This window comes from Melitaea cinxia, chromosome 8 (assembly GCF_905220565.1).
Source record: "Melitaea cinxia chromosome 8, ilMelCinx1.1, whole genome shotgun sequence".
NCBI lineage: Eukaryota > Metazoa > Arthropoda > Insecta > Lepidoptera > Nymphalidae > Melitaea > Melitaea cinxia.
Window position 1 is genome coordinate 800,218 of NC_059401.1, and position 119,075 is coordinate 919,292.

A 119,075-nucleotide genomic window follows, 5' to 3' on the forward strand; every position below is an offset into this window, starting at 1 on the left:
AGGCATTTTTTTCCTCAAATTGACGCCTGAGAAACCACAGGGCAGTGGCGTAGCGAGAGGGGGGCAAGGGGGGGGGGCATCATGCCCCGTCTGCTACTCACAAAGGGGCTCCAAATGGTTCACAAAACTAAAAATTGCTGTACACATTATATGGTTTTCGAATTTCGAAAAGTTAAGCTCGCTACGCCACTGCCGTCGAGCTCAGTTTGTTATTGTATACAGAAGTTCGCCGGGTCATCTAGCTTGTAATAAAATTTTATCTTATCGGACGAGAGACTTGTACTCAAAAAGTTATTATCGATTTATTTACATTATTTGAATATAATTAGGGAATTCCTTCTGAATCATCCACGTATAGTCTTATTACAATATTATTTTACCATTGAATCTCTATGGCTATTGTTTTCTCGTTTTGTATATTAATGGGATACATGTGCGAAGTTTATATTGTATCAAAGTATGCTTAAAGAATAATGTTTGGTTCTGATTAACCGCCTTTTTAAAAGGAGGAGTCTCTTCGACTGATGTTTTATGTTACCTCGAAGCTTTGTACTGGGTGTACCGATTTCGATGGTTCTTATTTATCGAAAGCCGGTGCCTATCATATGGTCCCAATTACAATTTGATCGTGATCTGACAAGTACTTTTTGAGATATCTCTAATAATGCGTGTTTACTTAACAATTTTTCTTTTCCCCTACCTACGTTGTATCTGGTCGATGTAATTGAAGTCGGTTTTTTTTGTTTGCACACCAACAATTATTTAATAAATGTTCTTGGTCGTAATTTTTTTTCAATATGGCAGTAGAACCTTCCTTTGGTCAGAGATATCACTGAAAGACAGATTTTCAGAGAGCCAGATGATCTGAACGAATGACTACAAATTCCATAACAAGGCAATGGATTCGATCAATTTCCCTTCCTTAACTTTTTTATATAGGATTTTTGGCAAATCCTAAAATCGATTTCTATCTCTAGCTATTAAACTTTTCGTATCTTATTTTCAGTTAACAGAGTGATGTATTATTGTCTTTCAACTTTTGCCATTCCAATTCACCCCCAATGAATTAATTTTCAAGAAATCACTCAAAGTTAAGACTTGACATCTTCAAACTATCCAACTTTGTTTTCTAATGCTTACGTGATTTTCACTCATTACAATAAAACAACTTTTTGGGATTTTATCGCGATTTATTAAGTTTTTTAGATGCCCGACGTTTCGAATACTTTACAGCAACATGACCACGAGAGTCCTCCCGTCCGAAAAAGTTGTTCCATTATAATTTCCAACTTTGATTTTTCCACTAATTTTGTTACTCTACTCTAATAAATGAAACGCTTGAGACACAGATAACAAGTGACCGTTTATTTTAACTTTTAATTCTTAAATATGCATTCTTACACTATGGTAGGTGGTGTTACTACATTAAAATATTGTCGATACAAAATAGACACAGATAACACCCCCACTTATCGCAATATTCATTAAACAACTTTATAAAAATTTATTTTAAACAAACTATACCAAGGATCAACATAAATTTATAATGTTTTGCTGAACATAAACTTTTAGTTAAAATGTCAGCTGGCATATCAGCTGTTGGCAAATACAATACTTTAACAATTTTATCTTTTACTAGATCACGACAAAAATGATATTTAACATCAATGTGCTTTGTACGTTTGTGAAAAACTGGGTTTGCACACAGCTTCTGTGCACCCTGGTTATCATTGAATAAGCTGATTGTATACATTTCATTAGTTATTTCATATTGTAATTCTTTTAGATATAATGCTTCTCTACATGCCTCAGTTAGACCAATATACTCTGATTCTGTGCTAGAGAGGGCTACACATTTCTGTTTTCTACACTCCCATGATATTACACCATCAGACAACAAAAAACACATTCCAGTATATGATCTTCTATCTACCGAGTTAGAACCCCAATCAGCATCTACATAGCCTGTTATTTTTGAATTACCTCCTTTACAATATTTTATTCCATAATATTTAGTTCGTTTTAGATATTTTAATACTCTCTTTGCATATTCCCAATGTTCCTTTGTGTAACAATTATTAAATTGACTTAAAAAACTTATAGAGTAACTAATATCTGGCCTAGTTAAGACTGACAGGTACATCAAACTACCAATTAGTTGTTGATAGGGCACATGATTATTTACACCTACTTGACCTTTATTTATATTTAGTTTGACCTCCATCGGAGTATCAACAGTCTTACAATCACTTAAATGAAATTTACTTAACAGTTGATCTATATAGGTTTCCTGACTCAAAAATACATATCCTTTATCTTTATTGAAGGTTATATTCATTCCAAGACACTGCTTAACTTCACCTAAGTCCTTAATACTAAACTTATTAGATAACATCTGTTTTAAGTTCTTAGTTTCAATTTTATCATTGGAAAATATAAAAAAAATCATCGACATAGACTGTTACAATAATTTTACATTTGTTAATATCCTTTATATACATACATGGTTCTATTTTTGACCTTTTGTAACCATTACTGATCAAACAATTATCAACCTTTTTATTCCAAGCTCTAGAGGCTTGCTTAAGTCCATAAATGGCCTTTTTAAGTTTTAATACCTTACAAACTGAACTACTACTATTATAACAATCAGGCAAATTCATATAAATAGTTTCCTCTAAATCACCATTCAAGAACGCAGTCTTTACATCTAAATGGTTAACATCTAAATCTAACTTTATAGACAATGCAAACAATAGTCTCAGAGTTGTATGTCTCACTACAGGCGAAAATGTTTCTGTATAGTCTACACCATGCTTTTGAGTAAAGCCCTTTGCGACAAGACGAGCACGGTAACGCATATTGTTTTCACTATCGTACTTTTTCCGCAGAACCCACTTGCACTGCACTATAGTAGCATCTATTGGTACATCTACGAGTTCCCACGCACTATTTTTCTCAAACGACTGCAACTCATCCTGCACTGCCGCTAACCACTGTGCTTTCTCAGGACCTTCTAAGGCTTCTTGCAATGATATCTCACCCGTGAACATCGTGTCATCTTCTATACAAGTACTTGCAAAACCGTATCTGTCTGGCTGCTGCCTACGCCGAGGACCAGTTGTTGTTAACATTGTTGGGTATAATGGAGTCTTCTCTGTCTGTTGTATCGGACTCAGAGCTATCTAATGTATCACTTTCACTAGGAACATACAGTTCACCGCTATCATCTGTGTTCAGGCTCTCTGATTGTTCAGGTGAATCTTCCTGAAGTGTCACACCTTCTTCCCCCACTGGAACCATATTCACCTCATCTGAACAATCCTTCTGTACCTTCAGAACATTCTCTGTCTCTATCTTCTCTAATACTATAACATCTCGACTGGTGGTGATAACATTAGATTTCGGATTGTAAATCCTGTACCCTTTGACATCATTGGAATAACCGACAAGGATACATTCTTCCGACTTTCTGTCCCACTTTAATCTCTTTTGTTTCGGCACATGTACCATGATTGTACTACCGAAAACACGTAAATGACTTACATCAGGCTTTCTGCCTGTCCATATCTCAAAAGGAGTTTTATAGTTTAAAGATGCGGTCACAGTTCTATTTTGTAAATACACTGCAGTGTGTGCCGCCTCTGCCCAAAACTTTTTCTCAAGACCTGCATCAAATAACAGACATTTGGCTTTTTCGACAACAGTCCGGTTATAACGTTCCGACAGACCATTCTGCTCAGGTGTGTACGGGTTCGTTCTGTGATGTATTATTCCATTCGACATCAAAAAACTGTCAAAGTTGCTGTTGCAAAATTCTCTACCATTGTCACTTCTTAAAATCTTAATAGTGCGATTAAGTTGATTTTCAACTTGGGTTTTATACTGTTGAAAGCATTTCAATGCCTCATCTTTTGTTTTTAAGAAATAAATATATGTCATACGACTATAATCGTCTATAAACAGCATAAAGTATCTAGACCCGCCTATAGATTGGTTTTCCATCGGTCCACAGATATCAGTATGCACAATTTGCAGCAACTCAGTACTTCTGTTACCTTCTTTAGGAAAAGGTAAGCGACTCTGCTTGCCCTCACAGCACGCGACACATGATGACTTCGATATATTTGTCTTATTATTAATTCTCAATCCCTGTACAGCATCTTGCATTTTGTTCAAATATTGGCTGTTTATATGACCGAGACGTCGATGCCAAACTTCACTGGATACCATCACTGCAGCCGATGAACAATATTCAGGCATGTTTAGTTTATACACCCCATTCAACAGACTCGCTGTAGCTACCAATACTCCTGCTTGATTGAAAATATGACAGCCATCATTGTTAAATGAAACTTTGTTTCCTTTTGATATAAGTTGACTAACAGATAACAGGTTTGTAGTCAACTTCGGCACACATAATACACCTTCTACTTTAATATCGTATTCACAGGCGCGTGTCTTTGTCGTAATCTGCACGTCTCCAGTACACAATACAGGTACTTTATCTTTGTTTGCCACGACAATTTCCTTGATCATAGGATCCCGCGACACATTTGACAACCATTCTTCATTCGCGGTAAGATGAACACTCGCACCGGAGTCAATATACCAATCACTTTTACAAAATTCACCATTCAGGAACACGGCGCTAAACACATTACTGCTTTTATGTTCATTTTTATTTGTATTCGACGAATTTTTGTTCGAAAAAGTACACTGATTGCGGTAATGCCCTGCTTGTTTACATTTGTAGCATGTTATAACTTTTGGTTTCGATTTTGACATTTGGGCGTTGCCTTTGTTCGCAGTGCTACCAACATTCCGGTTCTTCTTGTAACTCGCAAACGCGCCACTGCAATTGAAAGCGCTGTTGTCGCCGCCGTTTCCGCTTTCTTCCATGTCTAACAATTTAGTTTTAATGGCGTCTGCTGTCAATGGTATGCCGCAATGCTCGATCGCCATTATCATAGGGGAATATTTTTCTGTTAATCCCGCTAATAAAAGCGATGCGACCCACTCATCATTAATATTAAAGCCCGTACCGCTTAATTTTTGACTCGTTTCGATGATTTGTGTCACGTACGAAGTCATCGAGACGCCATTTTCGAGTCGTATGGAAATCAGACTCCTCAGTAAATTGATTCTCCTTGTAAATCCTGAGTCATCAAATAGCTTCTTCAATTTCTTCCACAGCTCATGGGTCGTTTGTACATTTTTAATGTGCACGTACAGCGACGAATCTATTGTAAGAATCAGCTTAGCTCGAGTTTTCGCGTCACCTGCTGCTCCTATTTCTGCTGATATAGTCTCCGACTTGATGCAATCAGACATTCCCTCCAGAATTAGAAAATTCTTAGCCGCGAAAGCCCACTCACTGTAATTCTCACGCCCTTTCAATTTAGGTACACTGACAAGGTAGTTCGTCGTCATTTTCCCTAATTTTCACACTCACAGCGTTCAATACTGTTTGATTAAATCTGCAAAGTCTATTTCCACTATGGATGTCCAAAAAAAATTGCGAAAAATCTAGAAACTGGAAACTCTGGACCCATAACCTCTAATAAATGAAACGCTTGAGACACAGATAACAAGTGACCGTTTATTTTAACTTTTAATTCTTAAATATGCATTCTTACACTATGGTAGGTGGTGTTACTACATTAAAATATTGTCGATACAAAATAGACACAGATAACATCTACAAATTTGTCATTAGCGAAATCACACTGTACTCTTGTCTCTGTATCTTTGCATTAAATCAAATTAATGAACTGACGTTCTAGTACTTTTTTTGTTACGTCTCTGTATGGTGTACGATCGATTCAGCCTGTAACATCCCATTGTTGGGCATACGCCTCTTTATCCATGTAGAAGGATTGGAGCGTAATCCACCACGCTGCTACACTGCGTGGCGGATGGTGTAAAATAAAGAGTGTTTATTATTATTATTACTTTAAAATTTCGAAGCAATAAACTATTTTTTCTCTCATTCCTAAATTAATATTAATGTGTCGCTTAAACACGCTGCGTGACAAATCTAACACCGACCAATTAAAATTTACTAACACCATTTAACTACGTATCATTACTCAATTAAAACGGCGGGAATAAGTATGAGACATACTTTAAATCTCCAAATGCCACCATATATCACTCTATATAATTACCTAATATTACCAATCAACATTAAATGGAGCTCTTCAAAATGTTCATCATGAAAATTAATAGACACATTCTGTGGGTAGACGTAAAAAAACGTCAACAGTTCTATTAAAACGTATATAATCTTCACTGGCACGAATGAAAGTCATTAAATCTATAAATCAATTAACATATGCACAGAAAGAACGAACAATAAAACACAGGTTTATATAGATCCATCTCATTTTTCTGAAGATATTTTTCAATGATACTATTGTATCATTATATCACACATCTTAACTTGAGGAAAAAAGCCTATACTTGCCTCGGTAAGTGGGCTAAACAACACAAAGCGAATCTTTAAATTCGAGTTCGTTTAAACAAATAAACAAACTTTTTAGCTTTACGATATTATAATTATGTACATTTTTATTCGTTATTCAAAACATAGAAACTTAGTTAATATGATATTATGTTACCTAAAGACTCAGCCTGTAACATCCCATCGCCGTGCGTAGGCATTTTTCTCATGTAGGAGAAGGATCGAAGTAAGCTTCCTTAATCCACCACGATGCTCCACGTGTTGGTGGATTTATTACCTATTCAAGATAAAACTGTAATATCGTGAAATGAAACTATAATTGTGTTTGCAGGCAAACGAAAAAAAAACCGACTTCAATTATATCGACAAGTAATACAACGTAGGTAGACGAAAAAATAGTCAAGTAAATACGCATTATCAAAGATTACTCATAAAGTTGTATTTAGATCTCGATGAAATTTAAATGTGACCACATGATAAACATCGGCTTTCGATTAAATTAAAAATCATCAAAATCGGTACACCCAGTAAAAAGTTATGGGGATTTTAGAGAGTTTCACTCGATTTTCCTGAGATCCCATCATCAGATCCTGGTTTCCTTATCATGGTACCAAACCAGGGTATCTCCTTTCCAGCAAAAAAAAAAGAATTATCTAAATCGGTTCATAAACGACGGAGTTATCCCCGAACATATATATATATATATATATATATATATATATATATATATACATATACACGGGAACTTAAGAAGCCGACCGATGGCGGGATAACCATCCAACTGCTGGCTTTGAAATACACAGGCCGAAGACGGGCAGCAGCGTCTTCGGTGCGACAAAGCCAGTACTGCGGTCACCAACCCGCCTGCCCAGCGTGGTGACTATGGGCAAAACACATGAGTTCACGTTATTTTTGGCGTAAACTTGTGGAGGCCTATGTCCAGCAGTGGACTGTATAGGCTGTAATAATGAATATATACGGTTGAATTGGGTAACCTCCTCCTTTTTTTGAAGTCGGTTAAAAATAAAAACAAGGAAAATTGACTGAAAAATATTTTCAAAACGGTAATTAAAAAAATGTTTATATATTTGGCCAATTTTTTTGTTTGTTTAACCTCGAGCGCGTTGTCTCGTTAACGTAAATGAAAAATAATGATAAACGACTGTGCAATGAGTTAAGGATACCTTACTTGAAATTATACGTTGTTTGTGTTGCAGTTAATGATATAATTATAACAATGCTTTATAAAATATTCTTTTTGTTAGTCTTTTGTTGCTATTATTGTGTTATACACAGGGACATGTTATGTATGTTAAAAAATGTAGTTTGTAAAAGTAAGGGTCATTCGGTTATTACGTAAGTGTCGAAATGGAGGGGGGGGGGGGGGGGTCTTTGTTTTGCTTATTTTTGATGACTTGGGAGCCGGGTGCTCTAGATAGTGTTTACGTCGGTGTTTAGCAAAAATTAGAACGTTTTAATTCAAGCAAATATGCGCCCTATCTTAATATATATAAATCTCGTGTCACAATGTTTGTCCGCGATGAACTCTTAAACTACTTAACCGATTTTAATCAAATTTGCACACCGTGTGCAGTTTGATGCAACTTGAAAGATAGGGTATATTTTGTTTTGATATATGTAATTATTATATTTAAGAAAAAAAAATAAGGCGATACGAAGTTTGCCAGGTCTGCTAGTTTTTCTATAAATATTGGAATATTATTTGTGCAATAAATTCACGTGAATAACAATAAAGAAACCTGAATAGATTTAAAATTTATATACGAATGTTTACATAAGCAGGGAGGGGTGAGGGTTTGGCTGACTTTCACTTACAAGGGGGTTTATATTAGAAATATATATCTAAATAGAAGAGATATCACGTTACAAAACCGCGTTAGTATTACATCGAATGCTTATAATTTATCCAAGGAACTTGATGATAGCGTACACTTGAGATAGCTGTCAAAATTTCGTCTCGGAGGCGACGTTTCGGAATGTAGACATTATTTTTAACTTCACGGCCAGTACTGAGACTAAGTTTTTTCTGTATTAATTTATATATTTATAAGTGTCCGAATTACGGCTGCAGATGCAGTTTATTTAGGAGTTTCTTGCCGATACCACAGATTATTCGGCGTAGATATTCGGTGGTAGCTATATAAACAATAATTAAATTAAAACAATAAAAAATAAAATAACAATATTGATTGAAAACAATACATTTACCATTATTGCAATAACCGGCGGCCCCGGCTGTGTGAACTTGGCACCCGACTTTGGAAAAAATGTTTTTTTTTGGATTCATTTAATAGATATTGGTTAGTAGTTGATAGTAGTGACAACAACTTTTTTTGTAGTTGTACAAAAAAAAATTTTTTGGCACCAAAAAATATTGCATCCCCCCACATTTAAAATAATTTTTTTTTTCCTTCGATTCTTATAGAGGAACGTTAGTAGATGATTGTAGTGCATTTTGTTTTGTTTTTAGTAAGCTAGAAAAAAAAAAATTAAAAATATAAAAAATAATAAATTGCGAATAATTATCGTCATGAATTTTACCTCAATAAAATCAATTAGATAGCTTAAATAATTACAATTACAGGTTAATTGAACGATAATTTCCGTAGCGATATATAGTCACTTTTTTTTTAGTTTGTGATAGAATTAATATGACATACTCGTAATATATAACAGTATCAGATGCAGTGAAAGTAAGAAAAACAGTGATTCAGTGCGAGCCAGTAACCGATGGATGGTCTTCACAATTACTAAAAACGTCTTAAATTATTGAGGAACTTCCAAAGGGGTTTGTAGTGAAGAAATTTTCGTTTGCAGTAGAATAAAAGTTTAAGGAAATTGAAGTGAGAGCCGCGGAAGTACGAAAATTTCATCTTCAACGATTCGGTGCGAGCCAGTCACCGATGGATGATCTTCACAATTACTACAAACGTGATAAATGATTTAGGGGCCCTCCAAAGAGGTTTGTAGTGAAAAGACTTTCGTTTGTAGTTGAATAAAACTTAGAGAAAATTGAAGTTAAAGTCGCGGTAGTACGAAAATTTCAACTTCGACTGATTCAGTGCGAGCTATTAACTATTCGTGGTCTTCACGATAACTACAAACATCTAAAATGATTGAGGGACCTCCAAACAGGTTTGTAGTGAAAAGACTTTCGTTTGTAGTTGAATAAAACTTAGAGAAAATTGAAGTTAAAGTCGCGGTAGTACGAAAATTTCAACTTCAACTGATTCAGTGCGAGCCATTAACTATTCGTGGTCTTCACGATAACTACAAACGTTTAAAATGATTGAGGGATTTCTATGGAGGTTTGTAGTGAAAAGACTTTCGTTTGTAGTTGAATAAAACTTACAGAAAATTTAAGTGAGACCCGCGGGAGTACGAAAATTTCGACTTCGACTGATTCGGTGCGAGCCATTAACTATTCGTGGTCTTCACGATAACTAAAAACGTCTAAAATGATTGAGGGACCTCCAAAGAGGTTTTTAGTGAAAAGACTTTCGTTTGTAGTTGAATAAAACTTACAGAAAATTTAAGTTAAAGCCGCGGAAGTACGAAAATTTCGACTTCGACTGATTCAGTGCGAGCCATTAACTATTCGTGGTCTTCACGATAACTACAAACGTCTAAAATGATTGAGGGACCTCCAAAGAGGTTTGTAGTGAAAAGACTTTCGTTTGTAGTTGAATAAAACTTACAGAAAATTTAAGTGAGACCCGCGGGAGTACGAAAATTTCGACTTCGACTGATTCGGTGCGAGCCATTAACTATTCGTGGTCTTCACGATAACTACAAACGTCTAAAACTATTGAGGGACCTCCAAAGAGGTTTGTAGTGAAAAGACTTTCGTTTGTAGTTGAATAAAACTTAGAGAAAATTGAAGTTAAAGCCGCGGTAGTACGAAAATTTCAACTTCGACTGATTCAGTGCGAGCCATTAACTATTCGTGGTCTTCACGATAACTACAAACGTCTAAAATGATTGAGGGATCTCTATGGAGGTTTGTAATGAAAAGACTTTCGTTTGTAGTTGAATAAAACTTACAGAAAATTTAAGTGAGACCCGCGGGAGTACGAAAATTTCGACTTCGACTGATTCGGTGCGAGCCATTAACTATTCGTGGTCTTCACGATAACTACAAACGTCTAAAATGATTGAGGGACCTCCAAAGAGGTTTGTAGTGACAAGACTTTCGTTTGTAGTTGAATAAAACTTACAGAAAATTTAAGTTAAAGCCGCGGAAGTACGAAAATTTCGACTTCGACTGATTCAGTGCGAGCCATTAACTATTCGTGGTCTTCACGATAATTACAAACGTCTAAAATGATTGAGGGACCTCCAAAGAGGTTTGTAGTGAAAAGACTTTCGTTTGTAGTTGAATAAAACTTACAGAAAATTGAAGTTAAAGCCGCGTAAGTACGAAAATTTCGACTTCGACTGATTCAGTGCGAGCCATTAACTATTCGTGGTCTTCACGATAACTACAAACGTCTAAAATGATTGAGGGACCTCCAAAGAGGTTTGTAGTGAAAAGACTTTCGTTTGTAGTTAATTAAAACTTAGAGAAAATTGAAGTTAAAGCCGCGGTAGTACGAAAATTTCAACTTCGACTGATTCAGTGCGAGCCATTAACTATTCGTGGTCTTCACGATAACTACAAACGTCAAAAATGATTGAGGGACCTCCAAAGAGGTTTTTAGTGAAAAGACTTTCGTTTGTAGTTGAATAAAACTTAGAGAAAATTGAAGTTAAAGTCGCGGTAGTACGAAAATTTCAACTTCGACTGATTCAGTGCGAGCCATTAACTATTCGTGGTCTTCACGATAACTACAAACGTCTAAAACGATTGAGGGACCTCCAAAGAGGTTTGTAGTGAAAAGACTTTCGTTTGTAGTTGAATAAAACTTAGAGAAAATTGAAGTTAAAGTCGCGGTAGTACGAAAATTTCGACTTCGACTGATTCAGTGCGAGCTATTAACTATTCGTGGTCTTCACGATAACTACAAACGTCTAAAATGATTGAGGGATCTCTATGGAGGTTTGTAGTGAAAAGACTTTCGTTTGTAGTTGAATAAAACTTACAGAAAATTTAAGTGAGACCCGCGGGAGTACGAAAATTTCGATTTCGACTGATTCGGTTCGAGCCATTAACTATTCGTGGTCTTCACGATAACTACAAACGTCTAAAATGATTGAGGGACCTCCAAAGAGGTTTGTAGTGAAAAGACTTTCGTTTGTAGTTGAATAAAACTTACAGAAAATTTAAGTTAAAGCCGCGGGAGTACGAAAATTTCGACTTTGACTGATTCGGTGCGAGCCATTAACTATTCGTGGTCTTCACGATAACTACAAACGTCTAAAATGATTGAGGGACCTCCAAAGAGGTTTGTAGTGAAAAGACTTTCGTTTGTAGTTAATTAAAACTTAGAGAAAATTGAAGTTAAAGCCGCGGTAGTACGAAAATTTCAACTTCGACTGATTCAGTGCGAGCCATTAACTATTCGTGGTCTTCACGATAACTACAAACGTCAAAAATGATTGAGGGACCTCCAAAGAGGTTTTTAGTGAAAAGACTTTCGTTTGTAGTTGAATAAAACTTAGAGAAAATTGAAGTTAAAGTCGCGGTAGTACGAAAATTTCAACTTCGACTGATTCAGTGCGAGCCATTAACTATTCGTGGTCTTCACGATAACTACAAACGTCTAAAACGATTGAGGGACCTCCAAAGAGGTTTGTAGTGAAAAGACTTTCGTTTGTAGTTGAATAAAACTTAGAGAAAATTAAAGTTAAAGTCGCGGTAGTACGAAAATTTCGACTTCGACTGATTCAGTGCGAGCTATTAACTATTCGTGGTCTTCACGATAACTACAAACGTCTAAAATGATTGAGGGATCTCTATGGAGGTTTGTAGTGAAAAGACTTTCGTTTGTAGTTGAATAAAACTTACAGAAAATTTAAGTGAGACCCGCGGGAGTACGAAAATTTCGATTTCGACTGATTCGGTTCGAGCCATTAACTATTCGTGGTCTTCACGATAACTACAAACGTCTAAAATGATTGAGGGACCTCCAAAGAGGTTTGTAGTGAAAAGACTTTCGTTTGTAGTTGAATAAAACTTACAGAAAATTTAAGTTAAAGCCGCGGGAGTACGAAAATTTCGACTTTGACTGATTCGGTGCGAGCCATTAACTATTCGTGGTCTTCACGATAACTACAAACGTCTAAAATGATTGAGGGACCTCCAAAGAGGTTTGTAGTGACAAGACTTTCGTTTGTAGTTGAATAAAACTTACAGAAAATTTAAGTTAAAGCCGCGGAAGTACGAAAATTTCGACTTCGACTGATTCAGTGGGAGCCATTAACTATTCGTGGTCTTCACGATAACTACAAACGTCTAAAATGATTGAGGGACCTCCAAAGAGGTTTGTAGTGAAAAGACTTTCGTTTGTAGTTGAATAAAACTTACAGAAAATTTAAGTGAGACCCGCGGGAGTACGAAAATTTCGACTTCGACTGATTCGGTGCGAGCCATTAACTATTCGTGGTCTTCACGATAACTACAAACGTCTAAAATGATTGAGGAACCTCCAAAGAGGTTTGTAGTGAAAAGACTTTCGTTTGTAGTTGAATAAAACTTACAGAAAATTGAAGTTAAAGCCGCGGAAGTACGAAAATTTCGACTTCGACTGATTCAGTGCGAGCCATTAACTATTCGTGGTCTTCACGATAACTACAAACGTCTAAAATGATTGAGGGATCTCTATGGAGGTTTGTAGTGAAAAGACTTTCGTTTGTAGTTGAATAAAACTTAGAGAAAATTGAAGTTAAAGCCGCGGTAGTACGAAAATTTCAACTTCGACTGATTCGGTGCGAGCCATTAACTATTCGTGGTCTTCACGATAACTACAAACGTCAAAAATGATTGAGGGACCTCCAAACAGGTTTTTAGTGAAAAGACTTTCGTTTGTAGTTGAATAAAACTTAGAGAAAATTGAAGTTAAAGTCGCGGTAGTACGAAAATTTCAACTTCGACTGATTCAGTGCGAGCCATTAACTATTCGTGGTCTTCACGATAACTACAAACGTCTAAAATGATTGAGGGATCTCTATGGAGGTTTATAGTGAAAAGACTTTCGTTTATAGTTGAATAAAACTTACAGAAAACTTAAGTGACACCCGCGGGAGTACGAAAATTTCGACTTCGACTGATTCGGTGCGAGCCATTAACTATTCGTGGTCTTCACGATAACTACAAACGTCTAAAATGATTAAGGGACCTCCAAAGAGGTTTGTAGTGAAAAGACTTTCGTTTGTAGTTGAATAAAACTTACAGAAAATTTAAGTGAGACCCGCGGGAGTACGAAAATTTCGACTTCGACTGATTCGGTGCGAGCCATTAACTATTCGTGGTCTTCACGATAACTACAAACGTCTAAAATGATTGAGGGATCTCTATGGAGGTTTGTAGTGAAAAGACTTTCGTTTGTAGTTGAATAAAACTTACAGAAAATTGAAGTTAAAGCCGCGGAAGTACGAAAATATCGATTTCTGCATATTCCGTGTGAGCCACTACATATGGATGGTCTTTACGGTTACTACGAACGTCTTATATGATTAAAGAACCTCCAAAGAGGTATCTAGTGAAAAGACTTTCGTTTGTAGTTGAATAAAACTTACAGAAAATTGAAGTTAAAGCCGCGAAAGTACGTCAATCTCGTCTTCGACTGATTCGGTGCGAGCCAATTACCGATGGATGTTATTTACAATTACTAAAAACGTCTAAAATGATTTAGGCACCTCTATTGAGGTTTGTAGTGAAAAAATGTTTATTTGTAGTTGATTAAAACTTACAGAAAATTGAAGTTAAAGCCGCAAAAGTACGAAAATTTTGACTTCGACTGATTCGATGCGAGCCACTTACCGCTGGATGTTGTTAACGATTACTACAAACGTCTAAAATGATTCATGGACATCTGTGGAGGTTTTTGTTAGAAAATTTTCGTTTTTAGCTGAATAAAACTTAAAGAAAATAGAACCAGAAGCCGCGGAAGTACGAAAGTAACCACACAGCATATAATATAAACTGGTCATCAAAAAAATCGGCCCACCTGCGTTTTTACCGATAATCACGTTTTTTTTAAACAAATCACAACAAAACTTTTTAGTACTGAATAATGTTTTATTGAACTTGTTTATTTACAACAATTTAATCACAATTAAAACATCAAAATGTTTTTTTTTTAAGATTTTGATTTAAAAATCAGAATCTTTAATTTTACACGATTTTTTGATTAATTTTTAATACGCTCTAGTTTTTTAGTCTTAAATGGTATGCATACAATTGTTGCAATTTAATATTGCGTATTCCCTCCTCTTGCTCGAATGACGGCCTGCATCCGCCGTTTTAATGACCTTATCAAGATTTTAATGGTCTCTTGAGGGATTCGGTTCCATTCTTCCCTAATGGCGGTTTCTAGGTCTCCTAATGTTGTAGGGACTGGATTACGGGCTCTAACCTTTTGTTTTAGGATGTCCCACATATGCTCTATAGGATTGAGATCGGGGCTTCTTGCTGGCCAGGACATTACCCGAATGCCAACCTCTTGAAGGTAATCGGTGGTGATGCGCGCTACGTGTGGTCGTGCATTATCATGCATTAATTCAAAGTTTTCTCCAATATAGCCGGCATAAGGCATCACATGGTCTTCTAAGATCTCTGTGATATAGCGTGCAGCAGTTAAAGCACCTCTTCGTATGAAAACCAGCTCCGTCCGTCCAGTCAAAGATATTCCACCCCAAAACATTACAGAGCCCCCACCATAACTGACAGTTTCCCTTATGCAACACTGGGTATAACGTTCACCTGGCCGTCGCATGACATTACGGCGTCCATTAGAACCGTGTAAAGTCATTCGACTCTCATCACTAAAAAGAACTGACTCCCATTGGCCTATGGTCCAGTTGATATGATTACGTGCGAATTGAAGTCTGGCTTGTCGATGAGCTGTGGTCAATTGTGGTCCTGTTGCTGGCTTATGTGGTCTTAAATTCTGCTCACGAAGTCTCCTTCTTACAGTACTGTCACTTATAGCCACCCCCTGAACTGATTGCTGCACGGCGTGGCTTTGGTAACTGCAGAAAACAATTTACGCTTTCAGAAATTCCGGAGAACTTGAATTACTGCGGTCATCAATACAGGATTATTTCCGTAATCGTCTTCGACTCTGGTCATTATTATGCTTGCGTAAAACGACTATCAGGGAAGTGGAAAGAACATAACGACCTTTCTTCAACGCGCAAAATAAGAATAATTTCCAATCGAGAAGTATTGAAACAACGACGGACCCCGTTACTTTTCTACGTCCAAGTATAAGTTAAGGTTTCATGTAAATTGCTTTTATAAAAAAATAATAAAGATTGATGCAAAAAATTGGAAATTTCGTTAAACTTTACGAAATTATGCAATCACACAATCTGTCAATAGAGGTCCCTCGATCATTTACGACATTTGTAGTAATCGTGAAGACCACCCATAGTTAATGGCTCGCACGAAATATGAAGAAAAACTTCCGCGGCTTTCTCTTCAATTTTCTGCAAGTTTTATTCAACTACAAACGAAAGTCTTGTCACTACAAACCTCTTTGGAGGTCCCTCAATCATTTAAGACGTTCGTAGTAACCGTAAAGACCATCCATATGTAGTGGCTCACACGGAATATGCAGAAATCGATATTTTCGTACTTCCGCGGCTTTAACTTCAATTTTCTGTAAGTTTTATTCAACTACAAACGAAAGTCTTTTCACTAGATACCTCTTTGGAGGTTCTTTAATCATATAAGACGTTCGTAGTAACCGTAAAGACCATCCATATGTAGTGGCTCACACGGAATATGCAGAAATCGATATTTTCGTACTTCCGCGGCTTTAACTTCAATTTTCTGTAAGTTTTATTCAACTACAAACGAAAGTCTTTTCACTACAAACCTCCATAGAGATCCCTCAATCATTTTAGACGTTTGTAGTTATCGTGAAGACCACGAATAGTTAATGGCTCGCACCGAATCAGTCGAAGTCGAAATTTTCGTACTCCCGCGGGTCTCACTTAAATTTTCTGTAAGTTTTATTCAACTACAAACGAAAGTCTTTTCACTACAAACCTCCATAGAGATCCCTCAATCATTTTAGACGTTTATAGTTATCGTGAAGACCACGAATAGTTAATGGCTCGCACTGAATCAGTCGAAGTTGAAATTTTCGTACTACCGCGGCTTTAACTTCAATTTTCTCTAAGTTTTATTCAACTACAAACGAAAGTCTTTTCACTACAAACCTCTTTGGAGGTTCCTCAATCGTTTTAGACGTTTGTAGTTATCGTGAAGACCACGAATAGTTAATGGCTCGCACTGAATCAGTCGAAGTTGAAATTTTCGTACTACCGCGACTTTAACTTCAATTTTCTCTAAGTTTTATTCAACTACAAACGAAAGTCTTTTCACTAAAAACCTCTTTGGAGGTCCTTCAATCATTTTTGACGTTTGTAATTATCGTGAAGACCACGAATAGTTAATGGCTCGCACTGAATCAGTCGAAGTTGAAATTTTCGTACTACCGCGGGTTTAACTTCAATTTTCTCTAAGTTTTATTCAACTACAAACGAAAGTCTTTTCACTACAAACCTCTTTGGAGGTCCCTCAATCATTTTAGACGTTTGTAGTTATCGTGAAGAACACGAATAGTTAATGGCTCGCACTGAATCAGTCGAAGTCGAAATTTTCGTACTTACGCGGCTTTAACTTCAATTTTCTGTAAGTTTTATTCAACTACAAACGAAAGTCTTTTCACTACAAACCTCTTTGGAGGTCCCTCAATCATTTTAGACGTTTGTAGTTATCGTGAAGACCACGAATAGTTAATGGCTCGCACTGAATCAGTCGAAGTCGAAATTTTCGTACTTCCGCGGCTTTAACTTAAATTTTCTGTAAGTTTTATTCAAGTACAAACGAAAGTCTTGTCACTACAAACCTCTTTGGAGGTCCCTCAATCATTTTAGACGTTTGTAGTTATCGTGAAGACCACGAATAGTTAATGGCTCGCACCGAATCAGTCGAAGTCGAAATTTTCGTACTCCCGCGGGTCTCACTTAAATTTTCTGTTAGTTTTATTCAACTACAAACGAAAGTCTTTTCACTACAAACCTCCATAGAGATCCCTCAATCATTTTAGACGTTTGTAGTTATCGTGAAGACCACGAATAGTTAATGGCTCGCACTGAATCAGTCGAAGTTGAAATTTTCGTACTACCGCGGCTTTAACTTCAATTTTCTCTAAGTTTTATTCAACTACAAACGAAAGTCTTTTCACTACAAACCTGTTTGGAGGTCCCTCAATCATTTTAGACGTTTGTAGTTATCGTGAAGACCACGAATAGTTAATAGCTCGCACTGAATCAGTCGAAGTCGAAATTTTCGTACTACCGCGACTTTAACTTCAATTTTCTCTAAGTTTTATTCAACTACAAACGAAAGTCTTTTCACTACAAACCTCTTTGGAGGGCCCCTAAATCATTTATCACGTTTGTAGTAATTGTGAAGATCATCCATCGGTGACTGGCTCGCACCGAATCGTTGAAAATGAAATTTTCGTACTTCCGCGGCTCTCACTTCAATTTCCTTAAACTTTTATTCTACTGCAAACGAAAATTTCTTCACTACAAACCCCTTTGGAAGTTCCTCAATAATTTAAGACGTTTTTAGTAATTGTGAAGACCATTCATCGGTTACTGGCTCGCACTGAATCACTGTTTTTCTTACTTTCACTGCATCTGATACTGTTATATATTACGAGTATGTCATATTAATTCTATCACAAACTAAAAAAATGATGACTATATATCGCTACGGAAATTATCGTTCAATTAACCTGTAATTGTAATTATTTAAGCTATCTAATTGATTTTATTGAGGTAAAATTCATGACGATAATTATTCGCAATTATTATTTTTTATATTTTTAATTTTTTTTTTTCTAGCTTACTAAAAACAAAACAAAATGCACTACAATCATCTACTAACGTTCCTCTATAAGAATCGAAGGAAAAAAAAAATTATTTTAAATGTGGGGGGATGCAATAATTTTTGGTGCCAAAAAATTTTTTTTTGTACAACTACAAAAAAAGTTGTTGTCACTACTATCAACTACTAACCAATATCTATTAAATGAATCCAAAAAAAAACATTTTTTCCAAAGTCGGGTGCCAAGTTCACACAGCCGGCGGCCCCCCACACCAGGTAAGCCTGTTCTGTGGGTACCAGATACAATTAAAAATCACTATTATAAGCTAACATCAATTATTAACATTTATTATTATTATCTAAATAATCAAATTGTATAACACACATGATTAATAAGGATCAATGAATATTTTAATTAATTTATCGAAGTCTAATCTATTCATAACTTGTGTAATGTGATTTGATAGTGTTATTTGAATACGGTCAAATTCGAAATCGGCAAGAAACTCCGAAATAAACTGCATCTGTATCCGTAATATGGACACGTATAACTATATCGTTATTGTCAGAATGGACAATTTTACATGGAAAATATTTATATATTTTTAAAGCTGTCTGTCTTTCATCGTGAGTTTGGGCTTGAGGTGTGTTATCTATTCGTAATCTATAATATATCCATCATAATATCAATAGTAAAGGAAGAAGTCAACATCATATCTCAAACACTTCAAAAAAACTGATGTTTCCTTGATCATTATCTATATAAATAAAAATAAGCCGCCGAAATGTATGTACGAGCATAAGTCCGAACGACTGTAACATATTGGGTAAATCATTTTCGAAGTAAAACTTCTTTACGCTCGCTTGACTTGAGGAGTGAGCTGGTGAATGCGTGACGAGAGCTTTACGAAAAGTGTGATCGGGTGAGGCGAACGGAAATTGAGAGGAAGATATAAGTTAGTGAAGATAGAAAGTTTTACTTCAGTCGTGTGGTCTAAAACATGTCGTTTTATTTTGTATTTGTTATTGTTCAGACAGAAGAAGAAGAGAAGGAAGAAATAAAGGAAATAACACGATATATAATGCGAAGTTCTCAGGGTTGTTTTTAGACTAAAAATCTATTAAACTATAAAATTATTATTTCGATAAAATCGCAAAAGAACTCTTATTAACAAGTTGGTGACTGCGGGATACATTCCTTCACATTTTCCTTGTTTACATTTTAACGTAAATCAACTGATTTATTTTGTTCTTATCAATTGATGAGATATTTAAAATAAACCTAACCTTACGACCCTTTAAGTTTCATATCTTAAGAGCAACTGATAATTATTTAAATTCATTTTTTATAAAATATTATTCATAAAATTTTTAACAATAAAATTTATATTTTACATAGTTTTGCTATACGATATTTATAAAAAAAACTTTATTTGAGTAAGCTTTACTTAAAAGCACTTATCAAACGTCATTTTATTATCTATACTAATAAAATGCTAAAAATTCTCGGCAACTAGATACTGGTTCGAATTGAAAAATTCTGTGGAAGGCAATAGGCTATATTTTCTCAAATTGACGCGTGTGAAACCGCAGGCCACAGCTAGTTATAGAAATCGTTAAAAAAATATGTTTGATAAAAGCTACCACAGACTTTCATTTACTTGGTATATAGTCCTTGAAAGACAGGTTAGTATTAACTAAACGAACACTATATACTTAAGTTCAATAACCCTCATCTACTTGCCTATCATTAAATAACCAGTTGCACATAAGCACAGCGGATTGACCCACGTATGTAACATATACATAGTCAATTATGTAAATTATGTAATCGCACATAACACGGGAAATACGTAAACTTTGAAATCAATCTGTGCGTATATTCATCCATTGATAATACAGTTAAAACAAGTTTTACCTTGTTCGGGTATTACCTACAACATTCCTAATTCAATATTACGTATACAGGATAATTACTATTGTATAATAAATAAATGGATTCGATGTAAAAAATATGATAATTGAAAGTATAAAATGTTAATGTCTATAATCTTATTAAAAACCAAGATTCTTATTTCCTATTCTTAAAATATTTAGTACTTTTTTTTAAAATGGTGTAACCGTATCTGCTTATCCACAGTAGTGTGGTAGATTAAAATAACTTCATCATTACACCCTATACAGTCCACTGCTGGACATAGGCCTCCACAAGTTTACGCCAAAAATAGCGTGAACTCATGTATTTTGCCCATAGTTACCACGCTGGGCAGGCGGGTTGGTGACCGCAGTACTGGCTTTGTCGCACCGAAGACGCTGCTGTCTTAGAAAATAAATAAAATAACTTAATTTTCTGTTACTGGGAGCCTTCGTCTAAAATTAGATATTTGGAATTATTTGTACCCAAATAAGTACCTCAAAATATAGTAGAGACGCCTATAATATATATAAGCACACTATATAAGCACTGTTTTTAATAACACACACATGTTAATAGTGTTTTTTCCAAATTATATAGTAAGCACGACTGTAGTTTACTCCTTTAGATCAGTTCTGGTTTAAAAAAAAGATGAATACTCTATCAAATAGTAAATAAACGAATCAAATGCCATCAGATGGCGCACAAAAACGTAACGAGGTCATTCGTCCAGTAGAATTCACTTCTCATATTTTTTTCATACCGAAGACCTTATATGAAAATCTAATCTTAAGGAGAAAGCTTCAAAAATGTTTAACTAATAAACGTGTATTATATCTGTATTTCTTTAATTAGACTATGGCTACCACCTTTTTTTATAAATGCCTCTAATTACAGTGAACGATATATGAGATATATTTATCACTCGCTACTAAACGAATACTAAAGTTTATTTTTAGTATTCCGTAGATCCGTTCGTGATATAACCAACATGTCCCAATATAACAGTTAACAAATTATCACGTTACGATAGAGCTACTTTCACTGAATGTCGGTTTTCCCGCCGATCTTGGTGCCAGCATCGAACCGAGATACGCGAATACGTATCCTGTTTTGGTTGTATCAGGATCTATATGTTGTAACCAGCTGTGCCCGTTACTTTATTTCATAATATATAATAATGAATGTTTGTCTGTATGTGTATGTCCTTTATAGAATCGTAAACTATGCATTTGATCATCATAATCTTCAGCAAAGTTTAGTGCATGAGTTCACAAAGATTTTCTGAGTTGGTACGACCAAACAAATAAAAAGCGTAGAAACTCGCGCAGGGTAGAATAATGTATGTGAGTCAATTTAAGATGAGGTCTATGTTCAATCACTTTAGTTCAAATAAGGTGCCTATCCGTACGTTATTAAACGTGAAAGCATTTGAAAACGCATGCGTCGTTTAGCTTATTTTCTCGTTATATTAATATTTATATCGCTGTATGAACATTTCTAACATGAAGTAAATTAATATTTTGCACTTACAGTTTAAGGTGTCTGACTGGTGTATTTGTAAACTATATTATGTAACAGGTTGTGATGCTTAAAATAACTTCTAGGGTTATCGACATCTTACTATTAAACGCCTTCAAGTCTTCACTATATCATGATTTTTTAATAATTAAATTCTTGGGAAGTTGTTACTGAAAAAATATTGCATAATTATGGTAAACTTTTTTTTTATCTGCAACTGTGGTAAATAATTGTACGGTGTGCCTGATGGAAAAGGGATTTTTTTTTATACAACTAGATCGGCAAATAAGCGTTCGGTTTACCTGAAGGTAAGAGATTACCGTAGCTTATAGACGTCTGCAACACCAGAATTTGCACGCATTGCAAGCGCGATGCCGACGATGTCCCCGATTCCCCCCAAGCGCTCTGGTCACCGCTTGAGAGCAGTATTATTTAGCCGTAGGTAGGGTGCTATTTGAGTCATTTAATGTTTTTATCATTAAATTAATGTACAGACAGCGATCCGTTATATTTTTACTATCATCATTACAGCCTATACAGTCCACTGCTGGACATATGCCTCCACAAGTTTACGCCAAAAATAACGTGAACTCATGTGTTTTGCCCATAGTCACCACGCTGGGCAGGCGGGTTGGTGACCGCAGTACTGGCTTTGTCGCACACGAAGACGCTGCTGCCCATCTTCGGCCTGTGTATTTAAAAGCCAGTAGTTGGATGGTTATCGCGCCACCGGTCGGCTTTTTAAGTTCCAAGGTGTTAGTGGAACTGTGTTATCCCTTAGTCGCCTTTTACGACACCCACGGGAAGAGGGGGGGGGATATTTTTACTATATGTATCGATAATATATATTTTACGTAATGGTTGTAATATTTTGTGCAGTCGACGCGATATCGAGGGCGGACCCGTTTTTCGGCGCGGGCGTAGAGATGCCGCAGCCGCCGGCGCCCCGGACGGGCAACCCCTACGTGCGCATCGTGGAGCAGCCGGCCAGCAAGGCTCTGAGGTACGCACACGTTCATTCTACTTTTTTAACCGACTTCAGAAAAGGAGGAGGCTACTTAATTCGACTGTATATATATATATATATATATATATATATATATATATATATATATATATATATATTTTATGTATGTTCGGGAATAGCTTCATCGTTTATGAACTGATTTTGATAATTCTTTTTTTTTTCTTCGAAAAGGGATATCCCAAGTGTGGTACCATGATAAGGAAACTAGGATCTGATGATGGAATCCCAGAGAAATCGAGGGAAACCCTCGAAAATCGTAGTGATGACTATAGTGCGTTTGTAATTTTTTTTCGTCTACTTACGTTATAACTTGTCGATGTAATTGAAGTTGGTTTTTATCGTTTGCGAGCAAACACAATTACATTATAATGATTCAGTCTGTAACATACACTGCTAGGCATAGGCTTCTTTCTCCATGTATGATAAACGTAATTAGCACTTACATTTATTTATTTTATTTATTTATTCTGTAAATTTATATTGCATTTATGAACTGCTTAAGTTAAAAAAGCGATAAAGTACAAAGTTATTTACTTGCCTCTTTGTTTATACTTTTCACCTTAAGGTTTCCTAAAGCTTTTCTTCTTAAAGGTTATTTCAAAAACTCTAAAATGTTTGTTCATTTGTTTTGAAGTTAAATATTTGTCTTAAAAGTAGTAACTTCTTAAAATCTCTGATCACGATGATTCGAATAAAATCGCTCCTGATCAGTAGTACCTATACGCCATACGAATTAGATGATAATAGTGTTAATTTAATTCATGTTTATTTTTACAAAGTTTTAGCTGTTTTTGTATATATATCACATGAAAATTTTTTATTATGAAAATAATTTCGTAACATTGCGTAATGTTTCATATTATTTGATATTAATCTCACAGCGGCAACAGACGTGAATACAATGAGAGCATCTTGATCTAAAAACTATTTGAGCTGACAACTATTGACATTAACTGACATAGACCACAAGATGGTAGTTGTGTGCCAAAAGAAATATTAAAATATACCAGTGGTCGCCCAGTGGTCCAAATTCGACCATAATTGAAATTATAAGTTTGATCATTATTAAGGTTCTGTTGTCAAAGACAATAAATAAAAGAGTATATATGCGTGTGTGTGTCAAATACATGCTAGTGTGTGTAATGTTTTTTTTTTATTGGTTTAATATTTTTTTTTATACATAATTTAAAAATATATATTAGCATTCTGCCCTCCTTCCCTATATAAACCATAAGTGTGCGAAATTTCATACACCTCCGTCCCGTCCGGGCGTAAAAAGGGGTACAAGCATTTTGCTTCACGTATTAATATGTAGATATCAACATTATATTTTATTTGTACATGCACGAACTCGTACGCACATATCTATATTCAAGCTGACGAAACTCGAATAAAAATGTAATCGTTATTCTACGTAAATATAAATATAATTATAGAAAATAATTCGTACACTGGTTATTTAAAAGCGCCCCTCTTACTAATTTTTCATCGTGTTCAGTATTTCTAGTAAATTATACCAAAAACCAAAGAACCTTACTTTAACTGAGGTAGGGCACAGCAGGAATTTCCTGCTCAAAATATGGAGCAGCCCGACTGGGGACCTTGATCTTACAGAAGATCACAGCTAAATAATACTGTTATCAAGCAGTATTGTGTTCCTGTTGGTGAGTAAGGTGACCAGAGCTCCTGGGGGGATTGGGGATTGGGTCGGCAACGCGCTTGCGATGCTTCTGGTGTTGTAGGCGTCCATAAGCTACGGTAACCTTTTACCATCAGGTGAGCCGTACGTTTGTTTTCCGACCTAGTGATATAAAAAAAAGAACCAAAAACAAACATGTGACAGAGGAAGAATCAGTCAAAACTAGATTGGTGTGATGCTAAAATAAGAATCAAGTTACTTCAGGATTAAAGTCAGCCATCGGAATTATGCAAGACATTTAGAATACGAGTATGCATTCGAGATTGATAAAAAATAAGATAAATATGAGACTATGGCTAAAGATTTCTCGATTTTTATACCTACTCTAATGGATATGTTACCATTTTCCAAGGGCCTGTTTCACCATTTGTAGGTAACGCTAATCGACAGATGACACAACTATTTGTGTCATCTGTCGATCGACTTTGACAGCGGGAGTTAGAGTTGGCCAGTAGGACTTGTTTCTCCTCAATTATTAAAGGTTTAACTATAATACATGCGAATAGAAATGTCTCATAAATAATTAGAATTCGATAGTAAAAAATAATAATGAATCAAAAACTTTTTACTATCGTATACTGTCATCCGTCAAATAGCGTTATTCAAAACTGGTGATACAGACCCTAAGTGATTTTATGTTAAGAAGCTGATACTCTCCTTCGCTTAGCCATACATTTACACCTGGTTCCACAACCATCGATGCAAAGAGATCATAGCACCAGTTCCAACTCCTTTTCTTATGTATAAAAGATTCATACCAAGTTAAGACCAATTCTTGAAACTGAACGAAATTTATCGGAAAGGTAAAATTGATCAAAGAAATAAGATCGTGTAACGATATCGCTGACAGTTTTATCAGAATATTTTCGTTCAGACATCGCGGAGTAGTCGCCGTGACGCACTGCTCAGACAGATTTAGACTCGCGTCAGACGCTACCGTCAGACTGTTCATTCACTTCGCGCGTGAACTGTACAGATTACTCTTTTTGCATTAGATTAGGATTAAATTTTCGTACTTTTTACTCCTTGGAAATATCGTACCTAGAACTTCTAATGTTCTTGTACATCGTACTTATCGATCGTAAGTAACTTCGACGTCATGAATGAAATTAGAAGCATTGCAGTACATTGTACTAATAACGTTTCCTACTAAACTAATTATTATTAATTAAATTAACCTTTAATTTTATGCAATTACAAGGAAAACTAGAATAAACTTTTAAAAAAAAGTACCTAGTAGTATCCTGCGTTGTAAGTGTAAAGTAAAATTGTGCCGAGATTAATTTAAGTAAAAGTAGTTTCGGCGTTATCCAGGTCCAAGATAGAGACAGACAAAATATACAGTTAATGCTTAAGGACACTATAGAAATGTTCTAAATATCCTCAATATTCAGAATTGGTCTTGTTACATTTATCATAAGTATTAGTACAGATTTTTTTATATTAATTCTGTATTATAATACACTCAAAGGAGTAACAAATTTCGGATTTAAATTCTATGCAGTTTCTACTAGCTTACCTTAGTTACCTTTTCAATTTGATTAAAATTTTGTAAGATTTTGAGTCCATGTTACGAGCTAAGACGTATATTATCACACACTTATTATATACAACACACTTATTATATATATTTTTAAGGAGCTAATGTAGTAAATCAACCTAAACCTAAAGTTTGTATGTATTAACTAATGTCATTCAAATATGAATCTATCTATATTTATATAAATACCAGCTGAGCCCGTAAACGTTGTTTTGCCATATATGTTATTAACCCCCTTAATCCCCCCTCTTTATAATTTTGGGGTATAAAAAATAGATGGCCGATTCTCAGATCTACCCGATATACACACAAAATTAAATAAAAATCGGTCCAGCCGTTTCAAAAGAGCATTGTAACTAACATCACAATGTCACAACACGAGAATTTTATATATAAGATAAATAAATCGTCTAATCTGTTAGTAAGCGCAAAACTTGAAAACGCCTAGACTAATTTTGCTTTTTTTTGTTTTTTAATTCCTTGCTTTGTAAAAGCTTCTTATAAAATAATAATTGTGCTACTTACGGTGTTCTTATCACATCTTTCGAATAAAAAAAAATGATCCAAATTGGCCGACCCGGTCAATGGTTCTGAGGTAACATACATAAAAAAATACAATCGAATTGAGAACCCCCTACTTTTTTGGGAGTCGCTTAAAAATTAAGAAAATTGAACAGAAAAACATAATCACTATTTCAACTTAATGCATTTGATAATTCATAAAACAGAAGAGCCCTGCGGTCACCAACCCGCCTGCCCAGCGTAGTGACTATGGGCAAAACACATGAGTTCACGTTATTTTTGGCGTAATCTTGTGGAGGCCTATATCCAGCAGTGGACTGTATAGGCTGTAATGATGATGAAAATGATGAAGACAGAAGAACGTCAGTCGTGTTACCTGGTGTCTGTATATTTCGTACAGTATGGTACAAATCGCAACGCATTCAGCCTGTAACATCCCACTGCTGGGCATAGGCCTCTTTCTCCATGAAGGGGCTTAATCTACCACCCTGCTCCAATGCTGGTTGGAGGATATGTAGGGAACTATGTACTAGTAGTATATAGTAACGATCGCTATCAGGTATTTATCATAACAACCGGGACCGACGGCTTAACGGCGGAGGACAGACATTGAAACCGAAAAGAAATTCATCACGAGCGGGAATCGAACCCGCGAAACGTCGGTGTTTTAGGCGACTATTCGCACCACTTAACTAGAGCGATTGTTATGTATAATACAAATAGAGGAAGTAAATAAAAATAAAATAACTCAGCATGTACTTAGAGCAACACTCGAGTTATTGACATTGTTTTCCTGTTATAACATACAATAATTATCACTACATGAGGCGTGTTTACATGTTATTATAATTATCATTTATTGCTATAAACATTAAGGGTAATGTTATGGGGTTTAAAAGTATTTTTTTTCCTAAAAGTGACCTTTTATTACAGCGGTAGATAATAAACTAAGTCTAAAAGATTATTTTTCTAAAAGCGACCTTTTATTACAGCGATAGATAATAAACTAAGTTTTTAGTTTGTAGCATATATTTTTATTAGCACGTAGTTTTGTTCCTGCTGATGTATAATAGCACAGTTGTGCACTGGCGTTGCTATTTACTTTTTCTAGGCGACTGATTTAATTTTTTGGAATACCCTCGTATCGTATTACGTTGCGGTGCACCTTAGGGGGTAGTTGTGTCGCGACACACTGGGTTTGCTGTATATAAGGCTCAGGACGTGTGTTGCGGGCCTTTTTGCCTCTTTGCTCTTTTCTTTTTTTGGGTTGGATTTCTCTCGCCGTCTTGGGATCTGGGTGCGATTTGTTGTGGGTGAGTCATTGTAGTTTCTTATGGTATAAGCTTTGCTTTAGTGCAGTTGTTTTAGTGAGTTTTGAAAAAAAAAAAATAAATTAAGTTTCTGTAGGATTTTTTTTTACTCTCTCTCTTGTGTCTCGTGTTAGGAGTTGTGGGTGACTCTCTAACCCAACGAACAATTTTTTAACACGTAGCACTGGCGCCCAACGTGGGGCCCGAATCCACGACCCTGAGATTAAGAGTCTCATGCTCTACCGACTGAGCTAGCCGGGCATTAATTCCATCGGTGATCGCGCGTCGAATCGTACTGTTTATTGTCAACGTTGTAAATCGTTTTCTCACTCTTATGCCGATTGTTTTAAGGATCGGAATGTTGTGTTTTGTTTTGGTTGCGGTGAGCCTAATGTTAAGCGTCCCGATTGTGTTAAATGTAAATCGAAATATAATAATGGGGTTAAAGATTTAAAAAAACGAGTAAGTTGGAACCGAGTTAAAACTAGTAATAATATTAATTTTTCTAAATCTGATTGGAATTCTTGGCTTAAAACAATTTCAATTTATTTTTTATCGTATAAATTAAACTCGGTTCTGTGTAATGATAAATGTATTGAAAATAGGCCTTATGCTGTTATACATATAGATGACATTAAGTTGTCGGGTCTCTTAGACACTGGTGCGTCTATATCAATTTTGGGGGGTAATTTTTATAAGGATTTCTTACAACGAGGTTATACTCTTTTTAAAGATAACATTATTTCTGCGGTTGTGGCTAACGGGAACAAGTTGTTTTCTCTTGGTTACTTGTGTTTACCGGTTGCGTTCGAAGATCAACTTCATTTTATAAAATTTTTTGTTTTTCCGGAAATTAATTCAGATATCATTTTAGGCATTGACTTTTGGAAAATATTCAAAATTTGTCCGAAATATATTAATTCAGTTAGTTTTAAACAAGAATCTATTTTGTATAATAATTCGGATGACGTCATTACGGGTTATGAACATTTAAATAGCGATCAGCGTTCAATTGTTGATAGCATTATTAATCAGTTTCGTTCTGTTTCTTTTGAGCGGAAAGGTTTAGGGTTGACTACCGTGGTTACGCATAGAATTGATACGGGGGATGCTATTCCCATTAAGCAACGATATTATCGGATGTCTCCTGAGAAACAACGAATTCTTTCGGAGGAGGTTGATAAGATGCTTGAGTTGGATGTCATCGAACCCTGTCAGAGTGAGTGGAGTTCTCCAGTACTTTTGGTTCCTAAGGGAAAGGATACGGGTAGCTATCGGTTATGTTTGGATAGTCGGAAACTGAATGCGGTAACCAAAAAGGATGCATATAGTTTGCCTTATATATCAGAAATTTTAGATAATCTTAGGGATGCTCATTATTTGTCAACAATCGATTTTTGTAGTGCCTTTTTTCAAACTCAGATTCAGGAATCGGATAGGGATAAAACGGCTTTTTATATTCCGTCACGTGGTACATTCAGGTTTAAACGTATGGCGTTTGGTTTAACTAACGCACCTGCCACTCAACAGAGATTAGTAGATAAGTTGTTTGGAAACCGTTTCGGGGTTAAAGTTTGTTGTTATGTTGATGATTTAATAATTGCAACCGCGGATTTCAATGAACATGTTTCTATTTTATTACAAATATTGGAAATTTTAAAAGAATGTAATCTTACTATTAATTTTGATAAATGTCGTTTTTTTAGGAGTCAGTTGAAATATTTGGGGTATGTAATCGATAAACACGGGTTGCGTACGGACCCGGATAAGGTTTCTGCAATAGTTAATTTTCCCACTCCAACCAATGTTAAGGGTTTAAAACGTTTTTTAGGGACAGCGTCGTGGTATCGTCGTTTTATTAAGGATTTCAGTTCTTTGGCGGCACCGTTAAATAAATTAACTTCTACTCGTAAGGGTGCACCTCCATTTAAATGGACGGAGGAGGCGGATTGTTCTTTTAGAAAGCTTAAGGAGTGTTTGGTCTCTGCTCCTGTTCTCAGGTGTCCTAATTATAACGAACCTTTTGAAGTTCACACGGATGCGAGTAGTTATGGGATTGGTGCGATGCTCTCTCAGACCTTTGAAGGGAAAGAACATCCTGTTGCATATATGAGTAGGTCACTTACCAAGCCGGAACAAAATTATGGTATTACGGAACGAGAAACATTGGCGGTTTTGGCAGCGGTCGAACATTGGCGTTGTTATCTCGATAATGGTAAAAAATTTACAGTTTACACGGATCATAGTGCCCTTAAGTGGTTTTTATCATTGTCAAACCCGTCGGGTCGTTTGGCTCGGTGGAGTACTAGGTTATCAGAGTTTAACTTTGAGATTAAACATCGTAAAGGTTGTGATAATGTTATTCCTGACGCGTTGAGTCGTTCGGTTCCCGTGAGTAGTATATTTTCAATTTCAAATTATAAAGGTAATGATAAATGGTTTCTTAATATTTTTAATGGCTGCGCTAATAAGCCAGCATCGTTTCAAAATTATTGTATTAAAAATGATAAATTATTTAGATTGTCTAAAAATAAAAATTATTTAACATCGGAGTTTGATTGGAAGGAGGTGATTCCTATGGAACATCGTTCGGAAATAATATCAATTAATCATGATGTACCCACTGCAGGTCATTTGGGTATGTTTAAAACTCTTAAAAGATTAAATTTAAAGTACTTTTGGCCGAAAATGTATAAAGATGTTTTAAATTATGTCAATAATTGTTCTAAGTGTCTAGAATATAAAGCTCAAAATCATTTGACATTAGGTGTCATGGGTCGTCCTAAGAATTGTGTCCGTCCTTGGCAGGTTATTTCAATTGACATTATGGGTCCATTGCCTATTAGTAGAAAACAAAATAATTATATATTGGTTGTAACTTGTTGTTTTTCAAAATTTTGTTTAATTTTCCCTATGAAGCGCGCAACTTCCAAAGTAATAATTAAGTTAATTGAAGATAATGTTTTCTTAGTTCATGGTATTCCTCAGTCGGTAATATTGGATAATGGTACGCAATTCATTAGTAATGAGTGTATCAAATTTTTTAAAAGTTATAATGTTCCTAATGTTCATTTTACTCCACGTTATACTCCACAGGTTAATCCGGTTGAGAGATATAATCGTACTATTTTAACTTGTATTGCATCCTTTGTCGATGAGGATCATAGATCGTGGGATAGGTACTTACCTCAAATTCAATTTGCAATTAACAGCGCGGTAAATGAAACTACGGGTTTCACTCCGTCCTTTTTAGTTTTCGGTAGGGAGTTAGTGTCGTGTGGTTCGCATTATTTGGACTCTGATAGTATAGAAAATATGATTTTTGCTCCTCGTGACTGTTATGCGGAGAACTTAGGTCAGTTGGCGAGTATTTTCGATAAAGTTCAATTTCGGTTGTATGCCGCTCATTTAAAAAATACTTCAAGTTATAATTTGCGTCGTAGGACTGCGGAATTTAATGTTGGTGATCTTGTTTATAAGAAAACTTACTTCTTGAGTGATAAAGATAAATACTTTTCTAAGAAATTAGCGCCTAAATTTATCAAATGTCGAATTGTTGGTAAAAGATCTCCTCTTGTATACGTATTACAGGATATGAATGGTAAAGATCTTGGGGTTTGGCATATTAAAGATTTGAAGTTAACAGGAAGTTCTGGTAGTAAGGGTAATTGATATTGTGTTTTCTTTTTGTTTTAAATCTATATTACGTATTCCATTTTTGAGACGGGTGATGATCTCATTTTTTTTATTTTGTGCTTATACAAGTACATGACTTATGATAGTTGTGTGTTGGGTACATCTCTAATGTACTTTTGGTGTTTATTTTTGTTGAGTTATTCCACTGAGCAATAACTTAATTTGTGTGTGTTGGGTGCATCTCTAACGTATCTACCCACTCATATTATATTGTTTAAAGCCTACGCCATAAGTTGTTGTTGTTGTGTTACAACTTAATTCTGGAACGGGTGGCGATTCCACATATTATTTTATTCTATGGAATATATATTCGATTCTAATTGTGTTATGCACATTCTAAAGCCTACATCGGGAATACGGTATTAAATATGGATTAAAAAAAAAAAAAAATTGTTAAATTAAAAATTTTAAGTAGCTGCTGAGTGGTGCTCATTTATAGACCGTCACTCTGAGTGTCAGGGCGTTAATTGTCTAGGTCGGTTAACGCACATTGATAGTTGAATTTCAGGATGTTGTATGTTAGTGACGTATGATTGGGTCGTAAGACAGTGTTGCAGTGAATTCAGAATTATATGTGGTGTTTTTGTAATTCGATTATCTCTCATGATTAATCTATCAAAAAATTTTTTTTTCTCTTAGTATGGAGTTAAATTTTATAATCCCTTCCTGAGCTTACCAGATTCTCTCCTTACATTAGTTTTTTTTTGGAATTTTGCCAGAGATGCAAAATTCTTCTCTGTCGGGGGGGGTATTGTAGCATATATTTTTATTAGCACGTAGTTTTGTTCCTGCTGATGTATAATAGCACAGTTGTGCACTGGCGTTGCTATTTACTTTTTCTAGGCGACTGATTTAATTTTTTGGAATACCCTCGTATCGTATTACGTTGCGGTGCACCTTAGGGGGTAGTTGTGTCGCGACACACTGGGTTTGCTGTATATAAGGCTCAGGACGTGTGTTGCGGGCCTTTTTGCCTCTTTGCTCTTTTCTTTTTTTGGGTTGGATTTCTCTCGCCGTCTTGGGATCTGGGTGCGATTTGTTGTGGGTGAGTCATTGTAGTTTCTTATGGTATAAGCTTTGCTTTAGTGCAGTTGTTTTAGTGAGTTTTGAAAAAAAAAAAATAAATTAAGTTTCTGTAGGATTTTTTTTTACTCTCTCTCTTGTGTCTCGTGTTAGGAGTTGTGGGTGACTCTCTAACCCAACGAACAATTTTTTAACACGTAGCAAGTTGCTATGTTAACATTATATTTATACAACAAGGTACTTTATATTATTACCGTAGCAATTTGCAATTGCAATTGCATTGCAAAACTACCTTTTGAATTTGAATACAACTTAGTAAGATTTGAGTCCATGCTACGAGCTAGGAGGCTTGTATACACTTGTTGCCGTCTTCCAAACTAAATGAATATTTTTTAAGTTTTCTGAAACTCACCAATTTTATGAGTATTTCACTTATTTATTAATTTCGTATTTTCTTACTTTTTGAAGTGAAATTCTTTATTCTTTTTTTGATGATATATATATATCATCATTCCAGCCTATTGCAGTCCACTGCTGGACATAGGCCTCCACAAGTTCGCGCCAAAAATGCGCGAACTCATGTGTTTTGCCCATAGTCACCACGCTGGGCAGGTGGGTTGGTGACCGCAGGGCTGGCTTTCTCGCACCGAAGACACTGCTGCCCGTCTTCGAAGACGGGCACAATATAGAAAGAAACAAATGTATAGGTTTTTTCGTTAATAATTGTGTTTGCTCGCAAACGAAAAAAAAAACCGACTTCAATTACATCGACGAGTAATACAACGTGGATCGACGAAAAAATAGTCAAGTAACTACGCGTTATCAAAGATTACTCAAAAAGTAGTTATCAGATCTCAATAAAATTTATATGTCACCACATGACAAACACCAGCTTTCGATTAAATTTAAAAATTATAAAAATCGGTAAACCTAGTAAAAAGTTATTGCGGATTTTCAAGAGTTTCCCTCGATTTCTCTGGGATCTCATCATCAGATCCTGGTTTCCTTATCATGGTACTAAACTAGGGATATCTTCTTTCCAACAAAAAAATAATTATCAAAATCGGTACATCCAGTAGAAAGTTATGCGGTATAATACAACGTAGGTCGACAAAAAAAGCGTCAAGTAAAAACGCTTTATTAGATATAACTCGAAAAGTAGTTGTTAAATCTCAAATAAATTTAAATGGGACCAATTGGCACACACCACCTTTCGATTAAAACAAAATTTGTCGAAATCGGTCTACCCGGTCAAAAGTTCTGATGTAACATACATAAAAATAATTGTGTTTGCTCGCAAACGAAAAAAAACCGACTTCAATTACATCGACGAGTAATACAACGTAGATCGACGAATAAATACTCAAGTAACTGCGCGTTATCAAAGATTACTCAAAAAGTATTTATCAGATCTCAATAAAATTTATATGTAACCACATGAGAAACATCAGCTTTCGATTAAATTAAAAATTATTAAAATCGGTACACCCAGTAAAAAGTTATTGCGGATTTTCAAGAAGTTCCCTCGATTTCTCCGGGAGCCCATTATCAGATCCTGGTTTCCTTATCATGGTACTAAACTAAGGATATCTTCTTTCCAACAAAAAAAGAATTATCAAAATCGGTATACCCAGTAAAAAGTTATTGCGGATTTTCAAGAATTTCCATCAATTTCTCTGGGATCCCATCATCAGATCCTGGTTTCCTTATTATGATACCAAACTAGGGATATCTCCTTTCGAACAAAAAAAGAATTATCAAAATCGGTACATCCAGTAGAAAGTTATGCGGTATAATACAACGTAGGTCGACGAAAAAAGCGTCAAGTAAAAACGCATTATTAGATATAGCTCGAAAAGTAGTTGTTAGATCTCAAATAAATTTAAATGGGACCAATCGGCACACACCATCTTTCGATTAAAAGAAAATTTGTCGAAATCGCTCCATCCTGTCAAAAGTTCTGATGTAACATACATAAAAAAAAAAATACAGTCGAATTGAGAACCTCCTCCTTTTTTGGAAGTCGGTTAAAAAATTATCTACGTGTGAATTAAATATTTTACAGAGTTATACAAGTGTAGCATATATTAAATTTTTTCCCAGGTTCCGATATGAATGCGAAGGCCGGTCCGCGGGTTCGATTCCCGGCGTCAACAGCGTACCAGAAAGGAAGACCTACCCCACGATAGAGATATGCGGACACAGGGGACCTGCTATTGTGGTCGTGTCCTGTGTCACGAGAGAAGAGCCCTATAAGTAAGTTTGTTTTTTGTATTTTATTTATGTTTGATTGCGTGCGCGTGCGTTTGTGCATGTTTGTGTGTGTGTGTGTGTGAGAGAGATAGGGATGAATAGGGAATGTTATGTAAAAGAAGTATAATTGTTTTTCTTTTTTTACATTTACAGCTAGATTTTTTTTTCTATTCGCATGTTTGTGTGAATACAAACATAAGATGGTTTACAAGTGAACTTATAGTACTGTTTCTATTTGACTGACCTTTTGGATGTAGTTTAGAAAGAGATCATAAGTATATTGTGTGGATAATAAATACACCATACAAATGCTGGATGGATATAAATAAGCAAAACGTATTAAAAACGCGCCTTAAGTTGTCTGACTTAGGAACATGACCGCGTGTATGTGTTAAACATAGAAAGAAGGAATAAATTCTATTTTAACCTTCCTACTCAAAGTATGGAGCAGCCTGACTGGGGAAGTACCTCGAACTTACAGAGGATCACAGCTAAATAATACTGTTTTCAAACAGTGTTGTGTTCCTGTGGTAAGGTGAGCCTCCTGGGGGGGATTGGGGGTAAGGCTTCTAGTGCAAGCGTCTATATATATAAAAAAATACTATATTAATTAAGCAGTTGTACTGATTTGTACGATTTTATTTTTGTGTTACCCACACATTAGGAAATTCTAAACATTTTTCACCGACATTTCATTTTTACCGACACGGTCAGTCGGAGATGCAGGTTCGATCCCCGCTGGAACGGGCGATTTTTGATATGATATTAAAAAATGTTTAGATATACTGATCTTTAAAATAGACTTTCCTACATCAAAAATCGGAGATTCATATTTTAAGTGTACATTTAATGTATACAAATAAAGTATATTTTATTTATTATATTTATATGAATGTGTATATATAAAGTTTGAGCATATATATGTAATATGTATGTGCTGTGTGGCTACGGCACTAAAGAATTTAGCCACCCCCTCTCTTCCCGTGGGTGTCGTAAGAGGCGACTAAGGGATAACAAGGTTCCACAACCACCTTGGAACTTAAGAAGCCGACCGATGGCGGGATAACCATCCAACTGCTGACTTTGAAATACACAGGCCGAAGACGGACAGCAGCGTCTTTGGTGCGACAAAGCCAGTACTGCGGTCACCAACCCGCCTGCCCAGCGTGGTGACTATGGGCAAAACACATGAGTTCACGCTATTTTTGGCGTAAACTTGTGGAGGCCTATGTCGAGCAGTGGACTGTATAGGCTGTAATGATATTTATATGTATATACCGCACTCTAATTATTTGTCATGTCCTTATCATACTTGAGGTTGTTTGGAAGAGTTCGCTCTCTTAACGATAAAACCGCCTTTTGTACATGTCTATGTTTCTCCTTTCGAATATTTGTATTGTATTGTACACTATATTGAACGTAAATATACATCCCTCATTACACGCAACTGTGAGTCACCCTTCGTACATTTAACGTAACGCCCACCTTAATATACATCTCGACGCGGCTGACTCATTCATCCCCTAACATTGGGGAGACTTGTGGAATTTTTTATGAACCTTGTTATTTTATACATTGATAGATTGGCTCATTTTAGGCTAATATTAGGTTTTTTTAATCTTTGTACAAAAGCTTATAAATATAATAGATATCCGTCCCTCCTATCACAAGTTAGTTTAAACGTGTCCAGGCTGTCAGCGCGAGTTTTTAATTTTAAGCCCTTTAATTTTGATTCTAATAATTGTGGTTGCTCGTAAATAGACTTCAATTACATCGACAAGTAATACAACGTAAATAGACGAAAAAATATTCAAATAAATACGCGTTATCAAAGACTACTCAAAAAGTAGTCATCACATCTATATAAAATTTAAATGGCCACAAAAAATCATCAGCTTTCGATTAAAACAAGAATCATCAAAATCGGTACACTCAGTGAAAAGTTATGCGGTAGAATACAAGTAGGTCGACGAAAAAATAGTCAAGTAAATACGCATTATTAGATATAACTATTATTATCGATAAAATAGCAAAAAAGAAAGTTTTTAGTAACAAGCTGGCGACTGCGGGATACATGCCTTCAATATTATAGGATTTTTTTTTTTGAATTGAAAAGTTGTCGTTCAAATATCATAATTGATGGGAGTTCGATATTGTCTATCTGTGTCTGCTACTCGACTTTTACTTCTGATTCCAATCAACCGATTTGGAGATTGATACCCAGTTTTTAAGATATGTTTTATTTTTTGTGCAAATTCTAGTCAATAGGACGAAGTAAATACTAAAGACGACTCTATAGAGGTACGGGGTCGTCCATGAATATACTTTGGTGAGGTCTTAAACTAACTCCCCTCCTTCGTACGGTTTATTTTTGTGTTACCCACACATTAGGAAATTCTAAACAATTTTATTTTTTAAATATCATATCAAAAATAGACCGTTCCAGCGGGATCGAACCTGCATCTCCGACTTACCGTGTCGGTGTTTTAGCCAATTAAGCTATGGAACGGTGTAGTCGCTAGATCGAAATTTTGATATGATGATTTTATATTCGGTCTAAACGACTCCCCTGTCCAGGTCCCTGTAAGGTCTCCCCTCCCCTGTCCAGGAATCACATGCATTTTGTTCTGCACAGTATATTGTAATTCTTAGAATATTGTTTTGTCTTTAAATACATGAATAATCTGATTAAATTTTGAAAAATTTAGTCATTGTGATACAAATTTTTAGACAGTCATCAAGGTTGTTGGTTGTTTTTTTTTTCGCGCTTAACCAAAAATAAATATGTACACGTGATAGCTCAATGTAATTCCCCTTCCTTATTCTGTTATTCCGTAATGTTTTCAACCCCCCCCCCCCCCCAAAGTTTACGTATTATAATAATAAGTATCTACACAATACACACATGTTCGTCTGTTCCTAAAGTAAGCAACTTAATGCTTGTGTTATAGGTTACAGCCGACTGGTATATAGCTACATTTTTTTTTCGATAAACATACTTATAAATAATACATATATAAATATATAAATAAATATTTATATTTGGACTCGGGGTGGGAATCGAACCCACAACCCTCAGAGCAGAAAGCAAACTGCGCCAACGGGTTAGTCGTATATTTATTTATGTTAGAAATATTTGTCTGCAGACCGCACCCCCACAATCTGGTAGGCCGTGAGAGGTGCGACAATGGAGTGTGCACGGTCAAGACTAACGTCACGGACGAGAACCCTCAGGTTTCCTTCAGCAACCTGGGCATACAGTGCGTCAAGAGGAAAGACATAGCCGAGGCTCTCAAGACCAGGGAAAGGCTTCGAGTGGACCCCTTTAGGAGTAAGTCTTGTATATATATATATTGATATATACTGGAGCATATTATTCAATTTAAGATTTTTTTTTATGTCACTAGGTTGGCAAACAAGCGTACGGCTCAGCTGATGGTAAGCGATTACCGTAGCCTATAGACGCCTGCAACACCAGAAGCATCGCAAGCGCGTTGCCGACCCTATCCCCAATCCCCCCAGGAGCTCTAGTTACCTTACTCACCAACAGGAACACAATACTGCTTGAAAACAGTATTATTTAGCTGTAATCTTCTGTAAGGTCGAGGTACTACCCCAGTCGGGCTGCTCCATATTTTGAGCAGGAAATTCCTGCTATGCCCTACCTCAGTTAAAAGATTATTTTTATTTATTTTATTTTATTTATTTTATTTTGGAAACAAACAGTACAATAATACAAAGAAAAAAAATCTTATAAAACTAATACATAAACCAATAAAGTTTCCAATAGTAAACAATTCATTAATAAGCTAAAAAGCACACAATAAGAAATAATCGATTATTGATTATATGATATTACCAATTTTATATTAAAACACAGTTTATTTTAAAAGAATATCTACGGAGCTTCTTGTCGATTCTTTGCACAATTACATTCCGAATCCGTGATAGCTTCACTTTTAACGATTATTAAAAAAAAGGTTTTTTTATATTTATAATTAGGGCTTAGTGGGCCTATATTTGATGCAAGACATGGCTATGATTGGTAGGAGAGCAATATATTTGAGAGATTCACACAGAACCGCAACGGTAAAGAAGCAACCACTTGAAGGTCTAAAGATAAACATATAAATAAATATAAACAATTCATACACGGCTTAGAAGTGGCAATCATAGCACTGCGCTGCCGTCTTTCGTATGATGAGTTACTATTTGACGGTTGTATGTATATTGCATCTATTGCAATGGAGCAACTATCTTTATAAAGAATAATTGACGAGTTATTTTGTCTTAAAAATATTTAAAAAAAAAATTGTTTGTGTTAGAAATTATAATGTTTTAATGTACCATAAACTCCATTCTAAGCTACTATCAAGGTAGGAAGTCCATCTTATTAAATATAACACAGTGTTGTTTCATAAGTAATCTAAAATATTTTGATGAATGTATTTAAATATTTTTGCCAATTGTCTGAAGAAAGAATATGGAATGAAGGAATTTTATATGAATTTTAATCACAAACATGACATTTATGTAGTTGACTGATTTACTAGGATTTAATGTATAACAAATTCATGTGTTACGTGTTCACAATAAACGTCTTCGATAATAAAAAAAATCTAGTAAAGCAGTTTAAGGGCACATTACTTATTCTTCTTCATAGGCTTTTAAACATACACACACACATATATATATATATATATATATATATATGTATATATATATATATATATATATATATATATATATATATATATATATATATATATATACATACATATATATAGGTGTATACACCTATATATATATATATATATATATATATATATATGTGTGTTTAGTGTTTGAACTTTTTCGGATTTTATCGCGGTTAGGTTTAGGTTTTCCGATACTTTACAGCAACCATGGTCACGGAAGGACCTCCCCTGTACCAATTCTGATAAAGCCGTTAATTATAATGAGTGAAATTTGCGTAAATATTATATATATATATATATATATATATATATATATATATATATAATAACAAATCTCATGTCATCAACTTCTCATGCTTGTACTAGTATTCAAAATAATTTATATTCATTAATAATTGTCTCGACCTCTAAACCTAAACATCGATAGTTTTGAACTTATGATAATGTTTGGTTGAGGGTCAAAAGTTGAGGAAATCTTTACAATTGAAATATGTTATTGCAGATGTTTTGATATTTATTGACGTTCGGGAATTCCTTAAAACAGTGCTATCATCAAATAACTATAATAGGTAGTTGTAATAACTTTATATTTCAAAAAAAAAATACTAAACCGTTGTTGATAATCCTAGTCATTTTTATACTTGAACGATGTTATAGTAATGTTTCAATTACATAAATTACATTTTAGTAATTCGAATACATAAATATAAATATAAAAATAATAGTGATTAATTAAGCTTTAAATTAATTATAAATATATATTTCTTGTTAATAAATTCAAATAAATGTTACTTAAGTATCAAACTACATCGAGTACTCTAACCTGATCTCTTACAATATGTCCGCGTTAAAACATAAACAGTGACTTCACGCTGTCACTTAACCTTCGACCAATTAAGTCATATTAAATTAGAACGACGTGTTTAAATTGACCAGTTATGTAAGCTATTTAAGGGCTATAAACAGCCGTTCAAATTTATTATGATTTGTTAGGTCAAGGGGCTAGCTAATCATTACATAGTATAAAACAAAGTCCCTTCCCGCTGTCTGTATGCTCAGTTCTTTAAAACTACGCAACGGATATAATACGGTTTTCTTTTGTAAATAAAGTGATTCCAGGGGAAGGTTTCTATGTATAAATACATGCATAATATAATAGAGGAACACTGATAGTTTTTGCATCCATGCGAAACCGGGGCGGGTCGCTAGTTAATTTATAATTGACAGTAATATCATTATGTTTTTGACGCGAATAGTCTATAGTTCTCTTACTTAGAAGCTTACAAAGCAAAAAAAGAAGTGTTTTAATTTTTTTTAATTTGTACCCGAATATATTATTAACAATGTATAACGTTCTGCTACATAAACTAACGTTTAATACTATTGTTTGAACTCACTTCTATTTTCGACAAGGACGTCCACGTGGCAACAATGTTCCGTTTTTACTGTTAGTCACAGAATAGAATATATATGTATGTCATGTGTGTATATATATATATTTTATGTATGTTCGGGGATAACTTCGTCGTTTATGAACCGATTTTGATAATTCTTTTTTTTGTTGGAAAGGAGATATCTCTAGTTTGGTACCTTGATAAGGAAACTAGGATCTAATGATGGGGTCCCAGAGAAATCGAGGGAAACTCGAAAATCCGTATAGCTTTTTGCTGGGTGTACCGATTTTGATGACTTTTAATTTAATCGAAACCGATGTTTGTCATCTGTTCACATTTGAATATCATCGAGATCTGATTACAACTTTTGGTGTAATTCTTTCAACTTTTCGTCTACCTACGTTGTATTACTTGTCGATATAATTGGAGTCGGTTTTTCTTTGTTTGCCTGCAAACACAATTATTTTATTATTTTATTGATTAAATATACTATTTTTTTAATGGTTCATTTAAAATATCTATAGATAATGCATACAGATTACAGAAGCAAAAAAGAAAAGCAGAAATAACGTTAGAAATTTATAAAACCTAATTGTTTTAGAAAGTACCTTTTTTTAAATTGGCGCTAAAATTATTAAAATCAGAAATTTAATGAGTAATTCTTGACAATACGGATTAATTTATAATCAATCGATCAAATAATCACTAGTGAAGTAGTGAATAGGGTAATATTCATTAAAAGTCATTAATAAAAATAAGAAGAAAATGTATTAGTGTAAGCTTGTTTGACAAAAACGTTTTGGGTAAACTTTGGGTTTTGAAATATTGAATAGTAAATGCATTCTTGCATTTTTTAGGAAAGTCTGTAGTCTCTTGCATATTAAGATAAGCTTGAGATTATCACTTTTCTGTCTCGAGTAGATTGTGTAACAGAAAATTTCTCGCGACTTAGAAAAAACCAAGTAAAATGGTGAAACTGATAAGCAAAAATAAGTATCTGACAAAAATATTACAATTGAGGTAAAAATAAAGTGTGTATATTGGGTGATGAATGTATGTCATTATCAAATACAATATTGAAATCCTTTTTTAGTACTATCTCTTGTAAAGACAAAATCTATATATTAAAAGGAACCTTTTATGTATTCTTTAAAAACTTAAAACTTCTTGACCAATTAAATTTCGTATTTGGACATTTTAGGTTAATCGTTAAATCTAGTTTTTGGGTTACTAACTTTTGGCCATACGCTGCATAAGAAAAATTATGAATACGTACATCTAATTATCGTAATAAATAAACTTATAAAATTTTGCCATTACGCACGAGTCTGTAGAGAGTATGGAAACCCAGTTAAATATTACGGAGCGAACGGCGCTTTGCTACAGGCGCGAAAATAACTCGCTCGAAATACACCAGCAGTAACACGGTCATCTGCGGCCTCATCTATTTGTATAGGTAACGATTTTGACTGTACGCCGAATATTATAGAGATCTGGAAAACTGCCCGTTGTAGGGTTTATGATTTTTTATTGGTTTCGTAATAAAGTCCTAACGGCCCCAACCGTTGAGTGTGAGACGTTTATATAAAAAAACAAATAAAAGATGTTTCTGTAGCTGATTTTCATGCTGAGTTTGAGAGTATATTATGAAGGATTATTATGTCTAAAAAGAACAAATAGACTTTTGAATAATAATTTATAGAGTTATTTATAAGTTATTAATGGTTTTTTTTTTGTAGATGTTGGTCCAAAATGGTTTATGTATTATATCGTTATAAAATACGTTTAACACACTTGTCGTCACGAGTGTCACAGAGGCATAGGCCTCTTTCCCCATGTAGGAGAAGGATCAGAGCTTAATCCACCACGCTGCTCCAGTGCGGGTTGGCGGATATATTCACTACTTTGAGTAACGATCGCTATCAGGTGTACAGAGCTTAATACCGTTCAATTTAATTATAGGTGACGGAAATTTCAATTATCACAAATTTGTTATCTTTCACTTACTGAAGATTGGCCAAAAGACAATTCCATAATAAATTTTTGCATTTGATAATTATTAAAGGCAATACATTTCACGCGATTTTATCAGCGATTATGTTTACGTTTGCTCGACATACCAATCATTCTTGACTAAATGTTTTAGGATCATATCGTCATCGTCTCAGATAAAAAGGGTTTTAACAAAACGAATTTTAAAATTGTGAAATTTGGTCATTCAAACAAACAAATTTTCCGCTAAATTGTTTGTTGATGTTTCATTCTGACGTAAAGCCTCATTAAGAATCTTTTAACAGATAGCTATTAATAGCTCCTAAGGGGATGAATGATTGATGAATCTACACGTTAACCAAATTAAGAAAACGAAAACATATCTTACAATAATATTATTATACACACATAGAAATCCATGAAATAAACATAGATAACACGATTTTATTTTATGCATTTGCTCCAAATCGATAACCAAAACCAAATTTAATCAAAAATAATAACTGGATTTAATTTTTTAAAACTATTTGAGAAAGTGAATATAAAATGGTTTTAAATTGTCATTGCACAATAATGTCTCATGTTGCTGTGAAGCTGTTATCTGAAAATACAAATAAAAGTAGAAAATAAGTAAATTGAATGGAAACTGGTAAGGAAAATCGGCGAGCATCTCAGCAGATACTCTCATGAAAAAATTGTCAGTAAACATTCGAAGAGATTGATCTGCTAGGTTATCTTGTTTATAATTAAAGTTCGTGTGTTTTCTAACAGCGGGTTACAACCACCGGAACCAGCCTCAAAGCATCGACCTGAACGCAGTCAGACTGTGTTTCCAAGTTTTCATCCACGATGAGCGTACGGGCAAGATTCGTCTCTCCCTCCCTCCAGTGGTTTCTGACGTGATATACGACAAGAAGGCCATGAGCGACCTGGTCATCATGCGCCTGAGTCAGTGTTCCGACTACCATAGGGGTGGGACCGAACTCATTCTTCTGTGTGAAAAGGTTCGTTATAGACATTTGTTGATTATAAGTTTAGTTAAATGGGGTTTGTTCTAAAATATTAGCTCCGAATTTTCATCGCTAATTCTGAGAAGTTTGCATACTTACATTATGATTATTTCTAAAATAATGATTATAGATTGAATTACGCTAAAATTAGAACCCATTAGGTAAAACTTATTCTACAGTTGACCAAACTTTGTCAGTGGATAATCCGACGTTTTACGATATCAGTTTTTATGCAAAATTGTAATCAGCGTATTATTTCATAGACATTTTCATCACAAATTTTCCACGTCGTCCCACAATATAATCTCGTGGGCCACAGCTGATTTAATATGTATCATTTTTATTTTTATATAATTTTTTTTATACAACTAGGTCGGCAAACAAGCATACGGCTCAACTGATGGTAAACGATTACCGTAGCTTAGACACCTGCAACACTACAAGCATCGCAACGTGCTGCCGACCCTACCCCCAATCCCCCCAGGAGATCTGGTCACCTTACTCACCAACAGGAATACAACAGTGCTTGGAAGCGGTATTATTTAGCTGTGATCTTCTGTTAGGTCGAGGAATGAAACAGTAACGGGTTGTCTGTGCCAGGTGACGCGGGAGGACATCGCGGTGGTGTTCTTCGAGAAGGAGGGCGAGCAGGTGGTGTGGGAGGAGAGCGCGAACATCGTGCTGGTGCACCGGCAGGTCGCCATCGCCTTCCAGACGCCGCCCTACCGCGACCCGCGCGGCCGGGACCACGTCCAGGTGGGCAACATACGAGACAAACATACGAGACAAACGTATGAGATAAACATACGAGACAAACATACGAGACAAACGTACGAGACAAACATACGAGACCAACATACGAGATAAACATACAAGACAAACATACGAGACAAACATACGAGACAAACATACGGGACAAACATACGAGACAACCATACGAGACAAACATACGGGACAAACATACGAGACAACCATACGAGACAAACATACGAGACCAACATACGAGACAAACATACGAGACAAACATACGAAACACACATAAAGGCAAACATACGAGACAAACATACGAGACAAACATACGAGACAAACATACGAGACAAACATACGAGACCAACATACGAGACCAACATACGAGATAAACACACAAATACACAAACAGACACATACTATTCAAACTCGTGAGTAATAAGCTTGAGCGCGTTCAGAATTTATATTTGAATCATATTTCCCTATTTCACAAAAAAAAAAAAAATCAAGTGGCTCCCAATTCACCTTCGTAGGAATACTCATATCCTTAACCTACTTTATTTTATTTTATTCTGTTATCCCGTTGTATCTGAAGGGACGATTAAAATTATTTGCTGATTCCCATGAACACTGTCTTCGCTCGGACAATAATTTAGTTCTTGAAATTCCTTCTCTCTTCTTTATGTGATAAATCTTTTACACTTTAAGCCTGTTGCCAGTGTAAGTTGGATAATTTGGCACAAGTGTGTATTGGGCGAAATTTTGTCTTTTGTTCCGAGTAATCATATTATTAAGATTTTCATATCTTCCAAAATAATGAAGCAACAAATTGTTACGGTATTGTTTATATTACGTTTTATTTCGTAGCACTTATTGCTCGGAGTGCAGTATCAAGTTCACGTGTACCGTGTGATTAGCATGATAAGAAGTTAATGTTTGATATATTGTGATTCATAACTTATGAGTAATTCTCAATATACAAGTAATTTAATGGGATAGCGTAAAATCATGAGTATCCTATACGCTTCAGCCTGTAATATCCCACTATTGGGCATAGGCCTCTTTCCCCATGTAGGAGAAGGATCAGAGCTTATTCCACCACGCTACTCCAATGCGGGTTGGCGGATATATGTCCTACTATGAGTAACGATCGCTATCAGGTGTACATGATAACAACCGGGACCGACGGCTTAACGTGCTCTCCGAGGCACGGTGGGGATACCCACAAAAACTGCACAAACACCCAGACCACGGCAAACACCTGTATGGCCAATACAAATGTTTGTCATGTGCGGGGATCGAACCCGCAACCGCCAGCGCAACAGGTACAATCCATGGCTGTAACCGCTGCGCCAACGCGGCAATCCAATACACATTGCCAATCCCTTAACACATCGTAACTATCCCCAACCTGCAATGATATTAACAAAGTAGATAAGTCCAATATATAGGAAGAAGCCAAGATACGTTCATCCGCAAATTCCCTAGCTGAGATAAAATATTGTTACCTCTGTATAAAATTTATTGCCAAATCTATCTGAACTCTGTAAAAAGTCCACGATTCCTCCGTTAACGATATTCTGTAGACATTAATTACAGTAAGGATCTGGTGTTCACTGGCGGTTCGCCAGCCGACGTTCGCGTTCATCAAGCGTCCGTATTATTCCGTACACGATGATCGCATCTTTCATTGAGCGACTATTTATATATTATCAGATGTTAATTCCATTATGCGCTTCCTTTTACATCATATTACATGGCATAGAGCGTGATTAGTGTGGAGATTATGATATCTTCCGTTTGCGAATATTAAATACTAATCTTAATAATTGTGTTTGCTCGCAAACGAAAAAAACTGACTTCAATTACATCTATAGTAATACAAAGTAGACGAAAAAAATTAACAAACGCACTAGTCGTCACTATGATTTTCGAGGGTTTCCCTCGATTTCTGTGGCATTTAATCATCAGATCTTGTGTTTCTTATCATGGTACCACACATGGGACATCACCTTTCCGACAAAAAAAGAGTTATCAGAATCTGTTCATAAACGACGAAATTATGCCCGAACATAATTGTATATACGGTCGGATTGAGTAACCTCCACTTTTTTTGAAGTCGGTTAAAAATTTAATCTAAACTGCCGTTTATGGATTAAACAAAGATCTAATTTTTTTCCAGGTATATCTCCAACTGAAGAGGACGTCAGACAACGCGCGAAGCAACGCCGTGCCCTTCGAATACATCCCCGAATATCAAGGTACCGCAAGGAAACCCTTGCCTGACCTCAGCGTTTTTTCCCTCCTCCTATCCGACCCCACCTCACGCCCCGACGGCAACAACAACGACCCCCCCGAAAAAGACCCCGTGTCATCGACAAGCGACTCCCCCGACCCCCCCACAGTTGAAGTCACTGACGCCGATGTCATCGAGACCAATAATTCCGTAGACATGGTCACCGACCCCCATGAGAAGAGCCTAGACGATCTCCTAGACCAGGTCGCTGAACTAGATGAGATATACTCCGAGAACCGGACGCGCTTAGAAAATGTGACCGTTCTAGATGACAACAACGACCCTGAAGACTTCGACGACGCCGGCACCTATACCAGCCTCCAACTGGCCTTCAAGAACCCCGTACCCATCGCGGAACCGGAGCCCTACGAAGACGTACAAGTACACTCGTTCCGTGGCCCTATAATAGAATACACCCCGCTCAAACGTGATCCAGAAGACGAACGCGCTCCACCGCTACCACCCAAGCGTGTTCGTAAAACCACCGACAGTTTTAAAACCAGCCAGACTTCTGTCGACAGTATCCTCAAACCGGGCCGCCAGTTACCCGTAACCCGTAACCCAGATACCCTCGCCCTTAAAACTGAGCTAGGTGAAGCCCGTTCAGAGCCAGCGTTGCCACCACCCTCCAAAAAGCGTTCATTTTTCTCGAGGCTATTCCGACGCCGTGATAAGTCTCCGGCCCCCAGTGTGCGTTCCGAAGGCGTCAAGGAGTCACGTAAGCCAGTAGGACGCTCCGTCAGTAGTGTGTCAGGGCTTCGTCCCTCTAAATTCAAGTCGGCTGTATCACACGCCTCGCTCAAGGATAACGGCTCGGGGATTAGTTACGCGGATAGTATTACCCACATATCATTACACGGGGATGGGGACGAGCGTTCTGCCTCACAACCATCCCTGAGGCGGACTGGCCCCGGGGGCCCCGGAAGCCCCGGAAGCCCAGGAAGACCAGGAAGACCAGGAAGCCTGGGGGTATTAACTGATGAACCTCTACCAGATGGTACAATTCTAGTGGCTGAGAGCGTATTAGCGCTGGATGCGGACTCCTTCCGGAAACTTCGAGATGACCTAGAACTGACAGAGGCGGAGCACTACGCACTGTATATGGCTGTAGCTCCAAAGGCCACTGCTTCCGAATTTGATGAGACGTCGTGTTACTACTCGCCTGTCGATGGCAGCAAGTTCCACAATTGACCATTTAGTGCTACCAACACGGGAACCACCCTGACTCAATACTGTAACATCACTATCCAGTTCCCAGGATTGGGAACTTAGAAGATAGCCCCTGAACACTGCCTGACTTGTGAACGAATTCAATTGATTTCTCCAAGGCAACAAGATTTGGCTATCGCATTTAACACTATATGCACTATTTTCCAGTCAAAGTAAAACTTCCGAAAAACATGTTACCGATAATAGGGAATACAAAGAACCGCCTATTTTGTTAAAAAAATTTGCTATCTATTCCAAAGAAACGGTTCTGTGAAAGACGCATAGCAGTACGCGTACCGTAAGTAGGTCCCATAGCAACGCTATGGATATGGTACCCTAAAAACTGAGTGAGATATTTAGAAGAATATCAATAACTTTCGGGTATCAAGTCACAGGAAGGTCACTTCGCTCTTTTGTAATTACTCCGCCCATTTTGCCAAGTTTTCTAAAAAAATGCTCACAAACACTAAAAAAAAATTCAATTTTTTTTAATCTGTAGGTGTATTAAAATAGTAAAGATAATTGTCGTAAATGGCAATTGCACTTCCTTATAAAGAGTCAGTACTATATGTCTATAAAATGTACATCTAGTACCCAAGAACTCAGCTCAGTACCATTAAATTTTGAGTGAGACATCGTCGAAATTGGATGGTTTGTGGTCAAAATTAATCGTTTTTTGAATATAGGAAGGCAATTGTCTGAAAATAGAAGAATTTGGTACAAGTTTAAACTATACCTAGATCATATGGCCTTAAATTACGTCTCGAAATTTTTATGAGAGTTTGTGTAGTTTAAAGAGTTACCGGAACAAAAATGACAAGTGAGACTTGGATATTTGAAACGGCATTAAATGTTGTATTATAAGATTTTAATTAAGATACAATAGTTTTATTCTCAATTCACTTTCTTTATAAGTATTATTTTTTTCAGGTTCTATAAGGATTTTGTTTTTTATTTTTTTATTTTATTTGATTTTTTTTATAAATGTTTTCAATTAAAATTAATAATAAATTAACCCTCTTTAATACACTCAAATTTTATAACATAATGATTGACTTAATTTTTCATATAAATACCTAAGTCGATTAATCTTGAGACATGTTAAAATAGAAATTTATTTAAATAATTCTAACATAACTTGCAATATTTTCTAGATCCGAGTTATCTAAAACATAAGCGGACGAAAACGCTCTCGCCGACTATCGCGTCTTACGATGACAGTAAGTTGACATATTTATGTATATAATCATGTATACAGGTGATTATTACTTATTTATCACTTTACTGCACATTATGAATTACATAAGGAAAATTATAATAACTTAATAAACAATTATTAACTGATCTAATAAACTTCGTACTTATTATTCATTTTGTATTTATCAAGTTTTAAAGAAACAATCATTGGTGCAGTCGTTATACGCGTATATACATTTAGGAGATTAATTTTTGTATATAAAATTGTCTACCACCACAAATGTATATAAACGAGACTTAAATATTTAACGTAGGTAGGGCACAGAAGGGAATATCCTGCTCAAAATCGCCGAACTAGTTATATAAAAAAACTAACTTCTGCCAGCGATTTCATCCGCGTGGAACAGTTACTTGGGCTAACTGTGGAAGCTCTTAAAAGAGAGAAAAAAAAACGATTTTGCAACATTCTTCATTGGTGCTCCGCTCCTAATGGTTTTAGCGTGATGATATATAGCCTATAGCCTTCCTCGATAAATGGGCTGGATAGCCCATTATCTGTTTTATATATTACTGAAAGAATTTTTCAAATTGGACCAGTAGTTCCTGAGATTAGCTCGTTCAAACACAAACAAACAAACAAGCTCTTTAGCTTTATAATATTAGTATAGTTGCTGATTGTGTAACACAATGTGCAGACTTACGGCCCATACAGCCATTTCTATTAGACAACCTAATTATATAGCTTTTTTTATTGTTTTTTTTTTAGTAATAATCCCTGTATATATGATAATCTATAATGGTGGGGGTTAATTTTTTTTTTGGTTTATTTTTTTCGGTTCGTATGCACAAAGTTCGGCGTCGTTTTAGGGTGGCGGTTTAATGGTGTCATGGTGATGGTTTAATTGGTTTCTAACATCTAGTTTATAATATAACAGTCTAGTTTCAATTATTTTGGTATGAAATGTAAACGAAAAATGAATACAGAAGTAAAACAATTTCTAATCTTTTAAAAAAAAAATTATAAATATTTTTTTAAAGTTCTATTTAGTAATTTTTAATTCCGATTTGTGATATCGGAGATAATATTTCGGGGTCGTAACCTCTGCTTCACTCATTTATTACGTTTTGTACAAATATAATTGAATTGGACTGTAGGCTATGTAACATTATACTAAATATACTATTTAGGCTAGTTATTAGTTACGCAAAAAATATTTTTCATTTAGTTTTCCTTATAACATGTAACACTATTGTTTTTAGATAGATAATTACTTACAATATGGCTATTACTTAGCTATAAAATTTAGATAAATTGTTGATTTATGAAATAAATATTTATTTTATTTTTATTTATTGTTAAATTTCGAATATTTACGCGAGTTTTTGATTATTTTTTTCATAATTTTCTTGTTTTATATATCGTTATAAATGTAATTAATTTGGTGCTTATGATTGAATTGTAAAAAGTAAAAATAGTCACATTAAATGTTTGCCAATACCAATTATATTAGCATGCCATAATTTAACTAAGGTCTTTTGGATTGGCAGAAAATGAAAAACCAACGCCATAACTTAGCATAAGCAACTGGCATATTTTTGTCTAGAAGTTATACTTTTGATAAAGTATTTTTTCGGGATATATGGAAAAATTTAATTGTGCTATTCAAACCTATGATAGCTATGTATAGCATAGCCTCTATAAGGTTGTCTTAATATTTTTTTTATGTATATAAATACATAAAATGTATACAAGAAAAATATGCTAATGTGAATATGTGTGTTTAATATTACCGTCAAGTAATTTATTTTTAACCGATTTCCAAAAAAGTTCCCAATTCGACTGTAATTATGTTATATATATATAAATTATATAATTATGTTACATCAGTTTTGATTGGGTGGACCGATTTCGATAATTCTTTTTTTAATCGATAGTGCTTGTCGCATAGTCTCATTCAAATTTTATCGAGATCTGATTTGTACTTTTTGAGTAATCTTCGATAACGCGTATTTACTTGACTATTTTTCCGTGTACTTACACTGTATTACTTGTCGATGTGATTAAAGTCGATTTTTTATAGTTAGCGAGCAAACACAATTATTCTTCATAAAGTTTATGTTGTATGTTGATATTTTCTAGTTCATTTTTCTTTTTCTTGTGTAATTTCCACTACGACTTGGAGTATTTTGTGTGCATTTTATATATGAAATAATGTAATTTTTATTTATTTGTAAGGGATGATCGACGCAGTAAATGTTAGGGAGGTTTTTGAGTAGTATTTTTTTTAGTCAAATGTGTTACAACGAACATAATAACAGTCAGAGGATTCAATTACATACAAAGATAATTATTTCTATTTTTCTGTTGTTTTTTTTTCCCTCTTGAAGTTTTGTTTTCATTGATCGGCCTATAAATCTGAAAAATTATACCAAACTGCATTTACGTACTATACAATTGGAATATTCAATAAAATAACAGTACATACTTTATACATTTGGTTAAGACAATGTACAATATCTAAAGCTAAAACTTTGTTCGATTGAATAAGGAAAAATGGTGTACGATCTCAAACTTTGTTTTGTTTTACAGTTCATTTTCTTTTGATTATTCTTGGATTATTGTGGATTGTTACATTATGCGTTCAAATGTAGTTGTAGTTAAACTTCTTACTTAACCTTTATATTCTTGATATTTAATAGTTTTGTTTGGATGTAAGAAATGTAAGTTTATCCTCCTTGCTGTGTTTAATTATTTTGTGAAAAACCAATATTATAATCAAAGTATGTATTATATACAATAATTATTAAAGAGTGCTCTCGTCAAAATTAGGAGAATTGTATGTATTTATAAGTTAAAATATTTTTTTTATTTTGCTGTTATATAAAATTAATAAATTATTCGATGTTGAATTTTACAAGTTATAAAATTTGTATAATATCTTTAAATATTATCCAAACTTTATAATTTGTAATTATAGTCTGTATAATAGTACTCACACGACTTATATAAAAATATAATAATCTTTATGACTCTAATAATTAATAGTTTATGAATTTTGCGATAATGTAGTCCTTGGACAATATAAGAAGTGTCGAAGCACAAATGATGTGAAAATTTAGTTCATATGGCAGTGCATAGGCGAGCGAAAAATGTCGTGTGTCTTTTGTTCTACTGAGGCATACAATGCCCCAAACCGTTATGTACACAAGTAAGTCAACGGATCCCAAGAACAAAATCTTTATATTGTATACTTTTATATACCTATATATATATAAGAAATAAATTATGACAATTTTATTACCTTTTCACAGTACTTTTCATTACTTGACAGTTTTTTACTTTTTATGCAATTTATAGATTTTGTTCTTGGGTCCCATAAAAATATTGTTTATAAATTTAAAGAACAAAAAAGTATTTATCTTATAAGAATCTATTACAAGTATAACTAAACATTTTTTATAAGCAAAAATATCATCTTAAATTTTGATTAATTTACAAATTTACTGAATTGTATCCGCTATTAGGGCAGCTCTTATTATGACATACGATTTATAATAATTTGATCAAATGTAAAGTTTTTTTTATTGTTTTTAATTAGTAAAACCGAAATACATATCGCATGAGATGTAAGAAATAATATTATAACGCTTTAGATGAATTTACAAAATGTAAAATGGAAATTTGATATAAAAATATATTATGTGAAAATATTTCAATCACAAAAAATATGATTACGATTACAAATTAATGAAATTTTTGCGATTGAAATATTAAGATTTTTGTACACGTTTATAAAGAGAAAAAAGATATAATGAAGCATAGCTTTTGATGCGTGGATTTTATATTATATTAATGCTAATAAATATAAGAACGTGAAAATGTTATTTCTTTATGCATTACCTACGAAACAGACAAACAGAGTTAAAAGGTACAGTCGTAATTTTAAGCATGGCCGTGTGTATAGATGTTTTATTTTATAATAAAATCGCAAATTCTAAACGAACTAAATTTGTCTCTTATTAATATTTTAATAAATTTAATTTTATTTATTCTTTGTATGTCACATGTTTGTGTTATACTAAAAATATCTAATTTTTTTCTTTTCTTATATTTGACAGTAATTATACAAGTTAGTATTGGTACCAGTTTGTCATTTGAAATTAATTCTTAAAAAAAAAAGAAAAAAAAACATATTCCGGAATAAATTGAATTGTGTGTAAATTTTTTAGGATTTGCGATTTTAATTGTTGTTATGATTTTAATTTTACGTTTTTAGGCTTTTTGTTAAGTTTTATTTAACACACATATGCATTAGCGTATTTTTGTTTTCTGCATGAATTTACAAAATAATATTTAAAGTTAAGTCTACAACAGGAATCAGTTGTTTTACGTATTAAAAAAAAAAAAAAAAACAATATAGTAAAAAAGCTGGTTTTGTTAGTTGTTTACTATATATTTTTTTTTAAATGTAACATGGCATGTATTTTTTATAGGTGCTACTTCGGCAAATTATTTTTTAGGCGTAATATTTTTTTATTTTGAGTTTTTCGTATTCACGTTGTGCGCAATCTAATGCTTCGTGTGCTTAGTCTGGTTTTATTGGAGTTTGTTTTTTTCTTTCTCGTTTTGTTCGTAAAGATATAGTTATGTTTGCGTAGAATCTTAAAATTGATATTTGACAAGAATTTTAGTTACATTTTTTTTTATTCGGAAACTGTGGTATTTGTGTGATTATATCTTTACGACGCAGTCTATTAATATATGTATATTGTTTTTTGTAAATATAGATGAAGTAAAATACAAAAATTTTCAGGATACGGAGCCGACCAGCAGATCAAGACGGAGCCAAGAGGTAAGTTTTCTATTTTTCTGTACAAACATTTAGTACTAACAGAAACAAAACGACGTATTTATACATGCCCATGTACTGTTGGGTAAAATAATATATTTCTTATGTTGTGTATTGTGCTATATTACAGGCTTACTTCAATTTGTGTTTTATACTGTCCTTCATTTCTGGATAGTGCAGTAGTGAACGATTTATTTAAATTAGTTCAGTTATTTTTGTAAAATGTATACAGGTGTATGTACATATCCATACATTGGAAAATATGAACAGTTTTTTAACCGTTAAGTATTTATATTCTTATACTACGAATGAAACGTAGTTCACAATATAGGGTTATTTATATTTTGGCTTCAAACAACATGACTATATAACTTGTGTAATGTCAACAGATAAAACACCAACGCATCAGATGAACAGTCCTCTCGCCGCGTTCTCACCGTCCTACGAACACGAACAAGTTCCGGAAAATATCTATGTATGTATTTTGAACTAAAACTTGTTTACGGTCGCTTGACTTGGGGAGTAAGCTGGTGAATGCGTGACGAGAGTGTTACGAAAAGTGTGATTGGACGCGGCGAACGGAGCAAGAGAGAGGTGCGAGCACACATTTTCTTTCTCTCTTTCTCTCAACCATTTTGTATATCCAAGACACAGTGCAAGCTAAAGAAATTTTACTTCAGTCGTGTGGCCTAAAGCACGCTCTATTTTTTTTTTAATTTATATTGTCATTATTTTATTACTTGCTGTGCCTTGTGGTTTCACCCGGTTTAACTGGAATTTCCAATTGAAAAATAATTTTTCAATTCGAACCATGTGATCAACGCGTTAGAACTCATCGGCTTTAACTGAGTATGTATGTATGTATAGTGTATAATATCATCGGTGTTATCATGATAAATATATGGTTAGTAATTTTATAATAAACGTAGAGGGATAAATGAATTAATATGATATATAATGATTTAGCGTGTAACGAATAACTGTTAATTATTCAGTGATATCTGTCAACGTTTTGTTTATTATTATTATTCTATAAATTTTGTGAAGTATTATTGATTAATAAAAATATTTTAATTAAATAAATATGAATATTGATTTTAAATGTTTATTTACAGTGGGGTATGCCAGGCTTGTCTGCCGCCGGGCCTAGCCATGTAAACTACGGACAAGAAATGCAAATATGTCAGAATCAAAATTACGTGGCGTTATCACCCGGCATGCAATCCTCAAACATGTCGCCCAATTTACAAATGACCAACCTCCAAAACATCCAGCCAAACTTACAAACCCTCTCCCCAAGCATGCACACCATGTCTCCTATGTCCCCGAGCATGCAAACCATGTCTCCTATGTCTCCAAACATGCAAACCATATCTCCAGTGTCCCCAAACATGCAAATGTCTCAAATGGGGCAAGTGATGACCTCGATGGGCAGAATGTCCCCGATGAATCGTGGTATGTCACCGAACATGGGGCAAATGTCGCCGAACATGGGGCACGTCTCTCCTGCTATGGGTCACGTCTCCCCTGCCATGGGGCAGGTCTCTCCCGCCATGGGGCACATTTCCCCGAACTTGGCACAGCAACAGGTAATGGTTTTGATTGAAGTAATAAAAATATAATATTTAAAAGTTTAATCAAATATTTTAAACTGCACAAAGATAAAGAAATGACTATTTTTTTTCATAAATAATTGTTATTTTATGTTTTTTTTTTTATTACAGCACCAAATGCAACAACAGCAAGATCTGATGGACACTGTGAGCGCTAGCGACACTCCATCCATCACAGGCTTGTTGATGGACCGCGGGGACATGCCCCAACTAAACTCTGGGGAACTCTCCGGTCTCTCAGCCTTACTGGAGAACAGAGGGCAGGACCTTAGCGATAGTCTCAACCGACTATCGACCAGCGACTTACTACAATATAAGTGAAGTGTGAAAGTGTAGACAAGTGTACTCTGTTCAATAACTGTGCAAAACTGTGGAACCAATGAAGTTGCAGTGAATGTTCTCTTCAATTCTCTCTCGACTCTGTTCCTAGCGCAGTCTGAAACTTATAGAAACTTATAGTTTCTATTGTGTTTGATTAAAATTATTTTTAAGTTTACCTTTAAATTAGGTTCTTGTTGTGATCTTAAATGAAATTATGAGAATTTATTATACTAATGACAAAAATCTTTATGAAAGATAGTAATGCTTACCGTGTTGTTTTACTTTGATTATTTTTCTTTAGATATCACAAACCAATTGTCATGTGCTATGCATTTGTAGATATGTAAATTTTGAAAGAAAGAAAATATTTACATTGAAATTTAGAATGAGTTAAAATATATTTTTTTAATATTTTTAAATTTAACATCACATTATTTTATACATAGTATCTAAATTATGATTGTACTGCATTATCAATGGAGATGAGAATAAAGCAGTAATTCCAATACCATATCTACTAGCTTAGATAAGACTATTAGGAATTTTGTAGATAAAATATTATTAGAGATTCCCCATAAAAGTACACCACTAAATCTCATAAGATTACTTAATAATTATTATAATAACATCACAGAATAGGAAATTTCTAAAATTGAGTAATATTTTTTAATTATTTTAACCAAAGCACATTTGATGACTACCCGCTGTTACATGTGTATTTGTTGATCGCATCAATTAAACTATCTCTTTTTCTTTCTAATTAAAACACTATTTTTATCTGTGCTTATCCAATATATTTTTTCTTAAACAAAATAAAAAATATTACAAAAAAAAAGTTGTAAACAGTCTTCCATTACCTGTGCTTTATTTTTCTTTTATAAATAAAATATTTTCTGAAAAAAAAAGTACCTTTGAGATCAAACTTAAAAACAAATCCAATCCACCTATAACGCGGTACTCTTATAACGCATTTTCATATTCTGCGATTTCAATCCCTCGTATAACACGTACATTTCCCCATGTAAGGCGGGATTTCCCACGTTTAGAACGAATCTACCGTGTTATAGGGGTATATATTTTTTGTATCTTATTTATGTCATATTATTAAAAAGGTTTAATTATATTACTGGCTAGAAACACCAACAAATTGTATAATAAAAAAGTATACCGGCAAAAAGGTTTTAGTGAAGTTATTGCAATGTTGTGAATTTTTGAGATAATTTTTTTACTCTTTATATTTTGTGATTACGTTATTGTTTATAGTTTTATTAGTCTAAGTTTAGAATATAACAATTTTAATTAAGAAATTGTGAATTGTTACCAAATATAACTGTTTATATAACGAAAAATACATGAATTAAAAATAATAATAATTTTAACAACATTTTTGTATCATATACCATTTACCAATTTTGTGTTTGAAATAGAAAAAAAAAAAAACTTATGAATACTGTAAAACGAAATTATTTCTGATCTCTTCTGGCCTATTTGAGGTGATCTTTTTGCGCCTGTGTATTTAGGAAGGTTTTAGGCTATAAAACTAAGCAACCCTCATGAAGGGAACAGTTACAGTTGTAAACGTCTGGTCATATAATTATAAAACTGAATTTCTTTTTATTGCAATGATATAGTATTTTTTTCTCCCGATCATCACAATTAAAATGTTTTACTGTGCAATAATATGAATTCGCATTTAACGTGTTAAGAAATAATTGTTGTCACTTTTTGAAAGCTTAAAAAATAAATAATTGACAATGAATATTATCTTTTATTTCACACTGGCTGACCGCTATTTTTTGCCTATAATATCGCTGTCCCCGGGCAATAAAGCGGTAATATCAAAAATCAAATTTTACAGGAGAAATAAAAGAAGCTAATTTGTTTATAGTGCAGTGTACAGTGATCCAAAACAGACGTTCAATATGTCAAATGAAAGCTATTTTTTTTACCAATTTAAGCTTTTAGAAATAATTTTTTAAAAACAAATCGTATAATTTTTTAATGAAATAATTAAAAAAATGTATAATACAATTCATAGATGATACTATTTTAATTGCAAGATCATTAACAATTAGTGTAAAGATGTTCACCGGTTTTTTGTGTTATGTTTCTTAGAGTAATGCAATAATACATAGCTTAGTCGTAAGAGAATTATCCATGCAATAAAACGGTTATTGTCATTTATTCTAACGAAATATTAATAAAAAAAACTGAAAAAAATAAGAGTGATAGATTGATACTCAGAGAAGCCAAAAATTAAATAACATTAAAAAGGGTGTAACCGGCGTATACCGCTTTATTGCCCGGGGCCAGCGATATATTAATTTTTTCTTATTTTCTTTTAATATACAAAGACATAAAATACAAATATTGAGCGGCGACAGAATGGAGATCTCGTTGCGTATCGTACAAAGGTTGCAAACAGGAAATAGTTTTGTAGCGTTGGTAGCGCACCCTCCCCAATCGGTCGTTAGCCGTGAGGGGCAGAATATAATAATCGATCACTGAAAGAAGTTTTGAAATCCATCAATAAATGACTTTTATTTAGAAATAGATGATTGCAGTTTACGTATCTTATACGGAATGTCTATTGTTTCTGACCTAACCTCATTTGACTTATTCAATGTCACCGCACCACGAATTATTGAAGTATAATTTTCAGAGTCGCACTAGAGCTCTTGTCTTGACGCCGGGTTGGCGTAACGGTTACAGCCATGGATTGTACCTGTTGCGCTGGCGCATATGACAAACATTTGTATTGGCCATACAGGTGTTTGCCGTGGTCTGGGTGTTTGTGCAGTTCTTGTGGGTCTCCCCACCGTGCCTCGGAGAGCACGTTAAGCCGTCGGTCCCGTTTGTCATCATGTACACCTGATAGCGATCGTTACTCATAGTAGGGAATATATCCGCCAACCCGCATTGGAGCAGCGTGGTGGATTAAGCTCTGATCCGTCTCCTACATGGGGAAAGAGGCCTATGCCCAGTAGTGGGATATTACAGGCTGAAGCGACTAGGGCTCTTGCTTCGTGCATGTTTATTTACGCACAGTCGTTTGTTTCTTTCTTATTTACGAGTCTGTAGTTTATATTTCACTATAATGGAAGACGGCTTCGTCAAAGGACAAAGTGATAATCTGCCTAATATTGATATATACACAGTGATGGACTTTTTTTCTTCAAATACGTCTTGTTTGTGCTGAAATTAAAGGTTCTAAATTTTTAGCTATAGGTAGGAGTAGGAGATCTGCTTAGAGAAGATATCGATATTCTTGATGGCGAGTGCTGAGCAGTTCACAAATCAGTTCTCGTTTCCTGTATCTTTCGCACTGTTCCTTCTTATGATTGTTTGCACTGCTTGATTGTTCTTTAAAGTTTTGATATTTACTTGAACTCCTTTGTTTCTCTTTTTATTTGGAGGACTTTCTGATTCTGTAAAAGTAATGTTCTGTGGTAGCGGATCCTCTGTTTCATCACACCCAATCATTTCAAAAATTTGAAACGAAGGTGATTGACTTGAAGCCGACGGTACTTCTTTTGTTAATAGATTTTTATAAAATTCAATTCGATGTCTTTTTCCATAATATGCTCCTTGGTCTTTTTGAGACTTCACCGCGTTTTGGCAGTCAAATTTATGTGGGCATATGTTGCATTTTAACTTTAATCTTACACCAACCAGTCGATGTTTGACTAAATTTTCTGTGTCATTTTCAATCTGTAAATAAATTCGATTGTTACAGTACATATAACTCACTCACTTCAGCCTATTGCAGTCCACTGTTGGACATAGGCCTCCGGCCAAAATGGCGTGAACTCATGTGTTGCCCATAGTCACCACGCTGGGCAGGCGGGTTGGTGACCGCCGCCTGGCTTTGTCGCACCGAAGACGCTGCTGCCCGTCTTTGGCCTGTGTATTTCAAAATCAGCAGTTGGATGGTTATCCCGTCATCGGTCGGCTTTATAAGTTCCAAGGTGAGAGTGGAACTGTGTTATGCCTTAGTCGCCTCATATGCCCATATCGCCCACGGGAAGAGAGGGGGGTGGTTATATTCTTTATTGCCGCAGCTTACAGTACATATAAAGTTAATAAGAAATACGTTTACATAAAATATATAATGATTTTTACTAAATAAGTTATTCCGAGCCTATTCACGACTCAATATATATCGATCAGAAATAGGCAGCTATTTTCTTAATCTTCAAGCGGGCACGCGGTCCGTTGTAACAGAAGCGGTCGCGCGTAACCTAAAAGACCTATGGGCTATATTATACAAACAAAAGACTCCTTATTTATTAATCATTTATTTTTTTGTCACTAGGATTATCTTTGTACTAAGACATGTATTTGACGAAAAGAAGAAAAAGAAATCAAATTTTGACATAAAAAAAAACTTAAATTTTCTTTAGGATAAAAACCAATTTAGGAACACAAAACCTTCTTATATGCCTCTAGCTTACTATTTAGGTATACCTTATAATAAATAATAAAGATAAAATTTGAAAATTAGTAAACTGATTAGGAAATGAGATCAAACAATTACTGTAACAGCCATCAAGGCTTTTTTTTCTTCTTCAGAATACTGATTCTTCGTCAAAATAACACTCATTGCAAATGAATGTAGTGTGATCTCTACAAATATTTCTGTGACATGATTTACACTGAGTCTTCGAATGCCTTTTTTTTTTACTAAGCATATATTGCAGCTTCCTCTGCATGTTGTGCCCGAACTAGTGCGTGCTTCATCACTAGAAGTTTCGACATCCATATTCAAATCTTCTCTTATATTTCTTTTCAGTTTTTTCAGAAGATTTACTAACGTAGATGTTCTTTGTAATTCACGTCCACGACTACATCTACTTAGAACGTAGATCTTCGTTGTAAACGTAGTCGTGGAAGAGACCTGGACTACAATAAAAAAAATCTTGTTGATATTGGTAAAAAAATCCTCCAACCATTAAAATATGATAGAAAAGAATGCTGTATCACGCAGGAGATTTTAGATCTAATGGAGAAGCGCAGAACATACAAAGGAGTTGACGATCATCAGTACAAAACAAGACACAAGATAATACAAATGAGAGTGGTTGAAGCGGAAGAAAAATAAATAGTTGACCAATGTGTTGCGATGGAAGAGTTCGAGGCTAGACACGATTATTTTAATGTGCATAAAAAACTCAAAGAAATAACGGGTAATTTTAAAACACGATTCGTGAATTATAACACATTACTAGATAACCAGGGAAATCTTGCCAAAACAATTGAATAGAAACTTAATATTTGGCAAAAATACATAACAATATTATTCCGTGACGTTAGACCGGCTCTGGAATCAAGTTTAAGTGAAGGAGAACTAACTGGACCACCAATCAATAAAAGTGAAGTTGCTTATGCCGTTAAAACGTCCAAATCAGGAAAATCTGAAGGTGGAGATGCATTACCCGTGGAACTGTTCAAAGTGCTCGAAAATGCGAAGATCGAAATACGAATACGAATTTCGAATACTCAGTTTGGGTTTATTAAAGATCTGGGAACTAAGGATGCACTTTTCGGGTATCAAGTCTTAATACAGAGATGCTGGGACATGAATCAAGATGTGTTTGTATGCTTTATCGATTATGAAAAATCATTTGATAGTGTGCATCATCCAAGAATTATCGATATACTACAATCCGTCGGACTAGACTCTAAAGATGTAAGGTTTATTAAACCAGGTGTTTATTGGAACCACACAGCGAATGTACGTATCGACGGAAGACTGACGGATAAATCGGAAATCTTGCGAGGAGTACGGCAGGGATGCATTCTCTCTCCAATCCTTTTCAACAAATACTCGGAGATGATTTTTGGAGAAGCATTGGATCAAGTGGATGTGGGTATCACGGTGAATGGTCAGATTATTAACAATATCCGTTATGCCGATGACACCGTGTTACTTGCATCTACAATGGAAGAACTTCAGGCCCTTGTAGACAGTTTTGAATCTGTCAGTTCAGCTTACGGCCTCAGTATCAACGTGAAGAAGACCAAGTATATGACAGTTTGTAAAATACTACCTGCTAACCCCACTCTATTTTGTAATGGAGATCCACTAGAAAGAGTTAGCAAATACAAATATTTAGGGTGCTGGGTCGACGATACGGGGGGCCACAGTCTGGAAATAAGGTGCCGCATAAAACAAGTCCATAATGCTTTCTTTCAACTTAAACCACTTCTGTGCAATAAGAAGCTGAAAATCGAGCTACGCGTACGATTAGCACGCTGTTACGTTTTCTCCATTCGCTTGTATGGTGTTGAAGCATGGACCTTCACCGAATCGACCTGTAAGAAGGTTGAAGCTTTTGAAATGTGGGTATACAGGAGAATGTTAAGGATATCCTGGAGAGATAAAATAAAGAACTTAAATGTGCTAAGTCGTGTGAATAAGAAAGTGGAAGTTACGTATGTACGCGGTTAAGAAAAGAAAGCTTGAATACTTCAGCCACATCATGAAAAGCTCAAAATACCAGCTGCGTCGACTTATTATCCAGGGCATGATCCAAGGCAAGAGCAGTGTGGGTCGTAGAAAAACATCTTGGCTAAAATATCTTCGCCAATGGTTTGGGAAAAGCTCCCGTTCGTTATTCAGGGCTGTGGTATCAAGGGTACAAGTTGCCAAAATGATCGCTGAACTTTGTGAGAAGATGGCACTTCAAAAAGAAGAAGATAATCTTTGGAGTCCTCGTTTGTCAGTCTCATGCCTAAGTCACGTAAATATTTTCGCCTTTTCTTTACAACAATTTTATTTTCCCTCAGTATTACAATGGAATTTTTTCCAGCGATATAAAATACGAATTTATTTCTGAAAGAGGTAAATTGTCCTCATCGGAATCCGATTTCCCTAATTCTTCATTAGATTGAGGTCCATCTAAAACTTTGTGGTCGGAAGTTTCTGACCCTTGGTCACTGAGCTCTAATTCACTTTCTTCGTCTTTTTGTAGTATTTCCGCAATTATAGCAGTCTCGATTAATGGTCGACGAGACATTTTGTATTAATAAACGCTACGACAAGCTTATTTCAACAATAATTCGTGATAACCTAAAAATTATTCTATCGCATAGAACGTCGCGCATAACCTTTTCAACGTCTGGCGCGTTGCGTAGTTTCGACTACTGAGCCGCGAATAAAATAATTGCAGTCTGTCCGATAGCGAGAGTGCGGGGAGGGGTGGTAAATTATTTATTTAGTACACAATCTAATGAGAAGCTACAAAAACACAAAATGTTTGCAACGCGAAATATTAATATTATAAACGAAAATGTATTGAAGGCGGTCGATTCGACGTCACGCGACCTTGAAGGTTAATAGGTTACTTACATCAAAATGGTCTTCACACACATATTTAGTGCTTTTAGGGCCAATTAAATCACGCTTCATTAATTTGCACCACTTTTCCCTTCTTGTTATATTACTTGGTATACGAAAAAATTTTTTATTGGGATTTCTAACAGTTGTACTTTGACACATAGGAACAATACAGTATTTGTAGGCAATTTTTTTAACTTCTGCCATCGGGTAACAAACAAAATTAATACGAATCGAACGGCGCAAGCAACTACACAACAATACATTCGTACGTATTCGGCGAATATAATATGCCGTGTCGTCTAGGTCAAATGACGTCACTCGCTGGAGCGCTGCGTGAAAAAAATTAATCTTGCAAATGCAACTTTAAAGTCCCATATTTTTTTTATTTCATGAGATATTTTATCGATTCTAATTATAAAAAAATGGATACTTCTTTATTGAAGTCATAATAAATATTACGAAGAAAGAGAAATATTTTCTTTTCTATATTTTTATAATTAATATTCATCATTACAGCCTATACAGTCCACTGCTGGACATAGGCCTCCACAAGTTTACGCCAAAAACAACGTGAACTCATGTGTGTTGTGTGTGAGTGTTACAATTAATATTGCAACACTCGTTGTCAATAGTAACCAATTTGACGTATTTTGGCAAACTATAAGTGTTTGTGAAAATAAAACAATTTCTTATAAAAATAATAATTTATAAAAAAAAAATGAATGACCCATTTAATACAAATGCGCCGGAACCTAGAAAAATTGGTGTTTGGACTGAAGGAGCTCCATCCATAGAACCACGGTGCGAGAAAAATATAAAATAACAAAACTAGATATAATTACATGGGTTCTAAAGTGAATTTGTTTTTCAGAGATTATGTTCTACCTAAAAAATCTGCTGAATCAATCGATGACATTCCGACTATTCCAGATTTGGACGACTTGCAAGATATTCTAGAAAAAGAAATATCTAGACCACCTGTGTAAGTAAAATAAGTAGATTGTAAATTTATAATATATCGAATTACGATTAATTGAAATAAAAGTTAATTATGTAATAACACACTTAACGAATGTCAAAGAAATCTACGTGTTTAAATAGCTAACAATATCTCAGGGTATCAAGAGCTGATATCATACAGAATAAAGAATAGAAGAGAGACTTTTGACTTCATATTTATTATTATTATTATTATGTAATTTAATCGTTTATTAATTCTAATCTCCTTAAAATTACCAGACCAGATCTCCAAGACACAGAAACAGTCAACACTCTAGCTGAAGTTGGTGAAAGTGGGTCTGTGGAGGGTATAGATGCAGCCTTGGATGTACTTAAATCTTTTATGCCGGCTGTAGAAACGGACACGGCTGACACAGTATGGACGATAGACTCCTTGTTAACTCAACTCGCTGAGGAAGAAGAAAATACTGTTTCATAATAGTAGTCTTCTAAATGAATGGCTTTAATGTAATACAATTGTTTAACATTATAGTGTTATTTGTGCTACAATTTAATTCTCAGATAAGAAAATAGTGATTCATTACTCATCGTATCACTTAGTTTAGTCACACCGTTGATCAATTAAATTGTATGATGAAGAAAGTTGACCTGTTGAAGTAAGCCCTTCAGATAGACATTGAATATAATACGATTTTATCAGTCAAGGGGTAGGGCTAAGCTAATAAGGAGCCACCACCAATTTTGTTGAAATTTATGTAAGGCTTGGGTATAAATAAAAGAACAAGCCCTACATGTGATATAAATTTCAGCAGTCAGTGATGAGAAGGCGGTCTTTGCTTGTGACTGTTTTTTAAACATTAAAGATTTATAAGATGTCACAATTTTTTTAAATTACTTTCTTAAAGATACCTTCTTTTTAAGATATAAAAGCTATGGAATAGTAATAAATAAAACAGAGATCTTTTTATACTTTATTTTTATTTTTATAAAAGTCTTATTATTATTTTTGGGAACATTACATTGTAACAGCATTAACAACCTTGTTCCGTCCAATGTTAAAATAAATTATATTAAGGAATGATCACTTACAATATTACTTAAGAAATATATTATTTTAAGATTACATTTTTATTATTTATTAACGTGCTCTTAAATTAAAAAGTTAATAATTTGTCTAAAGACAATTTGGCAGAGCCTTGAGATGGGAAAGTGCAATGCTGTGTGCTATGAAATGACAATGAATGTTTATGTGTAGTTTTATTTCTTACTGAACAATTCAGCTAGAGGCTAAAGTGAAAATATTGAAAGCCTTAACAAAACATCTACTATTATGATATAATTACATATATTAAATATTTTGTGAATTTTTGTGAAAAAAAAAACTATCTATTTTTATTACAATGCCATTGTTAGAATTAAAATATCTTCAAGTAGACCCTTTCTAAACCATCAGTAAAACTTCAGAATAAAATATATTAATTTAAGAATGGTTACACAATGATATTATACAAGTCTATTACAGTCTTATGTAACTAGTATGACTATGGACCAGCTTACCATCTAGAGATGGTCCACATCATAGCTTTGCTATGGTTATAGTCACATTTTTATATATGTAACAATAGTTCATGAAATTTACTATTAATGTATCCGAAACTGACAACTAAAAATTCTATAATGCTTAGAATATGTAAAATTAAAAACAATCTAATATTTTATTACAACTTTGGGGGTGCGATGGTATATGTTGTGAAGTTCTTCGTCCACCATTGCAAATGGAGGCTCCTCCGACCAGATGGGTGTTGTGTCTGGTGGGCTAATGCCCCAACAGTTGTTGTCGGTTTCTTGTATATATACTCAATCACTTTGATAACTTTGATAGTGCGATGTAGGATACGTCAGTTTTCTCTAGTTTGTATGCCGCACGATAGATGTCGCTACACAACTTTCCCCATCTCAATTCAAGTTACATTTAACTAGTTGGGGCAATTAATGAAAAATTATTATTTTTTAACAAGTAGAAATCACAAAGCAATTAGTTTGAGATATTGACTTTTCAAGCAAGTGTCATGTATCCTTCTTCATTAATTTTACTAAATTATGTTCTACCAGTAAAGCTTTGAAGTAGACCTTGTTTTGTGCCTCCCGCACATCGAAACGCTATTACTGCGGTGATTATAAGTATAACGTATGATGGTAAAATAGTAGCAATGTACAATTCTTTCTTATTGAGTAAACTGAGTCCCGACACAAAGAAATGTGAGCCGACGACCCACAGTATCTTCAGATAGTTCTTATTGTCTAATCCGCTGAAAAAGATGACACTCCAGAATGTATTTAACAGCGTCATGCAAAGGGTCATTGCCGCACTTGTGACAAAGAAGTATTCTGTACCACCGTGCAAGCCGAGAGAGCCTGGTCCCAACTGAAATTTTTATAATCATAATTAAGCAAAATTATTGTCATTAAATATCATGTCTATACATCATAGTGCTAGGTGAGTGCACATTTGTTCGATTATTCATACAAGGTTATATAGAACAATAATAAGTTTGTGTATATAACACAACTAGCACTAAAAAGTATACAATTTTATTATTCTAACATAAAAAGAAAACGGTTAAAAAATTGGTAGAAGACTACATTTAACAATTATCATAAACACTTACAGAATCTGCGAGTACATTAACTAGGGCAAAAGCTCCACTCATGGTGCCAAATCCTAATCCAGAAACATACGCCATCTCTAGCTTATTATTTCCGACCTCTTGGTTCTCGGATATCACCTTGAGACCAGCTTCCGTTCCTCTCAGAAGTAAGTACATTCCATACCGAAAACCTTCCTAAAACAACATAGAAATGTATGAGATAATTATATATATCAAAGATTTATTTACATATTATAGTTGTGTGAAGATCTTAACTTACCTGTATAATTATCGCAAACACCATCCCGAAAGCTAAATACGACCGTAGTGGAACTACTGCGTACCAAATGAGAGATGAAATTAGAAATGATACAAGCCAACCGAACGCTGCTGCTATCATTATAATGATTCTTATCGGATCATTGGCTATAGTAAAAGCGAACATTACAAGAGGGGGCCCGAAGGCTAGCAAAGAACAACTAAAAAACTCGGCAAGAGTCATCTTCGGCACTTATTTTTATTTTGCACTAACTCTAATTATGAAGCTCGTTAGAAAACTTAACATTCCCTTGTTCTAAACATCGAGGGATCTCTTACAGAAATAGAAGTGTGGTATTGATGTTTTTATCATGGCACGGATATTAATTATTTTATGAAAATCGACTACATTTGGAAATGAATTGTCACTAAATGTCAAATCACGAATATGCAAAAGAATATAAAACAGACATGAATGAATCTCGTCAAATGTCAATGAAATCATGTCATTAGGACTGATGATTTGAAAATTTTAAATATTAATTTGATATGTCATTATATAACGCAATCTCAAAACAGCACATCATTATATTTTGTACAAGTTTTTACTTGTGCAAAATTTATGTGGGATATAGTTAAACTCGTTCGGATAAGGGTTAAAAAAAATTTGACATTTTATAAATACTAAACGACACTCGCCAATTTGACACTTAAAATAACCTTAAATTTATAAATAACCTGCTACATTTCATGATTTTCTAACTTAAATTAAAACAAAAATGCCACCTAAACAAGCGAAAAAGACATTATGGGTTGAATGCGAGAGATGTGGCTGCAGTATACTGACGAACGACAAAAATGTTCACGTCGAACTGAATTGTGAGAAAGATCAAGTTAAATGCCCATTTGTTGAAAATGAAACGTTATTTACTTGGTTGGAGAGAGCTAGCGCCCCTCAAGAGAATATTCCTAGGGATACTGTCCTTATCCACCCTTCAGCGGGGACTTTGATAGGTGCAGTCATCGGTAAGCCTTTGGAGTTGAAAAGAGACGGCGCCCCTACTCTTGTCAAAAGGATGTGGCCGTCCAGAGCGTCCGCGCCTGCTGCTGTTATATTACCTGCTGCAGGTTAGTTATAAGTCATTTATTTTTCTTATACCCAATCCAGGGATATTCCGGTATGGGTTATTTACCTTTATAAAACGGTACTTATCGAATCAAAATAACGGTAAGAGAATCATTCGGTAACCGAATCATATCGGTAATACAGTATCGAAATAAACCGGTAGTAGGCATAACGTTCGCGTCGTAAGTTTAAGCGGGCAATTCCCGTTCTTGTAGCTGCGCTGCGCTAGCTCGGATTGCGGTCCGAACGTACACCATATCTCTATCTCATTCGCTCCCGTGTGTTGCGTGATTTTACTTAAAACTTATTTATTTGTGATAGACGACAGGCCCCGGGCGTGGCGCGAGCAAGTTTTCATCTCTTTTTCGCGTTAATGTTTACATTGCATATAACGAATAATTCAAAACAAAAAACTTAATTACTTTAATAGTTAAAGAAGCCAGTCTTATGAAGAACCAAGCATTATCAATAAATGCAAAGGAACATTACAGATTCTTCATTTTAAACGATGGCTCACAGATTTTGTCACCCTCTGTTACTTCTCCGAATCATTTAAAACCGAAATACATAACGTTATATTTCGGTATTACAGTTTAATCGGTAACCGTTTTATTACGGTTTTGGAACCGAAATAAAACGGTAACCTTTTCAATCGGTATCCGATTCATACGGTAACCGTTTCAAACGGTTACCTTTATGAATCGGTTTGGCGAACCCTGACCCAATCTATGAGTATCTTCTCACTAAAAACATTTTTTTACCACAAACAAAACAATTACATATAATGTTAAATGGTGTAAATATGAATTAAACTTAATTTCTAAGCAAGCTAATAATCTTTTAAGCAAAAGTTAAGTTAACTCAGTTTGGAATTGATTTTGATTTTCAAATTTTATTACTTTTCTTTCAGATCTTACCGGAGCTTGGAGTAGTGACAGTAAAAAAGTAACAGTTTCAATTTTAAAACAAACAGTCCCACAGGCTACATGTGTTTCAATTAGAATTAAAAATCATAAAACTGATGCAGACATAACGGACATACTGAAAGAAAGATTCAACAATCACTACGCTAGTGAAGGCAGCATATTTATATATTATTACTTTGGTAAAAAATTACAAATTGAATTTTTAAATATAAAATCAGAAAGCAAAGACTCAAAGATTACATGGTTCCTTCTGAGTGAAAATACTTCTTGGAATATGGAACAAAATAATATCCAAAAAGTGAAGAAAAAGCCACCCCTATTAGGTGGTGTTGATGATATTATCGAAGAAATAAAAACTTTGATCAACATTTCATTCAATCCTACTGGATTTTCAGCCAGTTTTCAGGTAACTCGGGGTCTCCTGCTGTATGGCCACTCAGGTATTGGCAAAACAGCTATTTGTAAATACTTAATAGACAATCTCAATTGCCATCACATAGAAATAAATGGACCTACAATATTTAGCAAATATTTTGGTGAAACCGAGGCTACGATGAAAGGGCTCTTTGCAAAAGCTATAGAAAATGAACCAAGTATAATTTTAGTCGATGAAATAGAAACAATTTGTCCAAGACGATCTTCAGGCAGCACAGAACAGGAACGGAGGGTTACATCAGCTTTTGTCTCTTTACTAGATAACTTACATCAAGAAACTAGCAAAGTTTTTATTTTAGCGACGACAAGAAAGCCAGAAGCAATAGATCCTATGTTACGAAGGTTCGGTAGATTGGATAAAGAAATCGAAGTTCCTGTGCCCGATAGAATGCGACGAAAGGAAATTTTGTATGCATTACTCAAGAATATCCCAAATAAAATATCTTCTCAAGATATTGATGCAATATCTGATTTAGCTCATGGCTACGTTGCCGCTGATTTAGTTAATTTATGCACCCAAGCTTCGATGAAATGTTTTAAGAGAACCAGTGATGCGTTAGAGAAAGAAGATTTAATGGGCGCTTTGACTGTCGTGAGGCCGAGTGCTATGAGAGAATTGCTAATAGAAGTTCCGAACGTTCGATGGACGGACATAGGAGGGCAAGACGATTTGAAACTAAAGTTGCGTCAAGCAGTGGAATGGCCTCTGAAGCATTCAGAAAGTTTTCTAAGATTAGGTATTCGACCACCCGCGGGCGTTTTACTGTACGGACCTCCCGGCTGTTCTAAAACTATGATAGCAAAAGCGTTAGCGACAGAAAGTGGGCTCAACTTTCTGTCGATAAAAGGTCCGGAGTTATTTTCTAAATGGGTCGGTGAGTCAGAACGCGCAGTGCGAGATCTATTTACAAAAGCACGTCAAGTTGCGCCTTCTATTATATTTTTCGATGAAATGGACGCTATTGGAGGGGAAAGGGGAGCAGGCGAGGCAGGGGTGCACGAGAGAGTGTTGGCACAACTTCTTACTGAATTAGACGGCGTTGTCCCACTAAATTCTGTCACCATTTTAGCAGCTACAAACCGTCCAGATAGGATGGACAGAGCATTGCTCCGGCCAGGACGTCTAGACAGACTCATATATGTACCTTTACCGGACTTTGAAACCAGACTTCAAATAATTGAATTAAAACTCTGCAAAATGAGTACAAGCGACGATGTTAACTCTCATAACTTAGCAACGAGGACGGAAGGTTTTTCAGGAGCTGAGCTGCAAGCTTTGTGCCACGAGGCAGCTTTGCGTGCTTTGGAAAAAGACCTGGACTGTCCCGAGGTGACTATGGAACATTTCGAGCATGTTTTAAAAGATTTTAAACCAAGAACTCCTCAATCATTGTTAAAAGTTTATGAAGAATTCGCTTTGGGGCAAAGATCTGGTTAAATAGGATAATGGAATAATGATAAACACGACATTTGTACTTGTAACTATTTAATCATGTAAGTAAACCTTATACACTATATTTTGTATATAAATTATTCTAATTATACTAGTCCTTATTCTAGTGCCTTAAATATTTTCTCTTATTATTTACTTTTTATTATAGACGTTCAAATTTTAATATTTCATTTTTAAATAATCATAAATATTTAAGCAGATATCAAATATTTTAGACATAGATATACCAAGAAAATTTCCAATTTTTGTTTTAACAATGGTAACTCCGAGAGCAAAATTCTCATTCCTAATTGTAAGTAAAGTTCGCCTAAAAATATTGCATAAAATTAACTACACGCTGCTTGTGACAGAGACAAGTATAACAATCCTACAAAACAGGAAATTTTTAAAGTTTAAGGTTATAGGGTGTACTAATTACAATCAACTACTCAAATCGATATTAATCTAACACGAACTACATTTTTATATGTATCGATTTATTATTGGAAATTACTTCTTAAGAAACGATATAACGCGTGATATGAAAACGTGTAAAACTACCCTAAAAGTGTCGGATTAACGCGCGACGTAACGAGTAGCGAGAGAGATGCACGAAGTATAGATATATCATACAAGGCGTCCGAACGTAATGTTGAACGAATGGCCTCAATTTAGTTGACAGGATTTTAATTCCAATTTTGCCGGTAGAGCGCGCTATTTTTCAAGAAGTACTCGTTTAAATCCTTACGCGGGAAGTTTTGTTGCTATTGACAGTTCAGGACTACTAATTTTAAATAAGTAAATGAATATTTTATACTTAAATCAATTAAATTCAACATTCGCTAGCCAACGCGTGTTACGCGTAATAAATAATAATAGCATCGGTTAGTCTTAAATTCTAGCGCAGCCAGTGGTAGAAAAGAGAACTAAGATCTAGGTTTATTAATGTTTACAATGAACACTATGGAAAAGCCTATACCGTTCGGACTCCTTGTATCTATACTTCGTGGAGAGATGAATAGATTTTTAAAAATAACGGTAATCGTTCTTAAAAAGTAAACTCCAGTCGCGTGGCAGTTTTCTCACTTTTTATATTTTATTGTATTGCATAAATGCGTATTTATCATACATTAATTTCATACATTTCATAAATGTAACGAGTATACAATCTATTATGAAATGCAAGATTCATTTTCAAAAGTCGACCATAATCTAATTATCAGTCTTAAAATATACCCAATTCTGACCCAATTGCGATCCTAAGTGATTGATTACATGATTTAAAATAACGGAAATAATTGTTTACAATTCTAGACAGTTTTACTTGATTAGACCCCTTAATTTACCCTTGATTTAGGGCTAGTTACACCAATTGCGGAAAAATATTTTCTGTCTTTTAGATTTACAGGTTTAATGAATGGAAATATTCCATAAATAAACTGGAATTCAATGGTCAAATGAAAAGCATATCATATTCATATATTTATGGTGATTAGCCATTAATAGATTTAACGGTAACGGTTGAAATATTCGCTTTGTGTAACAAAAAAGGGATTTGAAAAGGAAATATGGGTTAAAAAGTCTGCTTATTGTCCTCAATATAGCAGTAATAGTTTATGTGCTAGAAAATAACGCTGTGAACCAAAATAGTAAGGTTAACGCGGGTAAAACCAGGCAGATCGTCTAGCCTGTTCTATACATTTGTCTATAACAGTGGTATGTACGTACGCAGAGCCCATATAATTACTCCTAATAATAACATTTACATACCATAATCAAATCAATGCAATTAAAATGCGTTGTCAAATTAAAAAAAGAAAGTGTTATGATCGGGGGAATGTTATTGTTTATTGGTAATATGAATTCAAAGCCAGTTTAAATATGAAAAAATCACTTCACACAAAGATTCAAAACTTTTCTAAACTTTTCATTTATTTCTAGATATTAATGATTTAAATTTCATGTTTACCATTTCATGGCATTTCATAATTTTTTTTAAAGTTATTTTTAAAGATAAATTTTACTACCCAAAAAAAGTTTTTGCTTGATTTCCTCATTGAACATAACAATCTACTGTAAAAAGTTTTATGCGGGATTTCCTTAGATCATTTGTGTTTGAGATTCTAGGGCTTACTGTAATTTTTATATCTTAATAAATCTTTTGTGGCCAAGTAATTTTATGACTAAAAAAGTTTTAGTGATAGAAGATAAATTAGTAATAATTAGGAGGAAGCAAGATAAGTAAAGTTCTATTGAGAGAGTTGAGATGAAGGTAGATAAATATAAAACATTAAAGTACGCTATTAAATTCTATTCACATTACTGTTCAATACTGTTCACATTCAATTATAGACTTTGCCCAAGCAATTGCTACGTGTTAAAAAATTGCTTGCTGGGCTAGAGAGTCACCCACAATTCCCAACACGAGACACAAGAGAGAGAGTAAAAAAAATCCTACAGAAACTTAATCTTTTTTTCAAAACTCTCAAAATCAACTTACACTAAAGCAAAGCTTATACCAAAAGAACTACAATGACTCACCCACAACAAATCGCACTCAGATCCCAAGACGGCGAGAGAATCCAACCCAAAAAGAAGCGCAAACATTCGCCCTGAGGCTTATATACCGCCAACCCAGCGCGTCGCGACACAACTACCCCCTAAGGTGACCCGCGACGTAATACAATACGAGGGTATTCCAAAAATTAAATCATCGCCTTCTGCGCCAGTGAGTGTAAAGGCTGCACTTTCAACGGATTCGCCTAGAAAAAGTAAATAGCAACGCTAATGCATAACTGTGCTATTATACATCAGCAGGAACGAAACCAGGCGCTATTAAAAATATATGGTACACAATTAATACTGTTTTCAAGCAGTATTATGTTCCTGTTGGTGAGTAAGGTGACCAGAGCTCCTGGGGGGATTGGGGATTGGGTCGGCAACGCGCTTGCGATGCTTCTGGTGTTGCAGGCGTCCATAAGCTACGGTAATCGCTTACCATCAGGTGAGCCGTACGCTTGTTTGCCGACCTAGTGACATATAAAAAAAAAAAAAAAAAAATTGTAATTACAATTGCTTGGGCGAAGTCTAGAGTACCTAATTTTTACCTAATTTTTTTTTTTTTTTTTTTTTTTAATATACTTGAATTCTAAAAATATCGGCTCCAAATATTTTAAACAATCTCAAACACTCAGTTTCTATTTTCAAATAAGTCGAAAAACAAAATATTGATAAACTAAAAATGAGAAACTATAAATGTTAAAATTAGTCAAAAATGCATCAGGGAACAAAGTTTGAGACAAGTTTAACAAGCGATTTTTGTAAAAAGTGGCAAGTTGGAAGAAAGGGACGAGGCTTCGAACAGAATCAGGATATTATTGGACAAGATCAACAGCCGTATTTACAAGGGGTATCTAGAATTATGGATTAGCTAGTACTGACATGCTTAGGTGTCATGTTACTTGTATAAAAAAAGGTAAAAGGCAGCAAAGTATAAAAATCTGATAAAATTGAGTTTAGTTTTGGATGGAAGTGTTTGATACAGGTTTAATGATATATTTTTCTGTCATCACAAAAGTAACGTGATGGTGTCAAAACATAATAAAAGCTAGAGTTTGGACAATGGTTATTGCCTTTTACCTAAGTATGACTTAGCATCCTGACATTCTTCTCCAGTGCAGTTTGGGCCCCACCTTTGACACTTGCAGGTAGGTTTACCAGGCGTCCGGATAAAGCCGGACATAGGCTTTTTGTGTCCAGTTTTTAATTTTTGACCAGTCTGCACTCTCGCAACGCAATTCGCAGGAAGTAAAATTTTTTGTCGTAAACGACATAGTCACAAATATTTAATAATTTTGGGGGTTCGGTCTTTTCAACCAAATGTCCCAAACTATTCTGTCTGCTACTAGATTTGACGACCCGGCAACCATACTTGCAGGTCAGCTGGCTTTTTAGTCTTCTTAGTCTTAGACGCGCAGTATTTCCGTGTGACGGTTGTAGCAAATGGCGATCCAGTCGGGCTGCGTGGCTCCCCATTGGATTTGGTTGACCTCGCCTTCTGCCGCCGTGTACGCTAAGATCGGGTCCTCGATCGCGCGAGGCATCTGCTGGATGTCCCATATCAGCGCCTGGTGGTCGTCGCCCGCCGTGCAGATGTGGCACGAACTGTGGCACGATTTATACTTACAATTAGTAGGGGAGACACGCGTGTCGTGTCCAGGAAGTTATAGGTGATGGGGTACATCATCCGAAAGTGGTGTGTTTAGGAAATTAATTGAAAATATTTAAGGTGATTATATACACTAAGCGAACGTCAAAAAAAAATACATTTCTAAAAATAAATAAAAGAGTCATGGTAGCAAAATCAACAAGCGATCAAAACTACAATTTAACTTATTAGGGATTCAGCTATCTGTGAGAGAATATGTCGAATGTATACAATTAGTGCGGGAATACCACGCGTGGCGTGTCATAGAAACCTATGTGTGACAGGGTACATAACTTGCGCCTGATGGGTTTAGGATGTAGCTGTGATTGATAGAACGTGCCGCCTGTGCACGTACCGAAGGATGGTAGAACGTTTTATTCATGAAAGGCGTGTCTAAGGTGAGGTTTGGGTGTGAGGATGCGTTAGATGCGTAAAGCTTATTACTCGGTGCAGGATTACATAGTTGATAAAGATGTGTGGACTTAGTGACGCTGTATTTCATGCAACATGTTTCTAATTTTGTACTAAAACACAGTTTATATTTATTTTCAAAAGAGTAACTGCGGAGTTTCTTGCCGATACTTCTCTGCAGAATCTACATTCCGAATCGATGGTAGCTTCACTTTGACAAAAATAATAATTTATTTTTAAAGTTTTGATTTGTAAAATGACGATTCGAAAGTGCTCTTAGAGCCTATCTGAATAAAGCTAATTTTGATTTTGATTTTGTTACTAGTGCAAGATGTGCACACTAGAAACATCGTGCGTGCCAAGGTTTTGCCAAGTGTGGTGTACTAGCAACACTGAGAGTGTTTCAAGGGGTGACCTGTGCGGCGCCCAGGCGATGCCGTTGACGCAGGCGCGGTGGTTGTTGAGGCGCGCCACCGGCGTGCAGGGCACGCGCACGTCCAGGATGATGACCTCGCACGCGTCCATGGCGATGGTGGCCAGGTAGTTGGGGTCCTGCTTGTTCCACGCCAGCCGCAGCAGCGGCGTGTGCCCCGGGTCCTGGTGACACGCTCACATCACGCCACGCCACGTAGCGGTACGGTTTTTTACCGAGGTAGGATAGCAAGACATTTCCTACTCGAAATATAGAGCGACCCGACTGGGGTAGTACCTCGACCTTACAGAAGATTACAGCTAAATATTACTCTACTAGTTTGACTGCACCTAACTCTGTTTACTTACATCATTTTACTAACCACATTTTGTAATCTATACGTGTTATTGTTACTACCGCTTATATGTAGCGTAAGTTCTCTTTTTAATATTCTCTGACTACCAGTGGGGAACTATTGGTAGCTTTTTATTTCTATAATTTTGTACATTGTATTTCTCAGCTGTTGTTCCCTCAAAAAAATAAAAAATAAAAAATAACGTTTGCAAGCAGTGTTGTGTTCCTGTTCGTGAGTAGGGTAACCGGAGCTCCTGGGGAGAATTGGGGGTAGGGTCGACAAAGCGCTAGCGATGCTTCTGGTGTTGCAGACGTCTATAAGCTATTGTAAACGCTTACCATCAGGTGAGCCGTACGCTTGTTTGGCAACCTAGTTATATAAAAAAATAGAGAAAACCATGAACGACACATTTATTGAGGTAGCATTATAATTATATGCTAATCAAAATATGGAGCAGCTCGACTGGGGAAGTACTTGGACCTTACAGAGGATCACAACTAAATGATACTGCTCTCAAGCATTCCTGTGGTGGGTAAGTTACCTAAAGCTCCTGGGATACTTTTCGTGTCGGTTGCGGTAACCGCTTACGATAAAGTGAGTCGTACACTTGTTTGCTGATATAGTGTAATAGAAAAAGGAAAAACAGAGGATGTTGTCAAATTACAGCTATGAAAAAAGAGTGTGCTTAAGACCATACGAATCAAGTCAAACAACATAACTCTCCCTCCTTCTAACTTCACTAGCTTACATCTGCCTCTCAACTTCCATTCGCCTCGCCCGATCACACTTTTCGTAACGCTCTCGTCACGCATTCACCAGCTTACTCCCAAGTCGAGCGCGCCTAAAGAAGTTTAACTTCTTGTGTGACGTTCTGGTCACGCATTCACCAGCTCATTCCCCAAGTCGAGCGCGCCTAAAGAAGTTTAACTTCTTGCTTAACGTTCTCGTCACGCATTCACCAGCTCAGTCCCCAAGGGGAGCGCGCGCACAGAAGTCAACTCCGGCGGCAGTACCTCGTAGATGATGGTGGAGTGCTCGAGGTGGCGCAGGTCGAACATGCGCACGGAGCCGTCCGCGCCCACCGACGCGAACATGTCGCGCCCGCCGCCCGCCCTGCTGAAGGCGATGTCGTACACCTCCTGCCCGTCGCTTCTCATTAGTATTACCTCGAAGACACTAACATCCTAACTAACCTAGCCTTACCAGTCACACCGAAAACCATTACAAATCATCATATGATTAAGTATTATGCTTAATTTTCCAAAATATACTTTGTAACAAAAAATACACGTGATTTATGGGTATGAGGGGAGGTGGTAGGCCATAACCTCGCCACATATCACTAAAAGGAGGGTAGGGGTTAAAAAGTTGCTAAAAACATCACATAATTAATGGAAAATTCCTTTGTTAAATCGAATTCTTACCTTATCATGAGCAATAAGCTGTGTCTTAACATGTCCAGACACCTCGTTCACCCTTCCGAGAACCTGTCCAGTCTCCAGACCCCATATCGTGCAAGTTGTGTCAATACTGCTCGTACCGATCAAGTTGGGGTCCACTTCATTCCAATCAAAGGATGTCAATGGGGCACAAAAGTCTGAATTTTTATTGTTATTGAGTACACACTCAAACAGAGTGTAAGGTTCGCCAGCACGCCATATGCGGAGGTAGTCCCCTGTAAAGTATAACATTATGGATTACTATTAATTAGTAATATGGAAAAGATAATAAATGCCTCCTCCAGGCTCCACTTTGCTTTTAAAACAAACTCAATCTCAGCCATACATAATAATAATGAAATATTTGTCTTGTGTTCTCAAATATTAGAATCTTTTTATCTCAAAATGTGTCAAATGAGTAAAAGTGGGAGAAAGGAGCTTTACTATTTACAGAAGAATTATGTTCTTCACTTTTTTTTGTACATCTAGATCGGCAAATAAGCGGCAAACAAGGGTGATGGTAAGCAATTACTGAGTCCAATTGACGCCTGCAACACCAGAAGCATCACAAGCACATTGGTACCCTCGACCCCCCCAGGAGCTTAGTCACCTTACTCACCACAGGAACACAACACTGCTTGAAAGCAGTATTATTTAGCTGTAATTTTTTTTGCAAGGTAAAGCTACTGCTTCAGTCGGGCTGCTCCAGATTTTGAGCAAGATATTTCCTGCAGTGTCCTACCTCAGTTAACCTCACTACACCTGTATAAATTAAACTTATTTAATTTTACTGAGTATATCCTTTTGTGTCAATAATAATAATAATAATCATCATCATCATCACTTTAGCCTATCACAGTCCACTGCTGGACATAGGCCTTCACAAGTTTGCGCCAAAAATGGCGTGAACTCATGTGTGTTGCCCATAGTCACCACGCTGGGCAGGCACTAATAAATAAGACTTAATGAGATTGTAAATCAAATATTTTCCCACTTACCGCTAGTGGCCAGCAGATCAGGATAAACCCCTTTACTATCTGGGATCCACATGATTTTCGTGGTGGGATAGGGATGGTCGAATGTGCTCTTAGCACTAAACTCACTGGTCTCTTCATCTAGAGATATTATTTGTACCTGTTTTGAGAAAAAAAAACCTAGTAAAGAATTTTATTATCTCTAGTCTTAATACAATTTGTACAATAATAAAATCAATAAGTATATCATAACAAATATATTTGTGTAAATACATAATTAGTTTAACATGTTGAACACCATGGGGGTCACCAGTTGGGCCTCACTTGTGTAGTCAATAGAGCCGGCTTAAAAGTGCTAATTTACTAAAAATTTTGATATAAGTTTTTTTGGTACTAACATACCCATTCTTAAAGAACTTACTTATTTTTCCTCACACTATCTGACATGTTTTTCTAAGTCATATTTTTTAAGCTGACTCTGGCTGGCGGTTATGTGGTATCCCATGCAGCATCAACGGAACAATTGTGAGTTGACTACATGGTGTTCCCCATGGCCGAAACAGAAAAACAAAAAAATCGAGGGTGACGTTTAACATGTTATTGATTATATGGACATCTAATATTTAATTTAAAACTATTCTTTTTAAAATATTCTAAAATATGCTATTTGTTAATTGCACAATGGTAATTAATACAAATAAAGCTCATTAGATAATGTTAACCTTATTATTGTATTCTTCAACAAAGCTGCCAAGTGCGAGCCGGAATCTCTTGTCAGGGCGCACCGACCAGTTCATTGAATACAGAGGCCATGGTGCTTGATATCTAGAAAATGGACAGGATCATTTTTTACTTTGGGACCAGGATTTCTAAGTTTGGTATGACATTGCAGCGGTCAAGTAAATTGTTGTTTTAGGGATCTTGGCTTTAATCCCTGTTTATTAAAAATGTTTTTATATTTTATAATATTTATATTATGGTCTAGGTGAACATGTTCTGTGTATTTCGAGACTCTTGATCCATTTAATAGTTTATATTGAAGTACTAATTTTTTTTTGTAATAATTTTTGAATAAGTAATATAATTTCATACAATTATACAATTCATAGTTGAGCAGCATGCTGGATTAAGCTCTAATAGTTCTCCTACATGGAAAAAGAAGCGTATGCCCAACAGCGGGATGTTACAGGCTGAATCGTATTACAATTTTTAAATTGGTGGGTAAACTATACAAGGACTCTTTTAAAGGAATTTTGACCGATTTGTTTGTAAGAACTATAAACAAAGTATTAAATTTTATGTCAATAACCAGTTCGTTAATATTTCTAATAAAATGAAAGTAAACTAACTTGTATATTTCTTTACGTTTAGTGCTCGAGCTCGTCGTGCTCGAACTGCTATGTGGCATCGACATGTTTCCAGCGATAAATGTAAAAACACGTCGAAAACTTCAGAAAATTAACAAACACAATAAAGATTTCACGTTAATTAAATACTTTACAATTTATTTGTGTCGTATTTTCTAACCAATCGTACACAATGTAAATAAATCAAGCGGTAAATGAATAATGTTGTAATTGAGTAACAATTTGACGAAGTATTATCGTTAAAGTTTTCTTTACATTTCCCTTGTCAACAATGTTTATCATTAGTTTTTAATAATTATATTTTAACGTATTTTTTCCAATCAATAATGCGTTATTAATAATATTAACACATGTAAATTCAGCATTATTTTTAGTCAATTGACAGAATCTGCAATTTTTATTGACGTTTAAGTATTATAGTGCTGCCACTACAAAAATGTTATTCGTTCAAAAATTTTATATATATTTTTGTATTATAAGCCAGAACTTCATTTCAATGTTAGGCTGACGAAATACAGAATTTCTTAATTTGTTATACGTAAAAATGACAATAAACACTACAATGCCGTGAATGTATTCCACACCTTGTGAGTACTAAAATTTATCTATTCTATTTTCTCACGATAGGCTAAACGTAAATTACATGTTGCCATACCATCAATTTTGGGCTACGTTTTATTTATCTGTGAATAGTAGTTATACCTATTTTATGAAACGTATATGAAAAAAATTAATAGATAGGCAACATTTTGTATTTTATAACCTTTTTTTTATCGCCTTATCCTAGGTACTAGTAATATTATAAATGCGAAAGCTATGAGAATGTATGTATGTATGTATGTTTGTTTGTTTGTTATTCTTTCACACAAAAACTGCTGGACCGATTTTAGTGAAACTTCCTATGTGATCTAGAATAACCTATATGCTACTTTTTATTCCGTTGGTCCCACGGGATCGGAAATTACGCAGGTGAAACTGCGTGGCGCAGCTAGTTTACGATAATTCTGAGAGCACGGCGATCACTTAAGTATCAGTTTTGGGCTCTTTTATTCACTATATATTTAAATAAATAATTAAATAATTGTACTTAATATACTATAATCATTCAATAAATTAATTTATGGGGCGACCAGAAGCAGGTATTGAACAGAAAAAAAATTAGACACATAAAATAATATTCATAATATTATTAATTACTAGCTGACTCGGCAAACGTTGTCTTGCCGCTAAACACTATTTAAAAATAGGGGTTGGTGGTATAAGGGTGAAAATTTAGGGTTGTATGTATTTTTTAATGCCAAATCATAATATAATAAAAAATTAATAATTTATCTAAAAATAAAAAAAAAAAATTTAGGGGTGGACTACCCTTAACATTTAGGGGGATGAAAAATACATGTTGTTCGATTCTCAGACCTACCCAATATGCACACAAACTTTCATGAGAATCAGTCAAACCGCTTCGGAGGATAACTACTACAAACACCGCGACACAAGAATTTTATTTATTAGATTAGATTTCCCTTTTCCCTTATATAATTCGATATTCGCCGTTTTCCGGATCCAAGTCCAGTACTCCTATATTGAGGCAATAAATAAGTAGTTTGAGATACATAGCTACATTTGGTATACGCCCATGCTCAGTTACCGCCTACGAAACCCAAATTAAAGTCCACTGTTAGGGTTACCAAGTCTTTATATTTTTTTTAAATAGAGATAAAATATTGAGTAGGTATGTTTATTAACATTTTAAAGTTATACTTCTTTTGGCGAAAAGTGATGAGAGTAGTTTTTTACGATGCATGACACCGTCAAAAAAAATCCTGATACCCTGAAGTTAGCTAGCGAACGAAGAAGAAGCTAGCAACGTGAAGTTAGCTAGCCATTGAAGTATAACTTTTTACGTGCGTACATAAGTACACATTTTATATCAATTTTTATTTTATTAGTTGTTATTTGTAAGTACATCAGACATTGCTGCTTGCGCTGTACAGTTTTCACTTTAATATTTTGTGTTATTATGGATTTGTTTTTTTATTTACTTTTTTAACCGACTTCCAAAAAAGGAGGAGGTTCTCAATTCGACTGTATTTTTTTTTTTTTTTTTTTTTATGTATGTTACATCAGAACTTTTGACCGGGTGGACCGATTTCGACAAATTTTGTTTTAATCGAAAGGTGGTGTGTGCCAATTGGTCCCATTTAAATTTATTTGAGATCTAACAACTACTTTTTGAGTTATATCTAATAATGCGTTTTTACTTGACGCTTTTATCGTCGACCTACGTTGTATTATACCGCATAACTTTCTACTGGATACACCGATTTGAATAAGTCTTTTTTTGTTAGCAAGGGGATATCCCTAGTTTAGTACCATGATAAGGAAACTAGGATCTGATGATGGGATCCCAGAGAAATCGAGGAAAACTCTCGAAAATCCGCAATAACTTTTTACTGGGTGTACCGATGTTGATAATTTTTAATTTAATGAAAAGCTGATGTTCATCATGTGGTCACATATAAATTTTATCGAAATCTGATAACTACTTTTTGAGTAATCTTTGATAACGCGTAGTTACTTGACTATTTTGTCGTGGATCTACGTTGTATTACTTGTCGATGTAATTGAAGTCGGTTTTTTTTCGTTTGTCTGCAAACACAATTATTATATAAAATGTCGACTCGAAAACAACAAAAAGTCCGAAAAAATAATAGCTGTAGATCTCGGTTAACGACAAAATGAGGTACAATAATCAAAAAAATAAAAAAGAAAATTATTCAATAAAATTCTGTAAAAATCGTACTGATTTAAATTATTAGGTATATTACAGTATTCGTTTAAGGAAGTTCAGCTTTATATCAGGTTTTATATTAGGTCACTGACACTTATAATTTATATATTTATAAAAGTACAATATAATCGTAACAAAACCAATTTGTACATTGAAATAAAAATAATAATTATTTTTTTGATTATAGTATAATAGAGAAAAATAAAAATAAATAAATAAAAGGTTATAGTTGATACAGAAGTCATATTTTTTTCCATTTTCAGACATGAAACTGTAACTGTATCTTGAGCCCGTGTGACGTCAGGACTATTAAATAAAGAAAAAAACTTGGTGGCCACAATTTTAGTTCATACTAATACCTAGGACACTAGGTATTTTTTTTACTTGGGTTAGACAAAATTTAGGTATAATCGCGAACGAAGTCGGGCGCTCAGCTAGTTAACAATAAATACAATTGCTTCTAAATATGTTTCATACTTACGCGGTAGACCTACATATTTTAGGCCGCAATTTGATAATATCAATGCAGGTCACGCTATGAGCTCCATTTTAGGAAATGGCTTTCTTTCTTACATCAGCTCTGGTTTAGGGCGCGGTGATATAATTTATTGTGCAAGGTTACCTACATATTTGCTACACAGTTCGATGAAATATGTACTTGAGCTAAAGTTATTAATTACGGAAGTTGATATTATGTGTATCACTTTTACTATTTTCTTTAAATTCTTGACCGTTTTTAGAAATGGTCTAGAACGTGTCATACATAGTAAAACAAGTTAATAGTTGTGTTAATATAGTGTTGTGTTTCTGTAGTAAGCTAGCCAGAGCTTCTGGAGAGAGTGACGGTAGGATCGACAATGCGCTAGTGATGCTTCTGGTGTTCTAAGCATTTACAGGTTACGTTAACCATTACAAGTATATGTGGCAAATAAATAGCTTATAAAAATAGTCTAATATATAAGTTAAGTACATCTGATATATGTTATCATTAGACATCTTAATTGAATGCCGTATGGTCTTGCAATATAGATGTTGTTCGTCCCTCTGCTGGGTCTAGGCGTATTCTTATAGGAGAAAGTTTGGAGTTTAATCATCCGATACTCCACTACGGGTTGAATTCCCTAAGATTCAATTAACTGCAGGTTAGTTTATTATTTTTCTGAACCATGCAGGTTTTCGTATCGTAGGTCATAATCTTTCAACACTATTCGGACACAGATAAATAGCCTTAGATTAAAATCTCTGTGATCTAAACGTTTAACTATTTTTCCTTCTTTTTTGTGAAGTTTTAATGCACATTGTCAATACGTAGTATTTTTTGCAATAAATTCAGGGAAGTGGCCTCTAATTATCAGATAAGTGCCACCTTGAACCGTGACCTTTGCTTCACTGAACAATTGCTGCGGACTCGCTGAACACTTATTGAAGTTACCATTTGGGTTCCGTAGAAAAACAAACAGCCCAAAGTAAGTTTTAATTAAAAATAAAAAATGTTATAAAAAGAAAATATCATTAATTAAATTACAAAAACAATAATTATTAAGTAATTAAAACAAAAAAAAATTTTTAATAACTATTTGTCTAAAATAAAGCATAATTTAAGTAAATCTCCTTTTAGGCTTCGCAATGTCAAACAAAAAATAGCTTGCTTTAAAATAGTAAATTGCGTAGCTTTCAATTGTCAATATAAAAAAAAACTCACTCTTGACCGACTTTTATTATACAATATGATTTATGAACTTATTGTGTTTAAACAATATTGTGTTTTGTTAAAAAAAAAAAAAAACAATAGAAGCTTAGACACTGAAGCACAAAATAGTTATTTATACCTTTACATTATAAAGCCGAGAGTTCGTTAGGTTGAATGCACTAATCTCGGAAGCTACTGGTTCCAAAAGAAAAATTCTTCTATATGCGTAAAAAAAATAGTCACTAATCTCCGTGATTTAATTTAGCCAAGCTCTTTGACTAATTAAACGGTTGTAAATTAGAACGCCCTGTTCAAATGGATTAGTTGAAGTAGATAAGCCCTTCAAATCCCTAATCCTTAATCCCTAATAATATTATAAATGTGAATGTAAGTTTGTTTATACGCTTTCAGGCAAAAACTACCTTAACAGATCATCATGAAACTTTGTATACATATTCTTGGAGGTATTAGAAGTACCATGTGATACTTTTTACAAAAAGAAAAAAAAAATCAACGAGAGCGAAGCCGAGGGTAAAAGCTAGCATGAAATAAAGATAACGAGGTTCCGGAATGTTGTCTACCAAAGAGAGAGAGAGAGAGAGAGAGAGAGAGAGGAATGTTTTAGCGGGTAAATATTTTTTTAAGTAATTCCTAATAATGAGTATTTAACTGATTACGTTAATCTACGTAAGACTGCCGGTGTAGGCTGGATGAGGATTGCGGAAAACCGGGATGTCTGGCGCGAACTTTGGGAGACCTATGTCCAGCAGTGGACTACAATAGGCTGTACTGACTGACTATTAATGTTCTCGTATTATTACTTGTCGATGTAAATTGATAAAATCTGTTTTTGAATAAAGCTGTTTTTTGATTTTGATTTTGATATTGTTATTAAACGACTTCCAAAAAGGTGGGAGTTCGACTGTATTTTATTTTTTTATTTTTATGTATGTTACCCCAGAACTTTTTACTGGCTAGACCTAGGTATTTCAGAAACGGCTTATCTTCACTTAAAGTTTCACATGACATTTAGTGTTTGTTTCATGTGAATCGGTTCATAAATAAAAAAGTTATGTCAATTTAAGGAATCACGTTGGACATGTAAATACCCAAAACGACGGTATTTATAGTCTAAATTAAACCAAAAGATATGTCCAAAATCACTATTCCACGCGGACGAAGTCGCGGGCACAGCTAGTTCCTAAATAAAGTTTATGAACATACACTCATTGGCCGTTTACAATTTTATTATATGTATAGATACATACGTAAGAACTAAGAAATCATTGCTTAGGAAACAAAATCATTACATTTGCAAACTAAAACGACTTTCCAGACTCATATCTACCATCTTGTCCATTGTGGGCTTGTTCTTAGAAACTGACATTTCGCCAGTACACAATAACCCACACAATTAGGTGGGCGTGACTGTTTATTATTATTACTACGGGTCAAGGATATCTGAACTCCGGCGGGTTATCCGTCATGTTTTGACACGTCTTGACCAGTTTGTGATCAAAGGTTGTAGCTGCGATTTTAATTGACCTTACGGTATTGTTGGAGATAATTGTCTAGTGCCTAAAGCAGATAAAAGATTCCGATCATGGAGTACAGTGCATTAATTACACGTGTTTTATAAATATAGATTTAAGAGCAATCATATGGGATAAATAAATAATTATATTATTCAAGTTTTTAAAAACGTCGTTTATTTTCTTCTTAATTTATTAAATTTTAATCACTTTAATTAATAGCTCTCCATTTTTAGTTGTTCACAAAAAGGTTAGATAGCATATTTAGTTAGGTATACAGTAAAGGGCTGCTTCACCGCTTCTTCTTCTGCTTCTTCTTCTGCTTCAGTTGTGGGTAACGATGAACAATGTGCTACAAACTGATACAAATGTGCTTCAAATGTGATACGAATAGGCTTTGAGAGAGGTAGAATAGGTGTTGCTTGTCTGCTTGACACGTCCAATTTAAATTTGAACGAGTACTGCGGTCACCAACCCGCCTGCCCAGCGTGGTGATTATGGGCAAAACACATGAGTTCACGTTATTTTTGGCGTAAACTTGTGGAGGCCTATGTCCAGCAGTGGACTGTATAGGCTGTAATGATAAGATCTGACGAGTACTTTTTTGAGCTATCTATAATAATGCGTGTTTACTTGATTATTTCTTCGTCTACCTAAGTATTATACGGGTCGATGTAGTTTGTGAGAAAACACAATTATTTCTGTTCCAGACTCCCTGGCCATGTCACAAACATGTTAACATTACAGTAACCAGTAAAATTTTGAGGATAGAGGGACATTATAAAGAGATTTTTTCTCACAATTGCATATGAATCAAAGTGAAAAGTGTGTAAAATTTCATTATTATAATTATAAACAAAGACATTCCCACCGCGACGCGTACATAATGAATGTAGTTAACGACACGCATAATGATTAACGGTAGCATTGTCTTCCATTCATAGACAATTTAATTTTTAATTGCTTTATTATTCACTTACTTCGTTCACTATCAAGAAAAAAAATAATTTTTAACAAAAACAAAAACCGACTTCAAAAAGGAAACTAAAAAGTGAAAAATAAATTTACTTAGTACAAAGTAATTCTTATTTTGATTTAGTTAATCAGAAATGATTAAATAAATATTTTATAATTTTGAAGTCGGTGCCAAGTAAAACAATAACTACTCTAGTATCTACTCGTAAGTTGTATTCAGTTTTCTTTCATAATTTGTTTCATTGACTATTAGGTTGAATACTGTGATTATTCTGTTATTGTTTTGACATATCTAATAATATTTTTTGTATTTGTTTGTTGTGTGTGTGTAGTTTGTATCTGTTATTGTAGCCAGGTTGTTGTAGTATTTACTTGGCACCAACTTCAAAATTATAAAATATTTATTTAATCATTTCTGATTAACTAAATCAAAATACGAATTACTTTGTACTAAGTAAATTTATTTTTCACTTTTTAGTTTCCTTTTTGAAGTCGGTTTTTGTTTTTGTTAAAAATTATTTTATTTTACAATTTTTAGTGATGGGTAGACCTAACAAGGATGCTTTTTCTCTTATGTCGGGGGTTCGGAAACATACACAATATACAAGCACAAACACCCAGATCATGACAAACATCTATATGGCCAATACAAACGTAATAACAACCGGGACTGACAGCCTAGCGTGTAGCGAGGCTAGGTTGGGAGAACCACAAGGATTAAGAACTAGACTGAAAATAAATATTTGTATAAACATAAATATCCACTCCGAGCGGGAATAGAACCCGCGACCGTCGGTGTCGGTGGACCGGAGGCGCCGCCGACACGGCACATGCACCATTATATCAAAGCGGTCGTCAAACAGCAAAAGGTAACTGCTGTAAATTGTTGAGAAATTCCCTCGAGTGTTTATGGGCTCCATCATCAAACCTGGTCCTGCGACACAGATGATCACACAGCAGGTAATTGCTATAAATCGTTGAAAAGTTCCCTCGACTATCTTTCGTCTCCGTCATCAGACTTTGATGGCACTTGTAATTCATATAGGTGCAAAGTTCTCATCAATAGAAACGAATTAAGTTCAAACAGCAGGTAATTGCTATAAATCGTTGAAAAGTTCCCTCGACTATCTTTCGTCTCCATCATCAGACTTTAATGGCACTTGTAACTCATATAGGTGCAAATTTCTCATCAATAGAAACGAATTAAGTTCAAACAGCAGGTAATTGCTATAAATCGTTAAAGAGTTCCCTCGACTAATTTTTGTCTCCATCATCAGACTATAATGGCACCTATAACTCTTACGGGTGCAAAGTTCTCATCAATAGAAACGAATTAAGTTCAAAAAGAAGGTAATTGCTATAAATTGTTGAAGAGTTCCCTCGACTATCTTTCTTCTCCATCATCAGATCGACTCCAGACCTTTATTAAATAGTAGTGCTTTATAGTGCTTAATGAAAACATGATTAAATTTACTAGTCACCCTTACAATTTTTGAAAGTTTCCCTCGATTTCTCTGGGATCCCATCATCAGATCCTAGTTTCCTTATCATGGTACCAAACTATGAATATCTCCTTTCGAACAAAAAAATAATTATCAAAATCGGTTCATAAACGAAGAAGTTATCTCCGAACATACATAAAAAAAAAATATATATATATACGGTCGAATTGAGTAACCTCCTCCTTTTTTTTGAAGTCGGTTAAAAAACGCCTCACATTGAAAGGCCTCCAGTAGGATTTACTCCCATGTCGAGGGTCCGGAACACACACATAACACGACCACAAATACCCGGACCACGGCAAACGTCGAAGCTAAAGTTACTATTTAGGTGGTGAACGAGCGTATGGCTTAGTCATGCAACGTCAGCCCTACGGAAGAAATCTCATACCGAGTTATGAGAGCCTATTGCCGACCCTGTCTCCGCTGTCAAAACAGCACATCTACAGGAACTTTGGCCACCTTAATCTCTACAGAAACACAACAATACTTGAGAATAAAATTATTTGGTTCTGGTCTTCAGTAAGGTTCGTACTTCTCTAGTTTGGCGTTATTTGATAAGATATATATATTAAACATTTTTTAATATCATATCAAAAATCGACCGTTCCAGCGGGGATCGAACCTGCATCTCCGATTGACCGTGTCAGTGCTCTAGCCAATTAAGCCATGGTCACACGAGTCGTCGATATGTGGGTAATACAAAAAAAAACAAAATCGTACAAATTAAGATAGTTATTTAATTATTTGTTGTTTTCTTAGCGATCGGTGAATCGGACCCTAAAAGAATTAGTTTTATAGATAAAATTAATATTACCTCATTTTACACTTTTAGGATATAGCTTATTTACCATTAAATGTGTAAATAATATTTCAAGGATAAATAATTAGACGATATAAGTAGCCATTAAGAAATGTCAGGTCACTTGATATTGAGGTTAATGTTGGTAATTAGGATATTATATATTAGTTTGGTATTTTTATTAATTCCCATCATTTTAAGTACGGTTTAAGCCTTGACTTTGATTTATTTTAGACTGGCTATTTCCTGAAATTCCGTTCGTGTGAAACCGTATCTACATTTTCCGAATAAGTATAAAAAAGGGTGGTTACAAGCTAACATATGGAAAAATTCTAATAAACCCCATAAAAACCTGGGTAAATCCTAATCAAATTCTCATACCGAGTTATGAGATCTATGAAATTTTGTAAGGCAACGGCTTATGAGATTTTTTCCATAGAGTAGATGCTTTAAAATGAAAGCATGTTTACTTACTGTGCATCATTGCTTAATACATAACGAAGGTCGTTTGGAGGAAATTACTCTTTTAGCGCTAAGATTACCCGTCTTTATATAACACAAAAAAAAACATAGTTATATATAAAGAAAGATATATATACGCATTTAGGCTATAATATCCCACTACTGGGCATAGGCCTCTTTCTCCACGCAGGAGAAGGTTTGGAATTTAATAAATCACGCTGCTCCGCTGCGAGTTGACGGATACATAATCTACTAGAGTAACGATCGCTATCAGGTATTCATGACCGACTGCTTAACGTGCTCTCGGAGGCACGGTGAGGAGATTCACAGCCACATGTTTCAATGTCTTATTTGTATTAGATAGCATTAGATGATTCCTACGCTGTGTGGCTACGGCAGTAAGAAAATAGTCTCCCCCTCTCTTCCCGTGGGTCTCGTAAGAGGCAACTAAGGGATAGCACAGTTCCACTACTACCTTGGGATTTGAAAAGTCGAACGATGGTGGGATAACTATCCAACTGCTGGCTTTGAAATACACAGGCCGAAGACGGGCAGCAGCGTCATCGGTCCGACAAAGCCAGCCCTGCGGTCGCCAACCCGCCTGCCCAGCGCGGACTATGGGCAAAATACATGAGTTCACGCCAATTTTGGCAAGAACTTATAGAGGTCTATGTCCAGCAATGGACTGCGATAGGCTGAAATGATGATGATGATGATGATGATGAGATAATTTCTGTCTGTTTTCCTTCTAGAATATAGTGTTCAAGTGATAACATTTAATCTTCCGTTCGTAAACGATAAGATGCATGAGTAATCCTAGTTTACAAGACGCGTTTAACTCGTTTTATAAAACTAAATGCTACGGATATATTAATATAAAGTTCAAGGCGAACTTTGATATTACATTTCGTAATATTAATTAAAAACTTAAAAAATGCAAAGTATATTAGGAAGTCTTAATTTTCTCATAATAAATCTTGGCACAGATTTGATAATGCTATAAAATAAATAATAAAAATCATTAATAATCGCCTTACGGCTCTGACCTCTAGTTTTTTTTTTTTATGTCACTAGATCGGCAAACAAGCGTACGGCTCACCTGATGGTAAGCGATTACCGTAGCTTATAGATAAATCCAACACCAGAAGCATCGCAAGCGCGTTGCCGACCCAATCCCCAATCCCCCCAGGAGCTCTGGTCACCTTACTCACCAACAAGAACACAATACTGCTTGAAAACAGTATTATTTAGCTGTGATCTTCTGTCAGGTCGAGGTACTACCCCAGTCGGGCTGCTCCATATTTTGAGCAGGAAATTCCTGCTGTGCCCTACCTCAGTTAAAGTAGGATGTCCATCCTGCGTTGGTAGTCCGGAAACAGACAACACAAAAGCACGGACGCTCAGATCATGACAGAGATCTGTGTGGCCTATAAAAAAACTTTTCATGTGCGGCCATGGAACTGGTACCGTATCAGTCAGTTGCTATGACCACTACACCATACCATAGCGTTATGGCAAACTCTTTTTTCATTTTTTCAAATTACCATTTTGGTGCCGAAACGTTTCTTATAATATCAATTTGCCTAAAACTTTACTTTTCTAACTATCAATACCAATGCATGAAAATGACACGCCAAGATGTATGAACGTACCGAATAGGATAATTATTTTTTGAAGTAAAACTTCTTTACTTGACTTGGGAGTAAGCTGGTGAATGATCAGGCGAGGTGAACGGAAGTTGAGAGATATAAGTTAAATGGAGTTAAAGACTACCTTAAGTATACTTCTTATTCTGTTCGCTATTGTCAAGACGAGATTTATATTAAAAAAAAAAAAAAAAAAACTATTGACGGAAAAAATGGCGACACGAAGATTGCCGGGTCAGATTCTGTTAAATGTGTAAATAAAATGTGTACAAATAAAAAACATTAAATGAGATAGAAATAGAATAGAGGTCTAATATTTATTGCTTATTTTCTCATCTATCTCCGGAAACATAATTGCGATTCGCTATACTGATCTTTATAATTAAGATATAAGGCCCTTAGCAGTAGCAATATGACAAACAGTATACCAGTCCATATTACGATGTTACTTATTTGTGAGTTGAACGCATGCAGTTTCCCGTTCTTTCTAGTTCGCAGGTATATAGCTCTCTTCAGACGATATAATTTATTTCGCTTTGGCCGTAAATTGAACATTTATAACTTGTTCTTTTGCACTTTGTTTACATTTTCTTTATCTGTGAAATGAAATGTCAAAATTGAAGATATTATTGATTGATTAAATAGCTCTTATTACAAGTAAAACGTAAGGGTCCTGACCCGACTGATGAAGGATATGATGACCCTGTTGCGTTTTTTATTTTATTTTTGACTCTAAGGTCTAATATATAAAATTCTCGTGTCGCGGTGTTTGTTGCAACTCCTAGGAAACGGCTGGAGCGATCCGCAACGGCTGGACCGATTTTTATGAAATTTCGTGTGCATATTGGGTAGGTTTGAGAATCGGCCAACATCTATTTTTCATACACCTAAGTTATAAGGGGTTACGGGGCTCAATAATATATACCTGACCTGGCAAATGTTGTTTTGCCAGGTCAGCTAGTATTTACATAAGCTCTGTTATTGCAACTGTGTTTCTATTGATTCTTATTGTAACGTTACATTCTAGAAATGAAAAGGAAAAAAAAAAGAAGTCCTATACTATTTCAGACCGTAACTTATCTCTGTACCAAATTTGATCCAGTATTGTTCAGTCGTTTTGTCGTGATTGAGTATTTGACACCCATCCAGGCACTTAAAATAGTAATAAGACAGCAGTCATATTTATATTTATCGTAATTTTATAGCAGTTTTATTACATTATCAGCAATTGGTTAAACAGATTATAATATTATAATATTCTAATAATAAATGAGTTGAAAAGAACACGTAACTGTTTGTGCCTTTCTACTCGACATTCAAAATGGGCATTTGTGAAATAGGAACTGATAAGAACTCATTTACAAACTGACTATAAACTAACAAAGGTGTCACACATTTTAGTTCGTAATTCGAATGCAATGTTGAAAATAATACGCCTCAACGCTTGAAAATTAAAATTTAAATAAAAAAAGGCATAGGCACTCAAGAGCCTATGGATGTTAAAATTTAAATAAAAAAAAAAAAAAAACAAAGGTGTCACTAAGACACCATTACAATAATTTAATTAAATGCTAATTAATAACACAGTATTATGTTTAATGTCACAAAAAATTGTAACAAGCATTTTTTATATTTAATAATTGTGTTTGCTCGCAAACGAAAAAAAAAACCGACTTCAATTACATCGACAAGTAATACAACGTAGATCGACGAAAAAATAGTCAAGCAACTACGCGTTATCAAAGATTACTCAAAAATTAGTTATTAGATGTCGATAAAATTTATATGTGACTACATGATAAACATTAGCTTTCGATTAAATTAAAAATTATCAAAATCGGTACACCCAGTAAAAAGTTATTACGGATTTTCGAGAGTTTCCCCCGATTTCTCTAGGATCCCATCATCAGATCCTGGTTTCCTTGTCACCGTACCAAACTAGGGATATCCCCTTTCCAACAAAAAAAGAATTATCAAAATCGGTACATCCAGTAGAAAGTTATGCGGTATAATACAACGTAGGTCGACGAAAAAAGCGTCAAGTAAAAACGCATTATTAGATATAGCTCGAAAAGTAGTAGTTAGATCTCAAATAAATTTAAATGGGACCAATTGGCACACACCACCTTTCGATTAAAACAAAATTTGTCGAAATCGGTCTACCCGGTCAAAAGTTCTGATGTAACATACATAAAAAAAAAAAAAAAAAAAAAAAAAAAAAAATACAGTTGAATTGAGAACCTCCTCCTTTTTTGGAAGTCGGTTAAAAATAGTTATACTTATAGAATATTTTACAAAATACGAACGTATCAGTATAATTCGTTTCAAACAATTCGGTCTCCTGAAATTAACACCTCTATTAGTTCGTTAATCCCGAAGCCATGAAACTTTTGGGTATTCAACATTATTTTAATAAGGCTTACAAAAAAGTACCAAGTTTTATGACCTTGATATTTATGTCTCTACTTACAAGATTTGATTTTGTACCATTTATTCGAATTTATTAATTGTAGTTACTACAATAAAGATTCCGAATCATTAAGATATAGTTATGTACTATATAAAGCGTACCTTTCCTTTAAGTGCCCTCTGGTTTAATGTACATCAGATATAAAGATCTCAGTATGACAGCTGTGATAACAATCGCTCCGGTCCAGGCGATGATGCTGCAAATATGAGCCTCGACATGCGACCAGTCGTCTTCAGGAACTTTGTAAACCTTGGGTTTGTTTATTTTCTTAACTTTATTCAATATTTTTGTAAGCGGTTTCGTGATGTCTATATTTGGTTTCGAGAGTTTAATTTTATTTTTCATTGACCCGTCTATCGCTTGATGCATATTTATACATGTTTGGAATGGAAATTGTAGTAAAATTAGTGTAATATTGAATTACATGATTTGAATTTGTTGTGTTTTATTTTACATTTTTGAAAGTGTACCTGTCATTTGAGAGGTCATTTTAATGTATCTATGTGACGCGACGATTTTATCTTTTATGTGCAGGGTTTTTAAAATGTTAAGATTTTAATTAGAAAACCTCTTTCGTAAACAACTTGATAATTGACTTTTTTTTCAGAACAATAAAAAAAGGATCTAATGAATTCTTTTTCTTAGTCTGAAATTAAAATTATGCTTTTCATTATACTGGGGGTACTTTGTAAATTACGTTTTTATTTTTTTTATTCTTTGCGCTATATTCCCATTATAGGTTTCGTATTCAATACACATAAATTATTTATAAGCTGATCCAACAGAGATGATTTGGCGTTTTAATTCAGTAAGCTCTTTTATAATCTTGTACATTGGTATTTATTTGTAAAATCAACTTTAAATAAAGTCACGTAGTAGTTTTTTTTACAATAAAATATTTTACATGATGAGAAAAAATGTAATTACATCGACGACTGAAATATATCAAAATAAAAATGAATAAAATTTTGTTTCTTATTTTTACAAAAACGAAATAATTATATACAGTGCAGTGCTTTGAAAATCATCGTTAAAAATATTAAAGAATCGTATAATTTATATTATAATATACCGAACTCTACGATACACAAGAACCAAGTAGTAATTTAATATACTGTAAACTAGAACGAAGTAGTGCAGGTGAAACCGCAAAATATTTGTAGTAATATTAATACGTATATGAAATTGCATATGTGTGTGGACTTTACGTGATCTGTTTATCTGTGTGTATAACAATTGAATGTTTTGTCTATAATATTTAAATACATAGTCAATATTGTACATCAAGATGGATTAACACGAAAATAATAAAAGAAATAAAAATATGATAAATTAGCGATCTGTTCCAGACAACGTTGGGTAAAAGATAGATACAAAAATTTGATAATCGAAATGTTCACAGATACACGCGAGAGACATAAAATGACCCCACATATATATATACTACATAAAATTTATGAGCTAAATACAAATCAATTAGGTGAGTCCAGAAACATCTAACTCAAAATTTGGAGCAGCCCGACTAGGGGCCATTGTTCTCAAGTAATGTTGTGTTTCTGTGATAAATAAGATAGCCAGAGCTTTCGGGAAGTACCGGTTAAGACCTGCAACGCGCTGACATTCCTCCTGTGTTGCTGGCATCCAGAGGAACATACAATGTTTACCACCATTGTAAAAAACGAGTTTGTTATAGACCACACGACTAAAGTTAAACTTACGTAACGTAACTCTTTCTATTTCTATCTTCACTCACTTATATCTCCCTCTCAACTTCCGTTCGCCTACCCAATCACACTTTTCATAACGTTCTCGGCACGCATTCACCAGCTTAGTCTCCAAGTCAAGCGTGCGTAAAGAAATTACTTCAATGAAAAAAAACCTAAATAGAAACCATCGTTGAAGTGTATTTGAAGTAAATTTTAATTATTGCTTTTATTCTTTTATTTGATTTTAAGCCCAAAGTTTTGTCTTGGTTTAATTCAAATGACATTTATGAGAGTATATGAGAATATTTCAATGCGTAGGCGCATCATTTGTGTATTTTATGCAAATACAAAGTGCAACAGCGTGTGGACGGCGTTGTGCGCTATTGTTTTCTCTACTGTTGTTTTCTGATGCATATAAAGACAACATCGAGTTTAAGTGTCCAGTACCTTTCATTTATTTCAGTCTGCTGTGGGCGGTTTGACCTTTTAAAGGTTGGCGGTAAGGTTGAAATAAGATTTTTTTTTAAATTCTTTTATTAAAATTTTGTCATACCTGTTGGATAATTTGACTGTCGTTGTTTGTCTAAAATGTCTCATCGTTTCGAAAATCTTGAAAATATTTTGATAGTAATTGTAACTTCATCCATGAGATTTTAAATAAAAAAAGAATTGTAATTTAGATATCTTTCACATTTCTTGAGTTTGTTACACTATTAGAAATAGGTACACGTAATTTGTACAAACTACTATAGACATCAAAAATCAATACGCTTCAGCCTGTAATATCTCACTACTAGGCATAGGCCTCTTTCCCCCATGTAGGAGAAGGATCAGAGCTTAATCCACCGTGCTGCTCCAATGCGGGCTGGCGGATATATTCCCTACTATGAGTAACGATCGCTATCAGGTGTACATGTCAACAATCAATACATGTCAATCAGGTGTACAAATCAATACATGTGATCACAATCATACGGTAATGAACTTTATTTAATTAAATAAAATTGAAAACTGCAAAAGTGGACATCTTAAAATACCTTACTAAACGTAAATGAAATTGATGGGAACCGTACATACAGTCAAAACAAACAAACTATTACGTCGCATGTCATAAAATGAGAACATTCACGTTCGAAAGAAAAATTACACTCATTGCCCGTGCGTCGGTCGGTTGGAACATCTTTACTTAACCTTTTAATACATTTTTTTTATTCAAAGAAAGTGTTATTTGCAAAATAGTCCTTGACATATCTGGTGCGGCCCAACATTGAAGCAATGCATACGCATATACGTAATTTACAAATAAAAATAAACCTTACAGGCACTTAAATAGAGTTTAAATTATAACAAAAACCTGTAACAATTGTAATGCAGCTCGTGGTGAGGTATTCGTCACGGTGCCCGTAACTATCGCAACTCGGTTACGGGCTGAATAATGAATGCATTTGCCTCGATTTTGTACTTTGACATGTGTCATTTGTAACTTTTGGTGCTAAATTTACATGACATAAGCGATCGATTGTAATTTGCGAATTGTTACGTTTTCGTTGATCCGTGATTCGAATTATTTGATATAATCCTATTAATAATTGATACCCTCCACGTCGTCTGCGTTGAATTTTATTAATAAGTGAATTGTGTTGTGGACGACACGTTGGCGCAACGGTCACAGCACTGGTTTGTAGCTGTTGCGCTAGCGGTTGCAAGTTCAATCCCCGCACATGACAAACATTTGTATTGACCATACAGGTGTTTGCCGTGGTCTGGGTGTTTGTGCAGTCTTTGTGGGTCTCCCCACTGCGCCTCGGAGAGCACGTTAGCCGTTGGTCCCGGTTGATATCATGTACACTTGATAGCAATCGTTACTCATAGTAGGGAATATATCCGTCAATCCGCATTGGAGCAGCGTGGTTGATTACACTCAGATCCTTCCCCTACATAGGAAAAGAGGCCTTTGGCTTTTGGAATATTACAGGCTGAAGAGACTATCCGTGGTCATGTTTCGCTGGCTTCAACGTACCATAGTACACTGCTGGATATGATTGAGATTATTCCGGCTGTCCGCAATCCTCATCGATCGTTCCAGCAGGCAAGGGTGCGTTCCACATTGTCTTGACCAAGACGTGGTGTCCACTTCAGGACACGTCTACTCCAGTGGCAGTCAGTTTGAAAACGGTACCTACGACAGTCATCTAATTATAAAATTTCGCCGTTTATACGCCGATATTCAATAATTATTATTTATTACCATTTTTAAACCATAATAAATGTTATATGATTATATATGACTATAATATAAAATGCCTAATATATATAATGCTATTGTTAGTTGAAGGAACTTGTAGGATGTTGATAAATTGAATTGACCAAACTTATTATTAATTTTCCATTGAAATTAATGCTTATATTAAAAGCTGAAGAGGCTGTATTTTGATATTTAAATCATATTCATTGGGGAAAACGGTCTAAAATTGGTATTTGTATCTTCGACATTATCATCATCAGCCTTTTACAGTCCACTGCTGGACGTAAGCCTCCTATGGTACGCCACAAGACCCGATAACCCGCTTTAGCCATCCAGTCATTACCAGCTACCCTTTTCTAGTCGTCAGTCCATCTGGCTGGTGGGCGTCCAACAGTACATTTAGCACGCCATGGCCTTCATTCAAGAGTCTTTGTTTTTCATCGACCCTCGGTTCTGCGACAGATGTGCCCACACTTCTTCTGAACTATTTCAATCACGATCCCCTTCTGTTAATATCATATAATATAATAATATATAATTATATATATATACATAAGGCCGTAGGGTTACATTGGTATTTTTTGAAAAAGTATGGACGTATAAATTGCAATGAAAGTGAAGCCATGAGTTATCTCTATCAATAAATATAATAAAAATGTAATGGATCGCTGTCTGTACAATTAAGATATATGAGAAAAAATATTATTTGGACCTTTATCAACGCAAACAGCACCCAAAACAAATGATTGTCAAAATTTTGTCTCTTTGTCTGTGCGTTTGTGCACGCTAATCTCAGAAACGGTTAACCGATTTAGATGTCCATCATTATCATCATTACAGCCTATACAGTCCACTGCTGGACATAGGCCTCCACAAGTTCGCGCCAAAAATGCGTGAACTCATGTGTGTTGATTTAGATGTAGTTTTTATTAATATATTGTGGCAAGCTTAGCTTAATATTTAGCTTAGCATTTAGTGCTTGTTTCATGTCAATCAGTTCATAAATAAAAAAGTTATGTACGATTTTATTTTTGTGTTACCCACACATTAGGGATTCTAAACATTTTTTGAATATCATATCAAAAATTGACCGCTACAACGGGATTCGAACCCGCGTCTCCGACTGACCGTGTCGGCGCTCTAGCCCATTAAGCTATGGAACGATGTACCCGCCAGAGCGAAATTCTTGATATGATGATTTTTATTTTCGGTTTAAGCGAACCGTGGCGCCGTCTATAGTGAGTTCTTTACAGAGACCCGTAACTATTCAAAGTTTCATATTACAATGAAAGTCTTTGACAGGAGACGACACCATGCTATTCTTAATATGTACGATTTTATTTTTGTGTTACCCACACATTAGGGATTCTAAACATTTTTTGAATATCATATCAAAAATTGACCGCTCCAGCGGGATTCGAACCCGCGAACGAAAATGTTGCGGTCAATTTTTGATATGATATTCAAAAAATGTTTAAAAAAGTTATGTCAATTTAAAGAATCACGTTGAACATGTAGTCACTACTCCATGCGGACGAAATCGCAAGCATGTCTAGTATTAAATATATTCGTAACCAAACTTTCTAACTAACTTTTAAAAAGATCTAATTCTGTATATTTAAAACATTTTTAACATTTGTAAAAGGTTACTTTTACTTAAATCTTCGTGAAGTCGAAAATGATTTTTTTCACTTTTGTCTGTCTTAAAAATGTCTGTGATAAAAAACTAAATAGTACTTAGACTCGGCATTATTTGATATCATACAAGTTATGGCTAGCTATCATACAATCCTCATTAAATACGAATATTTACAAGGTAAAATATATTTCACCCAAAAAGCTACCGTCACGAATTCGTTACCACGCCTTCGTTACGAGGAAAATTAACAAAATAACACACAGCCGTGGGAAAATAACTATTATATAATAAATAAATAATCAATGAATTTGTTTTAAATGGTTGTTTTTTTATTATAAAAATATTTTTTCGAATAAATCAATGACAATATCAAATAAATAAATAAATAAACAAATAAATATTTACACCCCACACATAGTCATCAGTTCGTAAACTGCAACTTAATGCTTGTGTTATAGGTAACAGCCGACTGATATAGCTAATTTTTTTTTCGATAAAAGTACTTATAAATAATATACACATATATATATATATATTACACCCAGACTCAGGGTGGGAATCGAACCCACAGCCCCCGGAGCAGAAAGCAGGATCAATACAAACTGCGCTAACGGGCTAGTAATATTGCAATAATTCGAAAAGTGAAAATAAAGTTAAAATAGTTGTGTTTGCTCGCAAACGAAAAAAAAAAACCGACTTCAATTACATCGACAAGTAATACAACGTAGATCGACGAAAAAATAGTCAAGCAACTACGCGTTATCAAAGATTACTCAAAAAGTAGTTATCAGATCTCAATGAAATTTATATGTGACCACATGACAAACATCAGCTTTTGATTAAATTAAAAAAGTTATTGCGGATTTTCAAGAAGTTCCCTCGATTTCTCTGGGATCTCATCATCAGGTCCTGGTTTCCTTATCACGGTACTAAACTAGGGATATCCCCTTTCCAACAAAAAAAGAATTATCAAAATCGGTACACCCAGTAGAAAGTTATGCGGTATAATACAACGTAGGTCGACGAAAAAAGCGTCAAGTAAAAACGCATTATTAAATATAACTCGAAAAGTAGTTGTTAGATCTCAAATAAATTTAAATGGGACCAATTGGCACACATCACCTTTCGATTAAAACAAAATTTGTCGAAATCGGTCTACCCGGTCAAAAGTTCTGATGTAACATACATAAAAAAAAATACAGTCGAATTGAGAACCTCCTCCTTTTTTGGAAGTCGGTTAAAAAATGGTATTGTTCTCCATAACGTCTAATTTGACGACGCTCTAAGCCGAGGAACAATCTCATGGGAGACACCTTTATGACGACCTCCATACTCACCTTTCGTCCAGACTGAGCCGTGGGATCGGAAATGCATTTGCGTTGCTTCTGGTAATGCAGACGTCCATAGGCAACGGTATCGCTAATCATCTCGTGGGCCGTATACTTGTGTTCCATCCTTGAAGTGTAAAAAGGATTCTCAATAATTTTCAAAATTCAGTTGTCAATGCCACTTGAGCCAAAACAATACAAAAAAAAAAAAAACAAAAAGTAAGTCAAAAGTCTATGCATTAAATTGATAGTTTTATTAATTAAAAACGTATGACGCACAGCGGATCGACAGCCGGACTTGAAACGGCCTTGTATCGCTCGGTAGTTTATTATAAAAAAAATACTTTTGCCGATACTGACTAACGCTACTTAATTTCATATGCCATTCAACGTTCTGTTAGTGAAGGTAATGAGCAAAATGGATTTAATTTCGATCTATAAAGATAGACTTTGTGTACCTTTACGATAAAGATAAATATTATAATTGACTTTTGAAGTAAAACTTCTTTACGATGCTTGACTTGGGGAGTAAGCTGGTGAATGCATGACGAGAGCGTAACGAAAAGTGGGATCGGGTGAGGCGAACGGAGCAAGAGAGAGGTGCGAGCACACATTTTTTTTCTCTCTTTCTCTCATAGCCAGCTATGTTTATGTACAGGCCTATTGTGCTGAAGTATTACTTCAGTTGTGTAGTCTAAAGCACACTCGTTTTTAACTAGATTTCTTTTGTTTAACTATAAATTTTAAAGGAAGATTTGAGAAAATTGTGTTATGGGTCATTGGTTACCTGAAATAAAGATTTATGATTTTACGACTAAAACTTTTGTGTTTTCTCCATCCTTTGCTGTTATGTATTTTGTGGTAGGCGTTCATCATTACAGCCTATACAGTCCACTGGTCGACATAGGCCACAAAGTTTACGCCAAAAATAACGTGAACTCATGTGTTTCGCCCATAGTCACTACGCTGGGCAGGCGGGTTGGTGACCGCAGGGCTGGCTTTGTCGCACCGAAGACGCTGCTGCCCGTCATCGGCCTGTGTATTTCAAAGCCAGCAGTTGGATGGTTATCCCGCCACGGGTCGGCTTTTTAAGTTCCAAGGTGGTAGGCGTTACGACACGCTAACATATGTATACGTTGAAATTTGTTCAAAATTAATAAATTTACACGATCTTTACTGTTACATAAAAGACTATAAAATTAAAAAGGACAAAATGTGTGACGTTACTGTCAAAGTACGTATTTACTTAGTTGTCTTCGTTATAATTTGAATTGTCTATCTATACTAATATTATATAGCTGAAAAGTTTGTTTGTTTGTTTCAACGCGCTTATCTCAAAAACTACTGGTTCGAATCGAAAAATTATTTTTGTTTTCGATAGTCCATTTATCATGGAAGGTAATAGGCTGTATTATATTTTAGCATGTTTTTTCTTCAAATAAGCGCCATTAAAACCGCGGGACACAGCTAGTCTAAAATAAAAAAATCAGTTTCATTTAAAACGTAAATTTTAGAATTACGTTTAATCAAATAATATACAATATTTCGTGTCTCCGACACGGTCAGTCGGAGACACGGGTTCGAACCCCGCTGGAGCGGTCAATTTTTGATATGGTATTCAAAAAATGTTTAGAATTCCTAATGTGTGGGTAACACAAAAATAAAATCGTAGATATTAATATATAACATAACAATATACTAGATCGTTCAATAAGTCCCGAGACTAACCTGTAAATGGCGCATATATTAAAAACTCTTTTGATTTTTAAAAAGTACTGGCTATCAATACAAGAATATGTGTCAAATTTTTAAAAATGGAACAATAAAATTATTGATTTTGAAACATTTAAGTGACGCTACGGTTGTAATTTCGATACAATGGAAAAAAACGAGTTTCGCGTGTTGATAAATTGTTTTTTAATGGGAAAAAATACCGTTGAAGCACAGCCACAGCAATGGCTTATAAAATGTTATGCAGGATCAGCTCCCTCTAAAGCAACCATTTGTCGGTGGTATGCCGACTTCAAACGCGGTCGCATGGACACCAATGATGGGGAACGCTCAGGTCGTCCAAATGAAACTGTGACTCAACAAAATATTAACCAAGTCCTCAAAATCGTATTGGAAGATCGGAAGGTAAAAGTGCGAGAGATAGCCGAGATAGTGAAGATTTCAGCTGGTAGTGTTTTCACTATTTTACATAAAAATTTGGCCATGAAAAAGCTTTTTTCTAAGTGGGTGCCGCGTTTGCTTACAACTAATCAAAAGGAACAACGTATCAATGATTCAGAGCGATGTTTGGCGCTGATGAATCATAATAAAAAGGATTTTTTACATCGGTATGTAACAATGGATGAAACCTGGATATACCATTTCACTCCGGAATCCAATCGGCAGGCAGCGGAGTGGAGTGCGGCTGGTGAAAGCCGCCCGAAGCGTCCAAAGACTCAGAAATCGGCCGGTAAGGTTATGGCGTCTATATTTTGGGATGCGCATGGAATACTTTTCATCGACTACCTTGAAAAGGGGCAAAATATAAATAGTGACTATTACATGTGCTTATTGGAGCGATTGAAGTACGAAATTGCGGATAAACGGCCTCACATGAACAAAAAGAAAGTGGTGTTTCACCAGGACAACGCGCCTTGTCACAAGTCCGTGAGAACGATGTCCAAAATTAACGAATTGGGCTTCGAATTGCTTCCTCATCCCCCTTATTCGCCAGACTTGGCCCTCAGCGATTACTGCCTGTTTGCAGACCTCAAAAAAATGCTTCAGGGTAAGAAATTTGACTCAAATAGTGAAGTTATCGCAGCAACGGAGGCTTAGTTTGAAGCCAAAGACAAATCGTTCTACACACATGGGATAGAAAAGTTAGAAAAACGTTGGAGGGACTGTATCGTTCTTGGAGGAGACTATGTTGATGAATAAAAATTAATTTTATAAAAAAGACCTTTTTTAGTACTTAGTCTCGGGACTTATTGAACCACGTGTTACAATAGTTTTAACCAGGAAATTCTTGTTATAACAAAAACAACCAGTAAGAACTGGTTTAATCGAGTAAAAACATGAACAAACGAAAAAAGAGGAATATCTACCTGTAACATATGTAACGGTATAAATATCTTATGAAATAACTGTAGTAATTAGAAATATATTGTAATTAACACTTTTCTGTATATACATATTTTAAAACATTACCTAACATAATAAAATTAAAATTTTTATCTACAAATTAATTATTATAAAAAAACAAAAATGTAAATAATTAAATGAAGTTACACAATGGAAAGTAAATAAATTCAAAATGTAATATCTTAATATATATAAATCTCGTGTCACAATGTTTGTCCGCGATGAACTCTTAAACTACTTAACCGATTTTAATCAAATTTGCACACCGTGTGCAGTTTGATCCAACTTGAAAGATAGGGTATATTTTGTTTTGATATATGTAATTATTATATTTAAGAAAAAAAATAAGGCGATACGAAGTTTGCCAGGTCAGCTAGTTTCATTATAAATTTTACTATATACGCTTTAAGCATAAGTTTTAAACTTAGGCCATGTTACACCATTTGTGGGTAACGCTATTTGACGGTTGACAGTATCCGACAGTAAAAAGTCTTTGTGTCATTATTCTTTTTTTACGATCGCGTTCTACTATGTTTATGAGATATTTCTACTCACATATATTAATCTCAAAGTTGTAATTTATTAATCGGGGAGAAACAGGTCCTACTGGCTTATTCTACCTCCCGTTGACAAAATCTATTTGTATCGTCTTTCGTCAAATAGCGTTATCCACAGCTGACGAAACAGGACCTTAGCTTCTTTCAATAAACATTAGAAATTGAAAATTAATCGTCTTCCTTGCTTCACCGACCATTGTTAAATAAATAATAAGCGCTTCACACTCAACGGATCCTTCAGTAGGGTTTTCTCCTGTGTCGGGGGTCTGGAAACACACAGTATACACACGCACAAACGCCCAGACCACGACAAAGATCTAGATGGCCAATACAAATATCTCTCGTGAGCGGCGATCAAACCCGCGTCCGCCAGCGCAACAGTCAGTACTGTGACCGCTGCGCCAACGATGTGATGACATGTTGAAATAGTTGAAAATGAATTTATAACACACATTCTAATTAATACTTTAAAACATTCTTTATAGATGGAAGGATAGATTTTGTTTATCCCTATTAGTAAAAGAAAAAAAATATAGTCCAAGATATGGCAAGTTGTTACCATAGCCTATGGATACCTCCAATACTACGAACATTAGAAGCTTCTAGCTTATGATGGACCTTCCCCAGAAGCACCGTTAATTGAAAGCAGTATTATTAAGCTTCGATCTTCAATAAGTTTTGCTATACATAAATACTATTAGTAATATACAAATATTAAAATATATTAATAACAAATTATGTGGTGTTATGGGACACCAGGTGGGAACGAAGTTCCTCTGGATAGTAGATAGAAGCAACACAATTTGAAAAAAAATGTTCAATTTTTTTATTTTCTGATTGATTTGATGTCTTTTTTGATTTTTTTTTTAATTTTGTTGATTGGTTTTTAATTAAGTACAAAAAAGTGTTTAGGAAATTTAGTATTTTAGAAAATAACAAATACCGTAAAATAAAATAAATCCAACAAAATAATAATAATAATAATAATAATTCAAACTATTAAGTGAAATAAAAAAACATGTCTATTTATTTTTGTCGACAGTATAAAATTACATAAATAATTTAAAAAAAAGTTTACTAGTAATATTTTAGTTTTACAAACGTCATATTATACAGTCGTGTGACTGATATTACGTCACTTCCGTTATATATTTTTCTTACGGTTTTAGTATCACATTTTTTTCAGTTCGGTCGCCCAGTCAAATATCAAGCCTGCCGTAAGGAACTTCGTTCCAATAATATACAAATGTCAAAATTACACAGGCTGTAATAATCTTTGTATAAAGATTATGAAAGTTCGTACGCTAACACAAAAAATTAGCTTAAAGCTAACGACTAACCTTGACACGTTACTGGGCTCTCAGCGAAAGTGAAAACAATAGATATACATTCGCCCGCGAGTCGTGACAGTCGTTTGATACGCCGTATCCGGTTACTGGCCAGTGAGCCAGACCGCACCGCCTTACCGTGTTACTTCATTCAAAGGTCGTTTATAATCTGACCGTCAATTTTTTATGAAAGTCGATATTCGGTGTGAAAAAATGTTAAGTAAATTGGTTTTATTTTTTCGTTTGATTGTTAACTTACTCTGAATTGTTTTGACAGTAGATAAAACTTTATTTTCGGGTTTTTTCCGTCTTGTATTGATAACTTTTTAATTATTGCTACACAATATGGTATTAATCTCCAAATTTAACATAAAAAAATCTGCTCAGATTTTTCGTCTTCGAGTGTTTGTACTTTGATTGATGGAAAATATTAAACTACATAATTATATGCTTATATTATAATCGTAGCGAGGGCGAATCTAATATTTTTAAATAATTAATCCTACGTGTCATAATAATTTATACAGTATGCTATTTTAAATTATGCTCTAAAAGTTTTTTATAAAAATTATGCTATTCGAAATAAATTGGATAAGAATCTGTATATATTTAATATCATTTAAATTATAATAATACTAGCTGACCCGGCGAACTTCGTATCGCCTAACACAAACTTTATCGTATGGTATTAAAGTTCAAATTGACTTTTAAGTATTATCACAAATCTTTTGTATGGGAGTATAGAAAAGTGTTGTTTTTAGACTTTTTTCAGGTTTTTTTTTTTTTTTTTTTTTTTTTTTTTATAAAATTTCTCTCCGTAAGAACCATCCTCGTACTTCAAGGAATATTTTAAAAAAAGAATTAGCGAAATCGGTCCAACCGTTCTCGAGTTTTGCGCTTAGCAACACATTCAGCGACTCATTTTTATATTATAGATGGGCAATAGAGGTAAATAAATGAAGGGATTTTGTGTTTCATTATAAAGGTTTAAAAAATTGGAAACAAAGGAAAAGAAATAAATTATCGCATTAGAAACTTGAGCGTAGTTTAGTGGAAATAATTATGGCAAACGCTTCAAATATCGACCCATTACAATCGAAAGGTCACTTCAATTTATTTATAACGCTTTTTTATAGATTTGCTGTAATATTATTAGATTAGAAGCTCTAATTTATACTCATTCTAAATAAAATTCTAACTCTAATCTTTGATCAGTATATTGAGAGCATTTTGATACGATTATTATTTTTAATATTAGTTTAATCTCTTTTGTGAAGTCTATGACATAAAGTACAACGTAATATTCAACAGCTTAAGATAAGCCGTACATTCAAAGGTTCCGGGTTTCAAGTTATTTGTTTTTAATTTGTACGATTTCATTTTTGTGTCACCCACACATTAGGAAATTCTAAACATTTTTTAATATCATATCAAAAATCGACCGTTCCAGCGGGGATCGAATCTGCATCTCCCACTGAACGTGTCGCTGCTCTAGCCAATTAAGCTATGGAACGATGTATCCGCTACGAAATTTTTGATATGATGATTTTATATTCGGTCTAAGCTATTTGTTTTTATTATCACGGGTTATAATATCTTTAATTTCAGAAGTAGCTTAGTAGTTAAAAACTTTGAATCGATGAAACAATTTACAATGAAAGAATGAATAAAACTACGCGACACAACGATGAATTAAAATTTAAAATGGATTTTATTTTTTATTCCTTTTCCCAATTGCATTGCACTAAATTTCGAGATAAAATTTATCCCATATTGTTAACTAATAAATGTAATCAAAATCCGTAACGAATTCTATTTAAATTCATTTTATAGTTTAACACGATATGTTGTCAAGATATCGTGTTAAACTATAAAATGAATTTTGAGATGAATGAAGATTTGAGAGTTTGATATTGCAATAATTATTTGTTTTACTTCTTTATTGATTGTTAAGCGATCCATCAAAATTTAATTTTTCAATAAATCTTCAATATAAAGAACTGATTTTTTTAAAGTTTTAATACAATAAAGTAGAGATAGATTTATCACTCCTTGGTGTATAAGTAAGATCTTTTTTTCTTTTCTCTATCCAACTTAATTTATTACCAAAATCATTTTGATAGGTCGTTAATATCTGCACTTACCAAACATTAAGCCTATATGAAAATAAATCTATGATACGGGTATTTTGCAATAATATGGATCGTAATATGAGTTAGCGTTATTCATGAATGATTTATTGAACGGAGAGCCTTCTGTGGACTGTGTCAAGAACTCTGTATTGATTACAGTACCATCGAAAACAATCATTTTAATAATATTGTATGTAACTTGTATGTATTGTTTGTCATAGCCTGCTGTATTCTTGCTATGAATAAGATATTCATAATTTTATTGTTGTCATAGCGCTTCAGCCTGCAATGTCCCAGTGCTGGGCATAGGCCTCTTTCCCCATTTAGGAGAAGGATGAGAGCTTAATCCAACATGCTGCTCCAATGCGGATTGCGGATCGATATTTTCCCTACTATGAGTAACGATCTGTTACACGGGTTCCGAATAAACAGTTTTTAAAAAAAAGATTTTTAAAAAAAATTACAGAAATTATTTATTTGGATTGAATAATATTACTTTTAAAATAATAAAATAAAACACACGGAACTGGTATAGAAAAAGATGTGTGACCGATATGAGGGATCCGAGCAGACTGACTGCGAGGTCCCGTCCCTACTGCTTCTTTAGAGACAGAATGCTGATGCAGCATCTAAGGCTTGCACCACAGCGCAAAGGGGTGCATGTGCTAGCTATAACAACCCCCCGCTTAAGATGAAACTTACACGGTCAGAGCGTGAAGTTTCTCATAGGAAGTAGAAAAAGGGTAAGATTTTAAACAATCCTCAAACGAGGTTGAGGGTCTGGTGAACTTTCTAATCTGTCATCGGATTTTGTAGCGGATCTAGTGAGCTTTATTTTCTTTTGAAAGGTCAGACATCTTTCTTTACAGAAATAGTAAATTATAAACACTAAAAACAGAGATATAGAAACATAGAACATTATTGAATGTGGATTAGTAAATTCAAAATTATCATCTAGATTTAAATTGTTTACAAGATCTAGTAGACTATCAGTTTCAGAATTTAATTTAATAAATTTATCTAAATCTAATTTAGTATTTAATTTTACAGATTTATAATTAATCGTATCATTAAATTTCTTAAAAGCATTGAAGTTGCAACATGAATCATTAATAAGATTAAAATCAGAATGAATTGAATTTGAATAGATTTTAGGATTAATTGAACTTATAAGTTTTACATCTTTGCAATAGCCGTTACATTTTGGTTTCAAATTGACAATACCAGTACCTAGTATCGTTACATCAAAGTTATCGTTTTCACAATTGAGATGTAGTCTTGTGGGGGAGGAATGAGTAAAAATCCATTTATTATTTCCTAACGATTGCCAAAAGTGTACATCTCCCGAAATAAATTTTGTTTTACACTCTTTAGGAAGTGAATATAGAACTTTAGACATAATTTCTGTTTCACAGATTGGGTTCTCGACAATATTAAATTCTTTTAAATTATTACAAATAAAATTGTCATTGAGGGTAGTTTTACAATTGTATAGATCATCAAGGATACAATAACTGGTTTTATCATTATTAACCGCTATATATTTTGCGGATGGAATAATTAAGGCAAAAGAGTTAGGTATATTATTATCATGAGGCAAAGGAATTGGAATACATTTAAACAACTTAAATTCACTAATTAAAACTAATGGAATCTTAATAGTAAACAATAGCTTATTGTCTATAATACAAGAAATAATTTCAGATAATTTTAATACAATATTTATGTTTTCAAGTTCTAACGGTACAGGAAATTCAGTAAATCTAGAAAGATACTTAACATTAGAAGCGAGTTCATTATATAAATCTACAGGAGTAATAATAGAAGGATGCAGAGTATTTGTCTTAGCAAATAATATAGAGTTAACAGTATCTTCTAATTTATAGGATAAGTTTAGGAGACTTGATTGAAGCACATTAAACACTTCCTGTATCTTTGCCCGAAATAGAAGAGAATCAGTATTTATTGTCATACTTGTTAAGCTAGATGATAGATTTTCTATGGCGTCGTTAAGTCTTTCTTCATTTTTATTAATTGTAGAAAGAGTTTCATTAAAATTAGATATAGCAGATTTAGAAACGATAAGATTTTGTTTCACTAACTCTAATAGTTTCTTGTCATTATCTTTCAAATGTTGAATCGCGTTACCGTAAAGAATTGCGTCGTTTTCATCCATAGTACCGAATATGTGCTTAAAAATAGTACCGACGCCTGATATCCATGCGGATCTCTTGGTTTTAGAAGATATAAGATGTGAAATAGAATAGTAATCTCGCGCAATATCGTCGAAAATAGAATTAAGAGGTCCGAATATATTCTGACATTCAGATGCACTGATTATCTTATTCCCAGGACAGAGATGTTGTGATGTGTATAACACATGTCTAACGTTGTCGATATGGGGTTTTAGATATTCTATATCTATAGGTATAACTACGTGCAAATAATCGTTAATTAATTTTATGGAGCCTTGTGGATTGAAGTGAATTCCTGGACTCTTCTTTATTTGTTCCACGAATTCTTCTTTATGACAAACTATTACGGAGCTGTAATTAATAAGAAATAGAAGTAGGAAATAAATCATGTTCACAAATAATTAATAGAAAAGAAACTTAGTAAAAACTTAATTGTAAAGAATTAGCATAATAAAAAAATATAAATGTTTAATGATAAAAGTAAAATAAAATAATTTCTATAATAATAATCATGTAAATAGTAATAATGTTTTACATTTTAAATGAGTTAATATTCTAAACTAACTTTTATATCCAATAGGAAATAGTAAACTTAAACATCGACGTTAGCTAATTTTACTTGATCGTAATGATGTTTAACGTGTCGTCGATTTATGAGTAGGGAAAGGGTATGGTTTCCATGGATTTTAACCACCTTATAGGGGCCTTTCCATATGGGAGACAGAGCTTTTCTTAATCTTAAGTGGGCTTTGAGATAGACCCAATCACCGACTTTGTAAGTGACAGGACGAGAGTGTTGATCATAATATCCCTTGGATCTTTCCTTAGTTTTAGCAATGTTTTCGAGAGCTTTGTCACGTGAGAATTTGAGACGGTGATTCAGCATTTTGATATATTCAAGGTAAGTATTTGCGGGATTAGTTTCAAATACAGAATTAGGTAAGTAAGGTTTGTGTCCAAAAAGGAGTTCATAAGGGGTAAATTTTGTCGTGGTGTGGACGTTGGTGTTGTACGCTAACATTGCGGTATAAACATATTTATGCCAATTTGTTTGGTTATCGTTAACGTAGGATTTAAGATACTCCTTTAGAGTAGAATGACTTCTCTCTAGGGCACCTTGGGTTTGTGGATGATATGGTGATGACCATAATTGTTTTATTTTTAAAAATTCACATGTCTTTTTAAACAGGTCAGCTGTGAAATTTGTACCCTGGTCGGTTAAAATCGTTTTAGGGATTCCAAATAAAGAAATAAAGTGGACGAGGCATTCACAACATTCTTCTGCTGTTGCATTAGAGATGGGATACGCTGTAGAATATTTAGTGAGGTCATCTTGTAAGGTAAGTATAAATTTTAGATTTATTTGACCAGCATCAGGAAGAGGACCTACGATATCGAGACTAACTTTTTCGAAAGGAGCAGTGGAAGTGGATGTTATTTGCATCGGGGCTCGATTTATCTGACGCAAAGCTTTGTTGGTTTGGCATTGAGAGCATTTTTTCACGTAATTTTCAACGTCGGTTCTCATATTTTTCCAGTGGTATCTTTCTTTGATTCTACTATACATTCTGCTAGTGCCAACATGACCAGCGACGGGTATATCATGATTTTCCCTTAATATCTTGGGAATTTCACTCGGGGTTGGATAGATAATATTATTTCTATATATTTTAATAATGATGTCAGTGTTATGGAAAAGGAAATTGAGAATATTAAAGATTTTAATATACGAGAGTTTTACGAAAGGATCTCTAAAATCAGAAATAGCAATTTCTTTGCACGAGTCATGCAAACCGATTAATAATTCATTGCGGAGTTGTTGCAAGGATTTGAATAGATCTGGGTATGCCACATCATCAAAATGATGAACTTTAGTAAAAAGGAAATAGTAAGATTTAGAACTTGTTTCTAGCCTTAAAAATGAATGTAATCTTCTTTCTCTATTCAGAAATTCTGTGGTATCACTTTGATTAGCTAGGACCTCTTCGATATAGGGATTTGTTTCATCGAGGTCAATGGAAGTTGGTAAGACAATGATCTTAGAATCTGTCGATAATAGGTTATTTGTATACTCGTGAATAGTGGTATTAAAGTTTGTTTTAGGATCGGACATAGCTTTTAGGAATTCTGTATAAGAATTATCAGAAATACTTGGACTTGGTATGTCAATAGGTAAGTTATCATTAGGACTAGTAGAAGGGTTTAGGATGTCATCAGGAATAGGAGAGGTATGAGTTGGAGTGTTAGGGTTAGTTAAATTTTTATTTTCAGGAATCGCAGGAGGATTTAAAAGTTCATCCGGAGTTGGTGAATTGGTAGGTAAGTCAATATTTTCAAGGTTAGGAAGAGGAATCGGAGGTTCACCAAGTTGTTGTAGTGGATCTAAGAAAGGTAGGTTCCATTCGTCGAGATTCAGTGGGCTATTTAATTGGTCTGTGTCGACGTATTCAGGATTCGGAGGATCTTGGGAGGTAGAAGGATTTTGCGTATTGGTTGGGTTAATAGTTGGATTAGAACCGGTTCCTATTATGTTCACAGGAGCAAAAGAATTAGGAGGATAGCGGGATAAAGCATCTGCAGCAGAATTAAGCTTGCCTTTTCTATATACGATTTCATACTCGTATTCTTCAAGTTTTAATCTCCATCTCTGGAGTTTGCTAGAGGGGTCCTTGTGATTAAAGAGCCACCTTAGGGGACGGTGATCCGTTATTATTTGAAACTTTCGACCATATAAGTAAGGTCTGAAAGTTTTACAACCATAAATTATTGCTAAAAGTTCCTTTTCTGTTGTACTATAATTAGATTCGCTTCGATTTAAGGTACGGGATGCAAATGCTATAGGTTTATCTCTTCCGATAGCACCTTGAGATAGGACAGCACCGACGGCATGATTTGACGCATCGCAAGTGAGTATAAAGGATTTGGTGAAGTCGGGATAACAAAGGATAGGAGCAGTGGTTAATTTGTTTTTTAATTCATCGAAGGCAACTTGTTGCTCGTTTTGCCATTCAAATGGGGTATCCTTTTTTAAAAGCTTAGTTAAAGGTTTGGCGACTTTGGAAAAATCTGAAATAAATCTACGGTAGTATGAAACTAGTCCTAGAAAGGATTTAATATCTTTAGGGGATTTGGGTTTTGGAAAGTCAGTTACTGCTTTAATTTTTTCTGGGTTAGGTTTTACGCCATCTTCCGTGATGACATGACCAAGGTAGGCGACTTCTCTTCTCAAGAACTCGCATTTTTCAGGTTGTAATTTTAGATTATATTCTCTTAATCTTTGAAAAACGGATCTTAGGTTGTTAATTGCAGAATTTAAATCGAAACCGTATAGCACAATATCGTCAAGGTAAACGAAACAGCGGGTTCCTTGGAGACCTGATAAAGCAGTATTCATAAGGCGTTGGAAGGTGGAAGGAGCATTTTTGAGTCCAAATGGCATGCGAGTGAATTGATAGTGACCATGAGGAACAGAGAAAGCTGTCTTAACTTTATCTTCCTCTGCGACAGGGATTTGATGGAAGCCAGAAGAAAGATCTAAAGTGGAAAAATATTTACTTGTGCCTAACTGGTCAAGGATTTCATTAATTTGAGGAATGGGATATGTATCACCTATAGTGATGTCATTAAGCTGACGGAAGTCTATTACGATTCGCCATTTCTTTTCCCCGGAAGCATCTAGTTTCTTGGGTACCACCCAGATCGGTGCAGACCATGGTGATTTGGACGGTTCGATTATGCCTTGGTCTAGCATTGACTCTATTTGTTTCTGGACTTCGGCTTTATGGATTTCGGGAAAACGATAGGACTTTACATGGATGGGATTTTCAGATGTAGTTTTGATGGAATGTTTTATAGCGTCAGTGTGAGTTAATTTTTCACCGGGAAGGTGAAATATATCTGAGTAATCAGAACACAAGTTAAAAAGAGCGTCAATCTCTTCTGAATTTAGGTGTGACACTCTCAGATGATTAAGGACTTCTTTAGTGCGTTTATAGGAATCATGGTGCTTAATATTATTAATGGGATATTGAATTATAGGATCATGGGATATAGTAGGAGATTGATTAGTGTCGATTGGGATTAGAGTTATATTTAAGTTGGAATTTAGAGAAATAGGGGATTCCGAGGTGTTCAATACAGAGACATGAACTCTTTTGTTATTTTTTACTTTTACTAAGCAATTAGCGATGAGAATATCTTTTATTTGAGTCTGATCTAAAATCAATCCTTCTTTGATTTCGGGATTGGAAACAGAGCATTCGATTATCATTTCAGATCGAGCAGGGATTAAGTATGTTGGTTCATGAAATTGTAACTTGATTTCTGATTTATTTATTCTTAAAAGATTATGAGTGTAGTCAATGTTGCATCCAAAAGAGTTTAGCATGTCAGTTCCAATTATGCCATCATACGGGAGATCAATTTCGTTTATGACATGAAATTTATGGCTTACAAATTTGCGAGGCGAATCGGTGATTTGTAATTTTAAAATAAAATGGCCTAGTGTTTTAGTTGAACATTTAACGGGATCTATACCTTTTAGACTTATTTTTTCTTTAATTAACTTGGGGTGTTTCTCTATGCATGATGATTTAAGGATACTGACTGCGGATCCAGAGTCTATTAATAAAGATAATGGAGTCCGTGACACTGAAGAGTAGACAAGGATATGAGGAAGCAAGACTTTATCAGGGTTGGTAGTTATTTCGTAGATTTTGTTATCAATGTGGATTGATTTATTCGGATCAGTTTTAGACTCAAGGTCCTTAGTACGGGAATCTGTGGATTTAGTATTTGATTCAGTGGATTTAGTATGTGATACAGTGGATACAACGGATACAGTGGGTACAGTTGATACAGCGGATACAGCGGATACAGTTGATACAGCGGATTCAGCGGATACAGCGGATTTACGATTTGGTTTAACGAGGAGTTCGGAGTCACGGAAAACGGTGCCAGGTTTTGTATGGGATCTCGCACGACACCTATACGAGACGTCTACGAGTTTTTTGAATGGTTATAGTCAACTTCGTCGCGACCGTAATCGTCATCTTTCGAAATATTTGTTTCAACGAAATTTATTCGTGGTTTTGTGTAAGACGAAGGGTCACTATTACGAAACCGATTGTTGTTGAACTCCCGTTTTCGACAAACGTCTATCGAATGTCCCGGCGATTTACAGTACCTACATATTAATTGAGCCCTATTAAAAGGTTTAACGTTAGGGGTTTGACTATTTTCAGCGAAAGACTTTTTATACGGTTGGGCGTGATTTTTACTCGGCTTACCTTCTGTGAACGGAGTAGGAGCTTGTGATCTCCTATACATATTCTGTTGGATTGTCTCTTCACATACAGCAATGTTAATGGCTTCATTCAAGGTCGAAGGTGATTTACATCTTACAATCATAGATATTTGAGGTTTGAGACCCATTATAAAGTGATGGAGAGCAAGGTCTTCCATGGCGGCTGTGCGCCCAGGTATCTCAATGGCTTTGTGATTTGATATTGAAATTTCGGTAAGAAGTTGTGAGAGGCAAGTTTCTATTTTAAGCGCAAACTGGCCTACTGTGAGCGACCCCTGCCTGCTTTCTTGTAGCTCCGTTAGGAGGTGAGAATAATGCTTACGTTCACCAAATTGAGTCTTTAAAAATTCTTTAAGTTGTTCCCATTTATCGAATTCTTTAATAGAACAGGCAAGTTGCGCCCTACCTTCTAACTGACTTAGTATGTATTTTACAAGAATCGGCTTTTGAGCTTCCGACGCTAATTCTATGACGTTGTTACAATCTATTAGAAAAGAATTTAATGTTTCTCGGTTGCCATTATAAGGTTTAATAAACTTGAATAACACATTAAGATCCATTGTGATTTTAAGTTTTTTAGAGGTAATTATAGGTGAATTTACGAATTTCTTTTCTAAAGATTCGTAACTCTGTGACTTATACATAAGCAAAATTCGAGACAGTAAAAACAATGAGATACAATTACTATTAAATTAAATATGTATCACTTACAGGAACAAGACGTGGGCGAAAGCGATACCGTGCACCTGCATGTCTAGACGGCGAGACGCTAACGTTGCGGATTTCACGCGGGGACGATGGCGCAGTGGTTATCGGGCTCAGTAGGTTTCAACGGGTTCAGTGAGGTTCAATATAAGGACTCGGCGTTTAGTAGGATTAGTAATGAGGCTACTCGGACGGCACAATCTGCAGCACTCTGTGGTATTCTACGGCCTTCTGTGGTACTCTGTAGCACTCTGTAGTTCGTAGGATGTAGTAGAAACAGCGGAAACAGCGGGTGCGTCGTTGCAACACGGAGACAGTGGTTGTAATCAGGAGACAGTGGATGATTGCAACTTACACACGGTTTAATGAACACAGTTTCTTGCAGATTTTTTCCCTCAGGATACAGTGAAAAGATAAGTTTATCGGCACAAAATTAGTCACTTCACTTAAGTTTTTAGTTTTTTATTTCACGGAGACGGACCCGAGGATATTTTATATCCCTTTACGCTGCCACCAATGTTACACGGGTTCCGAATAAACAGTTTTTAAAAAAAAGATTTTTAAAAAAAATTACAGAAATTATTTATTTGGATTGAATAATATTACTTTTAAAATAATAAAATAAAACACACGGAACTGGTATAGAAAAAGATGTGTGACCGATATGAGGGATCCGAGCAGACTGACTGCGAGGTCCCGTCCCTACTGCTTCTTTAGAGACAGAATGCTGATGCAGCATCTAAGGCTTGCACCACAGCGCAAAGGGGTGCATGTGCTAGCTATAACAGATCGCTGAATTGTACATGATAACAAACGGGGCCGACGGCTTAACGTGCTCTCCGAAGCACGGTGAGGAGGCTAATGAAAAAGTTTGTCACGTGCGGGGATTGAATCTGCAACCGCCAGCGCAAGAGCCACAAACCTGTGCTGTGACCGTTACGCCAACGCGTCGTCCAAAAAATTTTTAGTATACATAAATGATAAAAACGAGGAGGATAGTGACACAAGTCTTTGTAAATATTAAGAGTGTAACGAGCGTATATATTCAATTCTTTTTACGTTCTTGATACGTGCATTATAAAATATAAACTAATAGAATTTGATAAGTAAAACCCATTGCGTAAACATTATGGTGTTGACACTATATGACCCCTGAGCAAATTAGGATGGAAGCAAAAGAAATAGTAAGAGATAGTATAAAGCCTGGAAAAGGACATACGTATTTTGAAGGAATATAGGACCTGTACCAGTAGGACATAAATAAAAACGAGCGTGCTTTAGACCACCCGACAGAAGTAAAGCTTCTTTAGCAATAGGCCTGCACAATAGGCCTGTACTGTGTCGAAGAAATACGAAACGTAAATGGCTATGAGAGAAATAGAGTAAAATATGTATGCTCGCACCTCTTTCTCTTGCTCCGTTCGCCTCGCCCGATCACACTTTTCGTAACGCTCTCGTCACGCATTCACCACCTTTACTACCCAAGTCAAGCGTGTATAAAGAAGTTTTACTTCAAAAAGTAAAGTACTCCGTAGACGAAGTAACGTGACATCGCTAGTCTTAAACATTTCTTGACGAAACCAAATGGATCACGACGCATTGCACAAATCAATGGAGCCGTCCATGGGTTCAATACGAAGTCCCTAAGCTCGGTTACAAATCCGCGCGCCTCTCTGCTGAATAATGCATACTTCGACGCACGTGCTTTCGCAAGCGGCCGAATCTGATCGTGTTAACAAATCATTGTTACTAATAAATCCAGGACTCTAAAACTTATTTACACTTTTTCGAAAAGCGATACAGTCTTCAAAAATGGGATTCAGAAATTAGATTGCACGTGTGATAGGCACACACACACAATGTTTATAGAATACTATTTTTTATAATTTTAAATACATATTTTTTAGTTATACTGGCGGGGAGACGTATACTGCATTACGTAGTAACTATTTAGTAATCTGTGACTGCATTTCGATGTGAAGATTTTTACGAGTGAGTACTTTTTATGAGAGTTATATTTTTAAGAACAGTAAACCAATATGGCAACCCTAGTGAAACTATGAAGGACGTCTAGTCCTAATAATAATGATATCATTGTTATTTTTAATCGGGCAATTATTGACGAAGCCAAGGCCATCGGAAAGACCTGGAGTGAGATCAAGCGAGACGCTCAAGACCGCTCGGGATGGAGATGCACTGTGGACGCCCTCTGCCCCAGCTACACAGGAAGCTAATACACAAATACATATTTTTAATATTTTTTTATGCCTCTAATAGGACCGCAATTTACACAAGGAAAAAATCACAAAGCG

The 119,075-nt window shown here is 34.9% G+C and overlaps 5 protein-coding genes and 1 non-coding gene across 6 annotated transcripts; 3 read left to right on the plus strand and 3 right to left on the minus strand.

The window, feature by feature from the left end:
• Positions 1-22,797: 22,797 nt before the first annotated feature.
• On the plus strand, positions 22,798-56,597 carry LOC123655760 (embryonic polarity protein dorsal-like). Its single transcript, XM_045591514.1, has 11 exons — positions 22,798-22,936; positions 34,854-35,006; positions 38,150-38,334; positions 43,858-44,090; positions 44,697-44,852; positions 47,026-48,013; positions 48,098-48,327; positions 54,360-54,398; positions 54,727-54,870; positions 55,511-55,984; positions 56,120-56,597. Exons 1-11 carry the CDS (start codon positions 22,860-22,862, stop codon positions 56,327-56,329), a joined length of 2,889 nt encoding a protein of 962 aa, XP_045447470.1. The 5' UTR covers positions 22,798-22,859; the 3' UTR covers positions 56,330-56,597.
• Trnak-cuu lies at positions 28,220-28,292 on the minus strand. Its single transcript has one exon. It is a non-coding gene; the product is annotated as a tRNA-Lys (tRNA).
• A 7,676-nt stretch (positions 56,598-64,273) lies between the features above and the next one.
• LOC123655644 (intraflagellar transport protein 43 homolog) lies at positions 64,274-65,995 on the plus strand. The gene is made up of 3 exons (XM_045591405.1): positions 64,274-64,472; positions 64,543-64,653; positions 64,911-65,995. Exons 1-3 carry the CDS (start codon positions 64,390-64,392, stop codon positions 65,107-65,109), a joined length of 393 nt encoding a protein of 130 aa, XP_045447361.1. The 5' UTR covers positions 64,274-64,389; the 3' UTR covers positions 65,110-65,995.
• A 671-nt stretch (positions 65,996-66,666) lies between these two features.
• Positions 66,667-68,002, minus strand: LOC123655642 (gamma-secretase subunit Aph-1). Its single transcript, XM_045591404.1, has 3 exons — positions 67,560-68,002; positions 67,301-67,474; positions 66,667-67,056 (listed from the first exon to the last, which is right to left on the minus strand). Exons 1-3 carry the CDS (start codon positions 67,779-67,781, stop codon positions 66,730-66,732), a joined length of 723 nt encoding a protein of 240 aa, XP_045447360.1. The 5' UTR covers positions 67,782-68,002; the 3' UTR covers positions 66,667-66,729.
• Positions 68,003-68,316: 314 nt separating this feature from the next.
• Positions 68,317-71,593, plus strand: LOC123655641 (ATPase family protein 2 homolog). Its single transcript, XM_045591403.1, has 2 exons — positions 68,317-68,665; positions 69,574-71,593. The coding sequence occupies exons 1-2, from the start codon at positions 68,317-68,319 to the stop codon at positions 71,460-71,462; spliced, it is 2,238 nt and encodes a 745-aa protein (XP_045447359.1). The 3' UTR covers positions 71,463-71,593.
• Positions 71,594-74,583: 2,990 nt separating this feature from the next.
• On the minus strand, positions 74,584-80,720 carry LOC123655662 (DDB1- and CUL4-associated factor 7). The gene is made up of 7 exons (XM_045591421.1): positions 80,604-80,720; positions 79,977-80,079; positions 79,279-79,414; positions 78,266-78,516; positions 77,855-77,980; positions 76,490-76,671; positions 74,584-75,620 (listed from the first exon to the last, which is right to left on the minus strand). The coding sequence occupies exons 1-7, from the start codon at positions 80,666-80,668 to the stop codon at positions 75,422-75,424; spliced, it is 1,062 nt and encodes a 353-aa protein (XP_045447377.1). The 5' UTR covers positions 80,669-80,720; the 3' UTR covers positions 74,584-75,421.
• Between the last annotated feature and the right edge of the window lie 38,355 nt (positions 80,721-119,075).

Coding starts and splice junctions, on each gene's coding strand:
- LOC123655644 (XM_045591405.1), top strand. CDS start 64,390: ATGAATGACCCATTTAATACAAATGCGCCGGAACCTAGAAAAATTGGT. Junction 64,473..64,542: donor GCTCCATCCATAGAACCACG/GTGCGAGAAAAA, acceptor TTTGTTTTTCAG/AGATTATGTTCTACCTAAAA. Junction 64,654..64,910: donor GAAATATCTAGACCACCTGT/GTAAGTAAAATA, acceptor TAAAATTACCAG/ACCAGATCTCCAAGACACAG.
- LOC123655662 (XM_045591421.1), bottom strand. CDS start 80,668: ATGTCGATGCCACATAGCAGTTCGAGCACGACGAGCTCGAGCACTAAA. Junction 79,415..79,976: donor TTGAAGAATACAATAATAAG/GTTAACATTATC, acceptor TTCTCAAAACAG/GTACAAATAATATCTCTAGA. Junction 78,517..79,278: donor TGATCTGCTGGCCACTAGCG/GTAAGTGGGAAA, acceptor TATACTTTACAG/GGGACTACCTCCGCATATGG.
- LOC123655641 (XM_045591403.1), top strand. CDS start 68,317: ATGCCACCTAAACAAGCGAAAAAGACATTATGGGTTGAATGCGAGAGA. Junction 68,666..69,573: donor TGTTATATTACCTGCTGCAG/GTTAGTTATAAG, acceptor CTTTTCTTTCAG/ATCTTACCGGAGCTTGGAGT.
- LOC123655642 (XM_045591404.1), bottom strand. CDS start 67,781: ATGACTCTTGCCGAGTTTTTTAGTTGTTCTTTGCTAGCCTTCGGGCCC. Junction 67,475..67,559: donor TGTTTGCGATAATTATACAG/GTAAGTTAAGAT, acceptor ATGTTGTTTTAG/GAAGGTTTTCGGTATGGAAT. Junction 67,057..67,300: donor TTAATGTACTCGCAGATTCT/GTAAGTGTTTAT, acceptor TAAAAATTTCAG/TTGGGACCAGGCTCTCTCGG.
- LOC123655760 (XM_045591514.1), top strand. CDS start 22,860: ATGCCGCAGCCGCCGGCGCCCCGGACGGGCAACCCCTACGTGCGCATC. Junction 44,853..47,025: donor GCGGCCGGGACCACGTCCAG/GTGGGCAACATA, acceptor ATTTTTTTCCAG/GTATATCTCCAACTGAAGAG. Junction 48,014..48,097: donor ACACGGGGATGGGGACGAGC/GTTCTGCCTCAC, acceptor CAGGAAGACCAG/GAAGCCTGGGGGTATTAACT.